Consider the following 141,532-nt stretch of genomic DNA (forward strand, 5'->3'; position numbering starts at 1 on the left):
TTTTCTTGGTATGCCTTTAATTTTTTTACTAATTAGCAATATGCACTTAAAGGACAAGTGTGTAATTTTTTTTTCAATATTAAAATGCATTCCTGTACATATCTAAATGGGACATTTCTATTGTTTTATATGCAATGAGTTATAAATATTATAGCCTAACCCTTAAAATCTTTACAATAAAAAATAAAAACAAAATAGGTACAAATGTATCGTTAAGTAGAACCAATATATATATATCCTTTTAAAGGGATAGTTTACAAAAAAAAAATGAAAATTCGGTCAGCTTCATTCTTCTGTTGAGCACAAAAAGAAGATATACTTCTATGGAAGTCAGTGGCTAACATCAACTGTTTGCTTACCAAACAGTTGAAAGAAGGAAGCTCAAACAGGTTTGGAACAACTTGAGGGTGAGAAAATTATATTATTTTTATTCATTTTTATTTCATTAAATGAAGTTTCTTTTTGGGTGAACTGTTCCTTTAAGGTTTCATTTTAGTTGCTGCTTTAGAAAGCTGCCTAGCTGTAAAAGATGCTTTAATTCATTTAATTTAGTTTTTATTAAATATTAATATTAAATATGATATAATTTAATTTTATATGTTTTATAAAATATAATTGCAAACTTACTCTGAGATACAGTGAGATTAAATTAGTTGAAAAATGTGTTGAACAAATCACAAAAGCAGCACAAAAGAAAAATGCAAAAGAGAAAATAAAAGAAGACACATATTTCATTGCAGGATATGCTCCCATTTTCTGAACCCCTAATACATCTGTGTGCTCTCTGAAGGTCTGTTTTCCCACAGTGATCCTTCCTGGATGTGGACTAAATATCCTGCACCCACCCTGCCAAAGGGTGTCTGATCCAGTCCAAATGTGGCAGGCTTCAAGCCTTTGCCAAGTGTGTCACCATCAAGGGTCAGTATTTGAAACTAAAGACCAGGGGCACAACATGAAAACAACAACCCCAGTTGCTCATAAATCTATCAAAATTTTTAATGATTTTGGAAAAAAAAAAAAAAAAAAAAGAAAATGCTTTATTTACACAGTAATGTTTTTTACATTCTGAGTTAGTGATTAAAATTGTTCAAAGCTGAAACTTTTAAACCTCATATCAGGTATAAATTATTATTACAATTATAAAGGGATGGATATATATATATTTTTTTTACAGAATAATCCTTACATAAAATCTTATAGCCTTACTCTTTGTAGCCTTTGTTTATACAGTTAATAAATAAATACATAAATACATAACATTTGTACATATAAATCGATTAATAAATTAACTTAAATAAACAAACAAATAGCTATGCAAAGTGTCTGTCAGTTTGTCAGTCTGTCTGTTTTTATCGGTCTAATCATTCCTGTGAATTTTTCATACCCCTTACAACTTCTCTTTAACCTGTCATAAGCCTGTCAAAGCAGAGAGAGTGAGATGTATTTCAATTCAGCTAACCATCTGTGTTGTCCACTCAGTGCTGCTAGCCGAGTAAATCTTCCTATATGGATATCAAATATCCATATTATGTAATATTAATGTTATATTATAAAAAAAATAGATATTACACAACAAATACTAAACAAATATTATGCAAAAAATATTAATATAATCACATTTATAATAATAATATTTAATTAAGTGAAGCAAATAAGTGATGAGAAGAAAATGCCAAGAAACCAGATGCATTAGCCTTTCTTTGTATGTGTGTGTGTGTGTGTGTGTGTGTGTGTGTGTGTGTGTGTGTGTGTGTGTGTGTGTGTGTGTGTGTGTGTGTGTGTGTGTGTGTGTGTGTGTGTGTTCCTACTGTTTCTCAGGTGTGTGTTTTTTTTTTTAATTGAAAAAATAAATATATATTATGAGTGACTACCATGAGGCGGAAAATGATTAAATGTTAACTGACTGCAGAGTAAACTGCATCAGAAGTATCTTTTTGAAGCCAGTCTGCTTTTATTTAAGAGCTTGTATTACTCAAATTGCCTCTTTTAAGGTGCCTTTAGTTCTATCCTTAGCCAAATTTTCTTGCACATTACCCAGCAACAATCCAGCGCTGATGTCTTTTTCCATACTATCTCTCTGTCCTGTTTTCCTCCTGTCACTCCCTCCCCACATGTATTAAGATGCAAAACTACTGCTCGTATTGCTTTGTTACAGCCCATATACAAAAGTGGATTTAATGGGTTTTTGCAGTGATTTATGGCTGTCACGGCTCACCAGAGCAATTGAGACTTGACACTGGCCCACATACTTTTTCCAGGCTATGAGCCAACAGATACAGGCAGAGACACACACTATTGCTCATTCATGATTTTAGTCAGAACAGACGCGGTAGGGCACGTCAGATCTCTCATGCGGTTTTTAACATCTTTAAGAGTCAGCTTTCTCCAAGCAGCCTTGCTGGTTGTTCCCAAGAGGCTGCTGACTCTGCATTACAAGTGATGACCCCAGTCTGACAGTAGGCATGACAGTGGTGATGATTTCTTAATGTTCGCCAAGTGGGCAACAGTGGGGGGGCCCATTTCTGACATTAGGGAGTGATGGAGGGGAGAGTGGATAGTACGGTCCTTCAGCCAATAAGAGGAAGCCATGTTTTGGGGGTGAACATTTGGGGCCTGCACAGCAAGCCAGAGGAATGCGGGAGAACACAGCTGTCTTCTTCTGTCAAACACAGAACCTAAACTGTCTGAAGAATAGATAAGCTTGGTATTTCGTCTGCAGGACCCTTTCTCACCTTCTCAGGCCAGACTGGTGGGACACATAATACAGTTCTATATGTTCAGAGTGTGCTAATCATTTCCTATCATTCACAGCATTCCTGATGAAATGCTGAAATGACATGAAAATGTGCAGTTGTTTCCTTTAAGTCAATGCAAATTGCCTTACTTTACTTCATCTAACAGAATGCTGAGGGAAGTGAAGCCAGATTGTATGTTTGTTTGCTAAAAACAGTCTTTAAACAGCTATTTGGCTATTGCTTAACATTATTCAGTAGCCTGCATGTATTGACAGAGAGAAATAATTAATTTCAGAGTAAGTTATTGTTCCGGAGCAAGAAAAAATAATTTCAGAGCAATTTATTGCATTTCAATTTCAGACTGAATATTATGAAGACAGATAACATTTAATCATTCACAACTAAGAAAATGTACACAAAAATAGGGATAGCTCAAACAAAAATGAAGACTGTGTCATCAAAATAGCATATAGTATAAAATATAAATAAAATTTACTGTGTGTGTGTATAAAATACATTTCATTTATATTTTTCATTATAGAATAGAAATAGAATAAAATAAAATGCTATATATTTTTATTTTATTATTTAAAAAAAATTTATATCATATCATTATATAATTTTATATAATATAATGTAAAATGAAATAGCTTAGATGTTAACACCTTTTAGTTAACAATTTCAGGTTATATTTTTTAAGGCTATTTACTAGAATCAGTATAAATCAGCATCATAAAAGGTTAAATCTTTTTAATTAAACTGAAGTTATTTTGTTATTATTATTATTATATTTATTTATTTTAAGCAACTGAAAACTATTAGAACTGATACACACACACACAAAAAGTATTTTTATTAATATTTATGTGCTTTTTAAGCAACTGAAAAAAAAGAAAATTTGTTATTGACTAATAGAACTGATATACACACACACACACACACACACACACACACACAAAGTATTTTTATTAATAATTCTGTGCTTTTTTTTTGTCCAAGAAGACTTACAGTAGGAAAGGTCACGTCTGTAGCCCTGGATATGTCTGCATGTGGGTCTCTCCCTTAGCGCCTCAAGCTCAGTCACTGTGTTTATGGAGGTGACACAGGATTCAGAGACTGGATGGAGAATGCACAGCTCACAACAACAGCAGATGCGCATTCAAAAATGAATGTACATGTGGAAAATCCCATTTGATGGATGTGGATGAAGTAGGCGTTAACTCTCATTTTTAATGGTACGATCTGCCACATGTGTGCTGTAAGACCTAGGGACATAAATCGCAAAATTGCTGATTGAAAGACTTCATGGACATTAACAAGTCTTCTCCCCTTTCCAAGAGACTCAGCATTGATTACCAGCTAATTATAAACGAAGGAAGTGGCAGCTTGTTTGTTTCTAGGGTTGAAGTGGAATACATTTACACTTCTTCAGGAGATCATGTGATATCGGGTGAGAATTCCACAGAGCACTAAGTGCTACCTTCTCCTCTCTCTTTTTCTCCTTCACTCTAGTTGTCTGTCTCTCACTCCTCTAACGCTCTCTCCACACCTTTTAATTCTGCCGCCTTTCCTCGCCGTTCCAATGACCCCCCTGTCCGCGTTCACAGCCCCTGTAGATGGTGCCTCCCAAAAGCCTTCTTTCACACCCAAAGTGGGGTTTCAAATAAGCATATGTTGCGTTAATTAGGTCCCCGTGCCTGACAGGAAGGCCTAGTGTAAGGGCTTACATAAAGAAACATATGCTGTTAAGTCTCTCTAATCAGAGCTATTCACACGTGATTATAAGATATGTGGTACTCATGTCCTCATCCAACTCCCCATATCAACCCACAATGAACACCAGCCAAACAATGTATTCTCTTTGGAGTTCATGATAAAATCACATTTTATTTGTTTTTGTTTCACCATCTGAAAGTGTAATAGAGTGCTGTACAATATTGCTAATGGGTAGACATGGAAATATATTTTTTTCAACAAGATTTAAGCTAAAATGTACATATTTGTGCATATTTTTAGATTTGTGCTGTCAAACGATTAATCGTGATTAATTGCATCCAAAATAAAAGTTTTTGTTTACATAATATATGTGTGTACTGTGTATATTTATGATGTATGTGTAAATACACACATGCATGTATATATTTGAGAAAAATGTTTTTATTTATAAAATATGAATATTTATATATAGAATATAAATTATATATGAATATACATATTATTTATATATATATATATATATATATATATATATATATATATATATATATATATATATACATATATATATATATATATATATATATATATATATATATATATATATATATATATATATATATATATATATACAGTTACACACACATGTAAATAATTTTAAAATATATACATGTATGTTTGTGTATTTATATATTCATCATAAATATACACAGTACACATATATTTTGTAAAAAAAAAAAACCTTTATATTGGATGCGAATAATCGTGATTAATCATTTGACAGAACTATTTTAGATGTTGTAACTGGTCAACATTCAACTCTTTTTACTAGTTAATTTAAATAATCATGTGGTGTAAAAAAAAACGATTTTTTTAAATGAAAAATATTTCATGCATTCTGCCAATTAATATAAGCTCCTAAAAACAGAAGACACAGTAATTATAATATATTTTTAAATGCTCTTTATAGTAGTTTTAGATTAGCATGTCAAACAATAGGACAGTTTTGACACATTGTTTCCCATATAGCATACACAGAAGTAAAACGTTAACTGATTTTATGTTTATTAATAGGAAAATTCCTCTTTCTATTTTGTAGATGTATCATACTGCACGGCCAAAAGTATTTAAACATAAATATTACAAAACTAATTAGTAGTAGGATGTAAAGCTCAAATAGATCACCAAAAGATTGCCAGTTTAGAAATGGATGTTGTGAGTAACTCCACAAGTCTTAATAATTTGTAACAAATGATTGTCTTTTTTACATTTATTCAGCAATATGTTCCAAATTCCATGAATTTTGGAAAATAGGCCAAAAATAGATAAGGCTAATATATTTAAATAAATTTTTATATACATTTGTCATTTTGATACACTTCTGTATGTCAGTGTTCAGTTGTACTACAGGATAAATTATAAATTTTAATTAAAATTTCTGAAGAAAAATTAGAATAGATCATTTAATGAACAAAATGTATGTTCTTTGCTGTCCAAAACTGAACAAAAATAGAATATAAAATGTATCTATTTATTTGAAGACAATAAAATTAGAGTATAAAACAGGCCTATTTTAGCTTGCAATGTTAAGTATTTTTTTTTTAAGAAATTACAGTAAAGTACAAAATGAAGTAAATAGGAAAAGGAAGTGAGACTTGACATTTTAAAAGCACTGTTTTGACAACACAGGGTAGTGCATATCATGACTGATGCCGTGCAGGCATGGTCTGGGTCCATCAAAGCATTAGGCGCGCTCAAGTTTCTGCGGGGCCTTCGATTGGGCCCTGTGTCCTCCTCTCCCCTCCGTAACACTGAGACGAGAGTCATATGCTGTTGTGGAAAGAGAGAGCACAGAAAGAAACTATCACAGTTGCATATAGCCGAAGGTATATTGCTAAACAGATCATCGTTACTGATGGAAAATCTTAAATGTATAGATAGAACACCAGCACAGGATGAGTCAGAATTACACCTCTCAACACTAATCCACCACATGAAAACTCTCAACCCCCGAAACTGCAGGAAGAAGAAGTGTGATAAAGAAATTCAGCAATCTTTCACATCACTCTCTGATTGATCTTCAACTGAAAAGACATGATTTTAGGAAAGCTTTACTTTCAAAACCAAACATATCTACCCAAATCTAAAATGAAAAATGAAGCAGGATCGTGGTCATATCATTCACATCACACATCTGTCACTCTGACCACAGATGTGAATATTTCCTCATAAAAATCTTCACAGCTATCATTTACATCTTATGCAAAAGATAATAGTATTACAGAGGGAACACCAACACAATATTCAGAAAAGAAGAACTGCATAATTTTTAAATTGTCATATCCTCTCATGTTATTGCTACAATAAAAGTACAACTTTTACATATAGAGCTACACAGAAACCGCTCTAAAGATGAGTTGTGATAATATAAATTCCCTCCTCCCACACACTGTGAACAGAGAACTGCCATACACCTGTGACAACTGTTCAAAGCCACTGCATAAATGCTTAAAAGACCGCCAGGCAGCGTGTTGTGTGCGATTTTAATTGCTGATACAGTAGATGAGGGATGTTTGTGCGTACCATTTGTGTTCTGTACGGCCGCGGTGAACATTGCCTGCAGGAGATCAGCTTAACTAAGGCCTAAAAGGTGCCTGTCACCCCCACAGGGCAGGTGGAAAGTATAACGCCCCGGCCTTGTGGACGCGTCACTGGGGACAATTTGCTATCATCCAGGGTGTCAACACCAATGAGCTCAACTGGTGACCTTGTGAGTTCACCTTGCTAGGAGAGACACAATCGTGCCATACCTGCACTGGGGGGACATTGAGTGCTTGTGTGTGTGTGTGTGTGTGTGTGTGTGTGTGTGTGTGTGTGTGTTTGTGTTTGTGTTTGTGTGTGTGTGTGTGTGTGTGTGTGTGTTTGTGTTTGTGTGTGTGTGTGTGTGTGTGTGTGTTTGTGTTTGTGTTTGTGTGTGTGTGTGTGTGTGTGTGTGTGTGTGTGTGTGTGTGTGTGTGTGTGTGTGTGTGTGTGTAATGTTTGTTTGTGTGTTGGTGGATATGGGGTACTGTGATTTTCTTTTAGTAATTCACACTTTTATATGAATACACACTATTTTGTGCAAACGATGTGTACAGTCTATACAAATTACTTAAATGCAACTGAACTATAATAAAATGAAAAGAAGACAGAGTTTTCCGTCCAAGACTAAATAGCTGTTACAAGACTAATTTTTGGATGTTACTTCAAAGTAAAGAAACTAAAACATTATTAAATTGTAGAAATAAATGTTCAGTACAGTAAAAAATTATATTAAGTTTTATAAGACAGTAGTACGTATTATTTTATAGTACGTATTATTTTGTTATTTTTTATTAAGTAATTTTAAAGTAGCAGAAAGAAAATATAACAAAATGAAGGCACTACATATTCTTTGAAATTATGCTTTTTGAGTAAAAATCATTGCCTTGTGAAAGAGGAATTCTCACAATCCCCTGTACAAACAATATCATTTTAGATTCTGTTTAAAAAGTTACTTTCTTATATTTGTAAGTACACTATTTGAAGTTGCTGCTTTGTACATGATTTATATTGTATTATTTTAGTGTTGTGTGTTACCCATCTTTATGTTATTGCTAGTTGTTGAAAAGTTGTTGCCAGCTGTTGAAAAAAGGTTATTGCTTATAGTGAACTTTAAGGCATTATATGTGTACAGTTTCTAAAATGCCATCCAATACTGCTGGTAACATCATCATGTAACATCATTTTATACATGTACAACAGAATGGTTAATGAAAATAAATAAATACATCTAAAAAATCAGTGCACTTAATTACATTCATGTAATATTTCATCTGTAAAACTTCAATAAAGATGTTCTTATAGCGGAGGGAGAAAAAATCATGTGTGCTTGATTGAGAATGAGTGTCATAAACGTAAGTTTCAAAAACAAAAAATATATATTTAAAATAAGTGGAAAACAATTACTCACTAAGATTTGTATCGCATTAGGTCTTCCAGATATTATTCATCAAAACATGCAAACACATCTAATGAGTTATATGAATTTAGTCTTAATATAACAGTTTTTCTTTTTTTTAGAAATTTAGTTGAAAGCTAATTGATTTTTATTTTAAAAAAAATAATACAAAATAGATTATTGAATACACACACATACCTTTATGCGCCTAAAGAATGGCTTTTCTAATCACTACACATTTAGTGAATATACATTATAAAGACTGTTCAGTTTTATTAAGTGAGTATCAAACTGAAGCCCCCGTAAACAGGGGAAGGCCCGTCCTCGCGCATCAAGCCTATCACGCTCAGACTGAGTTTAAAGCCCACCTCCGGACCAATTACCATTCGAGATATGGATCTATCATAGAGTCTTATCATGTGTTTGAAGTCCGATTCCTATTCCAAATACATAGTGGCAATGACTTCAACATATTAAGGTAAATCAAAATGAAGACTTCACAAGTGGTTTAAAAGTAGATTACACGGTGCGCTTTGCAGACAAGCTCCACAACTTGCTGGCTATAGAGAGTTTGTGTTGGAGTCTAATTTTAAATTATAAAGCACACGGACGGTAAACCTATGACACCTCTAGTGAGCTCGGACCGGTGCTGCAGATGGGCGGCATAGGCAGGAATTTATTTCTCAATATGTTGAATGGAACAGACGCGCAAAGCTTCGCCAAAGACGCAGAATTAAACAGCCACTTGCACCGAAACCGCGACTTCCCGGACTTCAAAATGGGCATCCAAGACACGAGGTTTTACTACCAGGACTCGATTCCAAATGGACAGGACAGTTTGACGTTGCCGTTCCACGCTGAACATCACCAAAGCGCCGGAGCGCAGACGGGGAGGTTTTACGCACCGGCTCAGCTCGGCAGCTGTCACTTCACCAGCCGGAGCGGGACGGGACATACTTACGTTCCAGGCGGAGCCGATGCGTATTCTTCGGCCAACGGTAAAGACGTGTACCCGAGCAGCGCAGACGGCTACCCGGCGTCTTTTCAGCACGGGTTCCCGCGAGCACCGATGTACGCTTTACCTAATCTACAGGTGTCCGGGAAGACTCATGTGCTCCTCAACAACTACCCGCTGTGGGCAAAGTTCCACAAGTACCAGACAGAGATGATCATAACGAAACAGGGACGGTAAGAATCCTAATGGATTGCCAATCTTTAATATATCACTAGTTTAAACGTCATTATCAAGGTGAAATTTGTGTACGGGATCACAGCATGGATCATAATAAGAAACTGGTCAAATGCCATATATGAATGTTTATTCCTCTCACTTATGTACTTATCTAAATGCCAGCTGTGCCAGGCAGGGCATGAAATCGAGTCCTTGACATATGTGTCTTAAATTTAGAAGCCTAATTAAAGAGATCTGTTGATCTGATCTTTTTTTCTTCAGACCGCGACCTGGTTTCAGTTATTGTCAAAAGTAAACAAATACTGTAATTTGTCAAATTTTCTCACTGTACCTAGATGCACTTTGACACAAATCTGTCAAAAAAAAAGTCAAAAGTGAATTGCCTCATTGTCTGGAACAATTCTGACAATTCTGAGTTTCCGAAAACTGATGATATTTTGGATACGTTATTTTTAAGAAGCCTACTGAGAATAATGACAGCAATGTTCCTGAAGAACGTGATGATCAAAATAAGTTATCATGTGTGAGTAATAATACTGATAAAAATTATATAAAACGCACTGTAAATTGAAAATATTGTGATCTATAAACCATTGGTGGTGTTCCCTAGAGACCCAAGAGAGGGAGGAAAGTGCTTGTGGGGACGTTTGACAGGTCACCGAGCATTAATATCTAAACATGTCTCTGATGATTATAATCTACAGATGTGCAACACTTCCATTTTAGAGCTACTTTTAAGGCATAAATTACATAGTCATAGCATAATACAGATTTAAAATGCTGACTGATAAAACTACATAATTGTTTCTTAGTAGGCCCTTATATGTCAGTTTGATAAAAAAAAAATATATATATAATAATAATAATAATATTTATCGCAGATTCTTGCATATGCTAAAAAACAAAACAAAACAAAAGAACATATTTAAAAACTGATCACACCTGTCACCATAAAAATGATTCCTGTTAAAATGTATGAGAATTGACAGCATGTGAAACGCTTACACTTTAAGTCCATAGAAAGCGTTATTTAAAAAATATATTTTTAGAAGACAAAAAAAAAATAACACTTGTAGTCTGAAATTTACTCACCATTTTCAGTATGCATACATGACATATTTATTAAATTAGATTTTAAGAAATAATATACATTTTAAATATGGTATTGAAAGCAGGTCTAACCATGAAATGGAAAGGTGACAATGTTTTCTGTTCTCTCAATGTTTTTTTTTCCCACCGACTGAATTTCACATAATACTGCTACACCAATATTATATTATAGCAGCAAAATCCTGACCATGATATTGCTTTAAAAAAATCCCACTGATGTCATATTCAACACATAACTTTCATTATTTTATTTTGTACTCTACTGTACCGTACTGTATGCACCACATAATAATGAATCCTTCGTAATAAGTCAAAATTTTTAAAACAGAGATATGTATTTATTTTTTCTTAATATTATTATTATTTGTAGTTTGGTAGCTTTTACGCAGATATGCGTGCATCTGTGTGTACAGTACAATTGTTTGTGAGGGTGAAGGCATGCTTTTGTAACCTGTAACCTACTAGCAGGTCCCTTGAAAACTTTTGCAAACCAACTTTATAGCTGTGCTCAAGGCATTCAGAATAAAAACATTCAGAAAGACTGAAATTAAATGGCGCATATTATGTAGTTTATTAATAGTATACATTATTAAAGATGCTACATATATAATACTTCACTCTTGTATGTGCTAATAACAATTAAACTGACTATTGTGAGAACTGAATAGCTTGTAGATTATTTAATCTTTAATTTAAGCAAGAAAACCTTGTTTGTTTTGATTCAGCATATTGATGATGAAGTTTTTTGCCTCTGAATCCTGTTGGTATCAAACAAATGGTACGCACAAACTTATCTTTTCACATGCTGGAGACTGAGTCAGTTTATTTAAATACACACAATTTTTTTGTGAATTATTATTACATTCTGGGTTGTATGGTTATTTTTATTGGTTCTCACTGCCAGTGAGTGTCAGAGCTCAGGTAATTCTGCCCAAGACAGGAAGTGGAAAAGTAATGAGGAGGGGTGGTGCATTTGGGGGTAAAGTTGGTTGAGCACCACTGAGACTCTGATGGCCATACACATCAGTGGAGGTAGCTTTGAAGTGCAGGAAATGAAGGAAGGCACTTTCTTCCTCTCTCTCTCTCTCTCTCTCGCTTTTTCTTTGCTTTCTCTCCTCTGGTCTGGTACCTTTTGAGCTCAGTGATGCACATTTCCTCAGAAGTTGAGGTGCAGTCCGAGTCGAGGCTTTGAAATGCACTGTGAGGCCCATAGCCTAAGACGAGAGCAGAGGTCTTCGGCCCTTTTCAAGACAAACTTTAAAACTGGCCCCTAACCTCACCCCTGCCACCAGGTTTCACAAACTTAAACAGGCATGAGGCCACCAGCTCTAAACATAGATTGGTGTAGGTGAGCGTTGTCTTGCTTTTATGCTAGTCTGAGATCCAAATAAGGCAGCAAGCAAGTGCCAGACTAATGAATGGACTAAAAAATGTTACTTTACAGAACATCAGTGGGAGGGATATGAAACCAGAGATAATCCATTCCACTGCATGTGCAGTGGCTGATAAATACTAGAGTGAAAGAAAAATGTCTTGTCAAACACATCTGCAACATGCCTGAAAAGAGGAACTAGGGTTTTTCACTGTCATTATATCAATATATGAAGTTAAAAAAAATATGCTGGCCTCAGGTGTTTGCATAGGAGATGTGAATCAGTAGGTTCTTCGTAGGTTTGGTGGAGGAGTCATGGGTTTGTACATTGTGTGTAAATAAAGATGGCTTTCTGCTTCAGTGGATTCACATGTCTCATGTTTAACACCTCAAAAAGCTTGAAATTTTCCAAGCATTTGCTTATGCTGGTGAGGTCTAGTGATAGTGAAAGGAACTTCTTTACAATTTCTATACTCACATAAAGCATTATCACCTCATGATATAGTGAAATATACTGCACAATGAGTACAAACCATGCAGTACATCAATCATTTATCTGGCCTTCATTTGTCCTCCCTTAAATTGCAGCATTATAGGTTAGATAATAAAGACAACAGTTATAAACAGCAAACAGTGTCCCCCAAAAATGGAAGTTCTGTCACCCACCCTCATGTTGTTCCAAACTTGTATGACGTTCCATCTTCTGTGGAGCATAAAAAATATTTTGAGAAATGTTTCAGTGTTTGTTTTTGTTTTTTGTTTTTTTCACCAAAGATAATTGGTTACCAGCATTTTTCAAAATATCTTATTTTTTCCGTTCTGCAGAAGGAATAGTTAAATGATGACAGAATTTCATTTTTGAGTGAACTATCCATTTAAGAATGCATGAATTCAGTCCTTCTACTTCAACATTTAATTAATTGCCATTTCTTTGTAATTATTTGTGAAATTTACTAGCAGTTTCTGAGTGAAAATTATTTCAAAGTTAATTCTTACCACACTGTTCTTACCACATTAAAATACCACATTTTTTCATTGTATAATAAAATAGCAAACCAAGTGGCATCTGAAAACTCTCTGAACTAGCTTTTTTCTGAGCCATTTTTTTCAATTACTTAAAGATGTCAAGGTGATTTTAGTGGATGTAGAAAGATAAAATGTTAAATATCTTATCACATAATAACACATTTTCGGGAGTGCTACTTATACTTTTTGGGGCCACTTTATATAGGCATTTATGAAGATTTACAGCAACAGCATGTGCAATATCAGTGCATCAGTTTTAATAATATTCTTGAGGTCGTCCAGGCTCTGCATAAAATGCAGTTTCTCCCCCAGCACCACTCAAGGTCTCTCTGCCTGTAGCCTTTGAGCTTTCTTTCTTTCATTTTTTTTTTTTTCAACTAACAATAACTTCCTGTTCAGCTGTATATGGTAGCATGGAGTATGCAGTCTTGCTGCAAAAACTCAGACCTCAGAATCAGCAACTTGTTGAATCATCTTCGCTCAGTGCATGACAGACTGAACGCTGTGTACATAATTCCAGCAGAATCCCATCAAGCAGCTCTGACAGAAACAGATGAGTTGTGACAGTAGCACATCAGCAGAACACCATCAAGATCAAAGGGATCGCATGTAGCTGTGGTTGCTGCCTGCTCCATTTCCAGCCACTGTTTTTTAGCAGCCGTGCTACAAGCTCATCACTACAGTTATGATGGTTCTCCAACATCAGCAAATATATTGTGGTTTCTAAACGTAACCACATTCACATTATAGCTTACAATAACCACGTAAACATACCATCTTTACTGTACATGTCAATATGCTTCTGTCATGTTTTATATGTTACATTTATGTATAAAAAAAAGTGAACACAAAAACAGCTAGCAGCCAGAGACTGGTGCGTTTTCAGTATCAAGACTACGAGGATGACATAAACTGGACCTGAACTTCTGTCCTGGTGTATTAGTGACAGGAAGCCCTTCACCAGTCGATATCCAGACAGTTTTTTTTTGTTGTTGTTGTTGTTGTTTTTTTAATGTCCCTTCCTGTCTTTTTTACTCTGCAGTGTTGCCTTGATCACATCAAGCAGTTCTTCTGCTAAGGGGAAACACGTATATGTATGGAAAACTGTACCTTCCTAAAGTCCTAGACAGCAGAGGAGGCATTTTTGTTTTGGCAACCACCTACTACCGTGTTCACGGCTCTATCACTGAGTCAAGGAGTGGTAGATAAGTTTCCATGGGTTAACCTCTATCTTTTTGGCGTAAACCTTAACCTCCCACTCATGCAAAACATTCCTCTCAGTGGCAAACCCACTGGTTTCCCCCTCTCCAGGTACTGATTTCTTATAAATGTCTCAGTTTAAATAAGTATGACAATTTCTGAGGCTCAGTCAGATGAGGAAAGTGACTGCCACAGATGGTTTAGTTATAACTCAGAGAGAGGAGGCAACGCATGAGCGTTGAATGATACAGAGATGATTTTGGTTTCTGTTTTCACTTATATTGACTACTGATGTGGAAGAAGAAACCCTTCACCTGCTCGGTCTCTTCACCACCACACAGCCCCACAATGCCAGGGCTACATCTGAGAATGATGATTGATTACAGCTGCCCATGAGTGGGCAGACCTCCCTCTTGTGTTATGCTACCCTGTTGCAAATGAGTGTCATCGTCCCCGTGGTCTGATCCTCGATAGGCGTCCTTTACCCTACCTGAAAAGATAAATTGTGAAACTGAGCTTATTTCAGTATCTCTTAATTCTCTTTTAAAGCAGTCTCCTTTTTCATCCCTTTCCACTTTGTGAAGCAGGTGTAACTTCTTGGAAACACAATTTTAAATATTTAGCGGGATGTGCAAGCTGCACTTTTGCATAAAACTAAAGGAGACTGTGGCTATGAGCTGTCAAATGTCAAAAATGACAAAAAGTACAGACAAATAACAATGTACAGATATGCTTTTAAAAAACTTTCCCTCCATTGTAGTTCAGAGAAACATTTCACACTTTTACATCCGCATCACGTGTATAATTAGTATTTTTGGGTGCACTATTTCTTTATATTGACATACGTAATTGCCAAACTTTAACCCTAATGTGTGTTTTAATCATAAATAGTTGTTTTAACACTGTTTTAGGGTTAGATTTGCTAGTTTTGTTACTTACACAGACTTTCAGACTTTTGAAATAAGCTTCTTATGATCACCAAGGCTTAATTTATTTGATCAAAAATTTGATAAAATTGAATAAAGAACTGTTTTGTATTTTATTATATTTTAAAATGCAATTTATTCCTCTGATGACAAAGCTGAATTTTTAGCAGCCATTACTCTGGTCTTCAATGTCACATGATCATTAAGAAATCATGCTAATATGCTGATTTGGTGATCAAAACCTTTCTTATTATCAATGTTGATAGCCGTGATGCTTAATATTTTCGTGAGTTCATAAATGCATGGAATGTTCAAAAGAACAGTATTTCGTATTTATTTAAATATAACATTTTTGTATCAGTGTAAAAGTCTTTACTGTCAATTTTGGTCACAATGTAATTCATTAACAGAATAAATTAACAAACAATATCTTGCTGACCCCAAACCTTTGTACAGTAAATGTACATAATTTTGCTAATGTTAAACTAATTCCAATAATCTGACCCCCATACACTCTTCCCAATGGGAAAAAGGTTTAGAGTTTCACTCATCAAGCTTACAGGCACAGGAGACAGAGCAAGAGAGAGTGAGAGATTTTTATAAACATACTCACAAACTAAATCCATTTTGAGCCATATACAAATTATTTGGTGTGTATCCAATTCATGGAACTGATACAGACACATATATGAGCAGACAACTGCACTTGAGTGTCACCTAACAGGAGCATCCGGCTGAGGGGAAACATACAAGCATGAGCAGTAGCCCGCAACTGTTGAATCTATTGAATGAGAGGCAGCCATGTGGCATAGACGTCATCTCTAGAGTGTATTAGTGAGACTGAAAGCGTCATAGTATTGGGTGAGGTTGAATTAAAGCCAGCATGGCTGATGTCAAAGATTTGTTTTATCACAAGTGGTGCCAAGGCAGAAAGGCACAGAAAAACAGAAGCAGCCCTTCATACTGGGTCTACTGAGTTTCTGGAAACTTCACACTGCTGTGGGACACACTGACCTCCCAGTTACCTCCACTCCATCTCTGTACCGTGATCAAAATCTGTCTAGCAAGGAAAACTACAGCAATCAAGCATACATCTCCCAACATGTTTTATTAATTGTCATATTAAAGATTCACACACAGCCTGCTTCCAGTTGCCTTTCTATCATAATGTCTGTACTGTCGTAACTATTGCTTAGCACCAAATACCACCCGTATATACAAGCAAATTCAAATAAGCATGTGCAGATGCATGTTATATGGAGAGCATATCAAATATGAATGAATTCATTCATTTATATACTCAATTATATAAAATATTCAAAATACTATTCTAGCCTAGTCGTTCTTTATCTAAACCCCACCTTTCATTTCCTAAATATTGCACTTATATTATTAAAATATAATACAATACAAAGTATATAAATATAAATAAAAATTCAACAAATACAAAAAATAAATAATATATTTAAAATGTATAATGCCATTTTTCAGAAAATAAATTTGTCAGTAAATTTTATTTTTATTTTTTTAAGAAATTAATGTTTTATCAAAGATAATAAAAATATTTGTCACATTTATTACAATAAAAATATTTTAAAGTAAACATTTCCTTTCGCAAACATCAAAATGAATATTATTAAAAATGAATATCTTTCAGTGAATATATATATATTTTTTACATTGATTAGACTGACAAAAAAAGTATTTATAATAGCTATTTTATATATAATTATGTTTTAATTCATATTTGTATTAATGTATTTATTTGTTTTAGACATAATCTAAATAAATAAAAAATTATACATTTACATATGAAAAAAAAAAGTATACATAAAAAAAAAATCTTATCTTGTGTTTTCTGATCTGTTTGTCAACAGGAGGATGTTCCCTTTCCTCAGCTTTAACATCAGCTCACTGGACCCCACAGCTCATTATAACATATACGTGGACGTGGTTCTTGCTGACCAGCATCACTGGCGGTACCAAGGAGGCAAATGGGTGCAGTGCGGCAAGGCAGAAGGCAACATGCCAGGTACCCGACAGTCACATGATACCTTTTTCTGCACACTATCTACTTTTAAACCCTACAAACAAGATAAACATCTTTATCTCCATTGTGGTTTTTGCAGTGTGAGTCTTTTCTGAGCAGTGCAAAAAACTTCACATACCAATAGCTCTGTCTTTTTGTGGCTAGAAGTGCATGAGTGTTTCTGATACCACTGTATGCCACAATCATAGGAACCTTAGCATGTGGCCCACCACAACAGCTCTGCACTGCAAATGCTGTTCAAGTGAGACTGCATAGTAGTGCAGTGTGCATTTAACAGTGCACTCTTAATTGGCTTATACCAATCAATTTACAAAGTACAAGCATTTTAATTGGAAATACTCATACTTCTGCCTATTTGAACCTAGTGTTTCCTAAACATTTCCTTACCTAAAATTTGCACTTTTATAATTATAATAATTATATAATATTATAAATATATATATATATATAAATATATATATATATATATATATATATATATATATATATATATATATATATATATATATATATATAATATAAAAATATGAAAAATATGAACAATATGAACAAAAAAATAAGCAAATGTAAAAAAAAAATAATAACGATAATAATAATTAAAAAATATATCAAATATACACTACCATTCAAGAATTTGGGGTCTGTAAGAGATTTAAATTAATATTTTTTTACAAAAGTGACAGTAAATACTCTTAATAAGAAGACTGTTACAAAACTTTTTGTTTCAAATAAATGCTGTTCTTTTGAATGTTCTATTCATCAAAGAACCCTAAAAAAATGTATAATAGCTTCCACAAAAATATTAAGCAGCTTTAATAATAAGAAATGTTTCCTGAGCACCAAATCAGTATATTAGAATGATTTCTAAAGGATCATGTGACAGAGAGTAATTCAGCTTCAAGAATAAATTATAGTTGAAAATATATTAGAATATAAAATAATAACAAAAATAAACAACAATTTAATTATTTTAATTTGTAATGATATTTCACAATATTACTTTTTTACTGTGTTTTTTTTTTTTAATGCAGCCTTGGTAAGCATAAGAGACTTCTTTCAAAAACGGACCCCAAACCTAAACAGTATTTTAAATTATGTATATCAATAAAATACTGTGTCACTGAATATTTAATTTGCATTCAGTACCAATATATTTATGTTTAAGTGTTTTTTTTTTTTTTACAGGAAACAGAATGTATATGCATCAAGACTCTCCCAACACTGGGAATCACTGGATGAGACAGGAAGTTTCCTTCGGCAAACTGAAACTTACCAACAACAAAGGCAGCTCTAACAATGTAGCACAGGTAATATACTAATAAACTCCTACAGTCTTACTGCATCAGACCACAGTCATCTGTGTTGACATTGGTTGTAGTCAAACAGAGATTACGCTTACCATTCAGGTTGAATATATAACACTATAGCATATCTGCACTATTTCTCTGACAATTGCATTGCTTGGAAAACAGATGATAGTGCTGCAGTCACTCCATAAATACCAACCACGTCTTCACATAGTGGAGGTGAAAGAGGATGGAACAGAGGACCCCTTTATGACCTCAAAATCTCAGATGTTTGTCTTCCCTGAGACTCAGTTCATTGCCGTCACTGCCTACCAGAATGCAGATGTAAGTCAAGTCATCTGAACGCATCATGCAGTGGGTTATTTTCTTGTTAATCAGATTGCAACTGCCACATAACCACTGCTTACAGCGAACAAAGATTCATGTCATCACAGTGTGGGATGTTTTATGTCTGCACTTTGAGTCTGTGATGTTTGTTAAGTGATGTTTATGTTCTGAAGATGTTAAGTCTGATTGTAAGAAAGAGTATGAGAGTAAATTCATACATTATTTCATAATGGCAGTGATCTATCTGTCTAACTATGCTTCCTCTGCCCATGTGACTTTACTATTACCCTCTCTCTCTCTGCCCTTTCTCCAACCTCTTCCCCTGCCATTTCTTTCACAGATCACTCAGCTGAAAATAGATCATAACCCTTTTGCTAAAGGTTTCCGGGACAATTATGACACGTAAGTAATCTATCTATCTATCTATCTATCTGTCTGTCTGTCTGTCTGTCTGTCTGTCTGTCTGTCTTTATATCTGTCTATTTATAGTATTTGTCTATTTATCTATAAAACATCCCAACATTAAATCCCATTTGCTACCTAAATTCAAATTCAATTAAGATTCAGGAACTGCATTCTCTGTTTAATTAATAATGCAATACTATTAACATTAACATGTTAACATTTCAGAAGGGGTTTTGTCAGTTGAAGTTGACCTTTGACAATCTATTTTCTCATGTAGGCTGTACGCACTTCCTGACTCAGACCGCTTTACGCCTTCCCCAAACGAGAGCCAGCAGCTCCTTCCAGGCAGTTGTTTCTCTCACCAGGCGTACCTATCTGATCAGTACATGAGCCCCCTGCCTCAGAGTCGTTTCTACAGCCGCGAGCCGGTCAGCATGACCCAGCAGTCCCCCAAAGACCCTGCCGCCAGCCCTCACAGCCGCTTTTACCTGCCCAGCCAGCAGGGGGTGCCACCGAACCGCCTTGACTTCAACGCGTACGAGAGCGAATACACTTCCAACAGCCTCTACAAGCCGTTTCCGATTCAGACATCCCCACACCACCCTCTGGGCTACTACTCTGAAAACCCCTTTGCTTCCGGGCCGGTTTCTGGTGCCAACACAGGAGCGTGGAGCTCAGGACGGCCCTCACCGCAGTACCTTAATCACCCACACCACAGTAAACCCGGGTCTAGTCTCGGCTGGTTTCGAACCCTCTCGTCCCCAGCTGCATCTTCATCTCCCTCAGCAGTGAACTCACGCTTCCATTCCTCCCCATTGCTCCTGGATCCCCAGCGCCAGCCTCTGCTCCAAGACAAGTCCAAAGAGTCCGGGGAGGACGCCTGGATAGAAGCCCCCTCAGTTAAATCTGTGGACTCAGCTGACTCAGGTTTGTTCGAGGGAGGAGAGAACAAGAAGAGGCGCGTGTCGCCTTACACGTCCAGCACAGAAAATTCCCCTCCCAACCGCAGCACAGAGGTTTGCGAAAAGGACAGTTGCAGTGATGCAGGCTACTACGGCTTCTACACCCACTGAAGACCAGCACTCAGACTGTCCTCCTGCTGTCTTCCACCCACCGTCTGTCTGCATGGCCTAAGACACAGGGATCAAGCTCTCTGTGATAGTCGCTACAGTGCCAGGTGCTGTGGTGGCCCCTCTGTGTTTTGTGTTCCCTGTGTTAGATGTTTGGGGGTCATGTAGAGGTGTTCTAAAGGTCACTGTCACACAAAAGATGAAGACGACGTGACTTTGCTGAGACACTGGCCTGGAGACACACAGACAGACAGACCTGTGTGACTTTAGCAGCTGAAGATTTCACAGCACACCTGCTGTCCACTCCCCCAAAGGAACTGTCTCTGTCCCACTCGTCAGGCACAGACATAAAAACACCTCACAAAAACCCACACGCCACATGCACGCTCAAACAAACAATCAAATCCTTTTCGTCACATTCACATCTGTCTTTAAAACCCGGACTTAGAGGTATAGTTCACAGAAAAAAGGAAAAGTCCATCATCATTTACTCTCCCTCATGTTATGATCATTTCAAACCCATTTGACTTTTTGTCTGTAACACAAAGACATTTTTTAAGAAATTACAACAAAGTGCTTTTAAGCTTCAAGGATGCAAAATCGCTATAAAAAATAGTTCCTTCAACTCATGTGCTCCATGTCAAGTCATCTACAGCTTTATGATAGCTTTGGATGAGAAAAGACATGGAATTTAATTCTGACATTATCTGATTCTGACAATCATCTGGCATTGCTTGTTGTTTTATGGACACACCAAAGGTAATGTCTGTTTCTCACCAAAAGCTATTGTACACTGAAAAATTAACATTATATTTTCACTCTGAAATTGTACATTTCACAAATAATTACAAAGGAGCAACAAGTAATAGATTGAACTAAACATGAAAATCTGAAGTAGAAATAATTAAAACATATATATAGCTTCAGAAAACTTGGAGTATTGCGCACAAATCCTTTAAGTGGTCTCTAAATGACACAAACTTGACTTACTCAAGGTGTGATGCTGTGGACCTGTAAGCATTCAAATCGGTTGCTCTAACATAATTGTTATTTGATGGATGATCTCATTGGAAATTTCATCACAAATTTACATATTAAGCAGAAGAATTATATTTAAACAGACTAATGTTGCATGCACTTGTGTGCTGCATACACAGCTTTAATCCATTTTGCTTCTGAATGGGAGCCTTCATTACAGTACAACATTTGTGTGTCCAGACAATCCGAAAACGCACACCTACAAGGAGCACAATCAATAAGCACATTAAAGCCCAAGCCACTCAGACAACACATGCTGGAAATAAAATAGCCATGATGTCTGACAAACCATGGCTGTATGCACCAGCTGGAATTCCATCCTTTAATAGACAGACATAATATGGTTAATAGAATGCATGAGTTATTATAGTATATGCAGTTATTTTAAGTATCCATTCAAAAGTTGGGGGACTATTTTTATTTTATTTATTTTTTAGAGAAATGTGTCCTTTTGCATCAATGTTTACAATATTACAAAAAAAAATGTAGTTCTTTTGAACTTTCTATTCATCAAAGAATTATATTGTGGTTTCCACAAAATGATTAAGCAGAACAGCTGTTTTTAACATAAGAAATGTTTATCAAGCAGCAAATCAACATATTAGAATGATTATGAGACATTCAAGACTGAACTATGGCTGCTAAAAATTAAAAACAAAGAACAAAATAGACTTCTTTTAAATATTACAATAATCTTTAAACAAAAAGTGCACTGCTTCAGATAAATACACAAACAGGCAAAGAGAGACAGGCGAAGGTTAATAAATTTAAATTTAAAATGCAAAACTGAGCCTTGAGAGCCATAGTAATTATTTCCTGATCTCTCTAAATTTTTATAGTTCTGTAGTTTTACATTTCATACTGTATAAATAAAACAGGCACCTTATGTGATGGTGATAGTTTGAGACAGGGCCTTGTAATCCTCAGGTTTCATTTAGCTAAAGTCCACGAGTTAGGACAAACACACTAGTGTCAATCCGATGACCAGTAACAGGACATACTTAAACCAACAGCATCATGTCTTGAGGCGTCGCCCATGACGGTATACAGATAGACAGAGTGGAAAAATGGACACCTGACTATATTCATCATCTTTTGTGTTCAAACAACAGAGTAACATGCAGTTAGCTCACACACAGATGTCAGTGACACATAGGAAGAATGAGCCTTTAATCTAAGCCTATCAGGCACCGCTGGCATTCAAAGGTGAGAATGACCTCAGACAGATAAGTGGGTGACAAGACGCCACTGCAGAAGACAGTAAACTAACTTCTGGGACACACCAGAAGCCTGTGAGCTCAGAACTGTCAATTTATAGAAGCTTCCTGCATCTTTCAGATCACAACTATGTGCACAGACATATGGATATGATCTGTGTCCTAACATGAAATCACCTTTATTCACATTACTTGTAAAATAGAACAATTAATTAAAGTGATGATTATTCAATATTCTGTGGCCACTCTGTGATCACATTTTTTTTTTTAAAGTCAGTTAACTGACTCAAACTGCCTCTGTTTATTTTACATATATGTATTTTGATGCAAAACCAAATGAAATGAGTAATATGGTTAAGACTGCGTTATTTTAACTGGATTAAAAAGCCATTGCCAGATATTGCCAGATGATAAGTTGTTTAGAATATACAATGCAATTTAGATGCTGGAAAATTTGTAATATTCTACAAATGTAATAATATGAATTAATTAATTTGCTTACAGGTTTTTTTAATATTAGTTATTAAGAAGTTGACTGATAAACAAAAAGCAAATGGCTGCAAGAGAAAGCGGCAATATTATTTAACTGACAAACAATGTTAAAGAACAAAAAAAATTAAAGTGCAATTAAAGTGTTTCTATGTTAATTTAAAAATGTGTAATTAATGTTCATGTTTGGTTTCTTTTTATACACTGAAATGCACTGACACGTTTGTTACTGCTGATGTGCACTGAAAATAATGAACAAATTGTCTGTTGTTGTCATGTTAGGAATCAATTCATGTTTTGGCTGACCCCTGGTGGACATTATGCTCCTCTTATCTTCGAGTGTCAATAGCAGGTCTTTTAAGGAACCTATTTAAGTTATAATCTTTGACACCATCTGTTGAATTAAAAGCAACAATTTAAGTAATGTTACTAACAAAAAAGAGGTGCTTCTGTACTAAGTTTCCTCAGCCAAGCAAACTGAGCCTCAGACACAGCTGTCAAAATACTGTATATAATATTAAATGATGTTTTTGATTAATTCTAAATGTAATAAAGACTGAATTATACAAATTCATTTTTCTATTCTTTAATCTTGTACAGTTTATTGCTGTTTTAAATAACTACACAAGTCATGACTTGCAAGTTTATTATTTGAACATTTGTTCACTATGATTTTTTTCATCCACGCCTACACAGAATGCTTGTTTCTGATATCACATTTTATATAGGGTTTAAACTGTGAGCTTAATTCATACTTAAATGCCAATAAATATAACGTCATTGTCTAAAATCAAAATATGAGCTTTGTTTATTAAAAAAAAATAAAATAAGATAATAAATAAGATGTAATGCAATGTAAGAGTGCTTTGGACACATTTCAGAAACCTCCTTCAGTAAAAAGTCAAAGAGGGCCCAAATAAGAGTTAATTCATTTACTGCTCAATCCTGAACAGGTTGAGACATGGCTTTGCAAGAGAAATAATGAGCATTTTATAAACTTGTGAGTTAACGGAAGAAAAAGTAAGGTAATGAGACCTCTGAATATTACATATGATCAAATAACCCATTTTCTTTATCCAGACTCTTGTTGTTTCCACCAGCACATAAGTACTTATATAAAGTTAAAAGCAATTTAACATTGTCCATAGAAATGTGTGTGTGCAATTGTTAAAACTAAACATCTCCAGTACTCGCATACATTTTCTTTTACCTTTTGGCTTATATTTTATCCAAAGTGGAAGACAAGGTCAAACTGTCCACCAAGTTTCTGTGTCCTCAACCATAAAATAAACAGAAAAGTTTAAAATTAATCCCTCCTCTTGCTGTTTGGTAAAAGCATCATCCTTTCTCAATGGATTTGGTTTACAAAAGCCCTTAGAAATTTATTGTTGCTCCCAAAAGCTCCAAGTTTGTATAGTCTTTCAAAAACTGTGTGCAAGCTGAATTTATCACAGGCATAAAGTGTCCACAGTGTTGCTTCAATCTGCCTTCTTTACCATAATTCCAGGTTTTTAACATTGACAAACCCAGGATTCTCCCTAATCTTCCAATACGTTCCATTGTAAAGCCAAACTTCCCTTCCAGCAGCATCCAAAGTTTTCCTGTAAGATGGGAACATTTTAACATTCCAACTCTAATTCTTATGAATAAATCAGTTGTGGGATTGAGGTCAACTCACCTGAAGAAGCGAGGGATATGCTCCTCTCCTCTCTTGGCAAGAATCTTCCTCCTTTCTCTTTGATTTTCCTCCACTTCATCCTTCTTTTTATCTGTCTCCTCTATTTTCCCCTCCTCAAGAAGCCTACAGCACCAACACAGAGCAAACTTAAAACAGATGATCTAAAAGAAGAGTTTCATGGACTTGCTAATCCATGAAATTGCTCAATAATTCTGGCTCCAACTTCTGTCTATTTATCATTGGCTATTAGGAAGCTCTCACCTTTGGTCAGGGCGCAAGCGTGTATCTGTAGGGGGCAGCAAGGGCTTAAGGTCAGGGGTCAGCTCATTCATCTCGATTGCAAAACTAGAGAAGCCATAGTAAAGCATGTAGTTCTTGGGCTGTGGATCTGTAAGGAAGCACAGACATTCTGACAACATCTGCCAACACATATGTACATCTCTCATTTATTTGTTTTGTTAGACAGAACAGCCACAAAATCAGAATGGACCCCATACAGACCCGATACATTCCTGGACTTATTGTGAACAATAGACCCTTTTCACAGACTGTGATGGTGTTTCCAGAGTTATTAAGATTGCGTGTTCCCCAGTTATTAGTTTATTAGTTAAATCTAGCTTTTTTATATTTCCAAGTAAAATATATACTGTATATACAGTATATATTTATATATAATATACAATAAAACACAAGTCTTTGTGTTTTATTACCATGACATCAAATGACAGAAAACTGGCAAACGCTACTGCGTGAGTTTTTCTAACAAAACTGCTGATGAGTGATGACAAATTTGGCATCTTTTACTGTTCCGACCAACATAATCTATCCCTCAAATTTGTTTCCTTATTTGCAAAGTTATAGAAATCATGGATTTTTTTTTCTTGTTTTACAGGTATATGGGGCAAATGAGGATATACAAATGATATTTGTTGTAGTTTCTGTTCACCACTATAGAAGTTTACCCAATTATTGATGACTTCAACCTCAAAATGTGAAGAGAGTCCATGGCTAAATTAAAAACAGTTATTACATAATGCTAACCAATATCCAAATAGGTATTTAGCATTGTCTAGTTCTGGATAATTCCCAATGGATAAAATCAAATTTCATTTAATATTCTGTTTCATGCAGAAATACATCATTACAAAAGTAATTTGTATTGCAAACAGCGCTTCATGTTGACGTTGAAGACGACGACAGTATTCAATAAAATAGAGGAAAGATGACTACTCACTTGGCTTCCAGATACACTGTGGATTTGGAAGGGTGTCACAGAAGATCCCTTCATGCCAAAATCCACCGAAACGATGGACGACATTACCAGTCTCATCAAGAACTTGACCCTGAACTTCGTTTTTGGAACCATCTGAACCCCAGTAACGTGCCTGAAGGGGGGGACATTTTCTGCATTTGTACAAGGACTTCAACTATATGTACTCAAAATGAATCAAATGACAACAAAATTTGCAATCAAAACTGAACACACCTTCACAAATGTGATCTTACAAGTACAGACCGAACTTTTCAAGTTGCGAATAATGACCTCGCCGTAATGCTCGAGGTATCGCTGCTGACTGAGGACATTGTGGATGCACGTCACCACTTTGTTCCATTCATAGTGGTCCCCGTATCTACAAGTAAGGTATATCAAACACCAAAGATCAGAATTCTTCTTAAACATTGGAATTAAAATTCCATTGACACCAAAACAGATACTTGCTTTTTTAGAGTCACATTCACCATCCCTGTTGGCATGATCTCCAAAGATTTGCCCCAAAACTTGTTCTTCCATCTCTGGTCTGCTCTCAGTATGTAAGATTAAAAAAATGAATGAGATTCAAATTCAAACATACAGTACATTAAGACATCATCACACATGCCTTAAAACATACCCTGCCAGAAGTTGAAATTGTCTGATTCTGCATGACATGCAGATATTGGGGGATGATGGGAAACCTGACGGCAAACACAAACCACAGAGTAAACAACTGCTTGATAGCAAACGTATCTGATGTATAATCAGATGTTATTATTAATTACCTGTTCGCTAATGTAGCGGAAGCCTCTGTCCTCTCTGATACACTCAAAAGTCTCTCCCAGAACTGGATTAAAAGGTTTGTAACGGTTGCGATACTGAGCCGTGGCATAGCCAGATATAGCAAAAGCAGCAATATAAACCTTTACAGAGACAAAAAAAAAAAAGAAATATACTACCAAATAATTAAATAAATAAATGGCATTAACAGATATAGTAATAGTTTATTATTTCATTTATGCTCTTTAAATGAATTACTCCTTTTGTGATAACTCAGACATATGCAGTTTTGCTGAAGTTTCTGTAAGTATTACCATCCTCTGGTAGGGGTCATCGGTATGATTGGCAGTGTCCAGTAGGTCAGAGTATTCCAGCTCCTCACAGAGTCTCTGCAGCAGGCACACAGGCTCATTCAGAGCTGCTGGCATGGAAACACGGGACAGATCCTTGCCTATGTTGTTGTAGAGGATAGTCATCAATCCTACATGGCTGTTGTCAGGGCAGACTGCAGGCAAAGTAGTACGACGTCCGGTGTTCTTTATGGTGTTCAGTTTTGGTGGTGCCTTAGAAAGGCTGGCACGGTACTTGCGTGAAGCCATTGCTGTTGAGTTCACAAGAAAAAGTAAAAAACAATGGATTAGATTACATGAACAAAAGTACACTACAGTTCAAAAATTTGGGGTTGATACTATTTTTTTTGTTTTTGAAAGACATCTCCTAGGTTGCATGAATTTGATCAAGAATACAGCACAGATTTTATTGTGAAATATTATTACGATCTAAAAATAATAATAATTTTAAAAAAATAATTAATTCCTGTAATGGCAAAACGTAATTTTCAGCAGCCATTACTGCAGTTTTCAGTGTCACACGATCCTTCAGAAATCATTCTAATATACTGATTTGGTGCTCATGAAACATTTCTTCTTATTATCAGTTGAAAACAGTTGTGCTGCTTAATATTGTTGTGGAAACTGTGATACATTTTTTCAGCATTGCAAAAGAACAGTCTTTGAAATGGACGTATTTTGTAACATTACAAATTTCTTTACTGTCATTTTTGATCAATTTATTGCATCTTTGCTGAAAGTATTAATTCATAAAAAAAAAAAAAAAAACTTGAACCCAAACTTTTGAATGGTAATATATATGGACACCTAAACACCACATTCATACATTTAATTTTCACTAACCATAAGCCTCATCAGGCTCTGAATTACTGGATCCATCACTTAGACCGGACTCATCGGACATCTCAGAAGAGCTCGCACACATAAGCTCATCACATGCGTCAAAATACTCTGCCGCTGAGTCAGCCACCGAGGGCGCACGGAAAGACAAACTACGGCCTGACCCAGACTGAGTGAAACAGAGACAGACATGTAGATAGTCAGAAAATATGAGCTTGATTGCATCATAGTGCTATGATGACAAAACTATGAGAGGACAAAAGAGCCTGTTGGCGTATGAAGTAGGTGAAACCCATCAAACTGTAAACAGAATAAAGAAGGAGAGGGTGGAGGAGGGGGAAAAGAGGGGAGAAAAATGTGGGAAGGGTGTGTGTGTTTTGTGGGTAGACAGTGACACACCTTCCTTTGTAGCACAGTACGAAAGGACTCTTCTGAGGACTCGGAGGACACCGAGAGTTTGTGGATTTTGGTGTGACGGGACTTAACATCTAACTGAAGATACACATATAGACACACACATCTATGCAGTAAAACATAACATGTAATGCACTAAAAAAAATAAACTATTAAACCAGTGGTTCTCAACCTTTTTGACCTTTTTGACTCCAATTGTCCACAACAATATTCAAAGGCCCCATGACTTCTCCGGTTGTTCGATAATTTGCCCAAAAATGAAAATCAGCCTCAAGTATTTCCATATCCTTTCCAAGTTTCTTTTTTCAGTCGAACATAAAGATATTTTGAAGAATGTGGGTAACCAAACAGTTGTTGGTCCACACTGACTTCCATACTTTGGAAAGAAAAATACTTGTCAATGGAGAACAGTAACTGTTTGATTACCAACATTCTTCAAAATATCTTCTTTGAGTTCAACAGAAAAATGAAACTCATTCAGGTTTGGAACAACTTGAGGGTGAGTAAAAGATGACAGAATTTTCATTTTTCAATAAACCTTTAAAATAAGAAAGATCCTTATTTTTAGTGATTTAATTTGCAATTATTTATTAGCTTATTTTAATGCTTGTTTTGTCTTATTTTAAATAATTTCAAGTCATTTTGAACGTCTTAAGTCTGTTGAAACCCCTGATTGAGAACCACTGTATTAAAGCATTTACTAGCAGGGATGTTTGTTTTATGGTATAGAGCTTATATCATTCTTTAATAACAAGATAAGCTACAATAAATCTATTCTTTTCATGCATGCAGATCATTTTAAGGCAATAGTGCAGTACTATAGGCTTTTCACTAAGTAATATAAGCGCTTGTCACCTCAGCCAGGCTGCAGAGGTTGTTGATCTGGGCAGAGGTGGTCTGGTGAAGCTCCCTGCTGGACCAGGCTTCATGCAGCCTTTGGCGCTCCTGAGCTAGAGTCTCATGTGCAGTACGCAGAGAGGCATGGACTACAAGGAAAAAGACAGAGTGCTGACCTTCAACATTATGCATCTAATACAGCAAATAAGCATATGCTGGGTTTAAATTTAAACTATAAAATCATTAAGGCGTTACTCTTATCCATTTATACCTTTCAAGGACATGGAGCAGATGTCTTGGTGAAGTTTCTTGCTTTCTAATGAGGTGGGGGCTGGTGGGGTCGCCTGGGTGGAGACATAATCAGGGATGGAAGGGACGGAGGTTCCCAGGTGGGAAGAACTCTTCAGGTTGTTAGATGATAACTGCATTAGAAAAGTGGGTAGAAAAGAAGTAGGAGGAGATATTGTTATCTAATGTCTACAGCATGTAACAATCAGAAGCTATAGTACATTTAGAAAAATACTAAAATACAATATAGACTACCATTCACTAAATTGTTTTTTTTAAAAGGGGTCATATGATGCGATTTCAAGTTTTCCTTTTCTCTTAGGAGTGTTACCTCATTTAAACACGCCCCCATGTGTCTACGTCACGATGTGGGAAGATTTGCATAACACCGCCCAAATGTTCACGCAACAAAAGAAGGCGTAACTTTGATTCTAGCTGTAGTATTGTTGCTGCCACCATGTTGTGGAGACGCTGTGTGTTTCGTTGTGAAAGTGAAAAAATACTTTGTTTGGCCTTCCAAAAGAAGACATGACTAGAAATCAGTGGTTAAGTTGTATTTACAACACTATTCCAGAACAGTTCAACCCAAATATTCAGATGTGTGCAGCTCATTTTATGGAGGACTGTTACCTGATCCTGGGAGAATACGTTAGACTACCGTTTTTTTGTTTACGCTGGCTCAATGCAATGCAATGCAATGTATAAAAAGACAGTATAAGTAATTAAAATCTGTAATTATGTCCCCACTGGATGCAACAAATGCCTAGTTTATAATGGGTTTTAATGTTTTTGTCTCGTTGCACCGAGCATGACAGTATGGTAAGGGGCGTAACATTTCCGTCACACGCTTGAGGTATTCGGCCAGTCACAACGCACTGGATAGCTGGCCAATCAGAGCACACCTCACTTATCAGAACGATGAGCTTCGTAAAAAACGACGCGTTTTGAAAGGCGGGGCATAGAGGAGAAACAACAATGTACAGTATGTGGAAAAATTTGTTTTTTGAACCTTAAACCGCATAAACACATTTCGTTACTTTTGATACTTAAAATGATTTTATTTTTTTCGTTGTAATATGTTTTATTTTTGTGGTTAATTTGGTGTTTTTATTTTTCAGTGAATACTGTTATAATGTATGTATTTTTCTTGAGCACCAAATCAGCATACAAGAATGCTTTCTGAAGGATCATGTGACACTAAAGACTGAAGTAAAGGCTGCAGAAAATTCAGTCTTACCATCACAGAAATAAATAATTTTTTGAAAAAATATTAAAATAGAAAACAGTTGTTTTTATTTCCAATGATTCTTAACAATGGTACTGTTTTTACTGTATTTTTTTTTTAATCAAATAAATTCAGCCTTGGTGAGAATAAGAGACTTACAGAGCCCCAACTTTTGAGTGGAAGTATCCAATATGCAAAATTCAAAAGGACCACCACATGGTGTAAAGTATTTGGTACTTGGTATAATGTGTCGAAAGTTACAAGGAATTTACAATGTGTCTTGTGCTGACTTACCGATTTAGTAATCCCACGAAACGGCCATGTAAAAAAGGAGTTGACTAAATTACTGGGGGTTTTGAAGTTCTAATGCTTACTACACATTAGCACAACAGAAATGCCTGACTACAGTATTCAAAACTAAAATAAAAATACATCTTTGAGATGAAACTGCACATGAATATGGAATAATTTCCATAATAGCTTCCAAACCTTTGTTGAAAACATGAAATAATCCCAATGGCAGGGCAACCCCTGTGGGCAAAGATTATGATTGCTGCCAAGGCTTTATCTAAGACATCCTAATATCAAGTAGAGGAAAGTGTAAACTGAGCAGCCTCACCATTCCAAGAGCCTCAACTCGAGACAGAGTGCGAGAATGACCCCAAATCTTGCCAGTCTTCTTTTTGGGTTGTCAAGGAGGAGATTCTATGGGTCAAACACATTTGGGAATGCTTACTTGCAAGTCATTTTAGTAAAGGCCTGTTTTCAGCCTGCTCCTTTTACTAACTTGCATGCTGATGATCCTCTGGAGGTCTCCGTTATTGACCATTTGGCCCGACTCTAGAGAGTGCAACTTTTGGACCAACCGTTGCAGCTCATTCAACTCCATTTGACAACGGGTGAGCTCTAGAAACAACACAAAGTGGTGCTTTTTTAAAATCTTTGTCTGTGCTTATGCATCCTTTTGTTACATTTTTACTAGTATTTTAAAATACCACTGTACCTTGAGCACAGATGTCAGGTTCTTGGGTCTGTAGCCAAGCTGAGACTTTCCCATTAATGGCAGGATTGACACATGGCAGAGGTTCACCCACATAAGACGTGCCCTAGAATTGTTCATAAGACATCCATTTGCAACTTCCATCATACAAGCAAAGAATTAACTCACCGTAGCATACATTAGTGTGCATTTACAGATAAAAATACAATCTGGTACTAACCCAAGTCTAATCACTAATTCTTCTTGTTCTTAAGCTGCGAGGAGACGTTCACCTAATCCCTGGTGATTTAGAGGGTTACAGGAAGTCAATGTAGGAACCATTTTACTCACCATGTCCTGCATGGAACTGTTTTTGGGAGATAAATGACTGCCATGGGACAGGGCCTGGAGGAAGCCATTGTGAACATGCGCAGCCTTGTTCTTTTTATACATCCTGTGGGCACTCAGCTTGGTGACCCATATGTAATATAAATCTGGAGTCTTGGCCTAATTAGAAAATAAATTGTGTTCAGCTGACATTTTTGACAGTAATTTTATTTGGTTTATTATTTGATAAATAAATAGCATAATCCGCTGGATGAAGGTAAAAAAAAAAAAAAAAAGTCACAGAAAAAAAATCAGATTTAAACCCAGAATTGTGAGATATATAATTGAATTAAGAAGGGAAAAAAATTAAGAAGGTTTTTCATTGCAACTTTTTTTATTACAATTCTTTTACATCAGCAATACAGTTCTCTATATCTCACAATACTGACCTTTTTCTCAGAATTCTGAGTTTCCATCTTGCAATTCTGGCTTTTTTCTTACAATTACAAGTTTCCATCTTGCATTTCTGAATCTATATTTTACAAAATTGGAACTGTGGAATATAAACTCAGAATTGCAAGAAGAAAAGTCAGAATTGTGAGATAAAAAGTCACAGTTCCCTTTTATTTAATTTATTACCTTTTACTTTTTATGCCATGGCTGAAACAAGCTTCAGTAGAACTAAAGATCATATTAGCTTTAAAACAAAAATGAATCAGTTTCATTCACTCATTGCCAACAATACAATGACTTACTTTCATGTGATACAGAATGTCTCCAGCATCCAGATCTATGCGTCTTGCTTTTTTGTTTACTGACATAACTGCAAGACTGACATCCAGTGAACCATGCATTTTCCCTTTGGAAAACTGTTGAAAAAGTAAATCCCTGATTGTTAAAAGAGTCTGGATCCAAGATCTACGGTTGGTGGTAAGGATTTCTTTTTTTTTTTTGCATACTTACATCATGTTGGTTTTTTGAATATCGTAGGATACCTTTATCCAAGACAAAGTATCTCTGTAAAAAAGTATAACTTTAAATTTCTTTGGATTTTCACAGTTCTATGTTTGCACCAACAACTACCTAACTATTTTTTCTCATACCCTATGCCACCCTTTAAGAGGCCACTTTCTCCTCTTCATCAAGTAGCCTTCACAGATTCCTGGAGCATTCGCATCCTGCATGTTTTCTCCAGGGAGGTTCAAATCTGCTGGAAAGTCATCCATTACTTCCCAGTCTTTAATGTTCTATTAGGAACAGAGGGAAAAGGCAATCACAGTTCACGTACAACAGGGCATTTCCCATTTAAAACTTGTCACATATAACCCCTATGAACAAAATGTAAGTGTTGAGCTTGGTGAGATACATAAACTTGTTGTTTTGGCTTTCACATTATCTTATTGGACACTTGTTAAGTGTTGAGCAACAGGTTTCAAACACCAAAGGGCAGAACCCTTAATGCTAGCTTTTCACCTATGTACTTGTAAGGAAAATATTTGGGTGTGTCCAAATATCAGTTGAAGAAACCTGAGTTTGAATGTGTTTATGTCAAGCAGATGGTACAAACCAGCCGTGAGTGACGTGAGGATGCTGTGCTGCTGCTCCTAGAATGAGTGGGCTTATGCCAGCCGCTAGACACCTTCTCCACACCACTCATCTGTGACTGGACGTGGTCCACCAAAGACCCGTGGTAGTCCATTTTGAATATGACCTCTTGTACACTTATTAGTCGAGCTTGGTGTGAATATACACTCTGCTAGAGACTCCTTCTCATTGTACACTAGAGCACAATATGTCTACAAAGCAAAGATTTTTCATTATTAGCTTTTTAGAAAGAAATCACTTATTGGTTATTCAGACAAGCACGTGTTAAGACTGCTAAGAAAGTTAATTGTATACTATATTATGCAACAAGCTTAGGAAAACTATCTGCCATATTGTTGATAACAGTGGTTGCCTTGGTATTTCCAAGCTAGTTTTATGAATGTTTTGTACAATAAATGCCATAAAAAGCCATGGCCAAAACACAGTCATAGCAAAAGTAACCGGCACAGCGACAGTAAACAAAAATAGAAGCAATACAGTGTCCAGAGAAAACTCATCTAATTCGGTTATCTAACAGTAGGGACCTGCCTTAACTAACACTTCCTGGGCAGGACTTTACGTTCTGCCCTTTACCAGATCACACTGGTTCATCAGCTCATAAACACCTTTCAAATGGCTTAATATGAAACACAAAAGCATACAGTAATGCAAAACAAAGAAATCAAAATTATGCACTCATAATTACATAATCTAAATTATGCTAAAACCACCAGGTATGGATCAAGGAAACACCTTTATTGCTGTACTGTATATCCACACATACTGAGAGATTATCGAAAAATTCCTTTTTCTACATATAAGCTGAATGGAATGTCACCAGAGGGAGTGTGTCAGAAACCAAACATGTTTTCTAGAATCTCCTGTTGTCTTGACAACATTGACAAGCTCATACATGCCCATTAAACTAGAATGAGGGCAAATGAGATATTTTGCAAACAGCTTAATTTGCAGCTGAGTAATGAACTATTTGATTACATAATTAGTAAAAGTAATTGGAATTATTCAGTCATTACCAAAAATGATCACTGTTGATATGTATGTTTTAGATATGGAAGGCAAAATATGCACTGTAGCACACCTCACAAAGGTTACGATCCCTATGAGAGAAGCTTAGCGTCATTACGATAATTGGATTTGAATATCCCTTTTTAGCAGCCCTTAGCTTGAATAGCTTTTCACCGAGAGCATGCTGACAGGTCACAGTAAATATGATGTATAGCATCAGGAAAAAATTATGATGTACATGTTTGTATAATCATAATAACATAAAGAAATCAGAGGTTTAGAGTCATTTTATTTAATTGTAGATTTCACTGTAAATTATAAGAACTGAACATGATTTTAAGTATAATAATGGTTAAACAGGTTTGGTGAGACTAAGTAGTCATTTCTCTTTGTGTGAAACATCATCAAGTGTGTTGAGAAACTAAATAGTGTAGCTAACTAAAGACTTGCTCTTTGTAACTAAGACAGTGCAAACATTTAACATGACATATTAACTCTACAAAACAGAAAACTGTATTGTATAGCCTGACACTCTTACAAATCACTACATGATCACATGCTGCCAATGCCAATAAATTATTGTCAATCTAAGAAATTTAGCTCTTGGATGTGATTTAAAACTGTCATGCTTGAACAGTTGAAATCTTTTCATAGTAATAGTCAATTTGGGGTTGTGTTTAAGAGTTACTTCTCCAGTTAGGTTCACCATGCACTTAATAAAGGCTGTTTTCCATGCATATCCATGTTTCCAAACAGTCCAAACTACTGCTACCAGCATTTAAAACCACAATGTTTCTTTAAATATTGTAACTCAAGGTCTTACCTGAGGTTCCTGCTCTTGGCCAGCGTGTGGTGTATCTCTGAATGACTCCCTCCTAGCGCCTGAGTTTCATGTTCCCCCATTTGTACAACTGTGCGTCACTCTACTCACACTACAGCAAACCAGTTCAACCACTTTCTACTAAAAAAGAAAGAATGCAGATATTCCATGTGCATACTAGAATGATATATGGCGGACAGCTCCCAACTGTCCTCCCCTGGTGACTGAACATCCTCCAAATCCACCCAAGGCTGCAGCCAAATCATTATCCGCATTAGTGTCTTAAAAGCTGTTGGAATTACAGGCATATAGGAGGAACTGAAACTATTGAGTTGCTCTGCCATGACCTGTTTACTGAGATGGGATAACTTCCAAATGTACTCCTTTTCAAGTGGGTAACCCCCCTATTGGTTCATGTATTACCACACACAGAGCACATTTGTTTTATTTATAGTGAGGTTTAAAAATTCACATGATTTTCCTTTAAGATGATCACACATAATTGTAAAACTGGCCTAAAATGACAGTGGTGTCAAAATATGAAGAACTGAGAAACTTCTACACTGAACCCAGAGTTATAACCATAAAGGACTAACTGACCTACTGTAGATTTACATGAAGTAATCCAGAGATTACCACTAATCAGGATCCGTGACCACTAACTAGTGTTTATTTTGGCAGCACAAATACATTTTGCTCCTGGCTTTTTAACTTACAAATCAGTTCAAACACACTTCCATTTGTTTAAATATGCAAAAGGTCATAAATCGGGGTCTCCAGCCCTGCTCCTGGAGAGCTATACCATCCTGCAGAGTTTAACTCCAACCCTATTTAAACATACCAGAACCAGCTAATTAAGGAGTTCAGGGTTACTGGAAAAAAAGAAGGGAGCTGGTTTGGAGACCCCTGGCATAAATATTGACAATGTGCCTATTAATATGAATTGACAATTTCTGTGTGTACCTTGAAGACTTGACTAGCAAAAAGCTGTTGCATTTCCACCATTAATGCTGAAGAAAAAAGATGCAGTTCAGTAAGACACTATGTCTGCTTTTGAAGAAATTGATAGCAAAATCTTAATAGTACAGCACCTTAAATTGTCAGCCTGCTGTCTTGAAACACTTCCCACATATTTTTTCATAAGGGTACTTAACTGTTTAGAAGCAGATCTCTTAGAAGTGGTGAACTCCTCACTTCTTTCTGGGACTTTTCCAAACTCCATGAAAACTGCAGTGGTTAAGCCCCTTCTGAAAAAGAGCAATCCTGATAACACCATATTGAGCAACTCAAATCTTCCCTTTATAGGCAAGATTATTGAAAAGGTAGTCTTTAATCAGCTGTACAAATCATTATAATAAATGATATTCGCTAAAATTCTGATTCTGGCAAAATATCAGTGCTGGTACTACTAGATCTCAGCTCTGCGTTTGACACTGTCGATCATAACATACCAATAGAGAGACTGGAAAACTGGGTTGGGCTTTCTGGGATGGTACTCAAATAGTTCAGGTCATACTTAGAAGGGAGAGGTTATTATGTGAGTATAGGAGTGCATAAGTCTAAGTGGGAGTTAATGTAGTGCGTTCACTCGAAGGGGTAGTTTATTTTGGCGCTCTTGTTTAGCCTTTATATGCTCCCACTAAGTCAAATAATGAGAAAGAACCAAATTGCCTAAAACAGCTATGCTGATGATACCCAGATTTACATAGCCTTATCGCCAAATGACTACAGCCCTATTGACTCCCTCTGCCAGTGCATTGATGAAATTAACAGTTGGATGTGACAACTTTCTTCAGTTAAAAAAGGAAAAAACTGAAGTCATTGCATTTGGAAACAAAGATGAAGTTCTCAAGGTTCTCCAAGGGTCTAACAACTAAAAATCAAGTCAGGAATCTTGGTATGATTCTGGAGACAGACCTTAGTTTTAGTAGTCATGTCAAAGCAGTAACTAAATCAGCATACTATCATCTAAAAAACACTGCAAGAATTAGATGTTTTGTTTCCAGTCAAGATTTGGAGAAACTTGTTCATGCCTTTATCACCAGCAGGGTGGACTATTGTAATGGTCTCCTTACCGGCCTTCCCAAGAAGACCATTAGACTGCTGCAGCTCATCCTTTTTCTATTCTTAACTGCTGTCAAGATTCTGACTAGAACCAGAAAATCTGAGCATATCACACCAGTCCTCAGGTCCTTACACTGGCTTTCAGTTACATTTAAGATTGATTTAAAAGTACTTTTACTCATTTATAAATCACTCAATGGTCTATGACTGAAATACATTGCAGATATGTCCACTGATTATAAACCTAACGAGTCAGTTAGAAATACCAAGGCTTCACACAAAACAAGGGGAGTCCGCTTTTAGTTATTATGCCGCCCGCAGTTAGAACTTAGCTTCCAGAAGAGATCAGATGTGCTAAAACATTAGTCACAATTAAATGCAGACTCAAAACTCATCTGTTTAGCTGTGCATTTATTGAATGAGCACTGTGCAATGTCCGAACTGATTGCACTATATTTTATGCATGATCTTTTTCTATTCTTAACTGTTTTAAATTCATTTTAAACCTTTTAAATATTTTTTTTTATATATAATTTTCAAAGTTTTTAAATTACTTGTTTTATTTTTGTGATTATTATTTTATTATTTTCTTTTCTTTTATGTAAAGCACTTTGGATTACCATTGTATATGAAATGTTCTATATAAATAAACTTGCCTTTTGTGCCAAGCTATGGGGTGAGTTATCACAATGGAACCTGCCACTAAATAGCTTAATATACTACTTGCTTAATATACTGCTTAAAGTACTTACATTATCCCAAATGTTTCAAAGAATGTTTAAATCCAGAAAAAATAAGCAATTTTAACTAGTGACACGGACCGTGTCCATAATGTCATTGTGTCGCCTGCCAATGGCGTCATACACCCTCGATTTCCGGTTTTGTTTTGTAGAAAACATGGAAACACCAAAGACACTTTAATATGTTGTGCGTTTTAATAGACCGGTGACAACCACACGGAGTAGCATAATAACAGAACTTTCAAATGTATCTAGTATGATAAAACAGATCCGCTTTACTCCAAATACTCACACGCAGAAGCGGTCGACTGTGGCATAATAAAAGCTCTTTCGAGCCGTGTGTCCCACTTGTTCAGTGACCTTGCTTCTCTTTGACGGCTTTCAGCCTCACTCTGCTTCATTTTATGTTAATAAATCATTAGCTTATCCATGAACATGATTTTGCCCGTGTCCCGTCGGATTGCATCAGCTGTGGGGATGAAGACCACAACTCCCATGATTCCACACTCAGTCACGGCATCATCAAACTACGCCTTTGTTTCTTTGTTTGTTTTGCATACCACCCTCCAGCGGCGAAAACGTACATATTGTGCCTTTAAATTGTATAAAATTTCTAAATGTATTATTGAAATTTTACTTTGAAAGACATAACTATTACTAATACCATTTTAATTGAATATAGTATTTTTAACTAGTCATCTGAAACCAACATCACTGCTACACTACTGAGATGTTGCCTTTGTGAAATGTAGCCCCAGTCTCCACAAATATGTACAGTGAAAATTAAAAAAATGTACAATTTTTTTATAAAAAAGCAACTTTAAATAACTCCATTTTATGATATGCATTTTGTCAATCATACACCGCTGTTCCTCCATATAAATTCAAGCTTCTGCCTCCTTTATTGTATCTTTATCTGTTACAGCATTTGTGGAGTCACCAGAGCCTTGCTGTTTGACATACTGCTGAAGGAGGGCGGAAAGGTGAGCTGGATGGTGACGTAGCATTGAGACAGTCCGTGAAGTCAACATGGTTAGACCACCAACTAGCTCACCCTGGATAGTGGTCATAGACGGGAGTTTGGAGTAACTGAGAATGCCTTGAAAAGAAAGCAATGTGTTCTCTATACAAGCACCTGAAAGAAAATGGTACAGAAAGCCTGTGAGACAATACCAACCTTTTTAGAAGATCTTTAAAAGAACAGGTCACCCAAAAATTTAATAAAAATGCTTGAATGCATGGGTTTTAAAAGTGCTTATTTTTCTCCCGATTCAAACGAGACGACTTTCACTTTTCAATGGAGAAAGCAATATTATGGATAGTGGACTATTTTAGCAGAAAGCAATGGTTTAAAGTTAAAAACACCCTAATTATGGATTTGTTTATTACAAACATGCAGCTTTTCATTTCAAAAGACATTAACTGGAGACATGTGGATTATTGTGATGTTTTTATCAACTGTTTGAGCCTTCATTCTGACGGCACCCATTCACCGCATAGGATCCATTGCTGATCAAGTGTTGTAATATTACATTTCTCCAAATCTGTTCCAATGAAGAAACAAATCATCTACATCTTACATGGCCTGAGGGTGAGTACATTTTCAGAAATGTTTCATTTTTGAGTGAACTATTCCTTTAAGAATACAAGTTCATGCATAGGACACTCACCTAACAGTACCATTTGAGGACTGTGCTTTAACGCCTGCAGCATCTCTTTAACTTTTGGCTCTTTACTAACAATTATCACAGTCTGGCCAACAAATAGAGGCAACATGTTACTGTAAATGCTGTTGCTGAGAAAGGACCTCGTCACCTACAAAGAAACAAACAAAATGTCACACAGCAGTAGCCTACATCTCAACAGTGGTAACCATTACTATAACTTGGTATTACCTGGTTTGGGAAGAACTTGACACTGATATTGTGTCTTTTCAGTTTGTGTTTCAGCACCATGAGGTCCTCTGCATTGATCGCATTGTTTTGAACCACAGTAATCATCTTACATTCCTTAAACAAGGTTTCTAAGTCTTTTCTCAACAAAACTGCCAGAGCACTTTCCTAAAAGGTAAGGGAGTAGATACATATATATATATATATATATATATATATATATATATATATATATATGTGTGTGTGTGTGTGTGTGTGTGTGTGTGTGTGTGTGTTAATGGAACACTTAGAATTACACACTTAAAACTATATATATTTTATAATATATATTATATAATACATATCATTTTATATTATAATTGTACTTGATATATATGTTAATGGGACACTTAAAATGACACACTTAAGAAGCTTAAGTATAGCAATGATCAACCTCTTCAGTCTGTCTGATTCGTGGAGCCAGAGCACCAGGAGGGGCTGCTGGTGTGGGGGGAATGTACTCTGTGACAGCCATCAGCTTCTGCTTGAGAAAGTGTACTGGCTTTCTGTGACGAGTGACAGCTTTGGATCCGTGACGAACACTCTGGCTTAATGGCAGCCATCCTGTAGGTTGACAATGATATGATAAATATTGGACAGAATAACATTAAGGCTAGAGTACATTAACATTCAAAGTACGATAAGAATGTAAAGGATGCAACAAATGGTTCACTAATCATGAGAACATCATATGTGGTGATTTAATCATGAAAATAAAAACAGGGGTTTGCCCAAAATCCAAAGTGGCAGCATGCATACATGGATTACAGAATACTTAATAAGAAGAGATGAAACCAATCAACATTAAGTCAACAATGTAGAGTTTAACATGCATTTCCAAGCACCTCAAATATGAGTCTCGTATTTTCTGGTAGATGATGATTATGCTGTACAATAACACAATATAGCTTCATAGTGACTTTCAGGTGCTCGTAATTTTACAATGGAGTCCATAGTTTAAATGTAAATGGAAGGTATGTGCTTGTTATTTATGTTCGCTTATAATATGCTTTGCTATAATATCAAACCAGAATCTGACCCGATTTTGGGAGAAGCCTGCTACACAAGGTCGCTGCCATCTTGGTGACGTGGGACAGTTTTGTTGTATCGTGCTTACAAAATAAAAGTCCGTGGTTATGTTAAAAATTAATTAATTAAACGTTTAAAGAAAAACAACCACCAAATGTTCTTTATTTATTTATTTATTTATTTATTTATTTTTAATTTTGAAAGTAAAAATGCAATGTTTAAATGGTCTCGTTTAAGTTAGGTAATTAAAAAAACGAATTAATTAATTATCGAATATAAAATTAATGATTAATTTATTTACGTATTCTATTTTCATAATTTTATTAATTCCAATATTAGAGGTTAGTTACGAAACCGACTGCGTTTTCATAACATTTTACGTAAGAGCACGAACGTGATGACGCAAGTTTGGAGTTGCAGGCATGAGACATCTATCGCGCTTCTGTGCGTCCAGGAACATCGGCAATATTGTGAAGTTTCTTGAGTCTAGTGTTACCTTGACAGTCCGCAGTACTCCGTCATTTACCTCGTTTTTCTGCAGGAAATTTACGGACAGCGGCACCAACATGGATCTGAGTAACATGAGAAAAAGCTATAAGAGCGATCAGGAGGTGGGACGCGCTTATATTGGGTTGTGAGGGTTTTTAGGTTAGGTGTATGCATGACCATGACCATGACCTGAGACCCTGTTCAAAAGACATATTAAGCAGAGTATTATATCATGATTTTTACATCAAGAAGCTAGATATGCAGAGTAGTAATTTTCTGTATTATTGTATAAAACCTTATCAATGTGATTCTGAAATATTGGGCATTTTATTTATAATCTGCAACTGATTTACAGTACGTGTTTATCAAATGCATTTAAAAAAAAAAAAATATTGCATGCATCAGTTGACCTTGAAAAGGACAGCCTCCGTCAATCACTTACTAATTAAGATGATATGAAAATAGTCAACACAATTATGAGAGAGCCTTTGACCATTAAAAATGTTTTTATGTCAGTTTTGCATGGGTTAGTGTTACAGTAATAGCAAATTTGGTAAATATCTCTTTAAAGATCTTATTGGCTAAATGCAGTAACAACACAGTAAAGGACACTTCTACAAGTACAGATATGAGGTTTTTAAATATACTTTCCCATCTATGTCACAGTAGTAAGCCGTGCAATTTTAAAAGAACGTAAGATAAATGTGTACATGTGCTATCCCTCATTTTCATCCTACAGTGTTTTGAGGAGGATCAGCTTACTTCTTTAGATCCAATTAAGCAATTCGGCAGCTGGTTTGATCAAGCCACTAAATGCCCTGAGGTGGGAGAAGCCAATGCAATGTGTCTTGCTACAGCGACCAAGTAAGATTGGATGTTGTGTGGTTCATCAATACCTGGAATTAAACAGAGCAACTTGAATATAGTGCATATACATACTTAATTTGCAAATTTGGACAAAATTTGCCCTTTTTGTCTCCTCTAAAGGGACGGTCGCCCCTCTGCACGCATGGTTCTTCTAAAAGGCTACAGCGAGGAGGGATTTCGCTTCTTTACCAACTATGAGAGTCGGAAAGGTGCAGAGTTGGTGAGTCTTTAAAACCAAATTTTGTTCAGTAAATGTTCATATGGGTTCACCTTTGCATCTTTGTCTTTCTCGCGTGTTTTATTTTATTTATTTTTTGTTTTTGCAATCATATAGGACTGCAATCCCCACGCCTGTCTTGTATTTTACTGGGAACCATTAAACAGACAGGTAAGTGTTGTGTGTGTGTGAGTTTTTTGGGGGTTTTTTAACTCAGAATCTTCTCCAGCTAATTCTTTGTATATCAGATCATAAAATATTTTCCTTTGGTTTTGGTTTTAATCTTTTCCATATTTCAAAGTTTAAATGACAAAAAATGTAACACATTTTGTATGTGGTTTTCGACCCCATTGTATTTCTTTGTTTTGTATCCTAACAGATTCGCATTGAGGGCACTGTAGAGAGAATCCCGTATGAGATTTCACGTGATTATTTCCACTCAAGACCCAAGAGCAGTCAGATCGGTGCTGTTGTTAGCAGGCAGAGCACAGTAATACTGAGCCGACAAGTGAGTAGCACTAGCACCACCATCCAGGGTTATTATTATTAATTAAAACTGTGAAAAATATATGTTAATTGAATAATATATATATATATATATATATATATATATATATATATATATATATATATATATATATATATATATAAATATATATATAAACTAATTTAAAATTAGATTCAATAAATTATGTTGTCTTGGCAACTAACTGAAATTAGTTTAAACTAGTGGTCAACTGATATATATCGCCAAGGCCGATATATCGGCCGATATTTGGCATTTTGGGATTATTGGCTGATTTCAAATATCGGCATCGGCCGGCCGATGTGTTCAAGGCGGGACTTTTATTTTTTTACGGTGCTGATGTGAACAAAGGAGTTTATGTAACATGATTTTATATTATTAGTAATAGGCAAACATTATAATACTTTCTCGTTTGCCGTCAGCTTTAAGCAAATACGCATTTATATCATTTAAACTAATCTTTGAATGACTAATTAACATTTAATATCACAAACCTTGCAAACTTAGTTGAATCCAGCTGTGAGAGCTTTTGAAGTGTGCATTTTTATCCAACATGATTCTGTGTTCTCTGTGTGACGGTCGGTCCGTGTGAATTGAATGCTTTAAACTTTAAACTCGTGATTTCAAATTATGCTGCACTTTATGCATTTGCCCACTGTCATATTCATGTCTTTTTCCCTGTGTGCTGTATGTAAAATGACTGTTACCCTGGCTTTATTTGAAAAATATGATTCCTAATGCACACAAACTTCCCAAAATACCCTGTTGGTTACAGTGTTAACTTCCTTTTTAATTATATTTTTATTAAATATGTATTTATTTGTGAAAAATACTTTGTAATCTAAAGTATGTTTATTTTTTAATCCATTGTCAAATGATAAAAAATTTCTTAAATATTAATTATAACTTTTTTTTTTTTTTTTATATCGGTTATCGGCCCCCTGCTTTCCAAGATATCGGCATCGGCTGTCAAAAAAGCAATATCGGTCGACCACTAGTTTAAACACTAAAGTCACTAACTGTAAATAAATGAATAAATATAAAACTAATCAAAACACCTAAAAAAAAAAATTATAATTGACACATAACGCAATGACTAAAAATTGAACTATTATTAAAATAAGAACTGAAAATATAAAAATAAAAGCTAACTCAAACTATTCATAAAAGCTTTAATAGTATATGAATAATATGCCATTAACACAGCCACCACCTGCTTCAGCATTCAACTAAACATTCAGAATGATAATTTACACTGTCCACACCAAGGACGATAACTAAAGATAACGATAAAGATATAGTTCTAAAAATCATACTCAATATTAAAGAATAGCAGAGTCCACACTGCAGCTATAACGATAAAGGCACAGAGAAACAATATCGTTGGAATCACTTTCAGAACTGATTTTTTCCATCTGTTGAACGATAAAAACACTGATGGCCAATCAGAATCAATCATGAATTTAAAGCGACAGAGGAGCTTGCGCTTAGAACAGACAGTCCGCCGGTGTGGACGCTATTATAGTTATCTTTATAGTTATCATTCTTGGTGTGAACAGGCCTTTAGTCCTAATTATTTTCCTGGTTTGGGGCACCTGGACACCTGTTTTATTGAAAAATTGTTGTGTGTACCCCTTAAAGTACCTGAGAGACAAGAATGCAGAGCTTGAGGAAAAGTATAAAGACACAAATGTACCAATGCCAGATTACTGGTGAGTAATGTTTATTAATATTAAATCCCAGTCTGTGTTTTTATTTAGACTGTTATATTTTAGTTTTATTTATTTTAATAGATATATATTTTTTCTGCAGGGGTGGATACATTGTAAAACCCCACCTGATTGAGTTCTGGCAGGGTCAGACTAATAGATTACATGACCGAATAGTCTTTTTGCGGCCAAAAGATGGAGAGACTGAGCTGGGGGATATGCAGCATCAAGCTGAGGGAGGCTGGATATACCAACGCTTATCCCCCTAATAGAGAGCGTGCTGTGAAATCAGCATCACCGTCTGTGACATCAATTCATCATCATTACTTGGCAGCAACTGTCACTAATAATGCCACCAAGGCATTAACTGACTAGTGAAGACTTATCACTCCATATTCATCCTGCATTCATATTGTCTTAACCAAAACAAGAAGAGAGATTTTATTTGGAGATAACTGTATACATGATTTTATGAATATAAATTATGTTGCATTACAAATGGTGCAGCATTTGTAAGCTTTCAAAACTGACCTCAATACATTCTTAATCTATTACTTATAGGTGCAAAGTCTGTTGAGTGCCTAATGTTTATTAATAATTAAAAAAGCCTTAATTGTAGTTTCAGAGAACATAGACTTTGGACTTCTGTCACAACAATAGCATGTTGTTCTGTTTGATGTTTTGCACATATTTAAATGTGTTCTTGAAACAGCAAATATTCAGCAAGGCAGATGTGAAATATTTTGAATAGTTTGCTGTTGTAAATGTGCAAAACGTAATGTCGACTTAAAATAATTGTCTATTTGACTGTAACTCTGCAATGAATAAGTGAATTTCTGTATGTGTAAAACATAGTAAACTTTTTTTTTTGCCAGTAGATGGCAGTAGCATCTAAATAACTTGTGTTCTTTGCTTTTTGTACTTCACAATTTAACACATCTAAGCAATGCAATAAAAATCTTTATTTTGCATATTTTAACAATAACCCTTAAAGACTTCAGTAAACAATTGACAAGTACAGATTAAACAATGCAAATTACAGCTGTAGAGGTAGTTGGAGAACTTATCTCTAACGTGCTGTGACTTTGACTCTCCATGCCCTAATTTAAACCCTTTTTATGGTAAATGATAAAATCAGAGATAAAGTCCTACGCACAACTGAGCTGTCCAACTACAAAAAAAAAAAAAAACACATAAAAAAACATCAAGTGCTTATCAAAAGGGCACATACAATTGCAAATCTGTGCAACAGTCTGTCTCCCACGGGTTTGAAATGAGTTATTACACAATAATGTAGATATTTATGACCACTCTCCACATGAAATTTAAAAATGCACCGATTTTGTGATTTATAAATGAGAGTTGGAAGAGTTAAGGTTTCTGTGCCTTTCTTGTCATGTTTTTCCCACAGTGACAATAATGCATTTTATGAGCATGACAATATTGTGTTTATGATTAACAGGAAACATTCACTTCTTAATCATCATCTCAGGGTTGCATTTCAATTAAAGTACTGCTGCTAAAAAGAATAATTTTCTGTTCCAGTATCTTTGCTGTATCAGTCATAACTCCGATCAACATAGCCTTTCAAAGAATAATGAGTATAAATGAGTCTGTGCATCTAACGGTGTGCTTTGTCTGGGTGTTATTTTTCCACATGGCTCTTGTCAGTCCGAGCAGGTTCGGGGAAAAGGCTTGGGTTTTCCGCTAGAGTCGCACGAATCTTTTTCTTCTCCTTAAACCGCCCAGAATTGGAGACTTTAACGTGGCGGCCCTTGGTGTTAGATTTATCCACTATTTTTTCCAGTCTGGCATCTAAATTGCTGTCTGCATCATCGTTGCCCAGGTCTTTGTTTGCATTGTTGGTGCTGAAATCGGGTGGTATTTCATACTGGACCTTCGACTCTGACTTCTTTTTCCTCAGGAAGGTGAGCTTCCACCAAGCAGGGTCGGCCATGACTGGTGTGAAAAGAAAACAGCAAAGTAGACCTGTAACACGAATGCAGATTTGTTAGGTAGCTAGAGATGAAAGATACTGAATAATGTTTCAAAATATAGAAGCTGCTTAATTCTCTGTCCACAGCATAAGACTCATTTATCACCAACACACACATGGTTTTTGCCCTAGGACGTGCTTTTATGGCCACAAAAACATTAGAACATTAACATAAAGGCTTATTTGCATACTTTAGCACATTCTAAGCATCAAGACTAGTCCTCTGTGAGATCATATGCGTGTCTTCTCATCCAATGATTAGATTAGAATAACAAGGGGACATCTGACTCTCCTGCTCAGCTGTTTAATTAATGAACAGCACCACTGGATCCCCTGACACTCTCCTGAGATCTGAGATGCACCAAAATAACAGTGCATGAACCAAGACACTTGAACATCACCTTGTTGGATATCTTTGTATTTCGTCCCACTCAGATAGAGTATCATTTGTTATGTAATATTGGACAGTGTATAGCTATTGTACACATCACAAAGCATGTACAAAGATTTACCCATGTGATAGCAATGAAAATACTGGAGACTCACACACCTGAATACTGGTAATAATAATGTGTCTGGTTTCACACTAGGGTGTGTCATATGGTCCCTTAGCAACATTGTCATAGTCATCATTAAATGGAATGTATCAATGAACATGTGATTGTTCGTGCAGCGAATGCAGCAGGTTTTATAGCACTGGTGTGCGATAAGATTTTGAGTATCAGATCCGAAGTGATCTTTAGAAGGCTCTAGTAAACACACCCTTCACTTGGCGGTTGCCACCCAACATACTTTAAACTTTCTGGTAGAATATTGCTCTGATATAGAGGGTTCATGTAAGAAACAAGGCAGTGTCGCCACGTGTGCAGTATATACTTTTTATGGCAAACGTGACAAAGCTTCTTTCTGACTTGCGGGTGCATTTCCTTTTCAGAAAGATGTAGATCTAGTGGTCAGGCCAAAAATATTACATGAGTTTAAAAAAAAAAAGCATTTTGTGAATCAATGGCCATCAATAAAAAAAAAAAAATGTAAATCAGCAAAAAACAATCTAAATATTTATTTATTTATTTAATATATGTTATGTAAGTGTAAATATTTCTTGCAAAACTACATCATTTTGAAAGAATTGTATTTAAAAGAATCTTTCTAGCATATGTTGCTCATAAGGGGTTGTAAGGCAATATTCTTTGCAAAACTTATTTTTTCATATTGTTTGTTGTGTGTTTTGTTATATGCAAAAATGATTTGTCATTTGAAATTTTTTTTGTGTAAAATGCAATTTGTATTGTTTGTTTAGAAAAAAAATATTTAAAATATATATTTTTGGCCTTAAAAAAATTCAGTTATTTAAATTGAAAGTATGTTTTTACAAAGTAAAACAACATTCTTACTATTTTCACAACTTTCTTATTATTTTTTTTCTCACAAAGTATAAATAAGCCTCATACAGTAAAAATATTACTGCATGTTAGAGAGATGGCCCAAGAAGTTCTTCATATTTGGGGTAATTGGTATAAAATAAAAAAAATAAAAAGTCTGAAAACCCTGCCATAAAGGCTCAGAGACAAAAACAACAACAGCCTTAATGCAACCCATAAAACATTTTCATGTAATGCATGGCACAATGTTTGCCAAATACAAAATAAGGGGGTATTTTCAACACAAGGGAATACAGCCACTTTAAGGGGTAACAGAGACTGTGCTGGATTTGTCACTGATCTTCTGAAATTACATAATGACAGGATTCGGTCACTTTTAGAAGCAGCTAATACTCTTTCACCTTAATTGCACTTAGTTTATTGTGGCCAAGTAGACTGTAGATATTTGTAGAGGAGATCTTATTGTTCTCTGAAAATGACTGTAAGGTTTAATCCTAGGAGAGTCTTTCCTCAGCTAGGGTGGTGTGAAGGTTCATTTAATGGTTTTATTGTTCTTGCCTATTGATTTTGGCTTGATTATTTCAAATTATGAGCAACACCCTGCATACTAAAATGTGCCAGGCTGGATGTGCATTACAGAATTTCAGACCTGCTAGAAAGAAAATAATTAATAAATAAGGTATTAAAAAAATGAAAGTGCATGATGAAAATGACAACAACAAAAAAAACATAGGAAATATACAAATTAATGTAAAAAGTAACAATATTTATTTTTATTTCTAAAATACTTTTACTATATATATATGTGCACACACACACACACACACACACACACACACACACACACACACATATGTGTGTGTGTGTGTGTGTGTGTCCACATATATATATAAAAAAAATTTGCAGCAGATTCTTGAAAGTCACGTGACCTTCTACAGGTCTCTCTGATACTAGGGAGTATATCCTTAGAGCTAGATAATAAGTTACTTTGTTTTCCTCCTTGTGTGACTGAGCAGCAGTAAAGAACCTCAGAGATCACAGGGAGAGTACACTGTGTCTAAACCAAGGAAATCGCTAACCAAGTTCAAAGCCTTCCCGGTAATACAAATGTTTGAGGAGAAGAGAGGTTAACTCAAGGGCAGCCAGGCCCTGCCGTATTCAGAGCAGTCATGGAGGGTGTCAAGTTTGCCTGGACATCATACTGCTGCCGTCTGTGTGCTGAATGTTACTTCTCTCTCATCTGGGCATATAACATGGCATGTTAAGCTTCCCATGTAGCCTACAGCCTCCCAGAAGAGGCCTTCACTAGATTATTTGTTCGTAACAGGCTCTGCATGGAGAATTCATGAACACAAGTTCTGTACTGTTTGTACAGTTCATTGTTCATTGTGAAATGGTTAGGAACAATGTTATTATTTTATTATCATTAAGATAGTATAGTTTTTACAAAATGTTTTGAATTAGTATTTATTTTTATATTTTCCGTTTTCATTTAAATTTCAGTTAGTAACTTTTAGTAATTTTGTTGTGTGTTTTTGTCATTTTTCTTAGTAACTGTTTTTAAAAATATGGCTATATAGTTTGTTTTTTTTTAATCAGTTTTATTTCAGTTTTAGTTATTTTAGTATGTCTAGTTACTAAATTAAAGTGGGAAACACTGCCTTTGCAACCAACTAAAATAAAATCAGTTTTTCTATATTTAAAGACTTTCAAAGACTTATATTATATTAATATTTTGTTTTATTTAATTTTATTTTATGTATTTTTTATCTCATTTTTAATTTTATTTTGTTAAGTTCAATTTGTTTTATTAATTTAATTTAAGATTTTTAAAAAAAATCATGCATTCTTAAATAAATCGGCCAAATTAAGAATGTGAACTCTAACGTTCTTGTATATGCAAAAGGAAAAAAGTATCTTGAAGAAATACTTGAAGAACAAATGCAGTTCACAAACAAAATGAACTTCAAAACACAAAAAGGAGCATTTGATCAGTTCTCACCTGAAAAGATGTGTTCACTACTTTCAAAAGTGCTCTTTGGTTCAGAAGAACAGGTGTCCAGAAGTTATTAAACCATTGTGGCGTTGACAGCCTTGCCCCCTGTGTGATCACTCACTAGCTTCACTTTACCGCTCAAGTTCAGTCTGCTGAGAGCTGCTAATATCTTCTCACCTTTTTGCTTCCCCTTCTCTTAATTAACCTCCACACTATACTGAATGTCTGCTATGAGTGCTGCAGGTGCTCTCTTTCCCCCTTGCTCTCTCTCGGTCCCTCCCTTACTCTCTCTCTTTATCAGTCTTGTTTTATCTCCCTCTCCTGCTCAGGCAGCAACATATACAGCCTCACACAAGCACACAGTTTCAGTACAAGTTGAACATTAGGTCCAGCCCAATGCAACATGAGTAAAAGTTACAGCCATGTGATCGAAAGAGGGAGGGCAATCTAAGTGAACGACCTCATGGGAGCGTGAAGTTGGTTTAACATTTGCATGGTCAACCAAAAAGGTATACTCACCTTCCCAAATCAAGACAGATATATATATATATATATATATATATATATATATATATATATATATATATATATATATATATATATATATATATATATATATATATATATATATATATATGAAATCTCTCTCTCTCTCTTTCAAATTTTTATAGACTGTCCACTTTACAAATAAATGACAGTCTATAAGGCTTTTTGCCCTGGTTTATTTGTATTCTATATGTTTTTTTGTACTGCAAATGCAAAGGTCGGTGGGTGTTTTTCACACATTGTTTGCATTCTTGAATATGGTTTTTAAATATAATAGATTTTTTAGAATTTAGGGGCTTTTCATAACAACAGAAGGATGCTTGCCACATGAGCATGTTCACAATTTCACCTCTGATGTTTGTCCACCAGACAGATGATGCTCACATTTGCATAATGTGGGGAAATCACAGACGAATACTGGATCCCCAGCTGAGATAGGAGCAAGTTTGAATGTCATTCAAAAAATATGAAAATAAAGCACTGCCTATATGTTCCCTTTAACTGTTACAGCCATCGTGATTCACAAGACCATAAAAGAGCTTAACCGGTTTAGGATTAAAATTCTGATTTCTGCTCTCAGCAAGGTGCTGAAATGGTCTTTGGAGTGATTAAAACAGCTCTGTTTGGAGTACAATGTACATAAGTTTCTTTTCAAAAGCCTCTCCTGTGTAAGTTGGTTATTAAGTATAAGGTTACTGGAGTTGCCCAAGATATCCAAACTTTAAGAAGCAGAGCTACAATCCTATCTTTGATGTTAACATTGCATAATGTCACACAGGCCTTTATTTCAAACTTCAAAACTATTTCTGCTTTCTTTCTTTGCTGATTTTGTTAATCTGCTTTGTCAAAAAAAGAAGAAGAATTACTTCGATATTTCTGTCAACTGTACGACAGGAGGAGCCTCTTGTTGGAAACACCTGAGACACCTGCAGTCATTTACAGCTAAAGTCCCTTTAGCGGACACGTTAGATAAGCTGTGCTGTGAACCGGCAAACAAAAAAACCTATAAAACCACCTTGTTCAAATAAGAATGAGGAAAGAGCAGGATATTTACTATAAATTTATGTCCACATAAAGTGTATGTTGAAATACTTTATGAATTATGCAAGCAGTACAATAGAAAGGAAGCACAAATGCAATGAATGGTGCAAGAAAAGGTGAAATTACTATTCGCCACCTCAGAATACTAAGGTTCTATCCACATTCTGAGAGATTTTTGAGATATTGAGCGTCAAAGTTTTTGCATTCCATATTCTTTATTGATAGAACCTTTTTGTTTTCTAAATAAGAAGTCTGAAAAAATGTACACAAAAACATCACATGATGTAAATAAGTTTTCACAGAATAAGAATATGTGAATAACTTAATTTTGACAAAAATGTCAGCTAGAACCATAATTCTATGGGGACGAATTTAATGTTGTTATTGCCAGGTCTGCTTATGAGTATGAATAAAAAAGTACAGTATTGTAATACGTCACACTTTTTTGTTCAGTGATGTCCATATAAAGGAAATCACGCCATCTAGTGGACAGACCGCTTCTGCTGTTTGTCACGCAGTTAAAAGAAAATTTATATTTGATGTAGTGACACCAAAGATATTAGTTTAACTTTTGTACCTTAATGTATCTTTTTTTACATAAATTACCATAATAAGACAAATAAATACAATTTATCAACAACAACAAAAAAAATCATAATTATTTTTAGATTTATTGCCGTTTCATTGAAAGAACTTTTCTGAGGAATTTAGTAACGTGTTCGAATTTACAGTTTTTTGAATGATATAAATAACTTTTTAATACCAGATTCGTCATTATGGAAATAATGTGATAAAATGCAAAGTATAAAGAGATAAAGTACACGTAATAAATATTTATTATTTATTAATAAATAAATATCTATTACAAGGATAATAATTATAATAAATTAGTTAATAATTGACATTTGACATGTCCACAACTCTTTTTTTTTTTTTCAATTTACAGTGAATTCCAGAAATGTTTGGGTTCACGGAACATGACTGTACATAGAACATAGAAACATAGAAAAATCAGAGTAATTGCTACAAGCGATTTGTAGTGACTTTTATTTTGACGTTACAAAACGGTTCTTCCATTCGTGTAGTTGTAAATTTTTGGTTCTATGGGGACAGGGGGGACATGTCCCCCCCACTTTTCAAAATCCCGTTCGTGTCCCCCCCACTTTCAAATTAGTTTGTTATTATTTTTTTAACCGCGCGCCGTCATCGTCACGGAGGAGCAGGGCCGAGCAGAACAGACATCCTGCCTGTCTGTGTCGATGCGCGCGTCCGCGTACAGGCAGGGACGTCTCGTGCACACTCTAAATAGTGTAAGCGCACTGAAAGTTCTACTGAGCAGCCGGTTTCAGGGTATATTAGCTCAGGTCAGGGTAATCAAAATGTCTGTCTACTTATTTTTTACAGTCTATGGTATTGTGTTCAAAAGACCCGGTACTTCAGTACCAAGTCGGTACTAAAAAAATGAAAATGTCACGGTACCAGGTTTCTTTAAGTACAGGTGGTACCGAGTACCCGGTCAACTCGGTTCTTGACGCATACAGAGCTATGATCTCAGTGAAGCAGAAAACGCGGACGAAATCTCAAAATCCAGTCATGAAAATGAAACTTCCATTTTAATATGGACAGTCACGGAATTTGTCAAAGTTAGCATTAATTAATCAAATCAAATCTCCATATGGACCAGTATCTGTAAATGTTAAGCCACAAAAATTGGTTGAAATATGAATCGTGCATGTTCTGCGCGTCTCTGTGTGAATGAATGAATGTCAGAGACGTGCGGGTTTGTTTACTACAGACTGAAGCGCGTGACGCTTGCAGTAATTTCAGCATCTGCGTCTCAATGAGGACATAAATACATAAACAACATTACCAAAACTGTTCTGAGTCACTTCACAAGCATTTTACCGTTTCATTTGAGTAAAACCAGTGTCAATTTGAAGGTATTCACGGCAACCCAGGGTTTCCCACACACTGATTTATTACGATATCAAAAATGACCGCCACAAATAGATTTTTCAAAAGGCTTTGACTTCATTGAATAAACATGAGCACTGGACGTTTCAAAATCAAAAAACCGATGCGGGTGTTTTTAATATCACTGTATTTCAGAAGGAAACCGACTGTATTTAGAACATTTTCGATTTCATTTCATTTTGCATGTAATGCTTGATAAAGCAGCGTTTGTGAGCTCAGCGCTGCTTTGCAGCTGTTACCGGAGAATCCTCTATCTCTCCCGCTCTTAAAGCGCCTCCTGCTGGCAGAAAATTAATTTGCATATATATGTATATATTTGGGGCGGGGGAGTGTAAGGCTGTGGGAAACACTGCAACCCGTCAAAATAAATGTTCATTTTTACATAAAGGCATTGTGCTAGAAATATTACTATTATTTAGTAGAATGTATGTGATACTGCTACTACTGTTGAAAAAGTTAATAAAACTTTTTAAAGAAATAAATCACACAATATTTCTTCCATGTTTTAATTTTAATAGCAAATCCCCTTTATTTAACAAAAAATAAAATATGTTTAAATTTCATTAATTAAAAGACAAATTAAATTTGGGTGAAACTTGTTTACTGTTTTCCATAATTATATTACTTGTAGAAAAACTTTAAACACAATTGTAAATAAGTTTAAAGTATGGCATTGGTTTTATTTTTAGTGATAAAAAGTTTTTGTTTTGTTTTTTAATTAGCATATTTTTGTGTTTTGCTTTGGTACCGAAATTGGTACCGAGAACCGTGGATTTTCACTGGTATCGGTACCGAATACTGAAATTTTGGTACCGTGACAACACTAGTCTATGGTCTACAACTGTTGATGAGCTAACGTTAACATACACTGTTGCTAGGTTACTTCAGACCGTTAGCTAGCTAACCTAAACATTTAATGTTGCCTAGAACATTCTGTGTCCACTTTAAACAGCAGCGTTTTCTGTCAGCAATGTATGACAAGCAGACTCTGGCTGCTGTTATAGGCTACTCAACTCATTATACTCAGATGCAGAAATAAAATAAGTCTTAATAATAAATGTTTTTCTAAACTTGAGCTATTGTTGTTCACTTACAATATTTGTTTATTTAAAATGGAAGTTAATTTGTAAAAATTGATTTACTTGTTCAAAGAAAAGGCTTAATGTCGAGCTAGCCTGAGTTAGCCTATATTTTATATAGTGTTATGGTTATGTGGTGAGCCTGAGTATAGTTTTACACATCAGCCCAGTCTAGTCTGTAAAGTTATTGATACGCAGTCGGGGTTTTTTTTTACACATTAATCTGAAAATGAATGTGGCATACCCAGTTTTTAAAATGTACATCCAGAGACTCTTTTCTGGCTATGTGGACTCAATATGATCATAACTCAGTTGTTTTCGTATCAGAGCACAGATGAGGTGGAGCTGCTTCAGAACAGAGAGGGTGAGATAGGGAAAAAAGCAGCAGCAGCACAGCGTTACAGGTAGGTTATGTGCTGTATGAAAGGACAGGTGATTTTGATTTGTTGGTGATAAAAGGGAAGAAGTGTTCATGATAAATAGTGAATACAGTTTTTGAATATTATCAAATTAAATGTTCTTCTTGTAGGAGCCAAATTGCGTGTTGTTATTTGTTTAGAATATTTTTTTAACATGGTCACATCATCAAATGGGTGTGGTTTCATATTATTTACCTGCTCACTTGTGTGGTGGGAGAGAAACAGAATCAGGCCCTGATATTTTTCTGTTGACTGTTATAATATAGTTTCAGTTGTGATGAACTTTTGTTTATTTTTTTTTATGCCATGCTTTCATATCAGAGAACAGATGAGGTGAAGCTGCTTAAAGACAGGGAGGGTGAGACAGGGAGAAGTAGCTCAGAGTTGCAGGTATGTGCTGTGTAAAGGGTCAGGTAATTAATTTTAATTATGTCATGTCAGAAACAGGCTAGCACATTTTCATATTTCATAGGTGAGACAGGGAACAGGCGCAAGCGAAGAAGTGCAGGTAGGCAGGCAGGATGCTGAACCCAACCATGCTAACCCAAAGCTCATTGCAGTGCAAGCAGAATTTATCATTATAAACAACTTAATTATTTCCTGGATCACCATAGTCCCTAACTGTATGTAAATGGAGGAAATGGGATTCAAATCGAAAACATTTTTCCCCATTTTGTGTCCCCCCCCACTTCTCAAACCAAAGTTACACCCTTGCGTGTAGTTCATTGGTCTTTCAGTAGGCGGCCCGGAGGTGACCCAGCAGTGTGTTTTTTTAATCTACGTGCCTGGACGGCCGCCATCTTGGAACGGTCAACTTGACGTCATTCACCATTCTGTAGGTTCTCACAGAGGCGTTGAGCCGTTCATTGCAGGATTGTTGCATGCCATTTTTCAAATATTCAGTGATTACTATGGTGGTTGACGTCAAGTTGACCATTACAGTATGGCGGACGGCTTACGTATAGCGACCCATAGAAACAGATGATAATGAGGCATCTATATATCTATGAGTGGAACTGTAAACTTCATCAAAGACTACATCTACAATAGAGAACTATATATAGATCAGTGGCTACATCTTATCGGCTAGATGTAAGAGCATAGAGCGGCTTTAGTAATTATTTTAGCAAAATAACATAATATCATAATATCATAAGACCATAATGTGCAAAACATTGCCGTGAGTGTTATATAATGTGTATAATTTGCCTTTGCTATTAAAAACCATGCTGGTAATAAATAAAATAGAAAAAATATTTTAAAGTGTAATAGTATTTTTATTTTTACTGTATTTTTAATCAAATAAATGCAGCATTGGTGAGCATAATTACTTATTTTAAAAGCATTAAAAAATGCACCTACCCCAAGCCTCAAAGTAGTGATTTTTAATTATAATTTTGAGTTTCAGTGTTTGATAATCAAAAAATATCACCAAGAGCTAATTATTTTAATGTGAGATCTGCAAATTGGTAAAATGATAGAATTACAGACAGACACACGTAATCATATTTCAAACATATTTCTATTTCTTCTGTAAATACACATTATATTCAGTGTGCATAATGCGCAACCCCAAATTCTTCTGGGTCTGGGTATGGTGCTGATTATTTTTACTTTTGCAGGTCCTGAATGTATTGCCAGAGGTGAAGATGCTCTCTCTCTTCTAGAAAACTCACACCAGTTCGCTGATGAGCTGAAGGAGGTAAAACAACTCATTGTTAGGTGTATTAGACAGAATGTTTAGTCCTTACCCAAACCGAACAGACGTGCGTGACCTGTTAAACGAACTCGCTTCAGTACAAATGCAGCACCTCTTCATAATCCAGGCATCACCATGGTAACCACACACTCGAAACTTTCACATGCCAAAATGCATTTCATATCTGTCATATATCAGCATATCTGAAAGGAATAGTTAACCCCCCCAAAAAAAATTTGCTTAAGATTGACTTACCCACAGGCCATTCAAGATGTAGATGAATTTCCTCATTGGAACACATATGGAGAAATTTAGCATTACATCACTTGCTCACCAGTGGATCCTTTGCAGTGAATAGGTGCCGTCAGATTGAAAGTTCAAACAGCTGATAAACACTTCACAAAAATCCGCATGACCCCAGTCCATCAATTATTTTTAATTACATCAATCCCATCAATTAAGTCTTATGAAGGAAAAGTTGTGTTTGTAAAAAACAAAACCATCATTTGGATGATTTTAAATACAACCTGTTGTGTCTGGCTAAAATATGAGTCTTGTATCCATTATATTGCTTTCTCCAGTGAAAAAGTCATCTCATCTGAATCAGGAGAGAAATATGCACAGATCAAGCACCATTTGATTGTAAACAAATATGTGTGTAAATTTTGATGTGGGAGGACAACAGAGTATGGCCTTTTTCACTGGAGGAAGCATGGACTCGTATTTTGGTGAGAAGCAATGATTTAAAGTTAAAATACCTTAAGGCTGGATTTTTTCCCTCACAAATATGCAGCTTTTTGCTTCACAAGACATTACATGATGGACTGGAGTCATGTGAATTACTGTGATGTTTTTATCAGCTGTTTGAACTCTCATTCTGACAGCACCTAATCACTGAGGATCCATTGGTGAGCAAATGATGTAATGCTACATTTCCCTAAATCTGTTTTGATGAATTAATCTTAATCTTGTACATCATTCTTAAATGAACTATTCCTTGAAGCCATTAGTCACATTTAGAAATTAAAAAATTAAACGGTTATCTATAGTTTCATGTTGATGTAGCTGAAACCTTGTAGTCAGATAATAATAAATCTGGTGTTCTGTGTATGTTTATGTCTCAGCTACGTGGAGCGTGTTTCAGAATTACTGCAGCAGAAACTCAAGCAGGCTGATATCTCGTTGTTGAAGCGTGGCACACTGGCTGAAAAAGGACAGGAGGCTCTGGAAGAACAGAGCCCCGCATTGATCTCCTGGCTGCTCGCACCAAGGAGCTCCAGAATCTGGTACAGTTACCTGTTTTAATGATGTGTTTGCGGATTTGTTTCAGTACAGGTTTATCATAATACATTTGTCCTATTACAGCAGCATATGATACTTCCTCTTTTATTTACTTTCCTTTCTCTGCAAAAGTGAAAATGGCACCTCAACAAATCTTCAGATCTCTGTTCACACTCTTACCCACTATGCAAAAGGAGCAGATGCTTGACAGTGTTAAATATAAAAGGAAATGAGGTTAATAGAGCAAAACAAAGTTAAACTAATGTGGTTAAATGTCATGGTGGACATAACATTTATTGAAAACTAAATCCTGAGTTGGCTGAGAATATGAAAAAAGCTTCCTCTTTATCTATCCGTCTCTCTCACACAAACAGATTGAAGCTGACATCTCAAAAAGATACAACAACCGGCCTGTCAACATCATGGAGTGACCAAGAAGAGTATGTACATGCTGCACAGATGTATAATTTTATAAATATTTTTTCCCATTAAAATTGGGAGGGTAATTGTTTTGTGGTGATTCCTTTTTATGGTGGAATAAAACTGTTGCAATCACAGCGCTTTGAATATTCAAAGAAGGCTGTAAATAACTTGCGTTTACACAGCTGGCCTCATTAGTCTGAAGTGCTGAATTCAATAAATGAACCATCTTAAGAGGCCAACATTTAAATATACAATTGCTAACCCTAGTTTTTGTAAAGAAAAACGTGGCACCTTCCATGGATAGGCTATCAAACCTCTAAAAGAACTCAAATATCCTACTAAATTAATGCAGTATAACAGGGTTGCATGCAAATGTGGAGCACAGTTATGTATTAGATTTTAGGTAATTTAAATTGAATTTAAAATTTTTTTTACCACAATAAATGAATGTTATGTCAACAGATCATGAAGATTTTAGTTGAAATGGAATATAAGGTCAAACCTCTCTAAAAACACAATTTTTAGGGGCTATACAAACAGTTGATGCATTTTACTCTTATGTTTGGTGTTATTTTAAACTCAATTCTGTTCAAATGTTTGGGGTCATTAAGATTTTTAAGAAAGTAAAACTTTTTTTCATTTCAGCAAGGACACATTAAACTGATTAAAAGTAACAGTAAAAACTTTACATTGTTAACAAAAATGTATCTATTCGTCAAAAAATCCTGAAAAAAAGTAACATGGTTTCCACAAAAGTATTAAGCAGCACAACTGTTTTAAACATTGATAATAAGAAATGTGCGACCCCAAATCAGCATATTATAAAGATTTCTGAAGGATCATCTGACACTTAAGACTGGAGTAATGGCTGCTGAAAATTCAGCACTGCCTCGCATGAATAAATTAATTTATTCAGAAAAGTCATTTTAAATAATAATAAGTTATTGTTTTTACTATATTTCGGATAAAATAAATGCAGGCTTGATAAGATATTTCTTTAAAAACATTTAAACAATCTAACCAACTCCAAACTTTTGAACATTAGAGAACATACCTATGTTTTCCTTGTATAATCCACCTAAAGATGAATCCCATTAATGTATTCTTAAGGTAAACATATTAAAGGGGTCATCAGATGCCCATTTTCCACAAGTTGATATGATTCTTTAGGGTCTCAATGAAAAGTCTGTAACATATTTTGGTTAAAATTTCTCAATGGTAGCATAAAACAACACTGTTTTTACCGTTAAAAACAACTCTGTTTACAGCATGTTGTTTTATTGCATTCCGCTTTAAATGCTAATGAGCTATGCTGACCCCGCTCCTCTCTTGTGAGCCGCTCTCTGAGAGATGGTAAACTTTAGCCGCATTCATCGCAAAACTCGCTGACTAGCACATTATTAGGAAAGGCGATTTGCAAAGATTCATTAAAAAAACCTTAAACTCACTTTTGGAGGTGAAGCTGCATCATGAATGATTCGCGTGAACATTGACACATTTAGGGAGATCGGGGCCGCATTCCCTTCAGAAACAAATGTAATCCACTGCATCTTCAGTGACTCAGATGTCGGGAGTAAATGAAGACTGCTATGTTCATTATTATATCCAACAACAGAACACCTCGATCGCTTAGGAGTCATTCTTGTCTACATCTGCTTCTGTGATGAAACAATGGCGGACTGATGACAGCTCACTCAGGGCGGGTCTAAGGTAAGACGCCAGTCCAGTCTGTGCTGAAACGCTACTGTCAATCAAACAATCGTGGGAGGGGCCTATCTGTGTGACGTCTCACACACACACACACAAAGCTGAGGTCGCATCAATTTGAGAAAGGAAATGATTTAACGAGATTAAAAAAAAAACACTGGGTGGATCTTTATCATTATAGGGTGGTTGTATACACACACTGCCAACACACATTTCAGTTCAAAGTGCATGTTGCATCCGATGACCCCCCTAAAATATAATTACATTAACAGCATGTGATTGTCATAAGAACTATGTCTCAACTCATCTAGAAGACTCTAGCATACATCTCCCCTGATGTTTTATCACAGTGTTGTCTCTGTTTTGACCTGGGCAACAGGTTTAATCACATGGCAGAAACACATTAAGCTCACAAGATTGAGGATCTAATGGACATCATCTTTGCACACCACCTACATCTAAGGCAAGGAACAGTGAAGCATTACAGCTCAATTTCAGACCCAAATTTTAAACCACACTGGTACTGCAAACTTTGTATCGTCGCTCATGATGACAATTAACCAAGATATTATCTGTAGCCCATTCACACATTGGTTTGCAAAATGCACACGCATCCTTTCTTTTGTCTGTCTCTGCCTATCCCCCCACTGTCTCTGATGAAGCTATGATAAGTAGAGGGTTGCGCTCAGCCCAATCATCTCCTGTGCCACCAATCAGGCCAGACAGGCCCCTATTTACTGACACAAAAGCTTAAAAAAGCAGCCATTACAAAACACTTTGTTTTCTGCCCAGTCGACAAGAATGGAAAAACAAGACAAAGGTCCGAGCATTTATCAAATATTCCACTGAAGCATCATACTGATGAACAAACAAAAACTAAAATTGCCACTGGGTGACAGCCCTAATCTCTTTTTGGGCCCTAAAAGCTTTTTGCCTTTTATTTGTTTGTCAAAAAGCCCCCTCATCCCTGCAGTGGGCAGATGCTCAGAGGCAATGGCCAGGGTAAGACCCAAACTGCTGTGGCCCAGAAGACTGAGGTTGCCAAGACAACTGGCCCAGCACCCCTGCTGCTGTCACTCTGCCTGTGTCGCTCAGTCATTGATTCTCTCCATCTCACCAGCTCTCCACAAGCAGCTTGCATTGTTCTCAATGGCCCTCATTGAGAAGGCGTTGTACATGATAATAATACACCTACCAACTCTAGTCTCCACCGTCCAATTCATCGTGTCACACATTAACAACCAAAAACCATATTGAACAAGAAAAAATAAAATTTGAAAGCTAATACCAGTAAGCACACCTTCGTTTTCAGCATTTAATAACGAAAAAATACATACATAAAGCTGTTGTCATATAGACCAAAGAACATCATCAAATAAGAAATACATTGAAAATGTACAATGTAAACAATAGTCACAGCCTATTACGCACCTCGCACAATGGTACGTCCTGAAGTCCTACATCTGTTAAATACAAAGTATCAAAAAAACAGACGTTCACAGAGACACATCATTAATATCTAAAGATCTCGATAGCTAAGCATCGACTGTGCTCGTTTCAGCCAAAACCCTTCATGAATGCAACATTTGGACTTATCTGGAATCGCTAATTTGCATTTTCACATCAGTAACACCACAACCGCCAACAGCCAAACGACTGCCGCAAGAGATCATTGTGACTTTCTTTAAGGACTATTGTCAATGCACATTAATTTCACTCGAGTCCACGACTCTTAAATGTAAGTAACACTGAATAAGGCTAATTTCATGGAGAACATACAATTTATATCCACTAACCGACCATACGTGTCAATTTTGGTCAATCATATCTAACGGTAGATTAAGCCCTTTAGACTCGTATTGGCCTGAGAGTGACGGTTTCTTCCTCAGCCTCTTGGCTTCGTTTTGCAGTTTCTGTCGGATGTAGCCCTTGATCTCTACGTCAGTCTTGCCAGGAAAGAAATACTGAACGGTTCCTGTATGGAAATATTTCTGAAAATTAGGTATAATATATTCAAATTAGTCTAAATTTTAACAATCTTTAAAGTTAAAGGGAAGAATCTTACTCAGGATTGCCTGGACCTCTTCGGTGGGCAGAGCAGGCTTTGGCTGGCCTCTTTTGTTGTACACGACTCCAGATATGGAGTGGGAAGCCAGGCATTCCCTCTCGTATAGTCCACGGAGAAGGTCGTTGGTCAGTTTTTGGGCAGTGGTGCCTGTGTTACAACTCTCCAAAAGTTCAGGAGTGATAAACTGAGAAGGAAAAAAAATAAATACACTATAGCTTGATAAGACACAGAGTTTTTCTTTTATGTATGTTAGGAAGTGGCCGATATGACAAAAACATTGTATTACAATTTTTTCAGGCAATTCTTTTGGATACTGGTTTATAAGACTATTTTTATTTGTATTTGCAAATTACCGAGCAGTACAGCCACACAAATTGTCCTCTTTAAAAATATATATCACTACAATGTAACAACAGAGAAAAAAAAAGAATGATAGATCACTGAAAAAGAATAAAATAAAATGGCAAAAAAAAACACCCTGTATACACACACACACACACACACACACACAAAATTGTTGTAGGATTACTTTTAAATGACTTTTTTTTTTTTAAACACTCAGAAATTGCTAGTAAATTAAAAAAAAATTACAAATAAATTATTGAATTAAGCATGCAATTTTTAAGTAAAAATACTGAAGTAGTATTTTCTTGTAAAACATATTCCAATACGTTTTATCTACAACTTAGGAAAAATAATTTAATAATTATTAATTATTATAGTAGATGTATTACAAAGACCCTGAAAGTTCTTGTGATATCAGCAAGCATCATATTAAAAATACAGAGTGCTACAACATTAGGATAGTAGGATGAAACTAGAGCATGACAGAAAATGTACAACCCAATTGGTTGTACAAATAATGAGCCAATTACAAATTATGTTTATTTGTTGCGCAACCTCTGACTATAAAGTCTAAATAACTCTTATAGACTACCTCTGTGAAGAGCCCATCCCTCAGAGCATTCTGAGTGGCCTCATGAGGTTTCTGCGGTCCTGGACCCTGATTCAGCCATTGCCCATTCATAATGGCTGGAGGAGAACGTACATCTGGTATCACAGCATCCACCTCGGCAGGTGCCTGTGCTGTGCCTTGAGAAACTGGGGTCCCGAGAGAGGTACTGTTGTTCCCATTTGACAACATCTGGGTCTTCTCGATTAGCATTTCCAGGTTTCTTGCTAGCTTTCCACATGCTGTATCAAGTAAATCAAATGTGAAGATTTGATTTATACAATTCAATGAATCAAAATACCTAACAGAATAAAACACTATTGACCTGTAAGGCACCTAAGTTGTTCCTTCAAGTCCTCCATTTCCCTCTGCATACATAAGACCATGGCAATGAGCTCCTTCTTCGAATAGGACTGTAAATAATGAGCCTCCTGCCATCATAAAAACACACAAGCTCAGGTCTAGAATCAAATGTCTCGTAAGCAAACAAGCACATCAACAAGGAAATGTCTTGAATGCTGAACACAACTGACTCGCGTCCTACCTCAGACTCAGAAGCAGGAGGACTGTCAGCATAGAGGTCTGCGGAAGAACAATCCAGCTCATTAACCTGTCATGACAAGAAAGAGTCCTAATATTTCTATTTACTCAGTCAGTTGTCATTGACTGACACAAACTGCTCATTTCAGCCCTCAAATTTGATTGCGTTTTCTCTCCCCATGAATGCTTGGACTGAGGTTTCTCTCTTCACTGTCATTTTGTGTGTTGCTTGTTTGACAAATAAAGTATTACTTTCAACTATTTTTGATGGTGTAAGAAATAGGCTCTCAGTTTGTATAAGTCTGTGTAAGACTGAAAGTAATACATGATGCAGAGAAAATATCTGTTGTTTTTCAAAAATAAAAAAGGAATAATCTAGCAGTCGGCAAATAAGAAATATATAAACTAATAGGCTAATTTTCATCTGAAATGTACGTTAAACTGTTAAATTATGAAGTGCATCCAAATCACAGCCGTACTGATATTTAGAACAACAGTAGTTTTAATACTGCTTACATATACATTGACATGGTTGATATCTTGTTACCCTTAAAAAAATTAACCATGGAAAGCAGCTTCCACTGAAATATCAGTCAATGTTTCTACAATACAACTGTGGTGACCTGCCAGCTGTAAAAATAAATCAAATAAACTGTTTAACCCCTTACCTGTCACTCACATTTTTGAACATAGACTTAAAAGTGCACTTTCCAAACTAAAATTTTTATAATTCATGAACAAAAACATTTTATAACATGGTATTGATGTACCATTTTCATGGTAATGCAATGTCTTGATTTTAAAATGGGTTTTAAAGGATGAATTTTGAGATTTTCAGTTTTCAGTTGATATATCATTTCTGATTATTTCTAAAGTGTGACAGAGAAAAAGGCAATGAAGAAGACTTTTTTTTTTGACAAGGTCAGAACTCCTGTTATGATGTAGATTTTTGAGGGTGCACTCTTGTCATAAATTAATCTATTACTTTTCCTACATAATTTTTTAACAAAAAACATTGGTAAAATATCTATTTAGGAGTCTTAGACCTTTCCAACGATATAATGTTTGTCATGATTAGATCGGAATTTAGTGAAGTAAACGTAGGTGTCCCGTATACGGGACAGGGTGACAGTTAACAGGTTAATATGGCTCAGCTCATCTCCAAGCCACACTAGGTCCCCTAAACCCATCTAAAACCAGCAAAGAAGACCAGCAAAACAACTGGTTCAAGATGTGTTGTCAGCAAAGGTAGTCACTACTGTCATACAAAAGTAAAGCTACATAATGCTTCTTAAACTCTATAATGAGAACCCATATTGTGGCGTGGCACACAATACTGGTGTTTTCCATGGGGGAAGTACCATGGTCAATTTTTATAAGGGTGCCAACAACATAACTTGAAAAGAAGAGATTGTTTCAAACTTTCTAAAGTTTCTTATTTCAAAACTTTTAAGCCTCTGGTGAGCTTGTACTTGGAGTGAAATGAGTGCAGGGCTTTAGTTGTGGGAGCGCCCGATTGTATTTTGATCAAATGGTGTATTGTACCACGCTTTACCCTATTGTTCTCCATTAGCGGCCAGGCATGGCCGCCTGCCCTGCCTCACACCACTGCTGCAGGATAGGAAAGCATTCAGTCTATCGTTACACGATGCGAAAAGTGCAGCAGTAATCCAAGAACAGTAAATCATGGGTGATATTGTAGCGTGCAATGCGACGTGGAACAACTGTGATAATCAAAACAGAAAGGTTTTGCTGTCCTTCTTCTCAGTCAAAATGCATCATAGAACATCGATTAAACACTGATAATGAGAAAAAGCCCAAACCTTCATGTCTAACGTTAACTTCTGAAGCCCGGCGTCGGTTGAGCTATCTTCTTCTGCTTTTTCTTTGGTGGAAAACATTTTTCTTCGTTTCTGTGCACCGTTCTGCTGGACAGTCGGGTTGACATGATACTAATTATTTTCTGGGATCAACCATTTGCCATTAACAGTTGCAAACAAACAATGAGACATTAAATACTCAAATCACGTCTCCGTGGATGATCTTACGCTGAAGCAGTCCGCTTTTTGTTCCTCTTCCTCGTCCTCTTCATTTTCGTAGTCAAGAATTCGCTGCGCTTTTGTTTTCCTTCTCATTTCTCTCCCATTATTTTATTTGCGATCGAGAAAAAAGGCTCCACTCTGCATAATGCAGTTACGCCGTATTAGACTGAAACAACACGATCCCTCTCTCTTTCTGAGATTTACACGCTGGAGATCTACTACAGATGCCGACAACTATGTACCTTTCGATTATTCTACTTCAGCTCAAATACTTGAGTGAACGCATGGAGAGACAGCACTTTACCGAGAAATGACAGGAACACATTTGAGGCTAACGCACCGTAGCGTAACGTGGCACGAACTCGAGTCCCGTCTAGATGCAATCTAACGGCGGATCTTCACAACAACAGGAAATCCTCTGCAAAACATTTACCATGGTAACCTTAGTTTCCGCCAAAATACCCTAGTTACTGCTGTAAAAATCGTGATCAATCTATATAGATATTCTTTCAGACAGTTCAAGAAGATTTAAGAATCGTCATTTATTTTATTGAATGCACTGGTCATCCAAGTTATAGTTTTACTGTAGTAACAGCAACTGCAGTAATTATGGTATGGTATGAAACTATGGTTACCAAGGTAAATATTTATAAGGGGCGCTCTATTAACTCATGTTTCCCGTCCAGTCGATGTGTTAAATATTGTATACGCGCTCATAAACAATAGGGCATTTCCAACTAACTTACAGTCTTATTTACACGTTTAGATTATTAAACCTGACAGTTGAGAAAATTAGATTCGTCATGAAGGATTCAATGAGAGGTGATCCTTGCACTGTTTATATGAGATCCTTTATTACGTTGTATTAAATTAAAGAGCAAATTTATTTTTGTTCCTGAACTTTTTTTTTTTTTTCAGGTCAGGTCAATTAAAGCTTTCTGCTTTTGTAATTATTGGAAACCTACAGTCACACTAGGATGTTTCTTAAAATTCGTTTTCAAAGTCTTAAAGAGCCTTAAGTAAATGTGAATACATTGATTGATAAGGCGGTGGAAGAAACAGTGACACCATTTAGGTTAAATGTAGTCACGCAGTCTCTTTTCCAAGTTTCAAAGTGTTTTCCAGCATAAAAACATTCTCTGAAATATTTTCTGACTGATCCAGTGATAACCAAATGGTTATCCAAAAGCTTGACGTCTTGAATGGCAATAGTTGAATGTTTACAGCCTACAAATGACATTTCCATTTCCAAGATTTTTCTTCAGTAATCGATTGTTATGCTTTCATATTTTCTTCAGTAACTCCTGACACATGTAGCATTTTTATGCACAACAGTTTGTTTTTGATATAAGGCAATGAACTGTGGTCTCTTTAAGAGTTCATACTTGAACATTCAATGTGGCCTCAAAAGAAATTGCAATCCAAAGTTAAAAGGGCTCTTATATGTAATTCTCACTGTGTCAGTCAGCCTACCAGTCAGCCTTGAGAGGCAGTGGGGAAAAGAACTGAATGCCAACTCACATTCTCACATTGAGATATGCATTGAGAAATTCCAGTTAAAAAAATTATATATATATATATATATATATATATATATATATATATATATATATATATATATATATATATATATATATATATATATATATATATATATAGAAGTGTGAGTTGGCATTCAGTTCTTTTCCCCACTGTCTCTCAAGGTTGACTGATGCAAGCATCTGACACAAAGAAGTATGTTTGATGTAGTTATGCATTAAACACCTTTAAAAAACAAAATAGCTATAATTCAAAATTCATCAAGCATAAAAAAAGAGATAATCTTGAACCCTGTTATAGAGCGCAAGTGACCCCGGTTTTTGTTAAACACGTTCAATGAGCGCCATCTTGTGTATATAAACGCATTTTACAGTACAGTATTTTATTGAGTCAGGCTGTTCAAAGTGATATAATTTAATACAATGAATTTACTACAAAATACACTGCAACTTAAGTTACTTTGATCTGTTTGCTATTTTGTGTGCTTCATAATTGTTTTAATGTTTAAAAGTTGATGAGGCTATTTATTTAATGGCTGGTGACACGTGACAACTTAATATGTAGAATCAAGTCAGTGAGGTCAAAAAAATGTAGAAATGAACGGTATGCATTTTTCTAAACGTCAGCAGAAATGTAGCCTAGACTTTATGGGCCAATGAAAAATTTACTTTCAAAGATAAGCCTACGCTAACAAATAGTCACTTGAGTAAAAAGTGTGACAACTAGCACTCTATGATAATACATTACTTTTTTTGGCATAAAGCATGATCCATTTATTAATCTCGGTATCGGAATATTTCCGGCCAGTGTTTTAGTGCTTTCAGTACGATACCACTTTAGAATATTGCAAATTTTGCCAATATTGTATTCCCACGGAGAGCATCAAGAAAGTGAAGAAAAATAAAGGCGGGACAACTAATAGATGTTAAATAGACAGATACCAGTTTTTATGCTATTAAACAAAAGTTTTATTTATAGGTTTGTATACAACCGGGGATTTTGATGAATGATCTCATCCCGTATGTGCACTAGAATATTCTACGCGTGCGCAGTGGCAGCATGTTTCAGCGCCTCAGTTTCGGCCAAGTTGTCGGCAAGAGGAAATTCTGCAAGTCATGGTGGGCCATTCAAAGCGAGAGGGGAGTGATAACCATATAGAGTTTTAAGGGAATAAGTGTGTAGTTAGTTAGAAGTGACTGATGACAGTGGCTGTGTATGCATATAGAGGCATTCGGAGTCATTTGTCAGTAAACTCTTCCTGAGTAAGTATGAAAACGGACTATTTTGATGCTATGCTAGCGTGCTAAGTTAGCTATAGCTTTCGAAATTGCGAATGTGGGAGTGTGTGTCAGCGCGGCTGCTGCAAATGCACATGACAGCTTTGCTTGAACTGAAGGAACCGTTTTGAACGGTTAGGTTTAACCAGCTGACAAGAACTGTGTATTTAATAAAAGTTGTTATTAGTAATTCAGTGTCCCTGGTAGATCCTCGTCAGGGCCCGCCTCTTTATTGGCTGTAGCGCGGAGAAAAAAATGAGTGACGGATATCTTGTCCAATCAGAGGCTGTTGCGCCACTTGTTGCTAACGGGCTGCTGGGCTATGATAGCGGAAGTGTAAGAGGTCAATACTTCACAGTGCTTGGACAAGTTAATTGTTTTTAGATGGTGTTTGAGTTGGAAGAGATGAATGTAGGCAGTGAATGACATTAGGCCGAAGCTCAGTCACCGATCTAGAGTTTATTGGTGGCGAATATGCGCGATTTCTTTGCGTACTTTTGGTTATTAGAGGGTTACAGGGATGGATGGATTGAAGTGGGTGTGATTGTGAGGTGGGTGTATGTGGTGGGAGGTCATTAATGTTTTATAATAACAGTTTCATAGTAAGACTAAATTGTCACTGTATTGTTATGATTAGGTTGTGTTGCAAACACTTTGTTGTGGTTTCTGATGTGCTTTCATAAATCTGGATGTGTTAACGTTAGAAAGTTGAAAGTAAATTTATGTATTATACTAGGTTATAATGCAAACATCTTTGATGTTCTTTAACTGATTAAGCTTTAATTGCAATTTACTTGCGATTGGAACATTTATTATTTAATTGCTAATAATTTTATTGTAAATTTTTGATTAATTTTTTTTCTTCTCTCTCTATGCAGGCTTGGTGAACTTTGAAAGTGCATGCTTACAAATATATACGCTGGATATAATTTGGGTGAAAAAACTTTCTTCAAAGACAACAAAAGAGGATTTATCTTCACCTTTAGTTCTGTTTTATTAGAAGCACATGACTGTGACACAAAGCGAGCGTCCTTTTATCTTGTGTCTGCTTTTGATTTTCTATCGTATTCAAGGCTGACCGTAACCTTAAGTGGGTTTGACATTTGTTTGTGTGTAATTTTTTGTTTTTGCTTTTTAGTTCCTTTTTGAGTTTTTTCTTTTTGTTCCTTTGCAAAGAAATGCTTTACTTGAAAAAGTACTTCACAGAGGGTCTTATTCAGTTCACTATCCTCCTGAGCCTAATTGGGGTACGGCTGGACTTGGACACTTATTTAAACAATCAGCTCCCCCCACTCCATGAGATCATCCTGGGCCCCAGCTCGGCCTACACCCAGACGCAGTTCCACAATCTCCGTAACACCCTGGACGGCTATGGCATCCATCCTAAAAGTGTGGACCTGGACCATTTTTTCGCCACTCGTCGGCTTCTGAACCAGGTGCGCTCCCTGGATCATCTGCGTGTGCCCAGCACTGAGCTTAGTGCCTGGCTGGTGCATCGTGACCCTGAGACTGTGGTTTCGGCAACCAGTCAGTCCGGCCCCAGCATTGCCCTGGACAATGGGGGCAGCCTGGAGGACGTGAACAACTCTGAAGCCTCTGCCATGAGAGGGGCTGGCGGTGCTTCTGAGACCACTTACAGCCTCAGCGGAGAGGACAGCCTGGGAGCCGTGGCCCCTGAGGACAGTCAGGAGCAAGGGGAGAGAGAAAACAGTGACGACCTCTCCAAAGAGGTACAGTAGATGTGTGTTTTAGCTTAGCCTACTGTAATTAGATTGACATTGGTTCGTATTTGATTTCCTCATGGAGAGAATCGTGTCATGCTGTTATCTCTAGCCATTAGATTAAACATATTGCACAGTGGCTATTAAGAGCGTTGTATGTGAGCTAGTAGTATTCTTAATCTACATTATGAGCACTTACAATAGTGGCTGGACAGGGTGTGGTCTCATCGATAGAGCTTTCTATCTCTTAAAACTAGGTAGCTGTGCTAATGTTAATGTTTTTAGGTTAACAGTAATGTAAATATTACATTTTCAAGCAATGTTACAGCTTGACATGTGGTACAAATAGTGCACTGAATCAAAATAGAGATTGTAGTAGTAGTATTTTGTCAGGAGCATGTAGCATTTAAATTTTTGATAGTGAAGTGGTTCCTTTGTGATTTATTTATGAATACATGCTTGGGACAATTAGCCAAATAAGAGCTGATGAATCCTCATCATGTCCCTCATTAAATGTAATTATCTACTGATGTTCTGTAATCTTAGACCTTTTATGACACTCCCCTGTAATGGATATATTTCTAGGACATTGACCTCATAGACATCCTTTGGAGGCAGGATATTGACCTTGGTGCTGGCCGAGAAGTATTTAACTATAGCAGTCGGCAGAAGGAGAGTGAGGCTGATAAACCTAATGAAGAAAACGAGGAGGCAGGTGGAAGAGAGGAAAGCTGGAGAAATGGACTTAATCTCCAAGCAGTGCAGAGCCTAACTCATGTTGATGGAGAGACAGGAGAGAGCATACCTACGGAGGTATGTGCTGTAATATGCTAGGATTATAGGGAGGTGTGAGGAGCACAGCAAGGTTTTGGTTAATAATGCTTTTAGATTATTCAAAAAGGCTGGTAAGCTGTAGATGTTAAGTGATTTTGAGTCAGCCTTGGAATAACATGGACTTTTCTTGTTGTGTTTCCTAGCTTACCAGTCTTGGTGCTCAGACTTCATTATCCCTGCAGGAATGTCTGAGGCTTCTGGAGGCCACCTTTCCATTTGGAGAAGAGCCAGAGGTAGCGACAGTGAAATTCATGCCACATAACAGATTAAAACTTGGCAGTTTTTTATTTGATTATCATTTTACATGGTCTTTTTCTCTCTTTAGTTCCAGGCCACTGGATCCACCTCACAGCTTAGAGCTCCAACTGAGGAAACGCCGTCAACATCACAAGAGATCCCTCTGCAAGCCCCTCTGTCACAGTCTGATTCACCACTAGACCTGGAGCAGCAGTGGCAGGATATAATGTCCATAATGGAACTGCAGGTTTGTGAATTTATTTCATTAAAAGTCAATGAAGGAAATATATACACCTAATACTCTGCTCAGTCACAGTGGTTATAATAGTATCAAATTAAATATCATTTTAAAAGGATATTATCATTTTCCTTAAACCTTAAATTAGGGCTGAGCAATATGGTCAAAAAAATTATCACAATGAAATTTTTAATATCAGTTGATATCAGTAATTATCCCGATAAAAAAGTTTTAAGATTTTTGCTCCTAAGTGAAAGTTGTAGAAACCAGACCATTAATTATGCTTTTAAACTTCTCTTCATGGTCAGAGCATGACAAACACTTCACGTTTTACCTCTTAGAAATGCACATTTGACAGTAGCTTGAGTAGACAGTAGTAGTAGTAGCTTGAGTTAGGATGTAGATGTAAATTTATGTTCATTATCAAAAACAGCAATATCTGTAAAAATTGTAACAACCTCGTATTCATATGGTGAAATTTAATTCATCTGAGGTTTGAGTTTTAAATAGAATTAACCACTGGTGTTCCATAGTAGCATACATTTAGGTCATGATAACCACAGTCAAAACCTCACATATACCACTTCAATACCATGGTAGAAATATAACTATATGGTTTCTAGGTATCTGAATGATAAACAGTAGTCTAAATAAATTTAGTATGAATGCACAAATGCTATAGCTTAATCAAAAAAATATATATATTGTAATTATATTCCATTACTCCTTTAATATTTGTCTACATTAATAATATAATAATATTTAATATGAATATTCCAAATTTCTGCCACTACTTATTAATTACTGCCAGTTAGTATTACTACAGTAAAGATTTGTAGATTGAACTGTATTGTTGTGCACAGTGTTTCTCCTGTTTGTCAGTGCCGTTTCATCTGGTTATAAATCAAATTTCCCATGAATCTTCTGACATATAACAGGTCAGTATACCATAAAAACATGTGAACAAATTTGATTAAAAACGATTAAGTGCAGGAACAAAAAGAACTTGTGCTCTGTTTGCATGCTGCGCACACGAAGCGCAAGCACGAGCACAGAGAACAGCGGTCGGCGGTACGGGTTCCCGGTTTGTGTCTGTGTATTTCCACTGTAGAAACGGTTGTTCTGGGCCGAAACTGACTTCTTTCATATTTGTCGGCCAATATGCAGATAACTATATCAGTATATCATCATAAACACAGCAGTTTTTGTCTTACGTGAACGTAAACAAATGAGAAAGAAAACACACATGTACAGTATTTTTAGATCTGCGTGCTTAAAGAGACAGCAGCCTAATAAACGCGCTGCCTGTCATTAATGTTAATCAAAGAACAAAAGATAATCGTTCACTGATCTTGACTGAATATATTTAATAACTTTAATTGATTAATCTATATTTTATTTATGAAAAGAAAACTATGCAGTTTTTTTTTTTTACTTTTTTAAAAACTAACTAAATAATTACAGTTTCTGTACCTGAAATTTTGTTCAGTTGTATTTATTTATGATATTGCTAATTGATTTGTTTGTTCCTATCTCATTACTGACTGTTTACTTGTCTTTAACACTTTAATATTTGAAATTTATATTAATCTATTAATCAGTTTTTGCTGTGGTATTTTTTTAAAGCATAGGCAAAATGTGTTCTACAGTGTTCTGTAGGCTGCCGATTTTTGCTCATGTTATTTGGCTGCAACAAAATGCTTTGTAAAAAGACAGAATAAATGTTTGACTTAATTTTTTTTATGTTGGATTTTTTATATTGGAATCGAAACTAGGAATCGATAAGAATTGGAATCGATAAAATTAAAATGATACCCAACCCTACTTGTGATCCTAATAACATATCTACGTCGGATGCGAGCACTGTTGCATCATGTTGCAAATCCATTTCTGCTTGTATGTCAGAAATAGAGTGGGACATCAGTTTACTGTCGGAGATTTGTTGTGTCAAACTCAGTCCGTGCCACATCCAGTGTAGACAGAATCGCCGAATCAGAATCTCTCTGTTGTCTGGTGTTAATACCAGGTAAAATTAGCAAAGAGCTAATTTTGTTTGCTTTACTTTGTAATTGATTATTTTAAACAAGACAGTATGATGCAGGCTTTTCAGAGAGACTGAAAGTAAATGATAATGCAGTCTGAGTCTGACTTGTGTGGATCCAACACTAATGTTGCAACACAGAAGTAGGAATAAAAGTGCTTTTACCACTACTTCATTGTCTGTTCCAGACCATTTGATATATATACTGTGTATTTATGTTTTTAACCCAAATGACCCATGTTGTTTTCAGAGTATAGGTGCATTCACGCCATATCGGAATTCCCGTAATTATGAGATTCCAACTTGTAAAAAGCATTCATGTCCTCGTAGAACTCGTAATTACAACTCTTTCATCCGGGAGTTTTCTGAGAGCTACAACTTGTACCACGTGACCACCGCACCACCTGACCACCGCAGGTTCTGTTTAGGCATTGATGGTGTTGCTATAGAAAAGCATAATTCCGCGACAGCTCCGAGTAGAATGTCACGTGTTGTCATCCCGAAATTATAACAATCATAGCAGTGGTTGTTTACTTGCAAGTCTTGAATGCACCCCGCCTATAAAAACAGAGGCTCAAAAACAGGATAGAAAATAGCCTGTTACTTCTAAATTATGATTTTTTTTTTAATGTAAAATCAAACTAACATTATAAGTGAACCTCAGAGAACATTATAAAATAATAATAATAATAAAAAAATACATTTAAAAAACAAACTAGTTTAAATTACATCAACACAGTCTTTTTTGTTCTTCTCAGCGCTGTTTAGTGGTCACGTGACCGAGACTTGTGCCACCGTTTGAACTTTGAGCCAAGTAGATAAATGGTTAAATACCTGTGAGTGTATAAATCTTAATCATTATTAAAAAATATATATATTTATTTTTATAAATAAGACCCCAAGCTTTTGGGGAATCACATGGCATTTTAAAACCTAACCTTGCATTGTATCTGACCTTGACTAACTGACCTTGACACAGCATCATGAGGGATATGATATAAAAAAAAAATCATAAATATATATATATATATATATATATATATATATATATATATATATATATATATATATATATATATATACACACACACACACACACACACACACACACACACAGTGGTTGAATTGTAAAAAATAAATAAAAATTCAAGTGGGATGGTGGGGCAAGATTCAAATTTTTAAACACATTTATATTTACCAAAACATATGCTTTATTAAATGAGCTATGGTATATGAGCTGTTTTCTTGTGTGTCAAAAGTTTTACAATGTGTTACAATGTAGGTTAAATCAAAGCACACACACACATGCATTTACACAATCTCTGTGTCTGTGTGCCAGATGACTAAATGATGCCCCTTATTTTGGGGTGTGCGATATTGACAAAAATTATATAACATTTTTGGTGACATTTCTGTCAATAAGATGTGTGTATTTGTGCTGGTTTAGGCTTGTCATGGATAAATAAATATGACACTAAAGCTGCCAGTAGGTGGTGGCAAATGTCTGTTTTAATGAATGATTCATTGAATCCTTCAATCAAACGATTCTTTCAAAATGGCTGATTCAATTAGAATCAAAGCAAGTCGAGTGTCTTTATGAATGGATCATTGAATAATGGGCTTGCTTGATTCGTTCAAAAACAGATTCATTCAGGAAAGATACACCACAGTGTTGCTCTAAGACGCACAACAGCTCAGCTCCAGCATTGTTTGGAACTATTCATTTGCAAAAGAGGAAAAAAGACAAAATTTGACTAAAATGTAACTCAATTAACCACTTGTCTGTTGAACTGCTGTATAAAATTAATTTAACATTTGTGATCACTTACACGTGCTGATTCTTCTGTGATATTACTTAACTATATCAAATAAAGATAAAAAATAACTCACAGAGGGATATTTTTTCTTTCATTATTTGAATTATAGAGGCATTCTAACTGCATTCTAATAGGCTTCATCATGCAATGAATGCTTTTTCACTCTCAGGACACCTTTTGTTTTTAATTTTTTAATTTTTTTTTGCAATGTCAGTGACATACTTGATAATGACAGCTGTGTGAATTAGAACAGGGTGATTATTTCTGAATGCATCGCATCCCTCGTCTCTCTCTCAGAATCGTCCCTTGTCCTCACAGTCACACGTAGTACAGCAGCACAGTAACATTATGTCAGGGGAATGTCTTTAAATTTTAATGAAGGAAATATCATACCTTATTATGTTGTCTTGTTTTTAAATAATGTCAGAAGTTGCGCTTTAAACATTTTGCGCGAAAAATGATGAAACCATGCGGGAGCTTGCACGCAGCTTGTTAATACTGAGCTCTGATTGGCCAATCGCTGTTATTTAGTTTATAAATTTTAATACCTAGAGAATATTACTATTTAATTTGCACTATATGTTTTAGGCCTACATAATACACAGCATTGTTAAATCTAAAAGGGATGGTAAGGGGCAATGGTGGTTTTACAGAGGGCATGCTTTTTGTCTTTTTTTTTTCCTCAACTAGGTGGAGCCCACCCATCCCCCCTCCCCCCCAATTCAAGCCCTGTATATAAATTAATATATGTCCAAGTCATTGTTTAAGTGAATGAATATATTGGACAATAGTCATGAGCATCACACCATTAAACTTAGTCTAACATTTAGTACCTCTTTTTATAGGACATGGAGGTGAACAATACTGCAGTAAATGTCACCATGAATAATGACCCCAATAACAGCAATGCCAGCACCACCGACTCAGCCACAGTAGGAAGTTTTGGACTTCCACGGTCCACTCTCATTAACCAGGATGTCAGTCTCCACCAGGCTTCGCTTCCCAGCTGCAGCCAGGACTTTCCACCATTGTTCAACCCCGAGTTGGATTCCACCGTGGTACAGCGGCCTACCTTAGTCAGGCTTTCTTCTAGCAACTCCTCCAACATCAATTCAACCTTTGGAGCTACTAACTTGACCGGTCTTTTTCTCCCACCACCTCTAAACAGTACAACTAATCTAACCACCACTCCAGTGCTGCCAGATCCATTTTCCAGCCTGCTGGAAGAGTCTATGCTGGATGAAATTAGCCTGCTAGACCTTGCAATGGAAGAGGGTTTCAGCCAAGACCAGGCTTCTCAGCTCGAGGATGAGCTCGATTCAGACTCCGGTCTTTCACTGGACTCCAGCCATAGCCCAGCCTCTCCTAGCAACTCAGAGACATCCTGCTCCTCAGCCGCATCGTCTTCATCCACCTCGGCTACATTCTCAGAGGAAGGAGCGGTTGGCTACAGCACCGATTCAGAGGCGGCCACAGCAGAAGCAGATGAAGGAGCTGTCGGGGGCTACCAACCGGAGTATAGCAAGCTGTGCCGCATGAGCTACCAAGATCCCTCTCAGTTCCATGGCATACCACAGTTGGAAAGTGTCAATCACAACCACACCTACAATCTACCACTGGCATCATCCTACTCTGAGCGCTCTCAACTGTCCACATCCTCCAGCAAGAAAGGTAGAGACAAGCAATTGCAGCAGACAAAGCTCCAGCCACCACAAGACTGTGTTGACAGGCAGTCTAGCCGTGATGAACGTAGGGCAAGGGCCATGGACATCCCATTCTCCAATGACAAGATCATTAACCTCCCTGTCGAGGAGTTCAATGAGCTTCTGGCCAAGCACCATCTCAATGAAGACCAGCTCTCGCTCATTCGCGACATCCGCCGCCGCGGAAAGAACAAAATGGCGGCACAAAACTGCCGTAAACGCAAATTAGACACCATCCTCAAACTTGAGGAGGGCGTGCAAGACCTGCAACGTGAAAAGGCTCAGCTGCTGAAGGAGAAGATGGAATACTGTAAGTGCATCAGACAGACGAAGCAGAAAGTTCAAAGCCTTACCCAGGAATTGTTCGCACAGCTGCGGGACGAGGAAGGCAGACCCTACTCGGCCAGCGAGTACTCTCTGCAGTACGGCCCTGATGGCGTTCTCCTCATGCCTCGTAACATGACCACAGAACAAAGCAGCAAGCCTGACAAGAAGCAGAAGGACAAAAAGAAGTGAGGAACTCCAACTGTTGCCCTTTTATTTTTCGCAAAGGCACTACCATACAAAGTATTTTGAAAGGCAAAGGAAGCCTTTTTCTTTGAAACGATTCTAGCGAGGAGAAGAAAATTGCATCATTGATTACTCCTCCTGCATTGGGTTTTCTTTGTTCCTTTTTGGTTCAGAAGTTTTCTCCTGAAAGTGGCATTAAAGCAGACGTGCTGTATGTTGTACTGATTTCTCATTGATGTACAGAAAGATCCGAGCGAACAGGATACTTTCAGAAGCCAACTGAAAGAACTGTCAAGAACTTGAGGTCATGAGGGACACCAACCAAATGTTCTTAATTAAAAGAACTGTTCAGGAATGCTCCCAAAAATGTAGTCGATGACAATAATACACCATACTAAGATGACATTGACCATGAGGATGCAAAAATTGTTACATTTACAGCATTAGCCCATGCTGTGTTTGTGCGTGCCCTGGGATTTCAATGGTGGGTGAGCAAGATCCAGCTGAGAGCTGGAAAAAAAAAAAAAAAAAAGAGTCTACTGAACGCTAGAAGTGAAGCCAAAAGAAACTACAGGCATGCCAATACTAACCAAAGGTTGTGTTGTGCTGTTGTCTTGTTCCCATAACGAATCATCCAGGTCACTCCGTGGATCCAAATTCACGTTTTCACTTAAAAAAAGAACAAAATAAGTTTGTTAGTCTTATTGGACAGCAAACTCACCTGAAATTTCCCTGGAGAGTCAATGTCATTTGCCAAGGAACTTGGGACAGCGAAACAAATACCACTAAAGAGTGAGTTTGAATTTAGCTTTGGCTTGATGAGAAGCATTGGAGGTACAGATGGAGGATGGAAACACTGCATTATTACTAATAAATCAGCTTCTGTACCCTTTTCAGCACTGTCAATCAACACTGTAGTTTGCCTATAAGCTTTTTTCCTTTACTGCTGGGGAAAGGGTCTCTCAGGCCTTCCTGACAGCTTTTAATGTAACTCTCTTCCATGTGCATAAACTTTAATAAGCCATCAGACATGGACACCTGAGTGGCATCAGTGCAATTTGTTCCTGAATCATGTGATTTAGTCCAATGTGTCTTGGAATACAGGATTAATTGAAACGAACGGAGTCATTTGCTTTTAAAGTTCATAATGTTTAGCCTTTGTTGCAGGTCAAAATGCTCTGTTGCTACTGCAACTTAGTGGCTTTTGTCTGTTGCAGTGGAGGAACTTTAAGAGATGCTTTTGTTACAGTTGTACTGTCATTTGAAAAAGGAATAAAATTCTCACCAAAATATACAAATAGTAGCAGGCATAGGTCATTATTACATTTAAGCTACAACTTCTCATTAGCTGGATCAGTGTCTTAACTTTGATGTGACGTGAACCTGACGTTTTTCTTTAACCCAATACACTACTTTTAGTAAAAGTACCTTCATTGCTAAGTGAGTGAAGCCATGAATGGTCTCCTGGCAAATTAAAGCAGTTAAGCTTGTGCCAATAACCAACTGGATTGTGCTTTACTGCAGCCTGAGGATACAGCTGACCTTATACACTGACATATCAATGAATGGTTAGAAGAAAAAAAAAAACAATAATACTGGTGTGAATGTCTAATTTACATGTTGTTCATCTTCATCCTCTTCTGTCATTCTCTGTCGTTTCCATCTACACTGTTCATATAGCACCATGAGACACAGTCAGTGTCTGTTTTGGTGTGACACGAATAAATATGCAAGACATGGTAATTTTTTGTCTCAGAAATGGAAAAGAGACAATCTTTATGTTACTGGTTACAAATACTAGGTAGAGATAATGAAAAAAGACGAGCGATTCATTCACTTAGATGAACCTTGAATCCCTGTTACAATTGTCATAACTACTTGCCATTAAGCACTGCTGTTTTTGTTCGTCTTGTTCGGTTTGTAAATTATTTGTTTTCTGTATGTCTCTTGTCCTAATTGCTTGGTTCAGCCAGGCCTTTTTGCACCTTCTTTGAATTTGCCTGTTCAGAGTATTCCTATATGACTTGTGTTGAGAGATTTGCTAGCAATCTGGAATTGTTCTTTTATTAATTATAATAAACATTTGTTTCATTTCCTTGGTTTTCTTTTTTATTATTATTATTTTTTTTAAAAAATTGAGAAGATTTGTGATTATAAACAAATGGCAAAATAAAATGTATTTTAAAAAAAAGTCATAGGATTTGGTAATACTGCAAAAACTCCTGATATCTATATAAATATGAATGATTTTGTCTTTGTTGCTAGCGAAACTCAATTTTTGCATATATCAGCTTCAGTGTGCTGCTCACTTCTCAATTCTTGGTAAAATGGTACTCTTTGTGGGGTAATACTTTAATTTGCGATTTGTTTTAAATGAACATTGCAATTTTACAGCATTAATCTAGGTTAATATAAATGAACATACTATAAATAAAAAAATCAGTATATTTGGTTAACATTTAAAATATAAACTACCTTCCATCATTTTGGGATCTACGGAGCCCCGCACATGACATGCAAGAAAAAAAAAATTAATTGTGCACACGATTTACTAATTCGTTCCCTCAATGTACTAAAACGTGCACACGATTACTATTGCGTTCCCTCGATTTACTATTGCGTTCCATCGATTTACTATTGCGTTCCATTGATTTGCTAAATCGTGCACACAATTTAGCAAATCGATGGAACGAATTAGTAAATCGTGCGCACAACTTATAAATCGAGTGAACGAAATAGTAAATCGAGGGAACGCAATAGTAATCATGTGCACGTTTTAGTACATTGAAGGAACGAATTAGTAAATTGTGCGCACGATTTAGCCTACTATTTTTTTCCTGCATGCCATGTGTGGGGCTCCGTAGGGATCAGTAAAAATTTTTAATGTTTTTTTAAAGATGTCTCTGATGCTCACATAATATTTATTTAATCAACTGTAAAACAGTAACAATGTGAAATATTACTATTTAAATTAACTTTTTTTATTGTAATAGGCTATATTTTAAAATATAATTTATTTTTCACATGATCCTTCAGAAGTTCACTGATCCTTTTTTCTAACACGTGATCCTTTAGAAGTGCTCAAAAAAACATTTCTTATCAGTGTTGAAAATGGTTGTGCTGCGTAATATTTTGTAAGAGAACAATGAATACAAAGTTGAACAGCATTTATTTGAAATACAAATACTTTGTAACATTCTAAATGTATTTACAGTCAGTTTTGATCCGTTTAATTCATCTTTGCTCAATAAAAGTATTAATTTCTTAAATGCATACATACAATCTTGTTGACCCAATTCAAATAGTAGTGGAAATGTTTTAGTTCAGGCTTTTCAAAACTGGGGTTATTATAACTGCAGGGGGTTTATGAGTTAATAAAATGCTAATGATCAAATCATGAAAATGCAAAATTAAATCATTTTTAAAAACAAAATAAACACTAACCAGCGCGTCATGCGACCATTAACTGATATCAGAGAATAATGAACATGCTTAGTTTTAAAAATCTTTAAATTATTAAAACATTAACTTTCAATTTCAGGTGGTACTTCACAAAAATATTTCATGTCAAAGGGGTTCAGATGGGGGAATCCCAGTATATATGTAGATAATATAATTTACCAAGATTAAAAGTATTGACCATTGAGCTCATTCAGAGTATAAGCATAAATAAGTTTGACCAGTTTTGACAGAAATACAACAAAGATTTTTATTTTTGAAAATGGTATTTCATTGGCAAATGCTCTGATAATATGCAATAATAATATGGTTAAACAAAACTAGCATACAGTCATTAAAGCTTAGAACATAAAAAAAGTACTTTGTCTACAGGAGAACAAATGTTACAGTTTTTCTACTTTGTTGTGTGACAGTAATAAGACAAGAGTATCAAAGTAAAAACCAAACTTCAGCTGACTGTACACAGTGATACTGATGTGCTAGGAAATGGCAAACATATTTACAAACACAAATGTCAAGAAAGTCTGTTAATATCCAATGGGGCTGACTCACAAATAGCACCTATGGTGAGACCAGACACATCATGGGCAAACAAACACTGAAGATTAACAGCTGCTGGCATGTCTTTATAAAACCCATCGTATCAAAGCCAGTTCCGAATGTCGAATAGGCCTATATCTTACACCTCTTTTACCATGGGCCTAGATACAGTCATGCTTTCAATGACCACCTGCATTGACAGGTGTATAAAAAATTCATTTTCTTAATAATCTGTTAAGGCAGTAATATTTTAACATTAGTTATATATACATAAAATGAAGATTTGTGGAATACATCAGGACGTTTTTTGAGACAGCTACAGCATCAAATGAAACCGACCCAGTATGATAGACTAAACACTGTAATCTACACAGGGTAGGAGGGTAAATGTTCAACATTTCTAACATGTAAAGAACACTATTTCACATGTATGAATATCAGACTGTGATTCTCCTTCAATGCATGATCTGAATGTTTCCGTCAATAGAAAGCATGGAGAGTACATTAAATGTGCAAAGTCACCTGTCAAGCACACTGAAACAGCAGTGTTCTATTTGCTTCAACTAAAATACGCTGAAACCTATGTAGATTACAGTTTATACTTTTGCTGTTTACAAATTAGTTTCTGACAACTTTCCTTTGCCATCTTCAAAAAAAAAAAAAAAAAAAAAAAAAACGAAGAACGAAGAACGAAACAAGCATATCAATGGCCACCACTGATATTGACTGTCCTTTACATCTTTTTTTTTTTTTTTTTTTTTGTCTAGTTTTTGTCATCCTTCTTCTCTTCCTCTTCAGTGGGGTATGAATGCCAGGTGAGGCGTTCCTCGTAAAAGGAGATGACCACTTGTGGACACTTTACATTCGCCTCCTTGGCTGGTACTAGATCAGCTTCATCAGAGTTTTTCCTGTAATACAAAAATACAAAAGACGACATTAACCATTGATCAGCTATTTCTGATCCGAGATGGATTTCTTGAGTAGAGAAATCTGAGGGCAATTGTAACATTCACATTTCCTTCAACTCACAGACAACTCAATATATACCAGCCATCTTTTGGTATATGTGCCAAAAAGTCTAATATTATTATAATGTAAACATTATAATATTATAATTCCATACCAGATGTCAATAACATTACAATTGTCCCCATTATGGAGGTGATTGCAAGGGTAAGACTACATTTCAAGCATGTGAAATTGATTTGGACCTGGCAATGAAGTTTGGCAACAGGATATTTCATCTGTTTATAATAAAGAAAAAATAATTCTAAAGCAAGTTTGTGTTCTTAGTATTGAGCCAAGAAATCAATCTGTGATGTTTGGTCAAATGTCTTTTTTTTTTTTCTGTATGAATGTGCAGGTCAGAGGTCACCAAACTTGAACTTTAGTATCCAGAATGAAGATGAAGCTTGGATTTCCACTCTCTCGCGTTCACATTTGTATGAATGGAAATGAATGGCCACAATTTAAAAGGGATATTTCACATTAAAAATTAAAATTCGGTCATAATTTACTCAGCCTCATGTCATTCCAAACCTGTATGATTTTCTTTTTTTCTGCAGGAACACAAAAATGGTCTCAATGTCTCACAAAACCCTTTTTTTGTGTTTCACGGAACACGAAGGTGAGTAAATGATGAAATACCCCTTTAACAGTGACTGGGGGCAACTGTAATACTTAAAATAAAAATAAACTATTTTACAGAAACCTAGCAAAAATATAGCAAGTAGTAATGGCAAGGTCATGAGTTCCATTCCTATGGAATGCATAAACTTGTATACCGCATAAACCATGTAAACCTTAAATACACTGTTCACTAGCTTATTTCAGATGAAAACATCTGCCAAAACCTCATCTCAAACTAGACACACTACCGTTCTTTTAGAATCATTTTTAATGTTTCTAAAAGAAGTCTCTTATGCACACTAAGGCAGCATTTATTTGATCAAAAATACACACAAAAAAAAACAGTAATATTGTGAAATATTCGTACATTTTCTGTATACATATTTTCAATTTTATGTTTTCTATTTTATTTCTATTCTATTTTAACATTTCACGTTTTTTTTATCATATACTTTTTAGCATGTAATTTATTTCTGTGATGCAAAGCTGAATTTTCAGCAGTCATTACTCCAGCGTTCTGTGTCACATAATTTAATATACTGATTTGGTGCTCAAGAAACATTTCTTATTATTATCAGTGTAAAAAGAGGTTGCGCTGCTTAACAGTTTTGTGGAAACTGTGAAACATTTTTAGAACGTTTTGAAGAACTGCATTTATTTAAAACAGTAATATTTTGTAACATTATAAATGTCTTTACTGTCATTTAATGAACCCTCGCTGAATAAAAGTATTAATTTCTTTCAACAAAAGGAAATAAATGTTACTAACCCCAAACTTTTGAACGATAGTAAAGTAACGCTTCTTACACATTTTAAACATTCACTCTAGTGTATTCCCAACCTGAGAAATGATAAGCTAGAAGTTGAAATGTTAACATTTTTCATTCTCGTTTACTTTTAACCAGTTGACAGATATTGTTTCAATTTGAAGGTATCAAAACTTTAAATAGCAAAAGAATGACAAAGTGATACAGTCACTCTTCTTTTCCCTCATGCAGAACATATGCTAAATAGATGCGCTTTGAAGAAATTTAGAGTGTTACAATTGCCCCCAGTCTCTCCTAATGCTGCTCAGGAACTGTCGCTCTAATCCAATACTTGTTTTGTTTCTTACGGGTAACAATTTCCATACAAACCATTTCATGAGGAACATGAGTTCTCCACTTGAGTCTGTAGCACCAATAATCCTCTCAGGATCCAAACCACGTGCAAAACCTCTGAGTTTCTCAGGCTAAATTAAGAGAGATGGCATGTAAGACACTGTTTAGCCCATTCAATTTTTTTTGGTTTTCTAATGTTTTAAAGACGCTTCCTGACCAGCTTATAGACGTGGAATGATGTAGACATCTCAGATCCTCATATCTTCATGGCTCTTACCTCATCCTTGCGCTTTTTCGTCTCCTTTCCATCTCCGTCTGACTCGGCCCGCCTCTTGCCTCCAGATTCAGCCGTTTTCTGTGACTGAAGGAATTCTGCTATGAGGTCAGGACAGTCTAGGTTTTCCTCTGGTTCCCAGGTGTTGTCTTCGCTGAGGAAGAAAAATTATTAGATAAACACCAGGATTTTCAACACAAAATCAGATTCACAGGAAATCCAATTGCGGCTGCTCACTCAGAAAAGCCTTTCCACTTGAGGAGATACTCCACTCTTCCCTTCACCACGCGCCGATCCAGAACCTTCTCCACAACATACTCCTCTTCTTCTTCCTCCACCACTTCTTCCGCTTTCTTTTTTTGTTTCTTCCCTGCTGGTGATTGCTTGGTTTCAGACTGAGAAACTGGAGCTGGATACATGAATGGTGGGTGAAAAATACATAAACATACAAGTTGACCTAAATCATTTACCACAGTTTATGTCAAAATACCACTGTTACTACAGATGTTGTTTCCACAACAAAATAGTGGTAACTTGATACTGGCAACTACTGCCATGAAAAATTTAAAGGGACAGTTCACTCAAAAACAAAACTTCAGCCATTTATACACAAAATGTGATGTTGTGCAGAATGTTAGAGGCTGACAGATTTACCGCATCATTTACGTTCATTTAAAAATGATCAAGGCTGTCATTCTCCTTAACAACTCATTTTGTGTTCCACAAAAGAACGTAAGCCATACAGGTTTCAGCATGAGGGTGAATAAGTGATGAGTAGTGCTGGGTAGTAACTGATTATATGTAATATGGATTACATAATCAGAATCCAAAAATTAAGTACTTGCAATTAGATTACATTAAGATTTAAAATGCTCATAATCAGATTACCAATTACTTTTTTTATAGATTACATGATTCCATTTTATTCACAAATCACCTTGGCTTAAAATATTTAAAAAGTTCCCCAGGGTCTTAAAATAAATATTTCAATAATTTAACAACACATTTGCATGTTCACAGTTCTCTGATGTTGGTTAATGGTCAAACCGACATGCAGGTAACCAAATATAAAAATATTAAATTTAAATATTATTTTATTGTAAAAGCATTTATTTATTTATTTATTTTAAAAGCATTTTTTTTTAGTTTACATTTATATTATTTAATTAATTATCATTAGCTATCAAATCCCAGTATGGGAAACAGTGATTTTTAATACACTTTATGTTGTTACTAATAAAGAATTGGATTTTTTTTTTCAACATGGTACAAAATAATCCTATTCAAATCAATATATTAAACAAGATGGGTCAAAAGTAGTAAGACTACATTATTTAAAATCTGTAATCTAACATAATACGTTACTAACTACAACGCCCAGGTCATTTGTAACGTTTAACGAATTATAACTTTTAAGTAATCTACCCAGCACTGATTACGAATGTGTACTATCCCTTTAAGCAATATGATTATAAACGCGTTTTATATACTCGGATGAAATGTCACATAAATGTATTATGCGTTTAGCTAATAATATCTGTAACTATGGTATTTTGACGAATTTGGTTTGTTTCCATTGTAAACTAATAAAAAATCCAAACCTTCAGTCACAGCAGCATCAGCTGAAGGCTCTGACGTTTGGCTCATATTTCCAAGGGCTCTTAACAGCTGGAAATATATAGACAGATCCTTATAAATACGGACAAAACAAATAAAAATATTTTATATGAGATACAGCCTATCGATCACAAATATTAACGTTACGTGTAAAAATTTCATTTCATCTGAACGTGTGTTGGTTTACCTAAGGGATGCAGCTGTACACATCTGCATGCATAATAACACAAACACTGTTATGCATTTGCGACTGCAGGCCAGCGCGCGCAACAAACCCCATTGTGAATAAATACATTGCATGCTTCACTGCTGTGCTCGATGGGATGGTTAGGCCACTAGTTCACTGTATTTTGTTCATCCGTGTTGTTTTAAAGTGCGCAAGCATGCTATTCGAAGTCTGTGGTCAAAACATCTTGCATCTTTGCCGCAGCACGTTTAATCGCTGCGATTTACCACAACAAACACTGTGCATGAGCCCGTACAACGGCGGCACGGCGAAACAAACGCACTTACTTGTATCTCGCTGAGATAAAGATGAAATAAAGCTGATCTGCATGTATTTAAATCGTAAATAAATAGGTTGCAGTGATTAATTACAGACGTCTACTGCGATGCTGTGATGCTGCTGAATGTGGCTGTTATTCACGCCCACTTCCGTAATAGAAAGGAGACAAATAGTGACTTCCGGTGTAATTATCTCCATAGTTGCTTTAACCATAAAAATGGATTTGCTTTATTAGTTCTTTTGGAGGATGCAATTAGGACTGGTATTGAACAATACTAGCCGTACAGTCTAATATCTACTTCTTTCTCCAGTGAAATCCTCCTCTTCTCTTATTCCTTTCTCTCCCATGTTGCTTCAACGAAGCAGATGTATGAGGCATCTAGCTGAGATGCAGCATCTGTGCAGCGTGTGCAGATATTCTAGCTTCCTTTCATGCATTTCAGAAGGGAATGTGTGAAAATGTGGGCTTCACGCTTAAAACAGCCCTACTCTGCCATGCGACCCTTTACACATGCTGCATAAAAGCCATACTAAAATATGTGGCTCTGATGCTGCTTTGCTTCTGTGTGAATGATGCAGTACTTGTTGTCAATATCATGTGATATCCACAATTTCTGTATGTATTCCTAAATACACCTTTATGTGGTATATATTTAGCTTCTGTGTAGTCTTTGTAGAGTTAAGATTTGGTTATATGTCATAACCAAAAAAAAAAAAAATATATATATATATATATATATGTCCAGGTCAGGGGTCTACTGGTTTACTCTGTTAATTATAAATAAAGGGGGGGGGGGGGGTACATTGCAAACTATAAAGAGACGATGTTATGTAGGATGTTTCAAGACCAAAGAAGTGAATTTGGTGACCATGGAAACGATGGTCAAGTCAGCATAGTAACAGAACAACCGATGAGAAAATGAAAAGCACATAAATCAAGGACCCAATCTGTCCATCCCTTCAGAAGATTGGCTTTGCACTTTGATTGGTATATCTTGCCATTATTTTTCATTGGTATGTTTCCTCCAACTGTTATTGATTTTATATTAGTATTTTAGCAATAGTGCTGTTCGGTTTGTTTGCATTTTCAATCTGTGGGTTCCCTTGGAGATTATGTATCTAAATTTCATGTTTATGAAGCTTTCTGATCTAACCAGTACAAAATACCATAGTAATAAACGATTATTATTCAATTTACAGCACTTTCATTAACTGAATAAAAACAAAAAGCAAACACACCCAATGTGCATTTTTATTCAGCATTTTCTGAGTATAGATTTTTTAAAAATCTTGTTGAGGAGGGCTCTTTATTTTATTACGAAAGTCGACAAATTATTAAAAATCTACTGTTGGGTAAGTACATTTTGTAGTATTTTGGTGGTTGAGTTTTACTTGTTTGACACGAAGGAACCGAAAGAAATGGGCACATTGTCAACTGAAATGTATTTTGAGTTTGGCTAAAATTAGCTAACGTTAGTATGCTAAAAGTAGGACCAGTGTGAATAAATCTAGATTTAAATTCAAAGTGAAAAGATAGTCTACTCTATGCATGACCTGGTATTTTATTCATATCCAAAATTCATATCCATTTTATTCATATGTGGACATGCAGTGTGTGTTTCATTCATACTCGAAGGCTGAGGGCTTACCCCCATGTCGTTCCAAACCTGTAAAAGCTTTGTTCGTCTTCAGAACACAATTTAAGATATTTTGGATGAAAACCGGGAGGCTTGAGACTGTCCCATAGACCGCCAAGTAAATAACAGTGTCAAGGTCCATAAAAGGTATGAAAGTCGTCATCAGAATACTCCATCTGCCATCAGATGTGCAATCTGGGTTATATGAAGCGACGGGAACCACTGATCTATATCTATATTATAGATCAGTGACGGGAACACTTTTTGTAAGCGAAGAAAACAAAAATAACAACTTTATTCAACAATTCCTTTGTCAACGGTCTCCTCTGTGTCTCTCCATATCATCGTATGCTGTGTATGCTCTTTCTGTGTCATCCGCGCCACAAGGATGCGCTGTTTTCTTTCAAATCAAAACTAAATACACTTAGAAACAGCACATCCTTGTGGCGCGGATGACACAGAAGAGCATATGCAGCATACGTCGTTATTTTTGTTTTCTTTGCTTGCAAAAAGTGTTACCATAGCTTCATATAACCCCGATTGCACCGTCTGATGGGAGATGGAGTATTCTGACGAAGACTTTCATACCTTTTATGGACCTTGACACTGTTATTTATTTGGCAGTCTATGGGACAGTCACAGGCCTCCTGGTTTTCATCCAAAATATCTTAAATTGTGTTCCGAAGACGAATGCAGCTTTTACGGGTTTGGAACGACATGGGGGGTAAGTGATTAATGACAAAATTTTCATTTTGGGGTGGAGTAACTCTTTAATGAATAAAATAAAAATAAGAAAACGTGAAAACAATACATGCACGATTACGACAATACATGGTTTATTTGTGATTTTCAAGTCATCCTGAAGTAATCCTGAGTAATTTCTTTCACAGGATCATGTCCAGGCGGCTGTGAGATCTGATCTGATCATCATCAGTCTGTCTGGAATGACATGAAGAAACAGAACAAACTGAGACAGACTAAATTCAGAAGAACTGTGGCAACGTCTCCAAGATGTTTCAAGAAACCTACCTGCACAGCTACAGCACTGTTAAAAGAATTAGGCACTTGTGTAAAAATGCTATAACATGAGAATGCTCTCAAAAATAATGTCACAAATAGATTTTCTTTCTCAATTAACTTCTATTAAATAAATTAAATCAACATTTGGTGTGAGCATCCTTTGTGTTTAAAGCAGGTTTTGCCCTCAGTACACTTGAGCATAGTTTCTCAGGAGCTTTGCAGGTAGGTTTCTTGGATATGCTATTTACCCATCATACATATAAAGTTTAAGACATCATCTAACTCCTTACTGTCAGACATATCAGATTACTGATGTAAATACTACAGAGCTGGTGGATTTATTTATATTTATTACTTTCTTCTTTTAGACTCTTTAGTTCACCTTACCTGCATTACTTGGGACCCAGAGCAAAGCTACGCTGACACACAGGGAGAACATGCAGAAAGGCCTCCCCTCAGGACTCTTGAACCCAGCTGCTTATGCATTAATTGTGAGTTTTCATGATGTCACTAAATTGGATTTGAGTGCTGTTTTCAGTTAATTAATTTGAAAATTTTGTAATATTCTAATTCTATTCTTTAAAAAAAACAACTTGCACTCTATTCATTTACTGCTTCTTTTCTTTTTTTTTTTTTTTTTTTTTTTTTTTTTTTTTTTGTCATTTCAATGATCAGAAGTACACAGATACAGTGTCAGACATACAAAATAAGAACAAAGCAAAATACAATGGAAAGGCAGAAGGGGAAAAAAAAACAAGTACAGGGAATCACAAATTAGAGAGTCAAGGAAGATTCTTTATATAATGCCAAAGAGGTGACCATATCTGCCAAAAGTCATCAGATTTTCGGTGCACGTCATATGTAAGTTTCTCAAGCGGGAGTAATATAGATATTTTAGACATCCACATTTTGAAAGAAGGAACCTGAGGAGATGACCATAATAGTAGTATGCATTTCTTTGCCAGATACACCAAAATTAAGAACATATGTTTCACATGAGAATCAAACACTGTCTCAACTCCAACAGATAACATGTACAATTCCAAGGAGAAACAAAACTGTAACCCAAAGAGTTCTTGTAAAAAGTTATGTATTTTGTTCCAAAAAGGGATGATTCTGCTACAGTACCAAAAACAGTGAAGAAATGTTCCCTTATGTTTTTTTTGCAATTAAAACATAGGCCAGTCGAATTTCTATATATTTTCTTTAAACGTAATGGTGTGAGATAAATTCTATTGATGAATTTGTAGTTAAGTTCGTGAACTCCCAATGAATTACATTTAAAGTATAAGTTGTTAATTAGGGCGATCCAATCTTCATTGTTAATTTCATGACCTAAGTCCTTTTCCCAAACGTTCTTCAAACTATCTAATGAGGAAGTACATGTATCAGAAAGGGCATCATATATCACTGAGATTATTCCCTTGGAAAAATTGTTTGTCACAATTTGTTCAATGGCAGTAAGTTTGAGTCTTAGTTTACAATTATCTGATAAAGGTTTTATAAAGTGACGCAACTGGAGATATTTTGAAAAAGTTTGCTTGTGGTATATTATATTGACATGAAAGTTGTTGGAAAGATTTTAATGTATTCTCTAAAAAAAGGCAAGATATAGTTGAGATCCCTAATTTAAACCAGTCTGAAAGACCTATATTATGTAATGAAATAGGAAAATCTGGATTATAGGCAATAGGGGAAAGCAAAGAAAGGTTGGCTGGAATTTTAAGATATGTTCTGACATCTCTCCATACCAAAAGAGTGTTTAGAATAATAGGGTTTGTTGAAATGTTTTTTGAGATTTTTCTAAAATTTTTAATGAAAGGCAGAAATTTTATTGGAAAGGGGGCACAGACTGTTGCTTCTATATTAACCCACATGGACTCAGTCCGTTCATTATACCAACTGACCATATGTTTCACTTGTGCTGACCAATAATAAAATTGTAAATTTGGTAAAGCGATGCCTCCCTTCTCTTTTGGTTTTGTCAACTTATTAAAATTAATACGAGGCATTTTATTGTTCCAAATGAATTTAGATAAGTGTTTGTTAATGTCTTTGAAAAAAGGATTAGCTAAGTAACAGGGGAGGGACTGAAATAAATATAAAAACTTTGGGAGAATATTCATTCTAATTACATTTATTCTGCCTAAGAAGGATATAGGGAGAGAATGCCAAGTAATAAGATCTTTTTTAATTCTGCCAACAAGAGGCGTATAGTTTATATTAAATAAATCATCCAATTTTGGCGAAATGAAAATACCTAGGTATTTAAAACCAGATGTTGTTATTTTGAAAGGTGAAAGAGGCAAACAGGTCAGAGATATTAGAAATATTAATAGGGAGCGCCACGGATTTGGTAAGATTAATCTTGTATCCAGATAACATGCTGTAATCTGAAATACATTTTAATAATGCAGGGATTGATTTTACAGGTTCTGAAGAATACAGCAATACATCGTCTGCATACAGGGATATGCGATGTTCATCATTTTCCCACTTTTATTCCAAAAAAGTTTTGGCACTGTCTAACAGATTCAGCAAGAGGTTCAATTATGAGGGCAAAGAGCAGGGGGTGAAAGGGGACAGCCCTGCCTCGTACCTCTTTGAATATCAAAAGGTTTTGAAATCAAACCATTTGTAGTCACTGTAGCTTGGGGATTAGAGTAAAGTAATTTTATTAATTTGATCAATTTTGAGCCCAAATTGAATTTCTTAAGGGTGGCAAATAGAAATTTCCATTCCACCCTGTCAAGCGCTTTTTTCTGCGTCCAGGGAAATAATAAGGGCGGGGAGTTTATGTTCTTGAGTTACATTTATCAAATTTAGGAGCCGACGTATGTTATCTGTACCAAAGCGTGCTTTTATGAATCCCGTCTGGTCTGGTTTAATAATATGTGGTAAAACAGTTTCAAGTCTACGAGCAAGAATTTTAGCAAGAATTTTGTAATCTGTATTCAGAAGACTTATTGGCCGATAGGAAGCACACTCCTGGGGATCTTTGTCTTTTTTGGGTATTAAACAAATTGATGCTGTTCTCCATGATTCGAGGGCTACTTCATTATCTAATAAATTTTGAAGGGCAGGCATTAGAATATGAGAAATTTCTGGCCAAAATGACTTATAAAACTCGCAGGGAAAACCGTCCGGACCTGGAGATTTGTTAGAAGGCATGGATTGAATAGCATTAAAGACTTCTTCTGGTGACAAAGGCGAATCTAAAAATATCTTGTCTTCTTCAGAGATGGCTGTAAGTGGAAGTTTATCTAAAAATTCAATGATATCCGATTGTTCAGCAGTGATTTGAGATTTATATAGTTCTTTATAAAAATTTTTAAAAAGGTTATTAATCAAATCAAGATTATACGTGACCGAGCCATCTGGAGTTTTTAATGATTTAATTGTTCTCTCATTTATATTTTTTTTTTTATCTGATGTGCCAATAATTTATCTGATTTGTTTGCATATTCATAGTATTTTTGTTTGGAGAAAAAGTAGTTTTTTAATGTGATTTGTGTGATCCAAATTAAGTTCAGCTCTAGCTTGACATAATTGGGCCCAATTTGTTTGGTTAGGGGCTTTACTATGTAAACATTCCAATCTTTTTACTTCTCGTTCTAATTCTTGCCTTTTGTTTGACCAAGCCTTTTTGCGTGCTGAGGAGTATGATATAATATGTCCCCGAATTGTGGCTTTAGCAGCGTCCCAAATAGTTGCTGAAGAGACTGGTGAATTTCTATTATCTGACCAATAATTCTTAAAACCTTCTCGGACTAAGTCACAAAATGCTGAATCATTTAGCATGGAAGAGTTGAATCTCCAGATCCTGGTGGCCCTCTGGTTGTTTATAATCATGTCTAACTGAACTGGGGCATGATCAGACAGAACAATTGAACCAATTTCACTGGAGGATATAGTATGGAGGCAATGAGCTGGGGTAAAGATATAATCTATTCTAGAATAAGAGCAATGAGGATTAGAATAAAATGTATACTCCTTGCTACCCTTATTAAATTCCCTCCAAGCATCAACGATACCGGCCTCGTTACAGAGTTTTTTAAGAACAAGAGAGGATCTAGGATTAGTAAATGTATCAGAAGGGGATTTGTCCATATTTTGGTCCATGACACAGTTAAAATCTCCGGCACAGACCCCCATACCTTTACAGTATTGACTAAACAGAAGAATTACTTTAGATATAAATTTAGGGGAGTCTTCGTTTGGAGCGTATATATTAATTATGGTAAAAGGTTCCCCATAAACTGTACCAGTAATTAAGATATATCTTCCATCCGGGTCACTAATTTGATCCTCTAAAACAAAAGGAAAGTGTTTATGAATTAAAATAACAGTACCTCTTTTCCTTGTGTTTGCTTTACAAGTTGAGAAAAATAATTGCCCTACCCAATCTCGCTTTAGTTTCAAGTGCTCAGAGTCAGACAGGTGTGTCTCTTGAAGCATAGCTATGTTAGCTCTCTGTTTTTTAAGGTGAGTTAGGATTTTTTTCCTTTTGATCACATTGCCTAACCCTTTAACGTTCCATGTAATAAGCCTAACCGAATTGTCCATTGTCATCAGTTACAGAAAAATGGAAATGAAAGAGAATTCGATTTAAGACTGAGGCATGCCTGACAAAGTAGCAAAACTGACACAAATATTTTTTGCATTTTAACAACGAAAACATGATATAATGAAAAAAACAACCCTCCCACACCCCCCCTCCCTCAGTCTCGTCCCCAAACGACGAGCCAACCCTAGAGAGAAACTCAGGTTACTGTACCCGATTGGTATTACCCCTAAAGTCAAGACAACCCATACCAAATGGTAGTACAGAATTATATCTTTTCTTTTTTTTAAAAAAAAAAAGTAACACTAGTTTTTCTAATCTTTTGTATTCTTTTTGTTTTATTTTTATTTTTCTTATACAATTAACAAAAGCAAAAAAGGCATCTATCACTAGCTTGCTCTATTCTTTTACTATTCTGTTTTCTTTTTATTTAATATATAATTTTTTTTAAAAAATACTACGTGTACTGCATTGAGCTGAGACTTGTTATAGCACGTGGATATCATTGCTCTTTTGTTGATTTTGATTGCTTACGTTGTCCTCATTTGTAAGTCGCTTTGGACAAAAGCGTCTGCTAAATGACTAAATGTAAATGTCAAATGCCTTGATGGCGAAATTCAATTTGAGGGGTGGTGGCCAACTTTAAAAGAAGCCATTCAAAGCTACACCTTTATACTATGTGATTCAAGGTAATTTTGGCCTTATGACATTCAAAAATTATCTTGTTCCTTGTCTATTAATTATATAATTTTTATCTTTACCCTTTATCTATTCAGGGGATGTTCTCTAAAAGACGACCTGTCTTTATCAGAAGTGTCCCGTTAACTTTCAGAGTTACACCTAGTTTAGGGTCTTTCTCAAGGACACCACAGTGGTATTGATGAGGGAGGGGACAGAATGCTGTTTCTTCACTAATCTATAACACACAGTTAATGCAGAACATCTTTTACTTACATAAGATTATTCTAGAGTAAAATAACATGTAATACATGTTGATTACCTTTTTCTAATGCTTCATTTATGAAACGGACGCAAAATCTTGTTCCATTGTATTTTAAAATTAGTTGTAGGACCATAAAGACATTTTCAAAATAAGCAGGTGCATGTTTTTGTTGATTTTATTATTATTATTTTTAAAAAATATATTCATATTCTCTTTCCTCAGATGCTGTGAAGAGGTGAAGCCCAAATGATACAGACTCAGACATGGATGCTAGCAATGCCAGAACACCCGAAGCACACTCCAGGGAGTTCTAGGGGTTGTGGATACAAAAAAATGAGCCATAAACAACTTTCACAAAATGTAAAAACATTATACGTGTTAACCATTATCCTGTATTTTTGTTGTGTACTTGTTTGATTTATGGCTGTTTAACAATAATGCAAGACTGTTAGGGGGAAAAAAATATAGTACTGCCATTGCTCTGACTTCCATGCATCAATGGTGGAACACATGAATCTCACTCCTGGAAGAGCTGGTGTTTGTGGACCAAGAAAATGAGAGTAAACTTTTTTTTTTTTTGAATAATTACATATGTAATCACTGTGCTCCTGTACTTTTGTTATTTTCTTGTTTGATTAATGGTTGCTTTACATTAATGTAAAAATATAAGAGAAAATGCCATTGCCACATGCTCAGACTTAACCACATTCTACTATTTTTATTTTCTTGTTTGAACAGTATCTATTTAACAAATGGAATACATTTTTTAAAAATGTATTATTCACAATAAAATATGTTGTGCTAAATTAGAAGACTCTTCTTTTTACTTTAGTCCACAAATGTGTTATTGTTTGTGATGCACGTGATTAAAATGTTTTATAGACGTTCAGGTCTGACTGGACCGATTTTGGACCTTTTTAGAACATATGTCAAGTTCAGATGTGCCTTTCACGATGTTGCACAATGGGTATGTGTGATTATTTTATATGCAGGCTTATACTTAAATTATGCAGCAACACATCTTATAAACATCCAGATGATGACACATTTAGACGTCCAGGGATGCACAGAAAAGATGTGGAATTCAAGGCCAGATGGCATCAAAGACATCCGTTCTACTTTAATTTAGGAACTATTTTTCCATAGACATATAAATACCTAGACGCCTCATTGGCCGCTTTGAGCCTTTGCTGCGATATGTCAACACGTCTGCCACGTAAGAAATTGTAAAAGCTCACACTTGTTGATTTTTTCGGTTTACAATTCTAATGTTAATGTAGTATAACTGTGACATATACATGTAATGTAATTTGAATGTACATTAAATGAAATTAAGTTGTTTTATTGCTTTCTCTGTGTTCAACCCCAACATTTGAGCTTTTCTTGTGCTTCAGGTCAGAACACAGCTTATTCCCTTTGAAATACTGGGGGAAAAAATCGAAATAATACATCTTTAAACACTAATAATTTGCCATCATTGAGAAAATTGAATACAACCAGCAAATACAAATCAAAAAGTAACACACTGGTAGTCTGCTTTTTATTTTGATAGCACTCTATACAGGTAAACGCCACAACAAACAATAACAAATGCAACTGATAAGCCTTTATGGATCCAGTAAAACTTAGTTACAGTGGTAATATACTGTATTATGCACTGATACAGCGCACAGTAAAAATATAGTAAAAGTGATATGTAATATAAAAAAATATATGTTGTACAACTTGTAGTAAAGTGAATAGTATAAAAAGCGAATACAACAGTAAAATAACATAAGTGATATAATAGATTTATAATAGCACAAAGTATATGTATGTACAATACCATAATAAATAAATGAATAACAATAGATGAAAAATAGCAAGAAGAATATGTAATATCAAGGGTGGAAAAATACAGAATCATAATGAAGAATAAATTAATAGTAAATTATAAAGTTAAATAAATAATCGTGAAATGTAGTTTTATAATAGTATGTGTAATAATTATTAAACAAATTACACATAAAATTGTGGATGTGAATTCCAAATTGTGTTTAATTAATGAGCTCCTTATGTATAATATATAAAACCCATTACACACACACACACACACACACACACACACACATATATATATATATATATATATGAGTGTATGTGTATATATATTTATTTATATGTTTTATTATGTTCTGTGTTTTATTTTTAGTTATGTGATGATAAACTTAATCTTTGTAAATAAATAATGTTAGTGAAATTAAAGAGAAGATGCTTTTGCTCCATCCCTAATCCTGGCAGTCTGAGACTTGTCAAAGTGCTCACTGTACATATTGTGCTTATAACACAATTCAGTTTATGGAGTTTAATGGTCTGTTGCCACATCTTGTTAAATGTATTTTGGTAAAGCCAGGGCATTGCTCCATCCTATAGGTGGCAGTGATGAGTGACGACACTATAGCAGCTGTGTGGTTTACAAGGCAGAGAGAGAAGTGCGGCTCGACGACGAGGGTGTTGTTGACATTTCCCGGGAACCCTATAAGAGTTTTAACAGTGCTATGGCAGTATTGTCGGTAGCTTCAAATGCATGTTTTCAGCCGGACAGTTGAAAAAACTGAACCGCCAGACTGCTGTGCACTTCGCTTGATTTTGTGGAAGTGGTTGTGAGTACACTTTCGGCTTTTCTGGTTTGGGACAAGAGCGCAGACGAGGTCACTGATCGCAACAACTCATTTTTCAGAACAGTTAGAATGTTTTCAGTTATTGCTACCATTTGCTGTTATTTAATGTATGTGGGTATTACGCTGATTAGCCTACAAGCAGGTTGCTTAAACTTTTTATATATTAATTCTTTTCAGTTTCTTTTTGCTTCAGAATAATATAAGTATTCTATATATATATTTTTTTTACTTTTTTTTTTTTTTTTTTGTATTTTTTAGTTTTGTGAGGGTTTGTCATTTGTCCACTGTAGTCCAGCATGTTTTTAGGGTTGTAATGAAAACAAATGGCAACAAGGAAAGCATATGTCCGTTCTAACAATTAATTTATAACGATATTTATTACGAACTTGTAAAATAACAAGCTATAATAAATTACTATCTCTCCTTGAAAATATTGCTGCTTGTATCTGTATCTGAACCTTAATGTCACCACAAACATACACAACCCCCAGCCACACATGCACATACACACGTCCTTTTTGTGTACGTGCAGTTTACTGCATGTCTATTTTGCTCCACAAAATATAGAGCGTGGAGATACAAATAAGTCTTAGAAGTATGCACAATATTATACATTTTTAGTAAAGTTTAAAGTTTTATTCTTGTAATATTTATATGCATAGAAAGATGTTCTTGTTAAAACAATCTTATATATATATATGAGCATATATGTGTGTGTGTGTGTATTTTTGATTGTTTGGGCAATCAAGGGGTTTGGGATTTCTAATACAGAAGAAGCAAACATTGCATACCTTCTCTTCACTCATTCAAAGTAAATAAATGTGTCTGGTTTAGGTTATCAGTATGACTCGCGACATCATTGTTGGAGATGAGCTGCCCGACTGGGTCGGGGCAAAAGAGTTTTATCAGAAGTATGATCCCAAAGAGGTGATTGGAAGGTGAGTATTTTTTGATTCAGCAAGTGTTTTGATGTGATTTATTGAGATGTGTTGTAACTGAACTGTCCCCTATGCAGAGGTGTGAGCAGTGTGGTGCGCAGATGTGTACACAAACACACCGGGCAGGAGTTTGCAGTGAAGATTATTGAGATCACTGTAGAGAAAATGACAGAACAGCAGTTAGAGGAGGTGAAGAGCTCCACGCTGAAGGAGATCCATGTGCTCAATGTGGTGAAGGGCCACCCGTCCATCAGTGAGTCTGAATTTTACTGCTAATGTTTGAACATCAGCTGAAACCTTTCTGAGTAGTAACTGACCTTATTTGTGCTCATTTTTCAGTTACACTTATTGATTCTTATGAGTCAACAACCTTCATATTTTTGGTATTTGACCTGTAAGTATATATATATTATGTTTTTTTGTTATACGCTACCTTTGAAAAGTTTGGGGTCAGTAAGATTGTTTTTTTGTTTTGTTTTTTGAAGGAAATTTATAATTTTATTCCGAAAGGATGCATTAAAAAATGGCAGTAAAGACAATTATAATCTTACAAAAGATTTGTATTTTAAATAAATGTTGATCTTTATTGTTTATTAATAAAAGAATCCTGAATTTGTTTTTTATCATGTTTTCTTCAAACATTTCAACATTGCTGATAATAATAAGAAATCTTACTTGAGCAGCAAATCAGAATATTAGAATGATTTTTGAAGGATCATGTGACACTGAAGACTGGAGTAATGGCTGCTGAAAATTCAGCTTTGCCAACATAGGAATAAATTACATTTTAAAATATATTAAAGTAGAAAACAGTTATTTTAAATTGTAATAATATTTAATATTTTTGACCAAATAACTGCAGCCTTGGTGAGCATAAGAGACTTCTTTTACTTTAACGTATCTTAGCGACCCCCAACCTTTTAACAGTACTGTATATGTTGTAATTTCGCACACAACTTTTTGTACAGCATGAGGAGAGGAGAGCTATTTGATTACTTGACTGAAAAAGTGACTCTAAGTGAAAAGGAAACCAGGTGAGTTTTCAGTTTATTCTCAGATCTTGCTTTAAGTTTCTATTATTAGCAAATTGTTTTCCTCATACCATTATTGGCTGCAAATATTTCCTGCAAATCTCTTCTCGCTTTTAGGAGTATTATGCGTGCTCTTCTGGAGGCTGTCCAGTATCTACACTCACTAAATATTGTACATCGTGACCTCAAACCTGAAAATATTTTGCTAGATGACCAGGGACACATTAAACTTTCTGACTTTGGCTTTTCAGTCCAGCTGGGGCCTAATGAAAAACTAAGAGGTGAAAAAAATCAACCCTGTCCTTTCACAGCTGCAAATCGAAACAGATTTTCAGAAGTGTTATTTAATTAAAAACATACATTGTTTGTACACTGGTCTTTTTCCAATTTCCCTTGTTAGAGTTGTGTGGAACACCAGGATATCTGGCACCAGAGATTCTGAAGTGCTCCATGGATGAGACACATGAGGGATATGGGAAAGAGGTTGACCTGTGAGTAAATAAGCTGAGTTTTGCTATAAAACCTTATTAAATCTTTCTTTGTGTCACATCGGTTCATCGTTCTGCATCATGTTTTCCCACAGGTGGGCTTGTGGTGTGATCATGTTCACGCTTCTTGCTGGGTCTCCACCATTCTGGCATCGTAAACAGCTGCTGATGCTGAGAATGATCATGGAAGGCCGCTACCAGTTTAGTTCTCCAGAGTGGGATGACCGGTCTGACACCATCAAAGACTTGGTCAGATTCTCTTAGCATTCTCTCAGCCTACAGCATATACAGGCTAACTGCTAATATTAAGAAATGTACCCATATGTGCATTAAACTCCCTTAGATCTCAAGGCTTTTAGTGGTGGAACCCACTCTTCGTCTCACGGCCGAGGAAGCTTTAGCTCATCCTTTCTTCCGTCAATACCAAAAGGAAGAAGTGCGGCTCTTTAGCCCCAGGAAGACATTTAAGGTGTGTGTGTGTGTGTGTGTGTGTGTTTAATTTATATACAACCGTTCAAAAGTTAGGGTTTGCGGATTCAGTGCAAGAATTTTTTTTTGTAGACAACAACAGTCATGAATTTATAATTCCAGCTATAATTAAAAACTGTTCTTTGCATTTTCAGGTCCTGATCTTGACTGTGTTAGTTTGTATACGAATGCAGTGCCGCTACTACCGAGCCAGACCATTAACAAAGGAGCTCCTAGCAAGAGACCCTTATTCCATCCGCGGTGTGCGCAAGCTGATCGATGGCTGTGCTTTCCGCATATATGGACACTGGGTCAAGAAAGGGGAGCAACAGAACCGAGCTGCTCTATTCCAGAATACAGCTAAAATCATTCTACTGGGCCTTGATGACCTTGAAAACTAAAGGTCATATTTTTGTTTCTGAAGTTATTCCTTGTCTGTCCATTTACAGTTTTATTGTTTTTGTCTGTTTGTTTTTTTTTTTTTTTTAAGTTAGGGACTAATAGCCTGCCTGTCCAAAAGGTGCACAAAACACAAATATTTATAGCGTGTCTTTTTTGTCTTTAAAAGAGGGATGGTGCTTTTTGATTTTAGCACCATGCCATGTGACCTCATTTTAACCACTCACTGTGGATTTTATGCTTTTAAAATGTAATTTTTATTACAAACATATTGGTGGTATCATCTGATATTGTGTATTATATGGACCAGCTTTACATGAAGAGATAAGTAAAATAAATAAAATAAATTAATTATCTGCTTCATAAACAATTCCAGGATATTGAAGACTTAACCATAAATGGACAGGGAACATTTAACAATGTGAAGTGTACTTTATGACTTTCAATACAAAGGATAACATACTTGAAACATAGCATTACAGTTGTGTAACCCTACTGAGAGTTGTTTTGAGTTGTTTTACCACTTGTTGCTTTTATCACAGTTGACTAAACATTATCCGTTCATCATGAAGGTACTGTACTAATTCTAAACAGGGACACATATATGAATAATATATATAATTACTGTATTTATTTTGTGTGTTTTTGCTTTTGAAATGAGTGGTTTCCAAAACTAAAGACATGGGATATATTTTCTTACTTCTTAACTTGAATGTTGGTCTCCAGTTTACTAATGGCATCTTTAAGCTGATCAGCACTGTCCTGGAGCCGTTGCTGTAGCTGAGAGGTCAAACGCATCACTTCATCCCTTACTTCCTTTTGAACTATGATCCTAAGCTCAGAATTTAGAGAAGACCCTTGTGGGAAAAAAACCCATAATATATACATAAACATACTTTTATTCTATTTGTTGTATGTAGTGAGTATTACCTATTAGAGCATGCAGTCTGGCATAAATAATATGTAATCACTGTTTTAAAAATCTGGTCCAATTATCTTTACAGGTTTTCTAAAGTACTCATATAAATTCAAAATAAAAAAAACACCAAACAATTATATTTTTTTTGCTTGATTGTCTTTGTGTTCTGTGTACAACAGCATTGACATTTTCTATTTTCATTATTTTATATAATATTAAATTCTCTCCCTGTTAGATGTTAAAAAAATATATAAAAAAACTAAATAATTTGAATTTTTCTTTTAGAATCATTTGTCAAACAGGAGTTGAAATGGCTGTTCTTATACATTGATTTGAACTAACAAATATGGATCTTTAGAGCTGTTGTCTTGCTAGTTTGTTTTTGGAGCGGACATATTTACTGTCATATTTGATAAACTGTAATATATATTAGTACCTTGTTTGAGACTCTCTGTCTCTGAGGTCTTCATTTCTAGTGCAGCACTTTGTTGAACTTCTCCATCCTTTTCTGTCTCCCTCTCAGTTTCCCTTTCACCATCTGCAACACTTTCTTTGAACAACAATTGACCGTACATGGTTTCAGTTCTCAGTTGTATGCTAAAAATATATTTTATTTAATCAGGTGTGCATTACTGTACCAGACTGGGAAGTTTCCTCTATATCTGTGTTCTCAGGTATTCCAATATATGACAAGGATATATCCAGCTGTACCTTTACCGTGCAAGAGAAAGAGAAATTTTCCTGTTAACATAAATTATAAGTTGATACTTAATTTGCACACATAGCCTCATACATACCTCTGGGGTAAAAATGTATTTGTATAAAAAAAAATAATGTCTCATATATGTGTTGATGAAATAGAACACAATATATTTCACTTGCTCCAAACTGAAAAGGTCAATACTGAAAGAAGGTCTCGGTGTTTAATTATTTTATAATTTAACACTAATTTTTGAAATATTATATAACATGATGGACTGTTTAAAACTAACAAATTGGGATGGAATGTTTAAAATAATTAATAAAGGTAAACCTTTCGATCTCTGGTATGGAATTGCTCTTCTCAATCTCTTCCATATCACTGTGTTTCAGATCTGTCCTAGAAAAGCAATCTTTTATGGATTATAAGAGTTTATGGATATTCGTGTCTGAATATGCTCAAACTGAACTGGATTTTGTTTGGGACCTAACGTTACCATAACAGCACCCTTGCTCTTGGAGGCTGGGGGACCTAAAAACCGATACAATATTCTTGAAATGACTATTTATTACTGATATCTAGATGTAATTTATAGCGTTTAACCTAATGTTCTCGAATGGCTTCATTTCTCCCCCTAGCAGTCTCTGAAAACGGAAAACGGCTCTATAAAATATTGATCTAAACCACATGTATGAGTTGCATCGTATCCTAGCAACTGATGTTTTTTTTTTTTTTTCTTCCGAAAAACCTCCACCAACCACTGATCAGCGCCACGAAAACTTCACACGAGGGTGCACGCTATGATTTTTTTTTTTCAATATTAAAGTAAACAATAAAAAATAGGAATAAGCTGAAATTATTGTCTTTATTACATGTGTTTTCTACGAATCAAGAAATAAACTCATTAAAAAAAAAAAACGTTGGAGAACTTTTATTTTCACCCTGCGATTTAGAGGAAGTGATGCAATGTATCAGACCAGCACTAAAGAGTTTAAAACCATACGTTATTTAAATCGATAACAACAAATGTCCAAAAAGGTATGCGTGCTACAAACAAAAACGTTTCATCATACGTGAGGGCCTGTCTATACACACTTTTATTTTGATAGACAATACTTTTTCCTGTAGTGTCAGTGTTCACATATTCTACGGTTCTTCCTGTTTCCCGGCCGGAGTGGAGGTTTGTTTGTGGTTGCAAAGAAAATCACTAACACAAACATATTTTAATACACATTTGTAACAGTGAGGTAGCGAAAACGTTGTCGTATTGCTTATGACATATAGTTATAACACACTGTAATTTATACTGTAAAAAAGGCCTATGTTTTGACGTTTGTAGCCCGCTTGCTAGGCTTTACCTAGCATCGAAGCTAACCCTTATTCAAAGCGCCATGGTTGCTTGAAATTAATGAACAAATAATATTTTACTCTAAAAAAGTGATAAGATTTTAATGACTGTTAAAGCGTCTTTATTGTTTGTTTCATTATAAAAAAGTGAATCAAATAAGTAAAAATGAGATCGCTTTCGTTAGCCAGCATTAAAATATCAGAAAATCTAAAATTCGTGAGTTCAGTGACAGTAAGTTGTTTCTGTGTAAATCATCTCATTATTGTTATCGTTCACCATTTAGTTTTGGGAGAACAGAGTAATATTTTGACTATGTCAAGCCAATTTTAGGCCACTTAGGTAGATATTATCTATGAAAAATCTCTTTACAGTGTATTGTTTGATAATATCAGTACTGATGACTGTCTTACTTAAAGTGATAGTGCATCCCCAAAATTATGTGTTCAATCATTTACTCACCCTCATGTTATTCATCCATATGACTTGCTTTTCTGTAGAGCACAAAAGGAAATGTTATGCAAAATGTTTGGAAGTGACAGTGTCAGCCATCATTTACTTTAAACTGCATGTTTATTTCCACACAATGAAACTGAATGATGATTGAGGCTGTCATTGTGCCATTTGCGTTCCACGAAAAAACATAAGCCATACAGGTTTGGAACAACATGAGGGAGAGTAAATGATGACAGTTTTATGCTATCTGTCTACATTTAATTTGTCTGTGATTAAGGTCTTAATGATATAATAATAATCGGTTTAAAGTTGAGTCTAACACTACGTGAATTTTGTAGGGAAGCATGTCTGGCACAGGGGGTGGGAAGCGCCCCTCAGGAGGGGATAGTCCCCCTGGCCCTCCTGAAAAAAAACTGAAGAAAGAGGAGAAGACTACCACTACGCTCATCGAGCCCATCCGCATTGGAGGAGTTTCTTCTACGGTTCGTTTAATGTTGCTATCATGACTTTACTATCACTTTTGATCAAATTATTGCATCCTTGCTAAATAAAAGTAACTTTTCAACGTTAGTATATATTTCAGTCACAACCTTGAAAACCTCTGTAGACAAGATTGACTTCTCCACATTGTCTGTTGAAGCTTCTGTAATTTTGCCCCAAATTGTCTTTTGCAGGAGGAAATGGACATGAAGGTTATTCAGTTCAAGAACAAGAAGCTCTGCGAACGCCTTGAACAAAGACAGGCTTTGGAGGATGAGTTGAGGGAGAAGATTGAGAAGCTGGAGAAGAGGCAGGCAACTGATGACACCACCCTGCTTATTGTCAACCGCTGCTGGACTCAGGTTCGCAACTATTCTATTGCTTTAGCACATAAAATGAGTAGCAAAACAGGCATATTTGAACACTCTGTTCTCACAGCTTGAGGAAAATATCCATGAACTGCTGCAATGTGTGGAGCCTAAGGATGCCCCGGCACCAGTCCAGACCCCTGCCACCCCTCCTGTTCCAGACGTCCCTGTTCCTGCTGCTGCCCCATCATCTGCTCCTGAACCTTCTGCTCCTTTGCCAGCTCCAATAGAAGGTGAGGATGGCCTCCCCCAGCCTCCACTTTCAGCTGAGGTGGTGGAAGAAGAAAAGCAACAACCAGTGCAAGAAAAGGAACAGACACAGGAGCAAGAGCAGCAACAGCAGCTTCCTGACTCTGAGAAGGAACCTATGGAGGATGGAATTCCCGGTAAACATGCAAGGAGTTAGACTCCAATACACTGTACATATATATCTACAAATATGTAAAATAAAGCATTTTTAGAATTGTACAAAAGGTTGTTACCATGGTTAAAAAATAAACTGTCAATCAAACAACAAAAGCATGTTGTAGATTGAGTACAACAGGGTTTTTATATCATGTTGATATTAATAGTTTATTTAGTTATCACATTAACCCTGTAAAGCCTACTGTTTCATATTAATATGCACATTTTCAAAACTTTATGAAAAAGCTGTTGTACTCAATCTACTGCATGCTTCTGTTGTCTGATTGATAATTGATTCTTTTTTAGCAAGTAAAAGGCATTTTGTACAATTCTAAAAATGTCCTCTTTCAGGTCATGGTAGATGTGTCTTTTTGCTGTGAAATTTGTACTAATTTTTATGAACCAAATGTTAGAATAACTTTTATATCGTTAGTAATATTTCAGGATGTATTCAGAATTCCATCTTATCTTTTTATGTCTCTAACAAATTGCATATTTTTGCTCAGGGTCTCTGAATAAAATTGAGGTGTCTTTTTTTTCTTCGAGTATAAATTCTTTATCCTCATATTATCATATTTTATAAGCCATAAAAAATTCTAATGTATCAAATCTGATACTCAAGAAACAACACTTGCAAATTATTTTTGATTTGAAGAAATGATTCGATTTTTCTGATTAGTATTTCACATTTCAGTCTTTACAGCAGGGGTCACCAAACTCAGTCCTAGAGGGCCGGTGTCCTGGAGAGTTTAGTTCCAACCCTAATCAAACACACCTGAACCAGCTAATCAAGGTCTTACTAGGTATACTTGAAACTTCCAGGCAGATGTGTTGATGCAAGTTGGAGCTAAACTCTCCAGGACACAGACCCTCCAGGACCAAAGGATCAAAATTGAAATATAAAACATTAATGCATCTTGTGTCTTTTAGCTGCTAGGCCATACAGAAACTGTTCATAGCAGCTTTTACAATTCACATTCATATTGTTTTTGGTCTATTTTTATTTTTTGTCCCTCCACCTCCACCACCTCTCAGCGAGAGTGCAAAGGCTTTCCTGGCCACTCTGGATAACAGCAGTGAGGAGGAGCTCACACTGCATCTACAGGACAGGATGCAGTTCAGCAAGGGTGCTGTGGCCTGCATGGTCTGCATATTTGACCGTCTGCATACCACCATTGATGAGCTGTGTGCCCGAGTGCAGTCAGCTGGTAAAATAAGAATTAATTTTGTGTGATTCTCAAAGCACAAACTGTTTATTATAGAAAAAAAAGCATCTCTAAAAGTTTTAGTTTGATCACCGTCTAAACAAACACTACACTAAACTTTTGCTCTTTGTTCTTATCAGTTTGTGACGATGACAGTCAGCGAGAGATTATTGCAACAAATCGCACACTTCTAGAGGAACATATTCGACTGCAAGATCTTGCTTACTCCCTTCAAGGGAAACACCACAAAATGTCATTGGAGGTATCTGTTTACCTAGTTTTGTTTGACCTTATTCTATTTATATTTATTAAATGTTAATGCTACCGTTCAAAAGTTTGGGATCAGTGTTTTAATGTGTTCACATTCAATTGATTAAAAGTAAAGGCTGTGTTACAGTAACATTCCATTTTTTGTTTTAACATTCTATTAATCAAAGACTCCTGACTCTCTTCTGGGTCTGTTGTGAGTGCGTTCACAATAACGCAGTGACGCCGCTGACGTACGACGCTGCTGACGTGTTTTCTTGTGTGCCCAATAACAAAGATAACATGTCAGCAGCGTCGTATGTCAGCGGCGTCACTGTAGTGTTGTGAACGCACTCACAACAGACCCGGAAGAGAAGACAATGCTGAATAAATAAAGTTTTTGTTATTTTTGGACCAAAATGTATTTTCGATGCTTCAGTAAATTCTAACGGACCCTCTGATGTCACATGGAGTACTTTGATGATGTTTTTATTACCTTTCTGGACATGGACAGTATACCGTACATACATTTTCAGTGGAGGGTCAGAAAGCTCTTGGACTAAATCTAAAATATCTTAAACTGTGTTCCAAAGATTAACGGAGGTCTTAAGGGTTTGGAACGACATGAGGGTGAGTCATTAATGACATAATTTTCATTTTTGGGTGAACTAACCCTTTAAAATAAAAAAAAATAAAAATAAATCTTACCAACCCCAAACTTTTGAACGGAAGTGTATATAAAAACCCTTTTTTAAGTATTAGTATAAAACTCCCTATCCCAGTTTTAAAGATGTGTGTCTGTGCTTCCACAGTATAATGAATTGATTGACAAAGTTACAAGTTCAGAGACTAAAGTGTCTGAGATGGAAACAGCTGTGGAGGATCTGCAGTGGGACATTGAAAAACTTCGTAAGAGAGAGCAGAAGCTGAATAAACACCTAGCGGAAGCTCTGGAGCAGGTCAGCTTTTCCATCGACTCAGAAATAAAACGTATATTTTCAGTTTCTATGCAATGTATTTCTTTTGCAGTTCATTGCATGTGTTGTTTGCATGCCTATCAGTATTTCCTTTGAGAAAGGAAACTGTACTGCAGGATTTTATACAGTCAAATATTTACAGTAGACACAGTGAACCAGAGAAACATACAGGCAAAATATGTAATTTGATACAATATTATAATGCTGTGATGTTAATCTGTTTGTGGTTCGAATATGGGGAGTATTAATACAAATGTATTTTTTTATGTATTATGTTTTGTTGATTTCTTGAACATGTATTCATTTTTTAGTTTTTTTTTTATTCCAAATCAGCTTAATACCGGTTACCATGCCACTGGCAGTTCAGGTGGATTACCAGGAGGTCAAATCACACTAAGTATACAGAAGGTAAAGTGTGAAATTTTAGTATTATTTCTATACTACTATAGTATTTATTAATATTTTGAATTTGCTTTTTTTTCATGTTTCTTTTAAAGTAATTTTATGTGCTATTTGTCATTTTTGTTAGTTTTTAGTTTGAACTATTTAGCTTTCATTTAATTTTAAGTTTTAGTAATTGTAGTACTTAAACTTATTTAAATTAGTTGCCAAGGCAATATTTTTAATTTCCAATTAATATTTTAAAGTACCTCAAAAATGGTTACCTAAAACTACTATATGTAGTTATACAAAAATATTTGTTTATTCCAATGATGTAGACCTGATTCCAGTCTGTCATTGTACATCAGATTGTCTAATAAGTATTTCTCTACTCTCAGTTTGAGTCTCTGAATGCCGAACTGGAGCAGAACCAAGAACTTGCCAACAGCCGCATGGCAGAACTTGAGAAACTCCAGCAAGAGCTACAGGAAGCTGTTCGGGAGAGCGAGAAATTAAAGGTGGTAGAGTTTACTGAGAATACAACATCATCTCAAACTTCCCAGTAATGACCCCATTGCATTATTTGATGAGAATAGTTTTCTTTCATGTCTCAACGTATTTCCTGTTGAAGCAGGAAGCTGGGTGAGGGCATATCAAAGGGATTTTATTTTTCATGATGCATTACTGACCTCTGTATCTCTGTAGATGGATCTGAGGAATATACCAGAGGATGTGTTGAAGGAGACGCCAGAGTACAAGTGCCTCCAATCACAGTTCTCTCTGCTGTACAATGAGTCTCTGAGTGTGAAGACCCAGCTGGATGAAGCCAGAGCGCTGCTGCTTACAGCCAAAAACGCTCACCTGCGGCAGATAGAGCACATGGAAGTAAGAGAGATGACAGAACAGAAATGATTGCTTATAGTTCTGAGTATGTTTTTTCTGAATGTTTGAATGTCATTCTCTCTGTTTGTAGAGTGATGAGTTGTCGCTTCAGAAAAAGCTACGCACTGAGGTCATCCAGCTAGAGGACACGCTGGCCCAGGTGCGCAAGGAATATGAAATGCTACGGATCGAGTTTGAACAGAATCTTGCAGCCAATGAGCAAGCAGGTAGCATCAATCATACAAGTGATTTTATTTTATCCATTTTGGTTGACATGCCTTAAGGGTTAGGTGGGATTCCTTAGTGGTGAATTTCCCAAGGCCCATTTGTTTTACAGTCACCATGGCTGCAGCAGTCTGTGGGGGTGGTGTATCCTGTCATCACTTCTCCTCTTCATTGTTTTGGCTGGGGTTTACGTTTTACTAAGCATCGTAAACCAAGACGTTTGAATGACTATAAGGATCACTATCTCTCTCTTGGTTTTTTTTCTTTAAATATTTCCTCTCTCATTCACTTCAGGCCCAATAAACAGAGAAATGAGACATTTAATCAGCAGTCTTCAAAACCATAATCATCAGCTGAAAGGTGATGTGCAGAGATATAAGAGGAAACTTCGTGAGACACAGATGGAAATAAACAAGGTATTGCTCATGCTGGTCTCATTTGACAGTTTTTTTGATATCCCACGATAACAGAAATTTAAGATGGAAACATTCAATCACAGTGGTTCATATATATATATATATATACACACACACACACACACGTTTATGAAACAATATATAGCTTGTTTTAAAACAACAAAAGCAATCATTTTTTAAATTGTTGTTAAACAAAAAGAAAAAAAAAAAAACTTCTCCAAAACATTGTACTAGCTAATCTTCCATTAACTACACATCTGTTATTGCATACGTGGGCTGTTAGTGTCATGATTAAATTTTAACTAAATCTTGTTCTCTGTGTAATGCCACTCCTGTGTTTTTTCAGTTGAAGTGCCAGAGTGGAGATGCAGGTGCACTGATGTTGGAAGAAAGCGTCGGTGACGGAGGACTGGAAGTTAAGAAAGAGGAAGATGAGGACCAGGAGGAGGAGGAAGAGAGAAGGAGAGAGCTGGAAAGGCAACGGGCACGGGAGAGAGAGAGGGAGGCAGAGAGAGAGAGGGAGCGAGAGAGAGAGCGGGAGAGACAGCGGAGTGAGGAGCTGAAAAGGAAGGATTCTGACACACTGAAGATGCTTAGAGGAGAGCTCAAGTATGTTTCATCTTTCAGCCTACGTCATGATCCTCAGTGCTACTTAACTTCCTATAATAATGTCTGCTCTTTTATCAATCATGCTGAATCTAAATGGATCATAATTGATTTGAGTTGACCCCAAAAATATTTGGACACTAAGTTCTGCTTAAAAAAATCACTGCATTGCATAAACTATCAAAGCAGGTGACATTTATTTTAATTAAAGTGTGTGTATACAGTCTTCATTTCAGGCTGCAAAGCAACAAAATGTGATATTTTTTTTTTTTTTTAAAGGTGGTGATTATTTTCACTGTATACACACACACACTAAATATAAACCTGAAGATGCAAAGCACTATCTGTGTTGTATTTTAATGTTCTCTATTTTGGGAAACTGTAATATCACATCATATTGTATAGCATTTAAGGAACTTCACATCTGATTCACCTCTCCTACACATCATTTGCATCATGTCAACAGAAAAGCTCAGGAATCTCAGAAGGAAATGAAACTACTGCTAGACATGTACAAATCAGCCCCAAAGGAGCAGCGAGATAAAGTGCAACTTATGGCCGCCGAAAAGAAGTCCAAAGCAGAAGTATGTGAACCCACTAAGATTTGCCGTGTTTCTGTGTGGCGAAAAAATTAACATGCAATTCACTCGGGGTGGTCCTTGTCTTAATGCTAACATCAACATTGTTTGGAAGTGGAAGAGTTGAGGCAGCGAGTGCGGGAACTGGAGGAGAGGGAAAGAAAGGAAAGCAAAAAGCTGGCAGATGAAGATGCTCTCCGCAAGATCCGTGTGGCAGAGGAGACGATCGAACACTTGCAGAAAAAATTGGCTGCTACTAAACAGGTGTCTAGTTGAACAAACTTATTGTCAACATTTGTGTTAGAATCAATTTAGATCAATAGCCTCTGTAGGAGATTAACTGATAGTTAAAAGCAGATGAACTGATAATGCCCATGTGGACCTTTCAGGAGGAAGAGGCCCTGCTGAGTGAAATGGATGTGACGGGACAGGCATTTGAAGACATGCAGGAGCAGAACAGCAGACTCATGCAACAGCTCAGAGAGAAAGATGATGCCAACTTCAAACTTATGAGTGAAAGAATCAAATCCAACCAGATTTACAAGCTTCTGCGGGAGGAGAAAGAGGAATTGGCAGACCAAGTGCTAACTTTCAAAACCCAGGTACGCAAAAAAAAAAAAAAAAAAAAATCTACTAGTCGGTAGGTTTTATAGCAAGTGAGCTGACTCTGGCTACACCTGAAAGCTTATGCTTACTTCTTGCCCAATCAGACAGTGACTTTGCAGGCAGCGTTTGTGCACAAAGGTATCTCCCAAAACTGATTGAGGACAGGCTTCTACGGCAGCCTAACGGTCTAATGATCTGCAACAAAATAGAGAAAACTTTGGTCATAACTGCTATAATACTAATTTCCTTCTAGATATGAAAACAAAATTTAAAAACATCAACTGTCATGGAATTGAATACACGATGGTGGGATATCATAGGCAGCAGTGTATACATCTACGCTGCCTTCAAAAATCATTCAGATGATGGTATCTCAGTAGACAGGAAATGACAAGATCATAGGGGTCTCAATTTTTTCCCCATTATTTTTAACATAACACGCCATCTTTACTCAAATATTTATAGCATATAAATACACAAAATTAACCTTCAAAAATATGCTTACAAATGAAAACCAACAGAAATCAGATAAAAGTCTGCTAATTGATCACATTTAATGTACCGCCACTAAAAATAGTTCAAATTTGAAAAAAAAATCTAGATAAACTATTTGACTAATTGGTTAATAGACAAAGCTAAAATTAATGGACCTTTTAATTTTTAGGCATAAAATCTGCACATAATAATGTTTTACAACTTCTGTTTTAAAAAAAAAATACTGATGTGGTTGTCATCTGCTCTTTAACTCTCTCCCAGGTGGATGCTCAGCTGCTGGTAGTGCAGAAACTAGAAGAAAAAGAGGGTGTCCTGCAGAGCACACTGGCCACACTGGAGAAGGAGCTGGCACTGCGCACTCAAGCCCTGGAGCTCAACAAGCGCAAGGTAAAACCGGATCACAGACGCCCACCTCTGTTCTCATGTCCATGACAACCATGACTCAGCTTAGCCAACCGTTAGCATACATTTCCAGATGTGTGTTTAATGCTTGTCTTTTTGCATGATGGCTCAGGCAGTGGAGGCGGCCCAGTTGGCCGAGGACCTTAAAGTACAGCTGGAACACACTCAGACCAAGTTGAGGGAAATCCAAGCCTCAGTACTAGACAACCGCACTGCCCGTGAGAGAGAGAGCGTCAACCTCAAGAAAGCCCAGGTGCATGGGCACATATGTTGTAGAAAAGTTTTTGGATACAAATAAGTGAGAGCGATGTGTGTGAAACTCTTCTACTGTGCTGTTCTTTTCAGGAAGACTTGTCCCGACTGCGGCGTAAGCTGGAGAAACAGAAGAAAGTTGAAGTGTACACAGATGCTGATGAGATTCTGCAAGAAGAAATTAATCAGTATAAGGTCAGTCAAAATTTCAGACTTTTTTTTTTAGATTGGGGACATGAGTACTCTTATTCAGCAAATGGATTTAATTGATCGGCAGTGACCGTAAGACAGTATAATGTTTACAGTTTTTCTCAGTCGCTTTGGTACATTTCCCGAATCATCCTTGACATTTGCCAAACAGTAAGTGCATTTCTCAAAACAACTCGTACAAATAGCAAAACACCATGGATTACCTGCAAAAGCCAGTCTCTTACTCAAAATCCTTAGTTCATCTCTCAAAAATAAATATCTGTGTCAATGAACATGTCAGTGCCATCAGAATGACAAGTCCTTGTGTCACTGTGTATGGATAAGACAGTCAAATTGCTTAGTCATGTTGTCAATATAACAGTATACTCTGGAGGGATGTTCTAATGTAAACTATGGCAAACATTTTGGATGACAGTTACTGTATTGAACATTATGCCATATGCTTATGTATGCCATATATCCATTTCAAAAGTACAAATTTACACATTACTGTATGTGGGATATTGATTGAAAGAGACTGGATAGAATTCCTAGTTACACTTTTACTAGTGGTCTGACCAAAAAAAAAACAAACAAACAAAAAAAACCTTTACAATGTCATTGTTTTATAGAGAAGGAAAAATAAATATGGGCACAAAGATGAAAATAAAAAGATAAGTCCACTGTGTAACTCTTGTGTCTGTCTATACAGTATATGCTTTCCAACTGAAGAGTCATGAGATGAACCTTTGAGCTATTTCAGAGAAATGGTTTATCATTGGCTTATCTACATTCTCTTCATTAGTCAAGATTCACTTGCACAATTCATGCCAAATGTACAAAAAGTCTAATAATAATGTGTAAAATAAAATGTGCTTGGCAGTTTATGACAACTAGATGAACCTTTTTGCATTCAGTGACTTATATGATGAACTAACGACTAGATGAGGGGTAAGACTATTGCACAGAAAACTATATAATACATTTTGAGTAACATGACATTAGCAACTGATAATGTAGGAAACCGCAGATAAATGTGCATAATCAACTGCATGAATGTACAAAAGCAATCGCAACTTGTTCAAAAGAATGAGAAACTGGTTTTATGACGTGTATAAATGACTAGAGGATGTGGAGGTTGTACAAGTAGTTTTGAGAATTTCATTTCTGATTTGAGAAATGCTCCAAAGTGACTGAGAAAAACTGTAACAAGATTTCTATTTCAAGTAAATTAACTTTATAGTAATCTAAGAGTCTTGAATAAAAAGGTGTCCCCAAGAATATTAAGCAGCAAATAACATTTTTAAATGTATTCAAATAGAAAACAGTTATTTAAATTGTAATAATATTTCACAGTATGTTTTTGCTCTATATTTTACTCTATATTTGATCAAATAAATGCAGTCTTCAGAACATTTTGAACAATTTCACAATAATAATGAAGTCATCAAAGTTATGAAAACAAAAATGGAAGTGTGGGAAACATTTTGTGACCAAACTAGGTTAAACGGTCATATAATTTTAGCTTCTTCAAAGTAGCCACACTTTGCGTAGATTACACACTGTGGCTATTCTTCCAGCCAACATCTTGAGGAATCCGACTGGGATGGGTTTTTTTTCCCCATGTGTGCTGGCCGCTAGCTGTCTGCTTTTCCTGTACTATTTGGTCCAACTCATCCTTTTAAAACAATATTTTTTTATAAGCACAATTAATGTGTTTATGAAATGAATTTCACGCATTAAATGACTTGTAGATTAGCTTAATACTGTATTATTAGTGGCTGACCTGACTGTTGTCTCCTTTCTAGGCTAAATTACGTTGTCCCTGTTGTAATACCCGAGATAAGGAGACTGTCCTCACCAAGTGTTTCCACGTCTTCTGCTATGAATGCTTGAAGACTCGCTACGACACTCGCCAGAGGAAGTGCCCCAAATGCAATGCTGCATTCGGAGCAAACGACTTCCACCGCATCTACATCACCTAATTTAGTGTGCACTTTTTGATGGACTCAAAAAAGTAGATGAGAAAGAAGGGATGAAAGTGGTCTTGAAGCACAAGATTACCATAATATGGTATTTTAAAATGCTCTGAAGAGCCACTTTCACTCCCATCTGTTATAGGTGGTGCTAGTGACCAAACAGACAGTGACAGAATGGAAATAGTTGTGAAGTATTCATGGTCTGCAGCATGCAAGCAGTGCTTCATTGCAGAGGAATCCATTGAGTTTTGTCTCTTACTTTTTATGTTTTCTTTAAAGTACTGCGAATAATTTTTTATTTTTTATTTTAAACCTGCATTTTGTTGAATGACCATGAAAAAAAAAGAAAACTATCTGTATATGCTCAGATTTCAATATATCATAAATGTCATAACTCATGAGTGACATTTGAGTGACATTTAAAGTTAAAAGAAACTGTTTTGTTTGGACAATTATGGCCTTATCCGTTTGAGTCATACAGTAACTATATCTAGTAATGTAGTTAGTCAGTCAGTTTCCATGGTGACACTCTGTTATTGAACCCCCAGAAAGAACAGATGTGATGGGTACTGGGTGGAAAGAGGAGATCTGCACAATTAGAAGCATAGATGGTGGTGCAGTGATCTTAAAGACAAAACCGAAATCAATTTTAGAGACCAAGAAATGTTCATGAACAAAATTTCTCAGTAGGTACCATATACTCAACCATACAGTGTCCATACCAGATATAGCATCAACGTATGTCAATAACTGTTGCACAGTTTCACAAAAAATAAAAACTGGATAAAATTATGTGTGAACTCAGCTCTTTGCTTTGATGTCATCCTAGACAAAACATTACAGACATTACACCATATGTTTTATGCAAGTGTTATGTTTAGATTTTGCATTGAAGATTGACTGGCTAGATGAATTTGGCTTTTCATTTTAATTGTGATGTTATTGTTGTACTTGGTGCAAAAGGATGAATTGAAACTGGACTTTACAAATGAAATATAACAGTCCATATGTTGTCTGCCAGTTCAATCCTATTTACAGGTGTCTTTAGATGGTTTAGATAGATATGCATAGTTGCATACTATTAGAAGAGGATCATAGGGGAAGCAATCTTGGGGAGAAAATAAAACCTACCACGCGTTTTTATTTTATTTTTTTACTTGCAAATGTTTGCCCGGAATATATATGTAAATGTTTTTCATTATATTGCGCAATTGACCCAATGTTATTCCCCGCACCCCTTGTTTTTGCAGTGCTGATCGTATTAATAATTGTTGTACTGCTTTTCCTCTCAGTCTGTGTTGTGTGTCTGCCAAACACTGAACTTGTTGTTTGGTCCCTTGGACCAGAGACAGTGAATTACGTAGTTGGGTGTGGTGACTTTAATGTGCCTATTTTGCTCAAACATACTTTGTGCGCGGAGACTGGGGTCTCCAGCTCTTACAAAAAGTACTTATTTTCGCAAATTTACTTGGTGTAAACGTTTATTCATTTAAGTTGTTATCTTGATAGGTCTGACATCAAATATTTACGTCATCAATATTATAAAGGCGGATATTTCCTATTACTAGTGAATTGGCGTCTTTTTCACGTAAATGTAGAACTTGAAAGTAAAACTGAAACTCTTGTCTGCGAACAAGCGCTGTTTGTGCGTTTACCATCATTGACGGTTTCCCACTCGTGCTGCTGTGAATACAGAGATACTAGGGCAGTGTTTCAAATCCTAGCGAGTTGCCTGCTTAGACATCCGCTTCCTCTTTACGAGTTCGGGTCTTTAACAATTACAATAACCGTACTTTTGAGGAAGAATATTTTGAAAATCTGTCTCCAAATGTAACATTCATTCAGATTAATTCTGTAACAAGACGTAATGAATCATAAATGTTTTGATTCACGAAGAGAACCGTTTAAGTTGCATGAAAAAGTCAGTCACTTTTTGTCCTTGACTCACTAAAAAGAATCGGCAATGTGTCATTAGTTCAGCAACCGGACGCAGTGTGACTCACTTGAAACGGCTTGCTAAAATTTCGGAGTACCAGTCCAGCAGGGATTACCAGAGTCAAGCTGTATTTGATTTTACAAAAAAAGAACAGGTAGAAGAGTGTCTTAGTTCAGGAACTGGTAGCAACTTATGCTCAATATTCGCATTGCATGTGAACAATAATAAGACCCATTAATAAGATACAATGAGAAACGCTTTTAAAAACTGAACGTTCGGAGAACATTCAGAAATAACGTTTCATGACTTAAAGGGAACGTTAGTAAAACGTTCTTAGAACATATTTTGTTTGCTGGGAAATTCTTGATTCTTCTTAATTGTAAGTCTCGCGGATGCCCTGAACGCTGTCTACATAGACAACCCACAAGCTTTTGAGATACGGTCACAAAATCTCAGTACAGTACATAGGAAATGACTCATAGAGGAGTTGAACCCAACGCGTGGGTGTGGGCGCTATTAAAACAAGACTGAAAGTTTGGGGTTGGTCATTCACACGCGCTGCTTTTGCTATGCTTGAAACCCATTTGTGGCTTTTAATCTTTTGAAATCGCTGTGGGATTTCAATATATATAAAGCTCAATGGATACCGGTGCTATGTTGCGTTGCCTCTATTGGATTACTCTATTGATCGCCCCGCTTATTCATGGAATAAACGCGGATAAAAGTAAGAACATTCACATTTACTTGCTTAATATTCCCATGTTATAGCATAGAGCGTATGTGTGACATTTGTTATGTATTTTTCTGCTGGTGAGTAAAGTCCCAACCTTTATGTCTCATTTGTCCTCTTGCTATGAACATGGAGAGACGTGGAGTCAGTGGAGTTAATGACGATAAACTGCCTCATTCGTAATAGCTTCCTTTACCAGTTACTGTTCCCACCGGTTCCGCATTCCAATGCACTTATTTCACTCCCGCCCGCTGCAGGGGTTGTATTGTGCCCAGCTGAGAACAAGAGGCTTCAGCTTTCCACGAGGAACATGAAGCTTGCAGTGCCTTTGTTACTTTGGCATGTGTATTACTGCTGGAACAGTTTTAATTGTAAAAACACTTGCAGGGATGAAAAAAAAAAAAAAAAAGTTTTTTCTGCTATGGAAAAGTCGTAGGCAATGTCTTGGAAAGTGCCCATATGCCCTTGTCATATTCAGTGGCTTTAGTTAAGCAGTGATTTACTACAGACCGAAAACTGATTCATGTCATGTCATGTCTCAGAATTACATTATGCTTAGATCATCAATATACTGTAGTGGTTCTCTAGGGGCCTCAGGCCCACTAGGGGGCCTTACAAAAACTCCCAAGGTGGCTAAACATCTTCACATTATGTATAATTGTGTTAAAATAATTTAACAAATAAACTAAGAAAATAATTCAGGTTTTTTTTTTTTTATTATTATTATTATTATTATTATTATTATTATTATTTAGTGCAGCATACAACCTATGGAAACAAAACTGACACATTTTATTCATACATTTTTTTTAATTAGAATAATAAATTAATAATAATTTACATTTTAATTATTCAATTATATTACTTTTCTTAAAAAAAAAATTTTCGTCACAAAGAACTTTTCAAGCATCAATGAAACTGTGAATTATAAAGAAAAAAAAAACCTTGTCAATTCATTATTTTAATGAAACCCTAATTTTTAAAAACACGTAAAACATGGCACCTCATCATTTCAGCAGAAATACAAGTAGAAGAACCCCAGGCTGGGTAGGGGGGCCTTCAAATATTAACTTTGACAAAAGGGGTCCTTGGATTACAAAGCTTGAGAACTACTGACACTGGAGGGCTGAAATTCAAGATGATGTTTACTGATCATTTATCTTCCTTGAGTGTGCATGATAAAACATACAAGGCTTTGATATTTTACTATTCCTTATATTCCTTATATGATATTTTACTGAATTAACCTTAACATTCGCAACCTCAGCAACATAAGATAAGAATATACTGAGGTCTGATTCAATATACCCTACTTCCTGAAGAGTTATCTGTTTTTAAATGTGCTTTAATGCAAATTACATAAAGATATGCAGATCTTTACGTTTCAGTGAATTTTTAATGCAGTAGCCTATATAATGCATCAAAGGAAGTCATTTGAAAGCAAGTCTTCCTTAGAATCTGCCCGTGTTCTTGAAATCACGTCACAGAATAACTGCAGCTGATTAGTTTGCGGATGTTAATCATATGTAGACCGCAGCTGTTTATGTGATAGACTTTCGGTGGTGTCTGCCTTAATGCCTTTTCCTTTAATGTAGCCTACCTCCCCTGATTGCAAGCTTGTGCTCAAGACAAACCTTAAGCCCCACAGCTTTCACTGATGACTCCTTCGCCAATCCATTAGTTCTCTTAAAGTCGCTTTTCCTTGTCCTCAGTTCTCGCAGCGGGACACTTTGCATGCACTCAGGGGCCGCATCATAGTCTGGCCGTGATCGAGCTTAGACTTGCTTACGCACACAGAGCATGAGTAATACCGTTTCCCCGCGAGTGCACCACCACATCACTTCAACGGAATTTCCCATCTCATTTCATATGAGAAAAGAGGCAGAGCGAAGAAAGCTCTTGGATCTTATTCAGCAGTTACACATCAAATTTTACCAATGTGCAAAACCTCGAACCCACCAAAAAGTTATCAGGAAACGCGTGCAGAGAAGTTGTTTTTTGTCAGCTTCGCTGTAATTTGCTACCGCTATTTGACACCTTTTTGTGTGTGCGCTTCTTTGTTCAATTTTGGCAGGTTCAGGCCTTTGTTTGGGATCCGAATTCTGGAACGAAGATGTTGCACAATGCGTACCTTGTTATATATGCAAACAGTACCCGAAAACTCCATCATGTGACACATGTGAGTATATTCGATCAAACAATTGGTATGAATAGAAGCGATAGTTCAGGAACACTTATAAAAAAGGTACAAAAAGCTGTTATATTGTGAGAGAATTATGAGATATAAACTCAGAACTGCGAGGAACTGTAAAAATTGTGAGATCTCAACTCAGAATTGCTAAAAAAAGTCAGAATTGTTAGATAATAGGCTAAGCCGCAACCACCTGTTTTATTTATTTATTATTTATGTATTTATTTGTTGTGACGGGACCAGGGTTGCATTATAATTTCATAATTCCTACTATTTTCAAAGACTGTGAATGAAAATGGGAAATTTCGCAATTAAAAATTATTTGAATTTACATCCACTCAAATGAACAAGATAACTTGAATAAAAAATAGTTAATTTTGTTGAACAAGACTGAAAGATTCAAGTCATTACAATGGTCTGATATTCCCATCACTATTTCTAAGGTTAAACACTTATAGTAGATGCTTTTGTAATAGGTCAAAGCTTACGTACAGAGAAGGAGTGGTCAGATTCTTTCTGTATTATGTGAAGAGCTGGAGGTCTTCCAGTAACATTGTCCTATGTTTTTAAGGCCCACCCATAGAGCCTTCGGATTCCTGGAGGGTGGCAGCAATTACCAGTTTATCTGTCCTGGCAGCTGTAATTGTTTGTGGAGCCTTGCTCATAGGCGTTCTAGTACATCAGTGCAGGTCCAAGAGGACCTTACGTGGTGAGATGTTAACATTAAAACATCTTTTTAACAACAGACACTCTCTTTCAGAGCAGGACTTAAAACTAACTCAACTTTTTCTGTCCACAACTCAGAACCAATTGAAGAGACAACAGGACCCCTTTATCCAGTATAGGTTCTTCATAAGGTAGGGGTTGAAAAATGCAGCACTTCTTAGGATGCTTCGAAATGCATTAAGGAAATTAGTTTTGTTCATATGCAATTTTTTAAATGTTTGCAGCTCATGGAACTCAAGCTGACAGCATATGAAAACGGACTGTTACTCCAGTGAATTAATGCTCCAGTTGGTGAAACACTGGCTGGTACCTCAACCACAGAGTGTTCTATGAGTAGCATCTGATTTGTCTAATTTATTACATTAGTAGGCTATGTCATGCATAGCAAATGGTTTTGCACTATAGCTGCACTGAGACCTTCCTTGTCACTCACTGTGCAGAATAGGTTTGCAAGCCTTAGGTGCTAAGTGACATCCTACAGACAGCAAGACAGCATATTTTAGATTCCTTTTTTTTTTTTTGGAAAAATGCTTCAGCAACAGGTTTTGTTACAGTTTTTGCAAAAAATTGTGGCCATTCATATTGCACTTAAGAATGCATTGTAGATGCATTTCCACCTGAACATTTCTTGTTAGATTTGCAAACACGATAAACGTAAATAACCATAACAAGTTTAACATAGCAGACTTGCCTTTAAATATGCCTTCTAAACAGACTTAGTATGGCACATAGCCATTTGAATGTATTTGTAATCTTTGTACAGTTTTAATTATCTATTTTTATAGTGTTGGAATACTACGCACTGTATAGATGTAGCCCTTTGTACAACAATATTCTGACACTGACTGGCTCAGCAGCCTGTCTATGTCATTGACGAACATTCTGGAGATGTGGAGGCACTGAAGACCAGCGAAGACACAGCAGCCGATGACCTGAAGAGTGAAGAGTCGCCACCTGACATTAACAGATTCTTTAAAAGAGCCGCAGGTGTCAGATTCAGTCTTAGTTTTCCTACCTTTTTGCGCATAAGAGATTAGATCGTTTAGTGTGATATTTACATATATGTATCGTGATATATTTAATCTCTCGTGTTTTATCTTTTCAGCTTAGTAAAATATTTTGAAGATGTGTGTAGCCAGCTTTGGGCATTAGGAAATGTATATATTTATATGCAGCAGATGCTGAGGAGTAATGAAATTAACTTGTTTGAAAGACTTCAAGCATGTTTAGCTAAAGTAAAGGGTTAATCTCACAAAATCTGTGAGGAAAAGGTCACATTTCAACCTAGAAATTATATTTTGCTTAAATAATTTTTTTTTTTTTGCAGTGTTACATTGTTTTCAAGAAAACTAAGCACATTTTATACGCCAATTCTCAATAATACTTTATGTACCTCAGTGCAAATCACTGGCATGTTTGTCAGAAATCTAGAAACATCAAGAAGCTAGTCCAGAATCTTGATAAACATAAACCTGTGAAGCATGCACAGCACTGTCACAGTCTTGAGTAAAGATGGTTATGTGTCTTTACTCGTTCACAATTACTCCACAGACTGCAGAGGAAACCATGCATTTTAATGCATTAAAGAGACAACCATTGTACTGTATTTGTCTGTTTTTTGTTTTCTTTCCTAAATGTGTTCTTAAAAGTATCTAATTTGGAGTCTTCACACCTGAAGAAACAATATGACAGCAGAATGATAAACCCATCTACTCATTTCTCATTTGCATATTCTAAAATAATCAATGTAATCATGCACTGCAACTGCAAGGAATTCAAGCGTAAAAGATACAAGGCTAAAAATAAAAGCCAAAACACACTATTATATAGTCTTTATTCAGTTCAAGAAAGTGAGGGTATCAACACCTACGGTTAAACATCATCTGCTTATTAAGGTCCCTACTTGAGAAAGAGAAACATTGATCATGTGAACAAAAATAAATATTTAATATTTAAGATATACACAACTGATTACAGGGAGTCTCAGTTGTCAGTTTAAGTTTTGTCAAATGCATTGAAACCATTAATACATGAAGGTTTGCAAATTCTACTCTTAGATAATGAGTAAGCACTGATCTATAGGCTTAAAAGGAAACCATCTTACAAATAATTTAATCCAAGTAGCGTGGTGATATGAAATGGCACATTGAAATTCAATCTGGCATTAAAGACAGCCACAGAAGCCTCGATGCTAAAAGCATCAAGCTAAATGTATTTTCTTACATTGCGTCTATTAAGTTGCAAGACCTGAGCATTTTAAAAAACAGTTGAAAAGAGTTTAGTCTGTGAATTCCTGCCCTAATAGAGCCCGACCGATCATGGACTTTTGTTTTTGTTTTTTTGTGTGGGGGGGTCCATTAATTTTTTTTGTGTTCCAAAATCTTGAACGTACTTCCACTTCATAAAACATTTACTAGAAAAGTATGCACTAAGAAAACTGAAATGTTTCTGTTGTTCTTTCAAATATGCTGTTGTGGATGCTTCTAAAGAGGTATTTCTTAAGTGTTTACAACCATTATCTAATACTTACGTAATCGACCAATCTAGCATTTATCACACATTTAATACCATGCATAATGTGTACCACATTTAACAGTATTAAAGACAAGAAATATGCTTACATTTTAAATATTAATATAAGGTATAAATAGTTCTATTTAAATAAATAAATATAAATATCTTTGAGATTTTCTACAAGACAGGCCTAAGTGAAGGTTCCTGTTTAACAGCCTTACCAGTGTCATCCATTATGAAACTGTAGGAACATCAAGAGTATGTTGGTCTTAATGAGATGATGATTACAGCACATCTACCATGAGCAGTATGATAACCTGAAAATATGGAAGCACTTAATACAAACATAATTAGAAGGATAGCATGTATCCTTTTATCCCCATAATACCTCAAAAATTAATAAAAGCTTGTTTTGTTCCCCCTCCGATCACGGCAAATAATCGGTCAGGCTCTTGAAGGCAGCACTAGGTAAGAGTCTGGACAGAAATACTCAGTCTGAGACCTATCATCGTACCAAACAATTTGTGCACTGTTTGGGGACACAAAACAATAGAAATAAAATAAAAAATAAAAAACTCTAAAATGGTCTCTGACAGGCACTGTCACTTATTCTAACATGTCTAGAGTATTACTGTCCCTGCCAGAGGTAGTATCTTATCAATGCCAGTCTTAAGTGTCCATTAAAGAACAATATTTAAAAACACAACAGTAAAGGAGGCAAGTCTTGCCGAGATTAGCATCTGTGTGTGACACCATCTGGACAAGTACAGCAGAAAACCTGATGTTGTGCGATTATTGGCCTTGGGCCTTGGGTGGAGAAAGAGTCTTGTGATAGAATATTGTTTTGAAATCTTCCCTTGGAGCGGCAAGACTGGAGCGTGGCCTTAGAGGAAAGGGTCCACACCCAGTCCCATGAACGCATTATCATCCATGTTGAAGGAGGACTCATAAGTCTGTTGGGTATTCTGATGCATCTTCTGATGGTGCCGAAGGTTGGACTTGCTAGAGAAACGCTTGTCACAAAGGAGGCAGGAGAAGGGCTTCTCTTTGGTGTGGATGCGCCTGTGGCAGATAAGCTGGGTGGAGACCCGGAAGGCCTTGCCACACTCCAGGCACTGATAGCGTTTGGGTTCTGTGTGAATGCGCCGGTGATTCTTCAGTGCCATGAGATTGGTGAACTCCTTTTGGCAGACTGAGCAGAAGAAGGAACCAGTCTTGTGGCTGTTTTTGTGGTTGAGCAGCGAACCAGCGTGGCGGTAAGTGCGCCCACAGTGCTCACACACATGACTTTTCTCTTCCCTACCGTGTCCCTTGCTACTTTCCTGCTGGTCTTGAGGCTCAGGGAATCCATGCGCACGGCTGAAGGCTGAATCGATCTTAGGAAGGCTCTGAATTCCTATCTCCTGGTCTAGTGCTGAGTCCCAGCCTAAATCCTGCTGCATCTGCATACCTTGCTCATGGTGTGACTGCCCCTGCAAGCTGCCATGGAGCTCCTGGTGCTGCTGAAAACTAGCCAGGTTTGGGAAGTTCTGTTGACACATGTTGCAATAATAGGGGAGTCCCTTACTATGCACCTCCATGTGGCTCTGCAGGTGTGCAAACTCACAGAAGGTTTTTCCGCAATCTGGGCAGCAGTGGCGAGCCATTTGAGAATGGCGTTCTAAATCCAGAGGGTTCATGAATGTTTTGAGGCAGAGAGTGCAGTGGAGGAGGTCAGCAGAATGAGACTTCTTGTGGTTGAGAAGGGAACCGGCATGTCTATAAGAGCGTCCGCACTGATCACACCTGTAACAAAGCAAACAATTGGCATCAGATGAAGGATAAGAAAGGATAGGTGTCCAAATAACATTTAAGAAAAGAAATGACTCACGTGTAGCATTTGTCCACACCATCTTGATTTACAGTAGAGTTTGGATTGCCATTTAGGTAACAGCGATGTCTCTTTAGCCCAGACTTTCCCTGGAAGCTTTTGCCACATGTTTGGCAGCTGTAATGAGTTACTCCCCGTGCATGGATTTTTTGATGATTGTACAGGATACTGGAGAGACGGAAAGCTTTACCACAAGTAGGACAGACATACTTTTTCTTCTGCGTGTGAATGCGTGTGTGGTTTCGTAAAGCCATGGGATTGGAAAAGGGCTTGGCACAGAAGGAGCAGGTGAAACGGCCTGTTTTGTGAGTGTTCTTATGGTTCAACAAGCTACCAGCGTGACGGTAACTGCGACTACAAATGTTGCACTTGAATGGTCGTTCCTCTTTTTGTAGGTTCGCTTCATCATCACCATCTACATCTCCTGGGGGGACAGAATCAGGGGCAGTCTCTTTGCTACAGGTGTGTCCTTCAAGTAGTTCAGTATCTGGAAATACAAGATGGCATTGCTTGCAAGTCAAATCCTTTTCTTGTTTGTGGCCCCTGAGCTTTCCTCTTGCTGCTGCATTTCTTTTATTGGCTGAACAAGTGTGGTTGAGTAACTGTTTGTTTCCCCTGAAGGCCTTTCCACAGTCTTGGCAGCGGTGTCTTTTGACAGCAAAGTGTATTCGCAAATGGTTCTTCATTGCTAGCTGGTTGGAATAAGTGTTGTTGCACAAAGCACAATGATATTCACCTGTCTTGTGTGAGTTTTTGTGGTTGACTAAGCTTCCTGCATGCCGATAACTTCGCCCACACTGATCACAAACAAAAGGGCGAGGGTCCCTGGGATCTACCATCTGGCCCTCTTTTTCTTGGCTAGACTGATCACTGTTAGAGGTCTGCCGTTGCTTACGGCGTCTGCTCATTCTCTTTCTGCTGGAATTAAGTGCCTGCATTCCACTACCTGAGGCATTCCCACTCATCTGCATGAGTGTCTGGATTTGTTTGTTGAGCTCTTCAATCTTAGCCTTGTTTTCCTGATGTACCCTCTGGTGATTCAACAGTTGTTTATAGATTTTGAATGCTTTCCCACATTCTGTGCATCTATGCCTGGTAGAGAAAGAAAAAAGATCAGATAAAGAAAGAACTTAGCTTTAAAACAGTATAGATGAAGTATGATCTTATACAATCACTTTTGTTTTCAAAGCAATCAAATTCTCAGGTTTAATTTGAACATATATTTTAAACACTTACTTTTTAACATCAAAGTGTGTCCTCTGGTGATTCTTGAGAGCCAGCAAATTATAAAAACGCTTTTGGCAAACAAAGCATCGAAACACTCCAGTTTTGTGAGACTTCTTATGATTGAGTAATGATCCAGCATGTCTGTACGATCGACCACACTGGTCACACTTGTAATGGCGCTCTCCATCATGTGAACTCTCCTGCAAAAGTTCTTGTTGAAATGTACTTCTAAGAAGCGGTTTCTCCCCACATTCCTCCCCCACTTGTCCATCTCGTTGTCCTGTGCAATTGTGGTTACTGAGGTAATAAGTATCGCTGCAGCTAATGCCACATTTCCCACAAATAATACTTTCGATTTCCACTTTTGGTTTGAGCTCATTCTGGTGGTTGGATACAAATTGTTCTTGCGGATTACCTTCCATATTGCTATGCAGGAGCTGGTGGGCTTGTAGGTCCTCTTTCTTTGTAAAGCTCTCTCCACAAGTGCTGCAGATAATCAGACTGCAGTCACCCTGCTGATTTTCACTCATTTCATCTTTCTTGACCTCTAGGGAAGACAATGATGATGGGCCACATGCTGAAGGTGTGGCATGAGTTTGAGTATGACCTCCGAGATGGCTTCGCAGTGCACGCATGCTAGTATAGTGATTCCCACACACTGAGCACTGATACATCTCTCCATCGTCCTCTTCTTCATCATCTTCACATTCAGTTTTAGCTTCACTCTCACTCATCTGACCATGAATGTCGTCATGAAAGGTCTGCTGTCTAAAATAGGCCTCTGCTGCACTGCCGTCATGTCCTTCAAAACCAACATCTTCACCTGACTCTCCTAAGAAATGTTGATGCTTTGTGTTGTGACCAGGTGAGCCATTCATCATGGTCTGATACTGCTGATTCAGGAGGGGACACATGTGTGACTTGATTCCTGCAATATCACTAAATGTCTTTCCACAGTCAGCACACATGTGCCTCTCCATGAGGTGTTCATCCTGAGGTAGGTGCTCATCTGAGAAGGAATTGTCAAACTGCTCATGAAATTCAGTAGCATTCATCTCATTCACATGCTCCTCATCAGATTCATGCTGCACAGAGTCTACCAGGTCCTGAGAAAGGCCTAATATTCCACTTACATCTCCCTCATTTGATTGAAAACAGTTCTGTTGGTTCTCATGCGTCAAGGGCTCTGAGGAAAGCCAGTCACCCTCAGAACTAGCAGGCAAAGATGTGGGCCTCCCCTTATGGATCCGAAGGTGGCTCCGCAGAGCTGCCAAATGTGGGTAGTTCTTGCGGCAGATGGAACACTGAAAGATCCCGGTTTGATGGGATCGTTTATGATTTATAAGACTGCCTGCATGCCTGTAGCTTTTGCCACAGATGTTACACCTAAATCGGCGATCAGAACTGTCAGCATCTTCTACTTTGATGTTATCAGTACCCTGTGCTGAATGATCAGGGTTGAGGTTTTCCGATGGTAGGGCCATTGGCTGTCCCTGAGCATGCAGAGTCAATGGATTTTCATCTAAAGAGTTGGGTAGATAAATATGACCATTTTCCAATGGCCCATCTGATTGGTCATAATCAATAGCTTTATCGAGTAACGGAGGCAATGGTGGAGTGCCACTAGAGGGGGGATAAGGATTAGACTCTGGAGAATGAGTAACACTATCATTGTAAGAGAAACTGTGCTCCTCTGACAAGTTGGTAGGGAGCTCAAATGACACAGAGGAGGAGTTATGCAACAGAATATGACTTTGAAACTCATCATCATTAGCAAAAGCAACCTGACAAAGATGACAAAAATGTATTTTAGCATCACCATTCTGTGGCATAACATGAGGGGCAGGTTCTTGCTTGCAGTCTGTGAGGGCAGCTTTAGAGGTCTGCACACTGAGACGACCGTGGGTTTTACTGTGGATTCGCTGGTGACTATTAAGTGCAGCAAGATTATTGAACTGTTTAAAACAGACTGGACACTCAAATACTCCCATTTGATGAGTTTTCTTATGATTTATGAGGCTGCCATGATGTCTGTATGTCTTGCCACACAAGTCACATTTAAACGGCCTGTCTGCAGCATCATCTTCAGTTGCCATGTCACTTTCTGTGGTGGAATTTAAAATGTGTTCTGACACTTCACCATTACTAAGGATCCTCGTTGGAGCAATATTTAGCTTCATGTCTGGCTGCAAATCTGGTATAATGTCAAAATCCATCTCATCTAGATGCAGCAACTCAACATCTTTATAATTACTTTCAATAAGACTATTTGCAGAATCCTTTGTCCTGATTTGAGACTCTTTATTGCGATGAGCCTTTTGATGGGTGACCAGCTGAGTTGCAAGGCGAAAAGCCTTTCCGCATTCTGTGCAAGAATATTTCTTTCTAGATGTGTGAATGCGCAGGTGACTTTTGAGAGCCAATGCATTGGAGAGCTTCCTGGAACATATATGACACTGAAAAGAGCCAACCTCATGTGTTTTTCTGTGGTTAGCCAAACTGCCAGCATGCCTGTAGCCTCGTCCACATTCGTCACATTTGAACTTCCGTTCCTCTTCTGACTGATGAAAAGTTTCTGTATGCTCCAAAAGACTGGGCATGCTTGCACATACTACACCACAATGTCTACACGAAAAGCCTTTGGTCCGGCCTGGCTCTTGCATAGCCATAGTGGTATAGTATAATAATAAGTAATGTCAACAAGAGCCAGTTTGAATGAGTGTGAGGGACACACCTGTCCTCTCTATTATCAAATTGGCCCGTTCTAAGAGGTCTGAGGGTAAAGGCAACATTCAAAAAATTAGCTAAGAATACAATCTGTCCCATTCCATTTGAAAAACGTCATTGGGAAGACGATGCAAGCGCAGGCACTGGATGAAATCTGTAACAGGAAAACCCACACATTATTATCATTAAGTTTACACAGGGCAGTTGCATAATAATAAAATGATGAAATGCTAACATTACCATTGCTTTCTAACATGACCTGACAAAAAACTCTGAGTTTACATAACCAATGAATAAATAAATAAAATGAAGTATTCTTACATTACTGTACAATAAAACACTGCTCTTGTTTGTAGAGAAAATTCATGCAGAACTGAAGATTCTGATGGTTCTATCTTTTACCCTCATGTTGTGACTTTCTTTCCATATGACAGTCTCAGTCAACATTCACTTTTAATAATAATAATAATAATAATAATAATAATAATAATAATACATTTTATTTATAAAGCACTTTACATTTGAAAGAAAATCTCAAAGTGCTACAAACAGAGCCATAATAACATAAAAATATAATTAAAACCAGCTGCCAACTGAGATAAACACATAGGTTTAAACATTAAAAGACTTTTTAAACAGGTATGTTTTTAGACCCCTTTTTAGTCCATACTTTTATTGTATGGACTAAAAATGTCATAAAAGTAAACAGTGACAGAAGTGGTCATTCTGCCTGACATCCCCTAATGTTTTTAGAAGAAAGAAATTCCTACAGGATTGAGGGTGAGTAAATTTGGGTAGGAATTTGAGACAAGGTAAAACAGATTCTCTATTATTGTTACCTTTTAAATCAATTAATAATTGATTAAAATGCTAAAGTTTTTATCAAAATTTTTAATTCAAAATTCAACATTTAAATCAAACAGAACTTAGAATAAGATGGATTTCATAGGATAAATAATGACTTTTCTTTTCTGGGTGAATTGCCCCTTTTATAAACACTTTTTGTATGTTCACATAAAAAGTGTTTATTAATAGTACACAAAACACCCATTTTTATACAAGCAATGATTAAACCAACTTGGACATTATATAAAAAACAAAGTTCATGCAGGAGATTTTTATATCCATTCAATTATTTGCCATCAATCTTGAAACCTTTAGTCCGACAGCTTTTATTCTTCTTTATATGCATTCAATAAAATAACGCTGATACAGCATATCTGTCTGGATCTGACAGCATCACTGATCTACAATAGATTTTAGATAGAATTTCTATATTTGAGTGGACAGCATGAAGGATCAACTCGCGGGCTCCAGCAGTTAGATGACAGACTGCTTCACACAATGGAGCTCTGTTGACACAGTAAACACTTCCCCGGTACATTAGCCTAACAGCTAGCACAAACAGCTACACATCTTGATAGTTTTAATAGTCCTCTAGCCGTAGTCTAAATTAATACTGTACGCAAACTGCCCTTGGGATGAACGGAATAAAATATGTATTTGGGAGAAACTGTAGCATCCCATCCCGTTGCGAGCTAGTTAGCATTTGGCGGCTAGAAACTGCGGCTAAAACTAACCTAACGTTACTCATACTACAAAAATGACGCCAGCAATATAACTTACTTACTGAATGTTGCAGTCTCCCTGTGTGAAGTTGGTGGAAGTAATGATGACACTCCGTTCACTTTATTTTAGTTTCAGGACGGGCGTGTTCGTCCCCCTTTTCTACCAATTGTCTTTTCCCCATCCCACTCGACTCACTTCCTGCTCTTGTTGCTAGGAAACAGGAAATGTGCATCAGTGAAAAAAGTCCGTACGTTAGTATTTCTAGAAGATATTTTCCTTAACAATACTTTTTCAGTAGAAAAACATTACTTGTATTATTTCTAGCCCCTCCGCCAAATCCTATTGGAATAATCTAATAAGATGGACTAACGTAAATTAATTAAGTCCCCGCTTTTCGCAAAACATTTGCTCACTAGTGACCAATAATGTTTTATTTTTGTAATACATAGCCACAAATGCAAACAGCAATTGCTTCTCTTACATTATAAGTAAACAATTAAATATTATATAGCTATCACAACTTCTAGGAATTTGTTCCGCCCATAACATTATATTTTCGAAGCCTCTTTTATTATTATTATTATTATTTAATATTGTCATAAATGTCAATTACAGCTTGTATTATTAAATGCTCAGTATTTGTCCACTCTTAAAATAAACCTTTATAAATACACATTTACACATTATTAGACCGTTAACCGCACCATTATTTTCAGCCTATTCACATTTTGTTATATAACTTTATATGCTCAAAACACTGCACATCCACGTACACTGAAGCGAGCATTGATCATCTCCCCTCCCACAGGCTCTCAGTCTCTCCTCCCCATTCCACCCCACTCACCGTGCACTGGAGTCCACAGAACACCAAAACAGCAGAGGTATGAAAGCTTCTCAATTTAAGAAATATTCAGATAGTTTTGTCGACATTCCCCAGGTGGTGAGTGAGGAAGTCATGAAGGCTCACATCTCTGCGTTCACTTGATAATTTCGTCGTGGTCCTAAAGCCGCCGTCCTTCCTGAGATTGAACGATTTGAAATTCATTGTCGAAGATACACCCGTCTGTCCTGAGAGCACAGAAGGTACGCAACGTAATCCACATGTTGTAGGGATACTAAAGATATTAAAAAAACGACCACATAATGTAAATAAAAAAAATGCATCGATTATGATGAAGTGACAAGCGCCCGACTCCAAATTGCTTCGCGTGTTCAGCGGTCCTAAAGCCAGCCATTTTGTGTGATGGTGCAAAATAAAAGCTTACGTTAGTTGTATAGGTTAAAGACATGTTCATGAGCTCTTTGAATTTGCATTGCTTTGATTTGGTCATGGTTGTTATGTTTTAACATTGAAATGTAATTCAGTTTTGTACACGAGCAGCTCAGATGCCAACTTCCTTTGAGAACAAGAGCGTCTTTCCCAATTGTCCCTCAGGTCCTAATGCTGGCCATTTTGTGATGCCTGCCCCGTCCCAGCATCCCAGGGATACTCCACCCCAAAATGAACATTTTATCATTAATCCCTTACCCCCATGTCGTTCCAAACCCGTAAAAGTTTAGTTCGTCTTCAGAACACAATTTAAGATATTTTGGATGAAAACCGGGAGGCCTGTGACTGTCCCATAGACTGCCAAGTAAATAGCAGTGTCGAGGTCCATAAAAGGTTTGAAAGTCATCGTCAGAATACTCCATCTGCCATCAGACGTGCAATTTGGGTTATATGAAGCTACGGGAACACTTTTTGTAAGCGAAGAAAACAAAAATAAAGACTTAATTCAACAATTCCTTTGTCAACAGTCTCAAGGATGCGCTGTTTCTACGTGTATTTAGCTTTGATTTGAAAGAAAACAGTGCATCCTTGTGGCGCGGATGATACAGAAGAGCATACGCAGCATACAGTGATATAGAGAGACACAGAGGAGACTGCTGACAAAGGAATTGTTGAATAAAGTTGTTATTTTAGTTTTCTTCGCTTACAAAAAGTGTTCCCGTCACTTCGTCCCGTAGCATCGTCGACTTTCATACCTTTTATGGACCTTGACTAGGGCTGCACGATTAATCGCATGCATTTGTCATGCGTGTCTCATCAGTAAAGCCGGTTCCGTGATTAGCGGTAAATGTCTGTCACCTGTTTTCAAACGGGAGCGGCAGTTAATACACAGAGCCGTAGTTCACTGACAAGCTACGCAATATTCTGTTCATAATTGAGATTAATCGCATTCGATTATGAACACGATATTGCGTACCTTTTCAGTGAACTACGGCTCTGTGCATGAACTCCCGGTGCATTTGAAAACAGGTGACGGATATTTACCGCTAATCACGGAACCGGCTTTACTGATGAGACACGCATGACAAATGCATGCGATTAATCGTGCAGCCCTAACCTTGACACTGTTATTTACTTGGCGGTCTATGGGACATTCACAATATTTTTTTATTATTATTATTATTATTATTATTATTATTATTAATAATAATAATGTAATATTTATGTGATATATTGTTCCTAAAAAGAATGAAAATAATATTGGAAAAAATAGTAACATATAACAGCAAAGAATGTAAATGATAATAAATACAAGTATATACAAATTAATCTGTCAAATGTAAGTGAAATAAGTTAACGAAGTAAAGTAAATAAAGTAAATTAATTCTAAATTAAATTAAAACATACATTCAAGGCATTTATTGTGTATCTTCTTGTTCTCTCCAGCATCATCAGGATGGCTTCACCTCATCCAGGTAGCCCACCGACCGCAGAGCAGTATACACCACCGCCTTCTGAGACCGAGCCCAACAAAGAACCAGACAACTCATCAGAACAACCTACAAGAAGAAGAGGCAAAGGGAGACCGCCAAAAACTTTGCACACTTTTAAATGCTCGACCTGTCAGGAGGTCTTTACCAGCTCTTCAGCTCTACAGAGCCACAAGCTATCGGTACATGGTAAAGACAAACAGCAGCAATACACCTGTGGTAAGTGCACAAAGACATTCTCCAGCCGGGCACAGCTTTCCAAGCATATGCGCTCCCACTCTGCCCAGCGTCCGTTCCAGTGCCCACACTGCCATAAGGCTTACGAGACTCCAACGGAGTTACGCAACCACAGCCGTTCACACACAGGGGAGAAACCATTTGTTTGTTTTGACTGTGGCAAGGCATTTATGCAGGCCATTTGCCTGCGTATCCACATGACACAGCACAGTGGCGAAAGGCCTCATTCTTGCCCTCATTGCTCCAAGAGTTATCCCACACTATCCAAACTCAAAGTGCACCAACGATCACACACCGGGGAGAAGCCTTACTTTTGTTCCGAGTGTGGGAAGAGTTTCGCCGACCCTTCAGTGTACCGCAAGCATCGGCGTAATCACCAAGGCCACCGACCGTATTCTTGTGGCCAGTGCGGTAAAACATACACGGAGCTGAAGGACTTGAAGAACCATGAGCGTTCGCACACGGGTGAGAAGCCTTACCTGTGTTCGGACTGTGGCAAAGCCTTCTCCCGGTCGTCCTCTTTGGCGTGCCACTTGCGAATCCACTCCAAGAGCAAGCCGTATCAGTGTGAACAGTGCGGCAAAGGGTTTACTCAGCTGTCCTCATACCAGTCCCATCTTCGTACCCACTCAGGTGAAAAACCCTTCTTGTGTCCACAGTGCGGCAAGATGTTCTCCGATCCCTCTAGTTTCCGCCGACATCAGCGGGCGCATCAAGGATTCAAGCCATACCCTTGTGACAAGTGCACTAAGAGGTTTCGGCAGCCGGCAGACCTTGCGGTGCATCAGCGTGTGCACTCAGGTCAGCGGCCCTACAAATGCCAATGCTGCGATAAAGCTTTCGTCGCTTCTTGGGATCTGCGGCGCCACATGCTAGTTCACTCCGGGCTGCGGCCTTTTTCTTGCACGGAATGTGGCAAGTCCTTTACGGAGCGCTCAAGTCTGAACAAACACAGAAGGGTGCATTCAGGGGAGCGTCCTTACAAATGCCAGCTGTGCTTCAAATCATTTGTTGTGTCATCCAGTTTGCGCAAACATGAAAGGACACACTTGTCCGAGAGGCCTTTACAGGTCCAGATCACTCCTGAAACGGCTCAGATGTTTCCCACCACCCTTCCCCAGTTCTCCTGCTCTCACTGTGATATGATATTCGGGACATGGGAGGAAGTGCAGGCCCATGCCAGCCTTCACACTGTCTCTCCCCCGTCTGATTCTATGGTTTCAGCTTTGCCTGTTGACCCACATGTTTGTGTGACCTGCCAGGCAGAGTTTGCTCAGCTGGCTGATCTGCAGGCACACGAGAAACTGCACCCCAAGCCACGACCTCACGTTTGTGACCAGTGTGGTAAGGGTTTTCTGAATAAAGCAGGGCTTCGTAAACACCAGCGCATCCACTCGACTAATCGGCCACATTGCTGTGCTGTTTGCGGAAAGGCTTTTCTTTTCGCTGCCTACCTACGCAAACACTTACGCACCCACCGTGACACTGAGTCCTCATCCTCCTTGCCTCAGACAGACATAGTGCACAGCCAACCCCTGCCGTCCCTACCTAATGCTGCGTCACCGTCGGGATCCGAGCCCACCGCTATTTCTCTGACTGTTCCGGTGACTGTGCCGGTGTCGGCATTTCAGACAATGCCAGCCCATATGTATATAGACAAGGAAGAGGGGCTCTGAACTTTTTGTTACTGCTGTTCTATTCACAAAATAGAGAATCTTGCAAAAAGCCTGAAAATCAATAAAATCTCATTTTTAAATAGGATTAAATGCTTCAGTGCATAAATAGCCACAAGTCTTTAATTTGCCTTGATATTGTACAAAAATGTATTTATCTTTAGAAATGTGCCAAGATTGCTGAGAGGAGTTTTATTTTTAAGGTATGTCTGAATCAAAGAGTCAGTTAATGGTTCTCCTCAGTGTCATAACCACAGATTTAATCTAATATGTCATGTTTATACACTTGAAATCAGCGTAATAATTGAATCCTGATTTTAAACACAAGTCCAATGACTCATTTAAATCAATAAATTTTTCTCCTTCTGAAGTTTAAACAGCTGTTATTATATGAGTGTTTTTTAAAGGCAACAAGCCAGTGGATGTGGTGGTAAATATGACAGTAATTTTTTATGGTTTTATGCTGTAAAGTTAAACAATATCTTCTCTTGTTCTTCTTTCTCGTGTGTCCTAAAGCAAAATGGACCTTTTTCACATTTCTGAGTTTTTCAGTCTTGTGAAAAGGGTCCATTGTACTTCCTGGATTTTTGACAGTTTGGTGTAGTGTAATATGATTTGAAAAATGTTTCATTTATAATACCATTCACAATTTTGGACACATTGATTAAAAGTTGTTTTCTATTATCTTAAAATTGTTTAATCTAGTTTTGTACACACAAATATATGACTTTCTTTACAAAATATTTGTATTTGTTTTTTTTTTTATTATAATTAATTATTTTTTAATGATTCATTAAATGGATGAGTAGGCATAGATAGTGAAAGAAAGAAAGAAAGAAAGAAAGAAAGAAAGAAAGAAAGAAAGAAAGAAAGAAAGTAGGTGTGTCAAAATTTTTTATCTAGTGGTAGAGTATGCCATTAAACTAACATGTCATTTAAATTCAGTTTGGAAAATCATCTAAAGAAGGGGTGAGCAATAAACATTTTACACTTGAAGTGAGTTAAATATAGATATTTTTATATAGACAAATACAAGACAAAACTACTTGAGATCTTGTATTAACCCTAAGTTAAGAAAAAAACTGTGGATAAATGTGAGAAACCATTTTTGATTACACATACAGTAGTTACAGACTATAGTGAGTGAAGTTAAAAATATTACAACAACTTCAGCACTGGACAAACACACAAAACCTTCGTTCCCTACAAAAAGGTATGTTGGGCTCTTGTTCTTTAAACAAAAGAAGTTGATGTCGTATCTCACAGTGTACCAAATATTTTAAGCAGTTACCAAATATTTGTTATATGACTGTTATTGAAAATTCTCCCTTTTTTATGCAGATACATTCTTTATTTCCATAAAGAAGACGAATCCACCCTAGAGAGCGATGGTAGCAATAGTTACCGGGCTCATCCCAATCCTCCACACTGCGGTGGACTCCATGGAAAAAGATTTTCATTGTAACAGCACTGACTCCTCCTGCATTAAAGCTTGTTTTAATACACACTTTGACAATGCTATAGTGATGGCATGGCATTTCCTCTTCATCCTTCTTGTGCTCTCTGTCCTTCTCATGGAGCTGTTTTCCTCCCATCTTCGATCTCCATTCCAGAAGAAGAAGGAGAGAGATATGGCATCTCAAAGCAAGCAGGCATCTGTCACTGATCCCACCATGACTATTGGTGGTAGGATGATGATAGACCTCCACAAGAGCAAAAGTAGTGGAGGTTTTGTTCGTGTATGTCGTGTACGAGTTGCTCTGCTGGGTTCTGCCTAAACTGAATGAAGAGTCGTAACTTTGTTATGCACAATAGTTTGGTACGTGTTCAGTACAGCAGTGTGTGGTCCGAGGTGCAGCAGAAAGAGAATGTCTGTCTATGCATTACTGTTTATATCTGTCCGGTCTGTTCTGTCTCTACTCTATAGGCCACTATCTCTGTGATGGTTAAGAAAATGTTCCCATTGAACACAAGCATATTAAGTAGCTTTAAGGCATCTGTATATAAATATTTGTTATTTTGCATTACAGATGAATATTAGGAACTGAATTGACTTTGAAATTGTAAGTTTAAATGTAACTTTGTTAACAAAGCGAGAACAAAAATTAGTCAAGTAAAAGGTGATTTAAAAAAAAAATAATTTTTGCCACTCTGTGGTGTTTCTGTGTGCAGTTTTGCGTTGTTAGGTCTGGGTGAGAAGTCTTTTTTTGTGTGTGAATACTTACTGAGCAGTTTTGTTTTAGAGTTTAATTGTACATTTCAAACCTCTTATACAAAAAAAAAAAAAGTTTTAGAAAACAAGGAATCATCATTTGTTTTTGTTTGTTTTGCTGGCCAGATTTTATTTCTTTATATTATTCTCTACTTACATTTACCTATATATTAAATTAAAGTCAATTAATAACAATGATAGTATGCTCTATAGTTTGAGCATTTTAAGTAGTGTAAGATTATCACAGATCATATTGTAAAATACATTTGGCTGATGGAGCAGATCAGTTGCAGAGGTCTGTGTTGCAGCACTGTTTCTCCACCTGAGGAGGCACCTGAGCATCACACTCATTAGCATTTGCACATCTGCGCACTTCACCGTCTACAAAAAGAAACACACACATTAAATAATACAATGAATCATTGCTCTCCATCAATTGATGCACCTGTATCTCAGTTTACACATGCAATAGAACTTAAGAATCGATCCTGTTTTTATCAGTTTTAACATCTGAGGAAAAGAATATGGTCAACTTACAGGCTGGAGAATGCATTTTGATCGTAATGCATTTATCAAAACCACTGGTGCATTCTTTCTCCTCTATCTTATCACAGGTGGGATTGTTTTTCTCAATCTTCTGGCAGTAGTTGCACTTCAGTGCCTGTGCAACTAATAAGATCACAATTTTTAAATCTTTGTAATAATTGTGATAAAAAAAAGGCTTCTGTTGTGTGCTGAATTCATTAAACTGTAATGCTCTTACATACATACATACATATATATATATATTTATATATAAACATGAATATCATTTGTAATGTGATTTTAATATTTTAAAAACCATAACCACTTTACTGTGATTGTATTATAGAGAAATTATAAGAACAATGATTTGGAAAAAGTCAAAATTGTTTCCCACTTACCGCAGAGGGCACCTAAAAACAAGATCAGAACCAATGTGCGGGATCCCATCTTCATGTCTTTATCAAACTGACAGTAATGAATTATAATGACTGATTAAATATGATATAGACTAAAAGGACTGTAAAAATAGTCTGACAATATCTTTCTTACCTTCCTAGTCTGTAGTGTTGCTTTGGAATTAATGAGGGAAATGAACACAGCATGTATATATATGATACCTGATAACAAGCGCCCTGTCCTCCTCCCTGCCCTAACAATAACTTGCTATGGGATATGACGTGTCCCATGTACCATTTAGATCCTCAGTTTAAATAAACACATAAATGCAGCTGTTATGACATAAAGTCAACTTCATAAAGTAATTTACTGTTTTATTTCCATTTAGCAACAGTAGCTGTATTACACTTAGCCTGTTTTTTTTTAAAGTGTATTTATATACTAACACAATTTTCTTAAAATTATGCAGTTTACTTAAATTCAAACATTATTAAAAGCCAATGTGTAACACTTGTTTTCAACTTACATAAACAACATAGAATTAAGGACAATTTGAGTTTTAATATTTTACATCTAAAAGACATGGCATGAGAACAGTATCACTCACATTGACTCAATATTGAGGTCATTTGCTTTGTGTGCACAACAATTGTGAAATATTATACTGTCCCACCCATATGTTTTTCTCACCCAGGGCTAAACCGAACAAATGAGAACATTCTTTGTCACACGCACATATTTTGAGAATCATGAAATAAAAGTTTATATCCTTTAAATATTATAGCAACTGTTTCGAATTATTTGTGCTTTTTCATAAACAAATAGTAGAAAAAAACATAACATCTGAATAACAAGGAAAATGAACAAGCAACTGCCTTTTGGAGAAAAAAATATCTGTATAAAACCCTAAAAAACATTAACAAAACATCAAATATGAATGACAGAAAACAAATACTTTTTTTCCCCTCACTGATCCTAGTCATCTTAGTGGAGAATTGTGTTGTAATCCACAGAACCCTCTTTATACAGACACATCGAAAGGATCATACCCCGTACAGTATCTGCAAAGAGGATATTTTTCATAAATTAATCATCCATGGTTCAGCCATTCAGTTAACCATTAATGATATAATATCTACCTCTAGCAATGAGGTAGATCAATTACTTATTCTGGTCAAACACTGCAGATTCAAATGTTGGGACCAAGCCAATGGACGAATCTTCACACCACACATTATGCTCTTAAAAAAAAGGTGCTGTAAAAGGTTCTTCACAGCAATGCCATAGAAGAACCATTTTTGGTTCCACAAAGCACCATTCAGTCAAAGGTTTATTAAAGAACCATCTCTTTCTTACCTTTTTATAATCTTTCGCCACAACGAACCTTTTGTGAAACAGAAAGGTTCTTCAGATATTAAAGGTTCTTTAACCATTTAGACAAAAAGGTTCTTCTATGGCATCGTGAAGCACCTTTATTTTTAAGAGTGTAGGCTACTATTATAACAGCACAAACAACATATACCTTGCCAGTATTCCACAGTGAAATCTCTGTGAGTGAACATATAATTAAAAGTAACCACTGAGGGCATTGTACAGTCATATTTTGTAACTCCATGCTCACCATACAAACAATAGTTTGGACAGTAAAAGGTTATAGTTCTATGGATTTTCTGAGTCGGGTCTAAAGTGTTTGGTGACAGCTTGCTTACCTCCACAACAGAAATGGTCAAAATAACCACAAAAATTCTGAGAAGATTTTCATCCAGCCATTCCTTTATATTCTCACTTCAACCCTTTGAGAGTGTGTTATGTTGGAGCACAATTTACAAAATAATCACTGGGCAGAAACTGAAATCCTACCTGCTTATAAATCCCACAGGTGTGATTTGAAAGGATATCATCTGAGAAACATGTGTTACACTTATTTGGATCTTGGATTTCATATGTTGCATTGAGAATGGCATTGCCTATGCTGAAGCAGGAACAGGGTATAGAGCCAATCTTCTGTTCCATGCCAACCACAGTATTTGGCCTGCGGAGATATAATGGTGGATGTGATATCTTGTTTCAAACTTCCCAATATACCTGTCAAAGTTTGCTTTAAAGTTCTAATGATATAATAGCATATACCAGGGGACACCTCTGGCAGGTAGAAGAAAAACATAATCCAACAATTTAAAAAAAAGACAGAAATATTACGCAGATACTTTTACTTTTAGAGCATTATTTTAAAAAATGTTCATGAATACTACTTTCGTATAGTCAAACACCTTTTCTTAGCTTTTTATCTACAAGCTTTTTAGCTTAAATATAAACAGTACAATTGCAAAAAATATTTTTGCTGCTTTTTCATTTACATTTAAAATGAGCTTAAGCAATGCAACTACTTATTTTCATTGTATATAGCCTCATTTAAATATATAAAATCCATTTGTGTTGGCACTATATGAATCATTTTTGTGCCATTAACTGAAACTGCATGCAAACACTTGCCTTAAAATCAAATATTATGTGCTTATACACTTTGTTAATTTGTGGATTTGACTTTATTCTAAGTGTGACATTTACTTGGAAGATGTGAGTGCAAAAGCTTGCAAAAGATTTTTCATATTTAGCGTTCTTTTTGTTGTTTACTGCTGTGTGCTTTAGTTTACTGTGC

The 141,532-nt window shown here is 36.3% G+C and overlaps 13 protein-coding genes and 2 long non-coding RNA genes across 26 annotated transcripts in view; 7 read left to right on the plus strand and 8 right to left on the minus strand.

The window, feature by feature from the left end:
- The first annotated feature begins 8,835 nt into the window (after nucleotides 1-8,835).
- On the plus strand, nucleotides 8,836-23,729 carry LOC109099253 (T-box transcription factor 21). The gene is made up of 6 exons (XM_042767785.1): nucleotides 8,836-9,618; nucleotides 17,134-17,288; nucleotides 18,492-18,613; nucleotides 18,779-18,937; nucleotides 19,281-19,342; nucleotides 19,623-23,729. The coding sequence occupies exons 1-6, from the start codon at nucleotides 9,086-9,088 to the stop codon at nucleotides 20,416-20,418; spliced, it is 1,827 nt and encodes a 608-aa protein (XP_042623719.1). The 5' UTR covers nucleotides 8,836-9,085; the 3' UTR covers nucleotides 20,419-23,729.
- LOC109099611 (oxysterol-binding protein-related protein 6-like) lies at nucleotides 23,730-36,398 on the minus strand. Its single transcript, XM_042767784.1, is given in 23 exon segments — nucleotides 23,730-24,760; nucleotides 24,838-24,960; nucleotides 25,099-25,225; nucleotides 26,072-26,222; nucleotides 26,324-26,468; nucleotides 26,558-26,636; nucleotides 26,730-26,793; nucleotides 26,878-27,015; nucleotides 27,187-27,473; nucleotides 28,066-28,231; nucleotides 28,462-28,554; nucleotides 29,332-29,462; nucleotides 29,585-29,735; nucleotides 31,446-31,516; nucleotides 31,519-31,531; nucleotides 31,614-31,732; nucleotides 31,830-31,932; nucleotides 32,157-32,312; nucleotides 32,888-33,001; nucleotides 33,096-33,149; nucleotides 33,236-33,379; nucleotides 33,700-33,928; nucleotides 35,566-36,398. Coding segments are annotated over 22 exon segments (2,670 nt in total). The 5' UTR covers nucleotides 33,832-33,928; nucleotides 35,566-36,398; the 3' UTR covers nucleotides 23,730-24,651.
- A 2,847-nt stretch (nucleotides 36,399-39,245) lies between these two features.
- LOC109099612 (39S ribosomal protein L10, mitochondrial-like) lies at nucleotides 39,246-41,447 on the minus strand. 2 transcript variants are annotated; one of them, XM_019113122.2, is made up of 5 exons: nucleotides 41,337-41,447; nucleotides 40,692-40,861; nucleotides 40,262-40,426; nucleotides 40,037-40,181; nucleotides 39,246-39,501 (listed from the first exon to the last, which is right to left on the minus strand). In XM_019113122.2, the coding sequence occupies exons 1-5, from the start codon at nucleotides 41,374-41,376 to the stop codon at nucleotides 39,251-39,253; spliced, it is 771 nt and encodes a 256-aa protein (XP_018968667.2). In that variant the 5' UTR covers nucleotides 41,377-41,447; the 3' UTR covers nucleotides 39,246-39,250. The 2 variants fall into 2 exon arrangements, with proteins under 2 accessions (XP_018968667.2, XP_018968668.2); XM_019113123.2 differs by lacking the exon at nucleotides 41,337-41,447 and adding an exon at nucleotides 41,143-41,313.
- Nucleotides 41,448-41,727: 280 nt separating this feature from the next.
- Nucleotides 41,728-46,344, plus strand: LOC109099254 (pyridoxine-5'-phosphate oxidase). Its single transcript, XM_042767786.1, has 7 exons — nucleotides 41,728-41,937; nucleotides 42,555-42,679; nucleotides 42,803-42,902; nucleotides 43,017-43,070; nucleotides 43,279-43,407; nucleotides 45,067-45,137; nucleotides 45,238-46,344. Exons 1-7 carry the CDS (start codon nucleotides 41,749-41,751, stop codon nucleotides 45,401-45,403), a joined length of 834 nt encoding a protein of 277 aa, XP_042623720.1. The 5' UTR covers nucleotides 41,728-41,748; the 3' UTR covers nucleotides 45,404-46,344.
- A 22-nt stretch (nucleotides 46,345-46,366) lies between these two features.
- LOC109099613 (proline-rich protein 15-like protein B) lies at nucleotides 46,367-50,882 on the minus strand. Its single transcript, XM_019113125.2, has 2 exons — nucleotides 50,515-50,882; nucleotides 46,367-47,123 (listed from the first exon to the last, which is right to left on the minus strand). Exon 2 carries the CDS (start codon nucleotides 47,089-47,091, stop codon nucleotides 46,780-46,782), a length of 312 nt encoding a protein of 103 aa, XP_018968670.1. The 5' UTR covers nucleotides 47,092-47,123; nucleotides 50,515-50,882; the 3' UTR covers nucleotides 46,367-46,779.
- An 11,096-nt stretch (nucleotides 50,883-61,978) lies between these two features.
- Nucleotides 61,979-66,705, minus strand: LOC109099614. Of its 3 annotated transcripts, none has more exons than XM_042767788.1 (7): nucleotides 66,286-66,705; nucleotides 66,061-66,165; nucleotides 64,242-64,307; nucleotides 64,023-64,128; nucleotides 63,683-63,939; nucleotides 62,743-62,929; nucleotides 61,979-62,652 (listed from the first exon to the last, which is right to left on the minus strand). In XM_042767788.1, the coding sequence occupies exons 1-7, from the start codon at nucleotides 66,370-66,372 to the stop codon at nucleotides 62,486-62,488; spliced, it is 975 nt and encodes a 324-aa protein (XP_042623722.1). In that variant the 5' UTR covers nucleotides 66,373-66,705; the 3' UTR covers nucleotides 61,979-62,485. The 3 variants fall into 3 exon arrangements, with proteins under 3 accessions (XP_042623722.1, XP_042623723.1, XP_042623724.1); XM_042767789.1 differs by having other exon boundaries at nucleotides 66,061-66,162; nucleotides 66,286-66,702; XM_042767790.1 differs by having other exon boundaries at nucleotides 66,061-66,162; nucleotides 66,257-66,393.
- A 2,158-nt stretch (nucleotides 66,706-68,863) lies between these two features.
- LOC109099616 (nuclear factor, erythroid 2-like 1b) lies at nucleotides 68,864-80,291 on the plus strand. Of its 4 annotated transcripts, none has more exons than XM_019113129.2 (6): nucleotides 68,864-69,080; nucleotides 69,974-70,825; nucleotides 71,402-71,629; nucleotides 71,794-71,883; nucleotides 71,976-72,134; nucleotides 76,829-80,291. In XM_019113129.2, the coding sequence occupies exons 2-6, from the start codon at nucleotides 70,274-70,276 to the stop codon at nucleotides 78,200-78,202; spliced, it is 2,403 nt and encodes an 800-aa protein (XP_018968674.1). In that variant the 5' UTR covers nucleotides 68,864-69,080; nucleotides 69,974-70,273; the 3' UTR covers nucleotides 78,203-80,291. The 4 variants fall into 4 exon arrangements, with proteins under 4 accessions (XP_018968674.1, XP_018968677.1, XP_042623725.1 ...); XM_042767791.1 differs by lacking the exon at nucleotides 68,864-69,080 and adding an exon at nucleotides 69,099-69,229; XM_019113130.2 differs by lacking the exon at nucleotides 68,864-69,080 and adding an exon at nucleotides 69,266-69,646.
- A 2,505-nt stretch (nucleotides 80,292-82,796) lies between these two features.
- On the minus strand, nucleotides 82,797-87,642 carry LOC109069381 (chromobox protein homolog 1-like). 3 transcript variants are annotated; one of them, XM_042767793.1, is made up of 7 exons: nucleotides 87,329-87,638; nucleotides 87,003-87,025; nucleotides 86,800-86,866; nucleotides 85,436-85,607; nucleotides 85,202-85,352; nucleotides 84,961-85,055; nucleotides 82,797-83,103 (listed from the first exon to the last, which is right to left on the minus strand). In XM_042767793.1, exons 3-7 carry the CDS (start codon nucleotides 86,843-86,845, stop codon nucleotides 82,959-82,961), a joined length of 609 nt encoding a protein of 202 aa, XP_042623727.1. In that variant the 5' UTR covers nucleotides 86,846-86,866; nucleotides 87,003-87,025; nucleotides 87,329-87,638; the 3' UTR covers nucleotides 82,797-82,958. The 3 variants fall into 3 exon arrangements, with proteins under 3 accessions (XP_042623727.1, XP_042623726.1, XP_042623728.1); XM_042767792.1 differs by lacking the exon at nucleotides 87,003-87,025 and having other exon boundaries at nucleotides 87,329-87,631; XM_042767794.1 differs by lacking the exons at nucleotides 86,800-86,866; nucleotides 87,003-87,025 and having other exon boundaries at nucleotides 87,329-87,642.
- LOC122147019 lies at nucleotides 85,485-96,293 on the plus strand. The gene is made up of 3 exons (XR_006161363.1): nucleotides 85,485-85,622; nucleotides 90,346-90,468; nucleotides 95,707-96,293. It is a non-coding gene; the product is annotated as an uncharacterized LOC122147019 (long non-coding RNA).
- Nucleotides 96,294-97,904: 1,611 nt separating this feature from the next.
- Nucleotides 97,905-102,524, plus strand: LOC109069379 (phosphorylase b kinase gamma catalytic chain, liver/testis isoform-like). The gene is made up of 10 exons (XM_042767795.1): nucleotides 97,905-98,126; nucleotides 98,979-99,082; nucleotides 99,160-99,335; nucleotides 99,422-99,476; nucleotides 100,051-100,116; nucleotides 100,231-100,394; nucleotides 100,514-100,604; nucleotides 100,697-100,850; nucleotides 100,945-101,070; nucleotides 101,225-102,524. Exons 2-10 carry the CDS (start codon nucleotides 98,988-98,990, stop codon nucleotides 101,468-101,470), a joined length of 1,173 nt encoding a protein of 390 aa, XP_042623729.1. The 5' UTR covers nucleotides 97,905-98,126; nucleotides 98,979-98,987; the 3' UTR covers nucleotides 101,471-102,524.
- Nucleotides 102,525-102,851: 327 nt separating this feature from the next.
- On the minus strand, nucleotides 102,852-103,822 carry LOC109069390. Of its 2 annotated transcripts, XR_002014214.2 has the most exons (4): nucleotides 103,584-103,822; nucleotides 103,421-103,486; nucleotides 103,026-103,098; nucleotides 102,852-102,933 (listed from the first exon to the last, which is right to left on the minus strand). It is a non-coding gene; the product is annotated as an uncharacterized LOC109069390 (long non-coding RNA). The 2 variants fall into 2 exon arrangements; XR_006161364.1 differs by having other exon boundaries at nucleotides 103,421-103,822.
- Nucleotides 103,823-104,098: 276 nt separating this feature from the next.
- LOC109069380 (E3 ubiquitin-protein ligase BRE1B-like) lies at nucleotides 104,099-116,372 on the plus strand. The gene is made up of 20 exons (XM_042767798.1): nucleotides 104,099-104,125; nucleotides 105,227-105,370; nucleotides 105,563-105,730; nucleotides 105,807-106,122; nucleotides 107,152-107,349; nucleotides 107,487-107,608; nucleotides 108,405-108,551; nucleotides 108,903-108,977; nucleotides 109,349-109,468; nucleotides 109,656-109,835; nucleotides 109,924-110,059; nucleotides 110,352-110,473; nucleotides 110,820-111,082; nucleotides 111,546-111,663; nucleotides 111,772-111,921; nucleotides 112,047-112,259; nucleotides 113,020-113,145; nucleotides 113,273-113,413; nucleotides 113,506-113,607; nucleotides 115,410-116,372. Exons 1-20 carry the CDS (start codon nucleotides 104,114-104,116, stop codon nucleotides 115,584-115,586), a joined length of 3,030 nt encoding a protein of 1,009 aa, XP_042623732.1. The 5' UTR covers nucleotides 104,099-104,113; the 3' UTR covers nucleotides 115,587-116,372.
- A 6,092-nt stretch (nucleotides 116,373-122,464) lies between these two features.
- On the minus strand, nucleotides 122,465-132,051 carry LOC109060161 (zinc finger protein 850-like). 2 transcript variants are annotated; one of them, XM_042767797.1, is made up of 5 exons: nucleotides 131,915-132,051; nucleotides 131,132-131,280; nucleotides 126,784-129,655; nucleotides 125,548-126,639; nucleotides 122,465-125,462 (listed from the first exon to the last, which is right to left on the minus strand). In XM_042767797.1, the coding sequence occupies exons 3-5, from the start codon at nucleotides 129,441-129,443 to the stop codon at nucleotides 124,562-124,564; spliced, it is 4,653 nt and encodes a 1,550-aa protein (XP_042623731.1). In that variant the 5' UTR covers nucleotides 129,444-129,655; nucleotides 131,132-131,280; nucleotides 131,915-132,051; the 3' UTR covers nucleotides 122,465-124,561. The 2 variants fall into 2 exon arrangements, with proteins under 2 accessions (XP_042623731.1, XP_042623730.1); XM_042767796.1 differs by having other exon boundaries at nucleotides 131,128-131,280.
- On the plus strand, nucleotides 131,809-136,028 carry LOC109060163 (zinc finger protein 668-like). 2 transcript variants are annotated; one of them, XM_042767800.1, is made up of 2 exons: nucleotides 131,809-131,951; nucleotides 133,787-136,028. In XM_042767800.1, exon 2 carries the CDS (start codon nucleotides 133,797-133,799, stop codon nucleotides 135,741-135,743), a length of 1,947 nt encoding a protein of 648 aa, XP_042623734.1. In that variant the 5' UTR covers nucleotides 131,809-131,951; nucleotides 133,787-133,796; the 3' UTR covers nucleotides 135,744-136,028. The 2 variants fall into 2 exon arrangements, with proteins under 2 accessions (XP_042623734.1, XP_042623733.1); XM_042767799.1 differs by lacking the exon at nucleotides 131,809-131,951 and adding an exon at nucleotides 132,012-132,153.
- Nucleotides 136,029-138,061: 2,033 nt separating this feature from the next.
- Nucleotides 138,062-141,532, minus strand: part of LOC109060164 (leukocyte antigen CD37-like) — a 5,588-nt gene continuing 2,117 nt past the window's right edge. The window contains exons 3-7 of the mRNA XM_042767801.1: nucleotides 140,734-141,532; nucleotides 139,027-139,934; nucleotides 138,876-138,942; nucleotides 138,490-138,621; nucleotides 138,062-138,333 (exon numbers count right to left, since the gene is read on the minus strand). The exon at nucleotides 140,734-141,532 is cut by the window's right edge and continues 111 nt beyond it. Of these exons, the coding sequence (XP_042623735.1) occupies nucleotides 141,524-141,532 (9 nt within the window). The 3' untranslated portion in view covers nucleotides 138,062-138,333; nucleotides 138,490-138,621; nucleotides 138,876-138,942; nucleotides 139,027-139,934; nucleotides 140,734-141,523. The remainder of the gene's footprint in view (nucleotides 138,334-138,489; nucleotides 138,622-138,875; nucleotides 138,943-139,026; nucleotides 139,935-140,733) is intronic.

The sequence above is a fragment of the Cyprinus carpio genome, chromosome A12 (assembly GCF_018340385.1).
Source record: "Cyprinus carpio isolate SPL01 chromosome A12, ASM1834038v1, whole genome shotgun sequence".
Classification (NCBI taxonomy): domain Eukaryota; kingdom Metazoa; phylum Chordata; class Actinopteri; order Cypriniformes; family Cyprinidae; genus Cyprinus; species Cyprinus carpio.

Bases quoted from the DNA above. Each gene is read 5' to 3' on its own strand.
- LOC109099254 (XM_042767786.1), top strand. From the start codon at position 41,749: ATGAGACATCTATCGCGCTTCTGTGCGTCCAGGAACATCGGCAATATT. The intron at 42,903-43,016 runs GTGAGTCTTTAA...GCAATCATATAG, and splicing joins GTCGGAAAGGTGCAGAGTTG to GACTGCAATCCCCACGCCTG. The intron at 45,138-45,237 runs GTGAGTAATGTT...TTTTTTCTGCAG, and splicing joins GTACCAATGCCAGATTACTG to GGGTGGATACATTGTAAAAC.
- LOC109069380 (XM_042767798.1), top strand. The intron at 109,836-109,923 runs GTAAGAGAGATG...CTCTGTTTGTAG, and splicing joins GGCAGATAGAGCACATGGAA to AGTGATGAGTTGTCGCTTCA. The intron at 113,608-115,409 runs GTCAGTCAAAAT...TCTCCTTTCTAG, and splicing joins AAGAAATTAATCAGTATAAG to GCTAAATTACGTTGTCCCTG.
- LOC109099253 (XM_042767785.1), top strand. From the start codon at position 9,086: ATGGGCGGCATAGGCAGGAATTTATTTCTCAATATGTTGAATGGAACA. The intron at 18,938-19,280 runs GTAAGTCAAGTC...TTTCTTTCACAG, and splicing joins CTGCCTACCAGAATGCAGAT to ATCACTCAGCTGAAAATAGA. The intron at 19,343-19,622 runs GTAAGTAATCTA...TTTCTCATGTAG, and splicing joins TTCCGGGACAATTATGACAC to GCTGTACGCACTTCCTGACT.
- LOC109060163 (XM_042767800.1), top strand. From the start codon at position 133,797: ATGGCTTCACCTCATCCAGGTAGCCCACCGACCGCAGAGCAGTATACA.
- LOC109069379 (XM_042767795.1), top strand. From the start codon at position 98,988: ATGACTCGCGACATCATTGTTGGAGATGAGCTGCCCGACTGGGTCGGG. The intron at 99,477-100,050 runs GTAAGTATATAT...CTTTTTGTACAG, and splicing joins ATATTTTTGGTATTTGACCT to CATGAGGAGAGGAGAGCTAT. The intron at 100,605-100,696 runs GTGAGTAAATAA...GTTTTCCCACAG, and splicing joins TATGGGAAAGAGGTTGACCT to GTGGGCTTGTGGTGTGATCA.
- LOC109099614 (XM_042767788.1), bottom strand. From the start codon at position 66,372: ATGAGAAGGAAAACAAAAGCGCAGCGAATTCTTGACTACGAAAATGAA. The intron at 64,129-64,241 runs GTAGGACGCGAG...TTATGATGGCAG, and splicing joins CTCCTGCTTCTGAGTCTGAG to GAGGCTCATTATTTACAGTC. The intron at 62,653-62,742 runs GTAAGATTCTTC...ATTTCCATACAG, and splicing joins AGAGGTCCAGGCAATCCTGA to GAACCGTTCAGTATTTCTTT.
- LOC109060161 (XM_042767797.1), bottom strand. From the start codon at position 129,443: ATGGCTATGCAAGAGCCAGGCCGGACCAAAGGCTTTTCGTGTAGACAT. The intron at 126,640-126,783 runs GTAAGTGTTTAA...TTTCTCTACCAG, and splicing joins ACACACTTTGATGTTAAAAA to GCATAGATGCACAGAATGTG. The intron at 125,463-125,547 runs GTGAGTCATTTC...GCTTTGTTACAG, and splicing joins GGTGTGGACAAATGCTACAC to GTGTGATCAGTGCGGACGCT.
- LOC109069381 (XM_042767793.1), bottom strand. From the start codon at position 86,845: ATGAGCCAAACGTCAGAGCCTTCAGCTGATGCTGCTGTGACTGAAG. The intron at 85,608-86,799 runs GTTTGGATTTTT...TCATGTATCCAG, and splicing joins TGATGCTGCTGTGACTGAAG to CTCCAGTTTCTCAGTCTGAA. The intron at 85,056-85,201 runs GTAAGAGCCATG...CTCTTAATTTAG, and splicing joins CGAAAAAGCGCAAGGATGAG to CCTGAGAAACTCAGAGGTTT.
- LOC109099616 (XM_019113129.2), top strand. From the start codon at position 70,274: ATGCTTTACTTGAAAAAGTACTTCACAGAGGGTCTTATTCAGTTCACT. The intron at 70,826-71,401 runs GTACAGTAGATG...ATATATTTCTAG, and splicing joins GTGACGACCTCTCCAAAGAG to GACATTGACCTCATAGACAT. The intron at 72,135-76,828 runs GTTTGTGAATTT...CTCTTTTTATAG, and splicing joins TGTCCATAATGGAACTGCAG to GACATGGAGGTGAACAATAC.
- LOC109099612 (XM_019113122.2), bottom strand. From the start codon at position 41,376: ATGGCAGCGACCTTGTGTAGCAGGCTTCTCCCAAAATCGG. The intron at 40,862-41,336 runs GTCAGATTCTGG...GTCAACCTACAG, and splicing joins CAGGCTTCTCCCAAAATCGG to GATGGCTGCCATTAAGCCAG. The intron at 40,182-40,261 runs GTAATACCAAGT...GTTTCTTTGTAG, and splicing joins TCAAGTTCTTCCCAAACCAG to GTGACGAGGTCCTTTCTCAG.
- LOC109099613 (XM_019113125.2), bottom strand. From the start codon at position 47,091: ATGGCCGACCCTGCTTGGTGGAAGCTCACCTTCCTGAGGAAAAAGAAG.